At 54.0% G+C, this 143,261-nt stretch overlaps 1 protein-coding gene across 1 annotated transcript; it reads right to left on the reverse strand.

Annotated features, from left to right (window-relative positions):
• Positions 1–9,808: 9,808 nt before the first annotated feature.
• AJAP1 (adherens junctions associated protein 1) lies at positions 9,809–116,233 on the reverse strand. The gene is made up of 6 exons (XM_081056011.1): positions 116,071–116,233; positions 59,721–60,529; positions 21,235–21,322; positions 18,845–19,087; positions 16,946–17,077; positions 9,809–10,309 (listed from the first exon to the last, which is right to left on the reverse strand). The coding sequence occupies exons 1-5, from the start codon at positions 116,097–116,099 to the stop codon at positions 17,005–17,007; spliced, it is 1,242 nt and encodes a 413-aa protein (XP_080912137.1). The 5' UTR covers positions 116,100–116,233; the 3' UTR covers positions 9,809–10,309; positions 16,946–17,004.
• Between the last annotated feature and the right edge of the window lie 27,028 nt (positions 116,234–143,261).

The following is a 143,261-nucleotide window of genomic DNA, read 5'->3' on the forward strand; positions in this document are numbered from 1 at the left end:
AAGGGCTTCACCTTTAAATCTACAGCGGGAGCAGCAAATCCCCGCCTCCCGCTGGAAACAGAATTCAGTCTGGCATCCCTGTGAAGGCAGAGAGCAGGCTTTCTCAGCCTCGGTGCTACTGACATTTGCAGCCCAGGTAATTCCTGTTTTCGGGTGGGGTCCTGTGAGTTATAAAATGTTTAGCAGCATTCTCCCTAAGAGACGCCTGTTGGGACAACCAAAAATGTCTCCAGACACTGCCAGGTGTTCCCTGAGGGGCAAAGCCTGGTTAAGCCTGCGGGGCTGGCTGCTGGCAGGGCCTTTGCCCACACATAGTTCACCTGACCTGAGCCTGTCTTTACCCTCCGTAAGCTCTGTACCCTCCACCTGTCCCCTGGCTCCGGTGTGGGGGCCCTGTGGAACCTCTTCCTTGGCTTAGGCACACACTTATAAGCTTTGGGTGTATCTTCTCCTCTGGGGGTTAGTTTTCTCAGCAGGAATCTCTGCAGACCTGAGCTGGAATCAGGCAGCCCATCAAGTGCCTCCACAGCTCCCCAAGCCTGCTGTTGTGGGGCTCGTGGTCTCAAGTTCAACACTATGGGACCATCCCGGCTAACCGGGCGCCCACACAGGGAGACCCAGGAATGCTTTCTTAGTTGTTCAAACGGGGAGGCGTGGCTGGGAGAGAGTGAAGACCCCGGGGAGACATCTGAGACTCTAAGCACAGCATGGACACGCGAGCCCCCGTTTTCTTAGAGGACGTCTCGGAGACCATCGCTGAGAAAACGAGTTAGCAAAGAACATCCAAAAGAAAGTGCTTTTGAGGTCATGGCCTGAACTCATGGTGATTCTTTTCTCCTTGTTTTCATGGTATGTTTTTTTTAATAGCAACATCAGAGTACTAAATATACACAGGAAAGTTGATATAGGTGTTGCATTTACAATGTTTTCCAAATACATAGCTTTAAAATACAGAAACAACTTAAAAAAAAATCTGGAATAAAAGTTCACCTGTATGGAAATCACACCCAGGCCCCCACCCCCCGCCCAAATATATTGTGTCATTTCTCTTTATTAACATGATTATGGTATGCATTTAAAGAAAAACACAAGAATAAACCACAATAGTTCACTCTTTCGGGGAGGTGATCTATAAATATATGTATAAGGACAGCTGTGGCATAGATATATGTATAACACAGAGGTTTGCATTCCTCTGTTGAAAAATAACAAGTGCTCCATGTGAAAGTATAAATAAACACTTAACAGTTTATTGTATCAGAAAATAATTTAGGAAAATCAAAATAAACCCGGGTTGACTATACATGACTAAGGGAGAAAAATAAAGTTCGAAAACATTCAACTTAAAACCTGTGAGAACAGGCCCCTGGGGCCCTCAGCGTTTGATTTCTTGTCCTATGGTTCAGGTTCACGGTGTGTACGTTTTCCAGTTCCACGGGTGAGCTGGGGAGGAGGGGGACCAATGGGCTCCATCTTTAAATTCACGTAATGGTACCTGGTGGATTCGGTGTTATTCTAATACACTAGGAGGATGGAAATGGAAATGAATCCTTCTGAAATCCTTGACTCCCCGATAAATGCCCCGTGTGAAAAATCCAGCCAATAATTTGGATGCTTCTCTGAGTGTTCTGCTTAGGCCACCCCCACCCCCAGACGTGCCCAGGGGCCCACGCTTGATGATGGGAAAGTAAAACATCCAAAAGGTAAGCTGCCTTTTCCACTTAATCCAAGAGACACTCTAATGATCAATGATGGATTCAGTCAATGAGAAGCGAATCCGGCAAAGACGCATTCAAAAGCCAGTTGGACTTCCTTCTTACGAAACATACGCTGGAGCCATTTCTGGCAACTGAGCTAACCGTGAGGCGGTCTCTGCAACTTGTCCTCACTAGTTCAGCACTTAATGACCAGTTTCCCCTGAATTAAACAATAGTTGGAGGGTTTCAGAGGCCTCCCTTCTGTTTGGTTATTGGTATTTTCTAAATATCGTGACTCAACATTTATACCTTTTGAAAAAATTCTAAGACTTTAAAAATGTAACCAACGCATTGCCTTACACGTCTCCAGTGTCCAGTTTAACATCTTCTGGGCCTAACTCACGTTCCAGGAGACTCCTTCTCCATGGAACATGTGGAGACTAGTGTTCAGTCCCATTAATCTCTGGTCCATCCATACATTAACCAGAAGTTAAGGAAACCTAATCAGCTGGGCCACTAAAGTTCACGTCAGGCTTTGTTGTGGTGGCTCTGCTTTCCATTGAAATAATTTTAACCGGAGGGTAACCGTGTTTTGTCTGGGCTCTGGCGCCTGCCATCGTGTTTCTCCAGGGAAGGTAAAAGGAAGAAATGATCCAAACGGAGTTGCCAGAAAAAGAAGTAACAAAACAAAACTCTCTAGTTTTTAACAAAACAATTAGCTGGAGCCCCAAACTGGTCACAAATTTCCCCAAAATGTCCGTGTTTTGTTCCAAAACTTCCCAGGTTCCCACATCGCCCTGTCACCACGACTGGTGAATGTTTCAGGGGTCAGAGAGTGCCGTGGATGTTGTTCTGTCTTCCCACTGAGCAGCACGACACGTGAAGCTCTCTGAAACGTTAGCTGAACCTCGGGACATTCCATGTTGTCTTAAGTGGGAATTCATCTTAAGGATGAAATTTATGGTCAGTTGATTGCTAAGGTCCTTTCACCTTTCTGGCTTCCGAGGAAACAATTCAAATACAAATGGAAAACAAACAAAAACATAAAAGGAAGTCTGTCTGTAGGCCACAGCAGTTCTGTGCAAGGAACGTATGGCCAAACGTGGGATCTGTTATGCCTCCTGACGTTTCAAAACCAGCTGCCCACCCCTGTCATGAAGGCCCTTTACTGGGAGAACAGTTGTGCTTATATGCGGCAGTGGCACAATACTTAAGAGCACCTTAGAGATCCCCCCGCTCTAGAATTTTCATGTGAGTTCCTGTTTACTTGTACAGTCATCGAGAAGAAACACTCCTGTCGCTTTCTTGCCCTTAAGTTGTCGGCAGTCACGTTACTTGGTATTAGAAATGCATACGCATCAGAAAGAGATAATCCAGAGTGCAGTCCCCAGAACAGGCAGCAAGGGAGGGTTCCTCCTGGTGGCAGAGGCTTTACACAAAACCCTGTCAGCAACAATGCTAGTAGTTTGCTGCTACCCCCACATGGATTCAGCAACCTCAGACTTCAGCAAAACCCCTCTTTCCTATTGAAGGTTGGAAATTAGGTTTGGAGTGTCACGTTGGCTTTGAAATCAATCGTCTCTTCTGGCTTGGGATGATTGAATAGGGGAAAAGGATGGGATGGTTCTCTCAGGAAATGGAACAGTGGCCCAGGAGGTGGGTACAATGGTATTTGCCCTCGCAGTTTTTTGGGTAATGACTTGAAACAATTACATTGGGGGTCCACAAAGGGTCCCCATCCTGGATTTTTAGTGGCGACACATCTTAATGGTACAAGATGGTGCCGATAAGTTGAACTTGGGACTGACTGCACAGCATTCTTGCTTGTCCCATGGGCAACATTCTCCTTGATTTCTGCCAGCAATCATTTGCCAAATTCACTAAGACCAGCATTAACTGACAGTCTCCCAAACCAAAAGCTGTAAACATCAACACTAAAGAATTTTGTTGCAGAATTTCAGAAATCCAACAAAAACTAACCAGTATGGTCAGCTGTTTGTGTCCACAGAAGAATGAAGCTCCTAGGGAGTTATTTGGTGTTGCGAATATTGAGGTGGGATTTATACATGAAAATCCAAGTCTCTGGAGGATTCTAGTTTAAGGGAGAGACCACCTGGGACAAAACGGATTAATTTTCAAAAAGGAGGATTTCCTATAATTGGATCCTCTCTGCATCCATTCCTGCCAAACACTACTCAGCAGAAGCTTTACTGGGAGAGTCAATGTATTGGCAAAAGTCAGCCCCCAGAGGTTGTCTTAGCAACACACTTGGCTTATTAACCCATTTAATTGATACTCTCCATGGTACATGTGTGTTTTGACTCCAACCCACAACCATTTGCACTTTCCCTGACCCTCCCTCCACTACTCACTGGCTGTTTAAACTACCCCCACCCTACGTGCTTATCAACCTGAGTCCTAGGTGGGCAAAGTTGGCACCGTTTATACCACACCTCTTAAGATGAGGCTCTTCCACATCTGACTGAGATTTACAGATTCATTCAAAGCTATTCTCTTTGATTCTAGGCACAGTCACTCTTGGAGCATTTAGCAGGGAACCCATCAAGTGGAAAATGCAATGGACCTACTGGAAGGATGTGTTTTAGTTTTTCAGCTACAACACTGACACGTTACAACCCAGCTGACCATTCTCTTCTCTTGCCTCTACAATTGGGTGTGGGCGGTGTATTTCCCAGTGTGGAGTGTGGCCCTATGGCTGGTGGTATCTGAGAATTCATGGAGAGAAGCCCCTCACCCCACCCCCTGCTATCCATGCACTGCCTTAAACAGCCTCCTGCTCTTGTGTCATTCTACGTTCTCGGTGCCAGCCACAGCCTATGTGTTTAACCTCCTTCAAACCAAAGTGAAGTAGAATGGAGGGGGTTCTGTGCAAGCAACTCACAGTGGCTGTCCCAGTTCTGGTGGCACTGCTCCCCTGCTAAGATACAAAGGCTACTACTGGCCCTTTGGCATAAAGGACAACTGTGCACATGGTCACATTCCCCACTTAGGGACTGTCTGCCTACATGGTGACCAATGTGAACTCTGGAGACTGGCGAGGGCCTGCTTGCTGGCTGATTCTTTCTAGAATCATTTGAGGTCAAAAGAAGCTCAATCTTTCTGTTTGACGCTTGGGGTGATTCTCTGCCTATATCTCTTTTTACCCAATCGTCACATTCAAATGCAAACTCTAAACCTGGAAATCCAAACGGCACAACTGTGCTCCACATGACATGGAAAGGCGGGCAGCAGAGCTCACACTGTCAATCACTAAGCCTTTGCTGGAAACGCCACACATAACCCTGAGTGTCACTCACACACACATCTTGCCTCAGAGTGAGGGAAGAACAAGCTTGCCTTCATAGCAGGAAGCACATACATGGAAAAATAAGCCAGGAAGAATAATCCAAAATTCTCAGATGGTGAGTTTGGCTCATTTATGTGGGCTGTGCTGTTTACATTGGAAAACAAACAAATGATCAAAAAACAATATGGCATAGCAAGTTGACAAACTGCACCAAAGTAACCACTCCAAAATTACATGAATCACACCATGTTTTGGAATCACTGCGTACTTAAAGGCAGATGTTGTTTAAGAAGTACGTCGCTAAGTGTGATCAGTGTTGGGAGTAACTTCTGAGAAGGCAGCTGCCTTTCTTACAGGGAAGGATGACTCTCCCTGTGGGCTGCATCTGTCCTTGAATTTCTTTGTCCTCGAGAACTGGTTGACCTAATGGCGACTTGACAACGTAGTTATGTGCGTGGGGAGGGGCCCAGGGGGAGAGAGAGTGCGCAAAGAAGAGGGCAAGTCCATTATCAGGATCCTGTCCCTCATCATGGTCCCACCTCTCCATGTCCCATGAAGTCCCATCCTTGCTAGTATGATTGATGGATCCTGGTGGAAAACCAGGTGGGACAGTTTGTCATGATTGGGACATCTTATCTTTGGCATTGCACTGCATTCTTTCCCAGGAGGTAGGAGTAAGGTTTTCTTGCTCCCTTCAACCCCAGACCAACCCTTGGTAAGCAAGTGATGATTTCCCACTAAGACATGATGGCAAGATGAAGAGACACAGACAACTGCCACGCCTCTCTCTCTTCTACCACCTTGTCTGTTGCTTTCTTATCACTTGTCCCTTCTTCTGGGAATTATTTTGTTTGCTTCTCTGTTAATCATCTGCCTCCTCCCAGAGTAGGAAGCAAAACTCAGAAGGGCTGTGCCTGTGTCTTGTCCCTCATTGTGTCACCAACATGGAGAGGTTCAGGTCTTTGTTGAATATGTGAATGGATCAATGACCAACTAACTGCATGTCTGAGTAGTGTCCTCTTAAAGAACTCACACGGTGAAACAAGATGGCCCCTGAACCTCCACAGAACTCAGGGGTCTCAGTATCTTCTCCCATCGTGACTTGTGGGATGAATGACTGTAGAAAGGAAAGATAGCCCAGGGGAGTGTCAGTATTCACTTACGCTGAGATCTCTCTGATGAAAGAGGGCAACGGTGTCAAAATATGGACAGAGAGAAGGTACGTACTGATGCCATTTTGGAATAAGAGCCATAAGAAGGTCCAGTCTGACCATGACAAAGCTGCGAGTCCCAGCCCTGAACCTTGGTCCTGGTTCCTTGTCTTATCTTCCGAGAAACTGGGGACAGCCCAGCCTCTTGCGCTATAGGTGATACTGGACAACATGGGAGAAGAAACAAAAGGGATGGAATATCTCTCTGGGCCATAGAATCTAATAGAGATGAACAAAGCAAGAAGGTCATCTTTGATGTGTTCCTTTCATAATACAACCAGAAGGGGGTGGACTTCCATGCACAAAATTCCTGAAGACCAAAGCATGAGGAAGGTTCTGCCCGAGGCTGAAATGCGGCCGAGAAAGGGCAATGTCCTTGTGAGAAGGAAGAGTGACCGATGACTGCAAGACCGCCGGAGCAATTACTGAATTCCTTGGGGTCAAATTTGGAGAGTTGGTGGGGTTTGCTAACGAGTTCAGGTTTCTAAGTTGAAAATGCTCCGCGAAGGACTGAGATGAATATCTGGAAGTTGAATGCAACCTGAGAAGTCCACCCAAACTCAGGACTAGAAAGAACCAGAAACACTGGGGAGAAAATACGGCTTCCTAAGTGGCCTCTCCTTTCCTCTCAAGGACATTAATTCTGAACAGCAACAACCCACGATGGCTCCAGCGGTCCCTAAGCTTCCACACTGTGCATGAGCAGGCTAGAGCTGGAAGAGACTCAGTGGGCACACAGCCTGCTTTGTCTAGGACACTGCTGGACTCCGAGTCCAGTGGGAGATGGTCAGGAAGCTTTCCTGGCCATGTCTGAGGCATCTTCCCCTTGGCCCTCAGAATTTGTAAAGAAAAACCATCACACCCATTATTGCAAACAGATAAAAACGACACCCGGTGCATGAAGAAGTGATTCACCCTAGAAATACACTTGACCGTACAGGAGAGTTTCCAAAAGCCACGCTCAGTTGTTTTGAAAGCTTTAGGAGTCTGTGAGAAAGTCGGCAAAGGACAGTGGTCGGTATGCTGCCCAGGGGCCCGTGATTGTACGAGTCCAGAGGGTAACTGAACGGACGAGATGGAGTTGGACAGAAATTTGGGGACTTGACCAAACCATATCGCCCTTCATTACTTGACAGAAAATAAAAGCGAAAGCAAATGTAAGGACTGGGTCCTGGGGGCCGCGATATGACTCTGGGAGGGAACACTGGGGGATTTGCTAACGGACTCTCAAATCCAGAAGAGAGAGCACTGACCGACCCAGAATTAGCCCACAGCCCAGGAAGGCTGGCCTGGCCAAAGTCATCAGACACCAACAGCACGTTTGGGCCTGTGTCCATTGGGCTGATTCCAAAAAATGCTGCACCATCATTTTACAGACTTCACTGTGGTGGGGCTGCACTTTGGAAGCCTGCTTGTTTTCATTTATTCTCTCCTTGTACAGAGACGGTATTTCCAGACTTTCCCACATAACCATTTAAAAAATAAGATAAACCGTCTCTACACAGCCTCCCTCAGTCACCACCAAACTGTGTGTTCCCGTAAGTGGATTCGTTTGGACAGATGTGAGTGCAGAATGAGACTTCCTGGGCCATTTCCGGGCCCTGCCCTGAGCCTGAGGTGAAGGGGCTGGGTGGGGAGAGGTGTCATTCTAAGCTCCCTTTGAAGGCTCGGTGTCCTCTGCACCCCAGAAACAGTTCAGGCACCCAGAGAGCAGTCTGGGGAAGGGGCTGAACTGCAGTTGGAGGTAAACTGCAGTTCCTGGCCCCCCCAGGAATCCTGGGTTCCCGCTGTCAGTCAACAAATGGCCCCCTGCCACCACCTCCTTCCTGGTTGGGCTCAGTGTCACTCAGTGTCAAAGAGCAGAGTAAAAGCTTCCAGGGCCCTGAGGGATGCTGGCAGCCCTGGCCTTGCACTCACACCACACTGGGCTCACCTGAAACAGGAAGCCCAGTGCCAACATCCAGCAGGAGCGTGATTTCAGGACAATGAGGTGATGAGCTGGGTGACAGACAGACAGGTGCGTGATCGAGTGCCAGACAGGTGGGTCCCAGGAACCTGGAGACAATCACATGGCCGTAGGGGATGTTTGCGATGCCTTGTGTGTGCTGAAACTTTCGGGGGAAATGACAAAACCAAAACCAAAACCAAAACCATGGCTTTGCACATTCTGGAGCAATACCACCGACACAGAGCTTAACGCTATGGTGTTACAGAAACATTTTTTGCCCTCCACTGGCATCACTTTACTTTCCCATGTTTCCAGAGGTGCAAAAGCGAACTCGGCAAGCACATTTTAAGATGTTTCAGAGGGAGAGTGATCCCACTGGAAAAATCAGGTCAGCAGCCCAGCCAGAAAGTAGGCAAGAGGTTAGCTGCTGCCTGACCTTTAACTTTTTAAGCTGGTCTGGAGGCATTTCACTCAATTGGTTCCAGCGCCCTATTGGTAAAATCCAACTTCCATGTGGGCCATTTATAGGAGACAGGCCACGTGCACCAGATCTGGGGTCCCCTTAAGGAGGAAATGCTGTCTGATGGGGATGAGGGAGGCCCTCAGGTGGCCCCGCCCAACCCTTACCGCTGGCCCGACTGGCAGTAAGACGGGCGGGCACCTTTACAAGGTGGGGTTGTGAGGGAGTCGCCCCGCCTGGGACTCAGCAGTGCTTCGAATGGATTCTGTGCGGTTGGGGTTCTCTGCAACGAGGCTTCAGTGTGGGGTCCTATTTCCACTGGAAAGCTCCATAGGGAGTTGTTGATGGCAAAACACAAATGTTGGCCGACAGGAACCCACAAGAGACAGTTTCTTTGCTACAGTCTCCCCTAAGATTCTAAGTCACCCTTGGGCTCAAGAGCAGGCGACTTCCATCCATCAATAGGCGGGAAAGAAAAGCAGGGCGTGCTAGGGCGCAGCTCGCGTGGGAGCAGCCTTGCCTCACACACTGGGGCTCCCGTCCATTTCTGAGCTCTGCTCTGACATACGCACACACATTATAAGGATCGATTCCTTTAATTTCTGGAACTGGGAAATTTCTTTAATTCGGATTAGGCTCGAATAACAGCAAGATGGTCAAGAACCCACCCCCCGCCCTCAGTCAGGCCCATTTGTAGGCCGCCAGCTCCATAAATGTGCTCTCAGGTAGCGTCTTCAAACAATGACATCAAAAAGATAGTATTTACGTGTGTGTGCGCGCATGTACGTAAAACCATGGCATTCTGAATTACGGCCCAAGGTAAGAAATTGCACAGCTGGTGCCACTCACCAATAATCTAGCAAACGCAGGCCGTGTCATTTGAGGGTCTTTGGGCATGGGTCGGCGCTGTCCCCGGCACGGACGGCGTTGGAGTACCAGGTCACCAGAAAGAATCTACTCACTCGTGGAACTGCATTTCCATCATACGCATATACTGCGCGCATGTGTGTGTGGGTGCGTGTCTGAGCGTGTGTGTGGTGTGTGTGTGTCTGCAAAGTAGAAAACACTGGTTTGTTCTGCTCGTACTAAGCCTGTGAAATAAATCAGATTTTGTAACGGATAACACTTTTTTTTTAAAAAAAGGAACATCGAAGATCTTCAAAAATTGCTACAGTACAAAAAGGTGTGTGTGTGTCTGGGTGTATTTATATATTTATATATACATACATATTAACCAGAAATAGCGACTCTATCGGAAGAGGTCCCCACCCCTGTGTTCTGTGAGACTTCTACGCATGGCTCGCTTGGCTTTGGCTTTGTCACCAAGACTGTCGGGTCCGTACATGGCACATAATGGTATAATTGGCACAGGCTCAGAATCATGGGACAAATCCCAGGCTTCAGCTGCTTCCTGTCCTTCTCGCTTGGTGTCCTCTCCTCTCTGTGTCCAGTTCCTTCCTTGCATTTCTTCTTTCCGTTCTCCAAAGAAAACTGGGAGAAGGCAGTCCCCCATAGGCGTGAGCACTTTTATAAAAATATATTTGGCCTATAGTGTCCTGCTCTGAGATCCCCACCGGCAGACAGAAGTGGTAGGTGTGGGGACCCTCCCCCTTAGATAGTTTAGTTTTAGGTTTCGTGGGGTTTTTATTTTATTCTATTTTTTTTTACAGGTTCACCAACGGAATCCTGCGTGGAAAGAAAAGAAGAAGAGATTAAATGGCAGCAGGTCCTCGGTGGGGCAAGTCTATGCAGCCTGGGAGCTTCGGCAACCAAACCCCGACGGCCCTGCTCCCGGCTAACAGACACCAAATGTCCTCAGAACACGCCAGTGCTCTCACTGCGCTGCGCCTTGTAACCAGGAACTGGCACACAGCTGGCAATTCCAGGCACGCAGTGGGCCCGGGACTCGTGCTAATTAGAGTCGTCGACGGAGGAACAGTTTCTGCTTCCACAGCGGGAGTGGGTCTGGGCTCCCTAAGAGGGAGCATCGCACCCCAAGTCGGAAGGTGACTAAAGGCTGCTGCCCTTTTCCAGCTCCCACCCGCCAAGGGCCCAGCGGCTGTCTGCCCCAGTCCATGGCTACAGGAAGCAAAGGAGTCTGTTTCAATCCACTGGAGACTCCTGAGGCTGAGACACAGGGCGCATTAATGGACCACATCGGAAAATACACCTCCTGGGTCTTCCCAAGAGGTAATGTTGCTGAAGACAGCGTGTGACTCACGTGCAGGCCAGGTCAACGGGCTGCAGAGACACAGCAGCTCTGACAGCCAGCTGTGTGCCTCGGAAAACAGAAACCCCCACGTTTTCCTGCCTCATGACAAAACCCCCGAGGTTCACATCCCCCAGAGAGCCACAGAGCTACAGCTCTCCAAGGCTGTTTATGAGTTACAACCTTTCCTCGCTCAGCCTGGAGATGCTTCTGCTCAAAGCTGCAGCTCCCCTAAAGGATGGGGCACAGTTTCTCTCTACTGTCACTCAGAGCCCCCAGCAGCACCCCACAGCTACAGAAAACTACAATCTTCAAGTAGGATACAGGGGAATGACATTGAACCCTCGTCTCTGCTGGGGATACAAATTAGAAAGTGGGTGGGGGACCCGATGATTCCAGATGAAGTTGGGAAAAGCATTCAGCTGGAACTCGAGCATTTTCCTAGCGCTTCCCAGACAGCAGCCAGACTGGCCCTGTCCTAGTTGTTTATGGAGCAGTTCAGAAATACAAATTCCTGGACCCACCTCTGGAGACCCCAAATCAGGTCCCCCAGGCAGGGCCTGGGAATATGGGTTTCTAAGCTCAGGCCATTTCTCAACTCTTCTCAACAGACTGGGGTGTAGGGTTCTTTTTCTTGAATGGAATAAGCCTCCCAATGACCGTCGCCAGGACTGAGGGCTGGAAGGCACCTGGGGGGGTGGGGGGGACACATCTGCAGGCATAGGACAGCACCCTGCTCAGCCGTCTTCCTTAGCACCTCCAGGGCCCCCAGCATGTCAGTCTGTTCCGCCTGGGGTCGGGGTGAGGGAGCTCGTTCCCTCCCAGGACCCCTCCTGGTCTGGACCACAGAGGCAGGGCCCCTGGTCATCACCTCACCTGGCCTTCTACTTCAAACGTCACCTGTTCGGGCAATTCCAGGTCTAAATGGAGCAACCAATCACCTCCTGTGGTATCACCCACTCTGCTGTGACAGGGGTGTCACCTCATGTACAGAAACGGACATCCTATCGGATGGGTGCAGGGTCACCTTGGTACCTTTACTCCAACTCTGCCCCAGCCCCTGCCCACCTCCTCCGATTTCTAGGATTTGGGGGGAAGGGTGGTTTTAAAGGTGAAGTAATTAAAACAGAAAAATGTCCCTCTTGCAGGTTTATCTATCTTCTGCAAGTTTATCTAATTTTCTGCAAGTTAAAAAATGTGGAGACAAATACTGTATGAGCCACTTCCGTGAGGTCCCAAGAGGAGTCAAATTCAGAAAGACAGAATAGAATGGAGGGTACCAGGGATTGGGGGGTGGGAGGTGGAAATGGGGAGTTGTTGTTTAATGGGGACAGAGTTTCAGTTTGGGAAGATGGAAAGTTCTGGAGAAGATGGTGGTGACAGCTGCACAACAATGTGAATGTACCTAATACCACTGAACTGTGCGCTTAAAATGGTTAAGATGGCAAACTTTGTGTTACGAGTATTTCACCACCATTAAATTTTTTTTAATATATTTAAAAATATGGGGACACTAAAAGCTGGGCCTGGCGACCATCCACCCAGTTCTGGTGGCCTGTGACAGTCTCTGGGTTAAGCTGCTGTCCACTGCCCCAGCACGATGACCACCAGCGCCCCCTCCTCACTCTCAAACAGGTCCGGGTTGGACCAGGAGTCATGGCTGCCTGCCCTAAAAAGGAAGGTTTCCTGTGAGAACCACTGCCAGCTGCTTCTCCATCCTTTATTCTGACCTCTACCAGGTAGGTCAAGGTGAGAGGCACGGCTTCCACTCCTTCATCGGCCAGCCAGCTCGGGGTTTTCCATAGGCTGTCACTGTGCACTTTCCTGCTTAAAAATCTTCAATGCTTCAAGTGCCGATCCTGGGGTCCTTCCAGAGGCATCCCGCCTCCTCGCCCTCTCACCTCTCCCTCTTGTTCTCCGCATTCCAGGCAGCACCCAAATCTCACTGCAAATCCTTCAAGTGTTTGCTGACGGTCACCTCCCAGCGGAGGCCTTTTGTGGACATCCTCTCCTTTCCTAAACGTGTTCTCTATTTCATTTCTGTATATGAGGATCCGAGCGTGTGGTTCTACCACTTATCAGGCACAGGACAAGTTGCGCTGGGTTTTATTTTGTGTGTCACGGATCCTGCAGGCCCACCTTTGGTTCACTTGGTTCCAGCTCCGTGCCAGACCGGAGAGGGAAAGCAATACTGGATGAAGCTAAGAGAAGAGGCATCTGTGGGAAAGCAGCTTTGTTCTCAGCCTCTCACCTGAAACGACCAGCACGTGCTGCCTGCAGGTGGCTGCTGAAGGGGACAGCCAGCATCAGAGGACTGAGGGAAGGAAAGCCACTCAGAAGACTGACAGAGGGCCACTGGGGGACAGAAGCCTCTTCCCAACCCACAGACATCTGTCTACCCAGCCAGGGAGAGGGAGGGGACACAGCGGGAAGGAGAGAGGGCGAGAGAGGGAAGGAGAGAGAGAGTGTGTGCTCCAACCCCGAGCTTTGACTTGCCATTTTAAGAGCAGTGCTGCTTCCTGCACAGGTGGATGGGTTCCTGGCAAGGGGCTCCTGCAAGGGTGGCATCACCCCAGCAGGCCAAGAGGGGAGGTCAGGGGCTACCCCGGCCACCTTCTAGGCCTGCCGTACATTCTCGCCGAAAGCCTGCTGCGGGCACTCAGCTCAAAGAGAGGGCTCAGGTTTACCTGCTCTGAAGGCTCAGCTCATGAGCCTCGCAGCTGGGCACGAACCCTGAGAGGGGACAGAAAGGGAGGTTCAGTCCAGGCTCGTTGGAATGACAGAGGCGGTGAGCCCTGGACCACCTGGCTGAAGGAGGACACCTGCATGGGTGTCCACCCAACGTTTCCAGCCAGAAAGGGAAGCTGTATGATGCCAAGAGATCTGAGAGAGAGGGATCTGGGATAAATTCTGGCTTTGGAGGAACCAGTGCCCTCTGCTGCCTGGAAGGGGATTCTGGGCTCACCTGGCACGGCCAGCTACAAGCCACACGGTAGGGGAAGGGCTTAATGATCAGTGTCTGCTTTTGCCAAACCGAGGGAACGTTGTCCCCCTGGAGCGCCACAGCTGGGAGCTACTTTCTCCACACGGGGAAAGGGCTGCTTTCCCACAAAGTTTTCCTTGGTGCTGGTTAGTTTTCCTTGGTGCTCAGCTTGCAGGGGATGGTTTCCAGAAGGGCCTGGATGTTGCTTTAACAAAAGTGTTCCCTTTGAATGACAAAAGCTGGATATTCTGTTAATGGATTTCTTTTTTTTTTTTTAGTATAAAATGGTGAGGCTCAGGTGCTTTTCTTGTTTTTTATTAGTTATGTCTTCAGTGTGTTTTAGAAAATAATAATACCACATGATTTATTTCTCTCTTGCTTCGGATACAAGAGCCTTTATTACTTTGCAGGCTCTATTCGGGATGAAGTGGCCTCGGCAAGGCAAGCATCTGAGCACTAATGACGTTTTCTGAAGTTTGCTTGTTGTATGAAAAATGACAGGAAATTAGCCCAGAAACCAGTGGCAGATGGGTGTCTGAGGTCCCTTTCCTTGGAGTAGCAAAGGCTGGCTTCATTTTATCTTGTCCAGGGCATTCAATCAGGCTTCCCCGTGGAAGTGGTCTGAGGCTAGAACATTCTAGAATCTATCTTAGAGAATGAATCTAGGAAAACAGAGTGGACACCTGCCTGGGCTGGGGCATCTGTGTCCAGCAGCACGGGCACTGCCCACAACCTTCCTGCGGGGACCTGAACTTGGCCACGTCTGGGTCCCAAGTGTGCGTGTGGCTTAGCGTGAGCAGACGAGACGGTGTGGTAACACACGGCTACATCATCGTTAAATATGCATTTGGAGAGGTTTAACATCTATGCTCGAGACAAATATCTCCACTGGCTCTTAAACCTTAATTAAATGTTTTAGTATTAATTGCTATTTATTTAAGGGGCAATCAGTACCTTAGTAAATCTGAGAGGTCTTCCTGGTTATTGTCCACTCGATGGTCGTGTCCAGGCATTAATTGCGAGAACCAGGGACACTGAGACTCCGAATGTGTTCCTCCCAGCGAGTGACAAATGGGCCTTCCGACACATCACATCGGAATCTTCAAGCATTTATCAAGGACTAACAGGGCTGCTTGCCTGGTCCTCATCTGCGGGAATCGGAGATGCTGGAGCAAGCCAACGCTGTGTGTCCACAGCTGGGGGCGACCAAGACCTGCAAGCTCTCAGCTCCACACCACCCACACAAGGTCCACAGCGAGGGAGTCACACTCTTTGGACACTGAGGCGTTCTCTCCTGTACGCAGGGCGGTCCCGAAATCTTCTCAGACACAGCTGGAAAGTGCGGTCCAGACACTGCGATGTTTCGATGCCCCACCACTTACACCCTGAGCAACCGTGGGTAACTGACTTCACCTGTCCGTGCCTCACTTTCCCCATCTGTAAATGGGGCTGCTGGGAGGACTCCTCACTCTCAAACACCGAGTGAGTTCCCAGATGGCAAGAGTGCTCCGACGAGCTGCCGTTTGATCGTCTTCATTCGGGAACTGTCCCCATGGCCGAGGCTACCTGAAGCCAAAGAGGTGTCGGCATCCCGGCCTGTGGGCCTGCAGCTCTCGGGGGAAGGGAGCGGAGGTCTTGGAGGTACAGGGCTGGCATGCTTTTACACATTTTAAAATTCCTGACAGAGAGGCTGGCAACCACCAGGCATATTACATGGTGGAGACTTCACTGGGCAGGCAGGAACTCCGGTGTTAATGAGCAAGGTCCCAAGGGCTCATGTGGCCGGAACAAAGGGAGCTCCAAGGAGGTGAATCACCTTGAGGCGGGAAAGGTCCTGGCTTCTAAGGGCTTGGCTGTGCCCTCGAATGTGTGGACAGGCGGCATCTTACCTGCCTGGCACACAGTCTCAGCAAAGGCCGTTGGGGTAAGGGCTCGCTTTTCACTCTAATCTAATTAGATTTCTTTGCCCATTGGCAGAACATGGCACCAAGCAGGTCACTCTGGCTTTGGGACAGGAAGTGAGGTCTGGAGACTTGATTTGGAGTTAACACGCAATTTATTAGAAACTGACTGATCCATTCCAGCTTGGAAGCAACTGGCTCCTGCAGCCCAAGCTAAAGGCTGCGAGCTGAGCCCCTGGAGGGTCCCGTGTGTACCCCAAAAGCACCTACCTGCCTCGGGCCCTTCACCCCACTTAACAGTGGCATGGTCAATCATTCAGTCCCCACATCAGAAGGGGAGCAAAAGTAAGAGAAATTGTCTTCAAACATCGATAACCCCCCTAGTATTGGGTGCCCTACACATGGAAGGGACCTGATGTCACATTTAGAAGGGATATCTGGAGTGGGGGGAAACCCCAAAGGGGGATTCTTGGAAAACCTAGCACCCAAGAGAAAAACAAATTGAAAACACCCAAACCCTGGGTTGCATTGATGACTGTACATGAGGAATGCGCAGTCAGGGGGGCGAAACCCCCTCCCCCAGCAGCCCGAGTGTTCAGGAGATCAGCACAGAAGAAAGCAATTTAATGTTAGCATTAGAGTTAATATCATTGAAAGCAAACCAAATGTTCCCATCCAGCAGAGCGTGGAAAACGCGTCCTGCGTTGGAGCCAGTTCCTAGTTTCAAATTAGTGGATGTCGCCACTTTTCATTTTCTTTATCATTTTCTTTCTTATCCCTTATTTTTATATTTCAAATGTGTATTTTAATTCTGCTCTGCACTGCCCTCCCCACCCATGGAAAGACATGTGATGAAGGCGTGATGCCCGCCCCCTCAGCCGAGGCCCTGATCACTTCCTGTTGAGGGAAGTGGGAGCTGTAATTGTACCTAGTTTCCAGGACGAGTCTCCCTGCCCTACAGTGGCCTTCCTTGGGGATAGACAGCCGCTGAGTCGGGGTCCTTGAGTATCTGTTATGCCTCCCGCTGGGACATGGGGGCATTTCTAACAAGTGCGGCAGAGACCACAAGCCCAACTCTGGTTAGCTCAGAAAGCTGATGCCCTTGGAATCTCACCCACCATGTCGCCATGTGGGAAGGGCACCCAGTTACCCCAGAGTGAGGATGGGGGTGGGGTGGGAGGCGAGGCCAAAGCAAGAAGGAACCAATGTCCGAAACAAGAGGTACGTACCATGAAACAGACACATGGCATCTGTCCCGCCCCCAGGAGGTAAAAAAGACTTCGGCCAGTCAGCAGGAGATCTCAAACCATTTCTCAGACACAAAGGCCACAGGAATAAGATGCCGATCAGAAGACGAGGGTCTGCAGCAAACAGAAAAAACGGGCTTCTGGGTGCTGGTCCAGGCGGGGTGCCGGCAGGCAGAGGGGTCAGGCGGGTCAGGTGGGGTAGGCCTGCCACAGGAACCCGGCTTCTCGAGTGGAAACGAGTCCCCGGGACAGTGATGCTCAGCTTCACCCACCGGCCTTCATGGGAAGGGACCCGCCCCCTCCCTGTGACCAGCTAAGGCCCCGCCCCTTCCACCCTGCCTGCCTGGAAAGACACAGAGCCAGAGGGAGGGATGGGTGCATAGGGGGCTCTGGTGTGGGAGCCTGAAGCCTGGTGACCTAGCATGGTTGTGCCTTCTCCAGATTGTAGTATTTCAGCTGTGGGACCGCACAAAGCCTGGGGACTTCACATATGTTATCACACACCATGGAGACGGCAGGGCCAGGCTCCTAATGTGGCTTTCCGGTATTCTGCTGCCTTTGAGTCTAAGCTCCCACTTCCCAAGGCCAGTGAGCGCCAACAGAGCATTCCTTGAAGGCAAAAAGCAAGAACCTTTTCTACCCCACGCTTCCTCACCAGGGCGTAAGGGTGCCAGCTGTGCCCTCCCTGCCCACAGACGGGGCTCTCACATGACACAGGGGCAGAGAGTGGGACAAAGGGAAACAACAATGACATGTCCACAACCCGCCCCCTCCCTTCCCCCACAGGCTGAAGCACTGACCGGTGCTTCAGGTTGGCCTGGATTCACATCCAAACCAAAGCCCACACCCAGCAAAATGGTCCTTACAGCCTCCTGTCAATTCTTTGTGAACTCAGCCCTCTGCAAGGCTGGGGTGTGAAAAACGAGCCCCGCAGTGTTGTTCAGTGAGAGCAAAGTCGTGTTGAGAAGGACGGCTCTGAGGTTTCCTCTCTCCATTCTCTGCCTCTGGGAAAGGGGCATCCCGGACGGCACACGGCAGGTCAGAGGGGCGGCAAAATGGTGTTTAAGGAGCAGCCGCCATCTTCCGGGCAGGACAAGCTCCGTGAAGTACGGGCACTACAAATGTCCCCGGCTGGGTTCTGGGAGGAACCATCAGGGCACCTGGGGGCGTGTCCTCAGCTGCCAGTCCTGCTGCCAACAGTGGCCTGTTGAGTTGGCCCGATATCCTGCTCGTTTCCTCCTGAGATTAAGTCGTTGGGGAATTGTTTTTTTTTTTTTTTAATTTATAAAATGATGCATGAGTGTATGCTCACTTAAAAAAAAAAAAAACCACAAAAAGCTCATCGATGTTTTCATCTCATTCCGGATAAACCTTCCGATGCTGACTCAGGGTTTCTGAAGCACTCCCAGGCACGGTTTCAGGGGCATGTCTTGTTTGAAGGATTACACGTGATTAATAAAAAAGGGCATTGAATGACCAGCAGTCTGGCTGGTGTTGGCTAGTTTTTGCTAGATGACCTGCTGAAGTTTTATTGATGGGGTTTGGAAACACTGAGCAGGGAGGGGCCCATCAGGACTGGTTGGTATGTAAGAGGCCCGGGACTGCAAAGCTGCCTTTGGACTCTGGCAATGCTGCCGCTCAGCCGGCCCCATGCGGCATGGGGGGTGGGAAGGCATTCTGGCCACTACCCCAGGGTGCGGTCCCGGAGGACATTCTGGCTGCTGCGTCCTCTCTCTGGTGGTGAAACGCCAGTCTAGCCCATCCGTGCTGTTTTACCACATGAGCTGCCTGCATTCGACTGGACCCTGAGACATGTGACAGGTGCTCCCCCACCATCTGTCAACAGCCCTGTGACAATGCCGTGCCCAAGCCTGAGCTTACCGGTTCCCGTTAAACGTGGATTTGAACTCTCCCGTCGCGTGCAGCGTCTCTTCGGTGTACACGGGCACGGACGCCCGGACACACTCGTGCGAACACTGGAGGGTCTCGTTGTAAGCCGTGAAGATGTCCAGGCTGCTGGGCACCCGGCCGGGGGTGAAGTCCGTCAGGTTCTGACAGCTCTCTTCCTGCTGGGTGATCTTCCGTTGGTGGCTGTTCCTCCGAGTGTTCCCGCTTTGGGCACAGCTGGAAGAGAGAGAAGTTGGGGTACGCGTGGGGGAGCGGGCAGAGGTCGGAACCCGCAAACGCAACGCCGGCACGGAGCCCATACGACCTTCGTCTCTAGGTATTAATTACACACCATTAAATATTAAACGGTAATTCCCAGCCTCTCCAGAAAGATCAACCACAATCAAGCAATCAGCACTTTTTTATTTTAAACCTAGAATTTGAATTTTAAATGTGGCCGTTACTGCAGGGAGAGTTATGAAGTATGTGGCCGGGCTGTCTCATCTCAGAGCTGAGGCCTTGTTTGGCCAAAGAACGTCAGCTGAAGAGGGGTGCTGACTTGGTTTCCCCAGGAATGCCTCCACGGGATGAAAACTGATGGTACTTGTGGGGAAGCCGTTGGGCCCAGGTCAGGGTGGGCTGATCATTCATGTTGAATCGGACTACGCAATTATCTCTGGGGACAGTTGGGAAGTTTGGCGCCCCGCGTCCTTAGCCCCTCCCCTGCCAGGCCCACGAGGTGAACATGAGCCTGGACCGTCCTTCCTTCGTCCTCACTGGGTCTATTGAGAGAACTGTCCTGTATACCTGCAGGACACTGGCCCCATTCCTCTGGACCAAAGAGGCTTCCAGATGCCACCTAGGACAGACACGGGACTTTCCTCCTAGTCGCCCAAGCGATCTGAAGAGGCAACGATCAGTGACCCCCCTGTCCCCGACATCACTCTGGCAAGTTCACGAGCAGGATGGGTGGAAGTCTCATCCCCACGGAGGAGGACAGCTAGAACATTTGGGAAGCCCCCACTTTGGGGCTTCTCTTCTCCCTCCTCTCTATGTTCAGAGCTTATGCAGACAAGAGAATTGCAAGGTGGGGTTTGTGAGCCCCCCTCCCTGTAAGTCCCGGCCTTGGTATTTCCCGGCCTTGGTCTCCCAATAAGAGGAACCCCGATTGCTGGTGTGGAAACCTCAGCCCACAAATGAAGGTAAGAAGGTGACCGCAAAAGACAGGGGACTCCCAAGGTCGTGGAACCCACTCATCCCCTGCGCTGTCTTCTCCGAAGGGCATTTTGAGGGCTTGTTGCAAACCCAAATATGTGGGGAATCCAAAGGGAAGCTGGCCTGCCTGTCACACAGCAGGTCACAAGTCCGCTGTCTCCCTGGGGGAGGCGCTTTTCCTTTGAGATGACCAGTAAGATGTGCCTGCCATGAGTCCATGTGGTCCACTCTGCCCAGGAAACCCCATGGTGAGCCGCGTGCTGTCCTCATCTGTCCCAGGAAACGCCGAGTCCCGGGCTGGCCAGCCCTCCAGAGCCGGCTTCAAGGCCTCGCTGGGTCGGTGTGAGGTGTGCTGTGGCTCTGTGCCACTGCTCCGTAATCCCAGACACTGGCTGTCGATCGCCGCATCGCATTGTCTGGACGCTCAGGCAGCTCCCACCCGCCAGCCCCATCTGATTTTCTACCACTGTCTGTCAGCAGTGGGGAGTCACTTGGGCGTATTCCTCTGGGAGAAAGCCTAAGCTTTGATGCTAAAAGGAGCCACCTTTGCTGAAGGAGTGGCTGTAGGCAGACGGGGGTCACCCAGCAGTTCCCTGATTTTCCCAGGGGTGTAGTAGGTATGTATGAGCTTGGCCAACAAGGCCAAGCTCAAAATAGGCCAATTCCAAGGAAAATAGGCAAAGACGGGCTGCCTGGAGCAAAACGATAACCTAATTCAGCAGACACGGAGTGGCTGTTTGAGTAAAGAAGGCTGCGGAAGAGGCTGGCCCAGCATCAGTGCCCAGGACAGCGAGGGGCAGGCTCGGCCCTCACCCAAGCTGCTGGCAGCAAATACAGAAAAAGGGTTGTGCCCAGGTGGGCATCTGAGAGAAAGGATTCAGACACAGGGACACCTGCTGCCTAGCAGAGTGAGTCCTAAAAGCCGGCTCGCTTGCAGGCTTCAGAGCGCGCCTCAGTGAGGGGACAACCCCAAAGGGCAGTGTCAAAGAGGATGGCGCCCCTGGCCGGCCATGCTGCCCCAGGGCTGAAGGTGACCGGGTTGCTGGAGGGCAGGAAATCAATTCCCTGGGCTGGGGCCTGGGGCCAGGTTTGCAAAGTGGGATCTTTCGGTGCACGCCTCCCGGCGACTGCTGCAGCCCCCGTTTCCCATAAGGGCTGAGGATCCTTACCAGTTTTTTAAGACAAGAGTTGTAATCAGAGCAGCTATGACCATGATGAGGGAGACGGTGATGGTGATAATCTGATGGACAGCCAAACCTGGAAACAGAGAATGGGAGAGAGGGGAGATGTAAAACCAGGGTTATGAGGTGAAGGGGTCCAGGAAAAGGGACATTGACCATCCTGTTAACCTGGCTACGAATGCCAGGTCCCATATGTCTGTATAACCTGCGCGTGCCTGGCAAGGGGCCACAGTGGGTGGCTGCGTGGGAACAAGACAGGCACTGAGCCCACTCCTTACCCACCAGGAGCTGGCAGGTGCTTGTGGGCACCAGGGCTACTCTCACCTAGAGCCCAGGAATAAGGCCCCAGCCCCAGCTCTCTCCTTCCAATGGCTCTTCTCCCTGAGCCGTGACCCGGCCTATGGGCAGGTGCAGAGCACCTCACCTGGGGCACGTAAGCTCCAGCTGGGGTGTCCCCCAGGACCTGTCACCCCTCCTTGCTCTTCCCACCTCAGGAAAGTTCTGCTGCTCGATTCAGAGCACTGGGGCAGCTGGCCTGCTAGTGGGGTCAGGGTTTGGCCTGGGCCAGGAGGAGTGGGGACGGCCCAGGATTACAGGAAGGTGGGAAAGACAGCTTGCAGACTGTGGGGCACTTGGACTTTGGAAATGTCATCCTCTTCCCACAGATCTCTCCAGAAGCTCACTGCCTGATGAGGTTTCAGGTAATAAAGGATCCAGGCCCAGAAAGGGTGTGTGGTCTGGCCCTGCTGTGTGTGTGTGGACAGAAGGACGGGCCACTCCAGAAAGAAGGCAGCCAGAGCCCCGACCAAGAGCTGCCTGCTAAGCCCACATGCAGACGGCCCAGGATGGACATTCTCATCCATACTCTCCCTCTGTCCCCGATCCCTGCGCCATGTCGCACTAACCAGACGCAGGGGGAGGGGAGGAAAGGCAGGCTGGTGACAGCTCCCACCTCAGCCCCCCACCCCAGCTTTGCTCCTGCTGACAACACCTTCTGGAACATCCTTCCTGGGACGTGGACACAAGGGACACACCCTGTCTGACTCCACTGGTCAGTTAGGAACACCTGGAGGGTCCAGGGCTCTGGCCACATCCTCCTGCTACAGCACGAACCTTACCTGAGGGGCCAGGTGCTAAAGGTCACAAGACGCTCTGCAGAGACCCTGCAGGTGGCAGCACTTCCGGTGCTGTGCTGACTTACGGTGTTCTGAGACATTTCAGCATCTGTCTCTCTCCATTCGTGGAGCTCCATCCTGACGTCCATTTGCAGAGTCCCACCCATCACACCCGAGGACCCTGGCACGTCCTGGGGTGAGCATGACGCGTGCATGCGTTCCTGTGTGCAGGGTTTCTGAGAGTAAGATTTTTCTGGCAGCGTCCTATATCCCAGTGCCCAATTCGTGGTACCTGCAGCAAACCTCTAGGACAGCTTTTCTTCTCCTCTAGGATTTGCCAGTGGGGCTAAGCTAATTATGTCACATGGACCACTCACCACCCTCAGTAATCCTGATCTATTCACCAGCTTCATTGAGACTCAACTCAGACAATGTTGGCAGAGGGGGTTCAAAAGGATGCCCCGTTTAAGAGACAACAAGGGAGGCTGGATGCTTAGTGTCCCTTCACCCTCCATCCACACACTCCCTCTGGCCCAGTCAAGAGACCGCTATAATGTTTTAAAGACTAGGTGCTCATCCTGTGTCTGTGCTTCCTGTGATCAGAAGGAAGCTGGTGATGAGGATGATGCTGGTGATGGTGGTAGTGGTGATGGTGGTGATTATGATGGTGGTGATGGTGGTGATGGTGGTGGTGGTGATGGTTGTGGTGATGGTGATGGTGGTGGTGATGGTGGTGGTGATGGTGGTGGTGGTGGTGGTGGTGATGGTGGTGGTGGTGGTGGTGATGGTGATGGTGATGGTGGTGGTGGTGGTGATGGTGGTGATGGTGGTGGTGATGGTGGTGGTGGTGGTGGTGGTGATGGTGGTGGTGGTGGTGATGGTGGTGATGGTGATGGTGGTGATGGTGGTGGTGGTGGTGATGGTGGTGGTGGTGGTGATGGTGGTGGTGGTGGTGGTGGTGGTGATGGTTGTGATGGTGATGGTGGTGGTGGTGATGGTGGTGGTGGTGGTGATGGTTGTGGTGATGGTGATGGTGGTAGTGGTGGTGGTGTGGTGATGCTGCTGATGATGGTGATGGTGGTGATGACCCCTGGCATGTTCACCAAGCAATTGTTAGGTGTGTATTACCTTGTTAATCCTGGTGATAGCTCTCAAAGGTAGATACTCTCATCATAAATTATGGAAATGAAAACTACCTGGGCAAGTTTGTGTAAATTCTTTGGATCACAGAAGATCCACTGGCTCCAAAGTCTATACTAAGAGCAGCATATTATACGATTCTGAACTCAGACTTTGTTAATCTCAGTTTTGGCTTTGACCTGGCAGCCTCACTTATTCCCATGGAGAGACTGGCACCTCTATCCTCTACATTCCTGGGGAAGAACAAGCTTCTAAATCATAAAGACAGGTGCTTCAGCCTCACCACCTCCTCCGTTGGTAGACTCCTTGGGAGTGCTCCAGGCCCAGGCCAAATGCCTCTCAGCCATTTCTTGGCAGGTCACACCCCAATCCCCACATCAGGAAATGAGTCTTTGTTCCTTGGGCGAAACCTGCCATCTCTGCGTCAGCAGAAGTCAGTGCCAATGGAGGTGGGTGATGTTAAAGCACACCAAGTGGGAGTGAGTCTACAGGAGCAGTGGGGACTGGTTTAACTGAGAGGCCAGGCCCAGCTAGGGGCACTGAGAGTCCCTTTACTACAGCAGGACACTGTTGTCCATTCCCCAAAGTCTGCAGGGCCAGAGGAGGCCCTGTCACTGCCAGATTTTGACCCCTCATCTTGTTACCATGGAAATTCTTCTGCTACATTGAATATCTGCAGTGGCCAAAGGCTTTAGAGGGGAAGAGTTCCATGATCAGCTGTGTCTTAGATGTTTAATGCCCTCCCATTCCCTCTGTGGGTGAGGACGGGAAAGTATTGATTCTTCGCTTCCGGTGGATGGGAGAAGCTGAGGTCCAGAGGGAAATATGGTTGGCTCAAGAGACCCTCCTGACTTATGGCTCTAAGAACAAAGTTCGGCCCACTGTCTGAGGTCTTCACAAGTCTCTGAGCCCCTTAAGAAAGGGACCAAATCTTCATCACTGTTATACCATCCTCCCCCACCCAGCACTGCCTGACACAATAGCTGTGGGACATATTGTTGAATCCCTAACTGAAAAGTAGAAAATAAAACACCAGGGAACAGGAAGAAAGGTAATGCCATCGTTGCAATGTTTGCCTTGCTCTGGAGGCCTTCCTCCTGCCTTCAGTGCGAAATAGGACACGCCAAATTAAAATCTGGAGGAAATGTTATGTGAGTTAATAACCAGCTAAGATCATCTGGGTGGAAACACAACAATAATATAATGGCTCTGCTTTCTGGAAAGACTGTTCTACACCAGTCTTCACACATGTGACCAACGTACTCCATCGCCCATCCTGCATTTTTGCACCCCACCTGACTGATGAGGAGCCTGACGAGCAAAGAAGTACAATGTCCTTCAGCAGAGCCAGCATGGAAGGCATTCTGTGCTGTGGAGTCCCAGTGAAAATCCAACATCTAACTCCAAATCTAACACGTGCATGTGCAACCACATTCCGGTAATAGCATTGGTTTGGGACAAACTTCTCTCTACTCCTCACATACTTTACAGTGGTCCCCCCTTCTCTGATGGGGACACGTTCCAAGACCCCCAGTGGATGCCGGAAGCCACGGAAAGTAGGAACTCTAAAGACACTATGTTTTCTCCTGTACATATATACCTAGGATAAAGTTTAATTAGGCACGGTAAGAGATTAATGACAGTAACTAATAATAAAACAGAACAATTATAACAATATACTGTAATAAAAGTTATGTGAATGGCTTTGGGACCATTATTATTAAGTAAAATAAGAGTTATATGAACACAAGCAATGGGATAGCATGACTTTCGATCTGATCACCGAGATGGCTACTAAGTGACTGACGGGCAGGGAGTGTGTACAGTGGAGATGCTGGACGAAGGGACGATTCACGTCCCGGGTGGGGCGGAGCGGGAGGACAAGAGATGTCATCACGATACTCAGAACAGCACACAATTTAAAACATATGGATTGTTTAGTTCTGACATTTTCCAGTTAATATTCTTGGACCACAGTTGACCATGGGTAACTGCAACCTCAGAAAGCGAAACCACAGATAAAGGGGGACTACTGTACTGGCAAAGCAAATAGCTTTGTGCTTCAATGCCTGGAACTTGGGTCCTGATGGGCCACTGGGCTCGTGCATAAGAAATAAAAGGCCACAAGACCCCATGGTCATGATGGTTGAACAGGACGAGCCTTTGGACATGTGCTAAATGTAGGAAGCAGGTTGGAAGACAGAAAATCCGTAAGGATGCCTCACCATTTCCTGTCTTTGCGAGGTCGGCTGCTAAGAAGAGAACAATATGTGAGGACTTAGTAGTGTTGAATGACACGGAAACATCTGTCCCATCAGTAGGCTTCCCCAAATACCAGGAGTCGTGTCCTCCTCTATGGATGCCCTATAAGTCTCTGCGTGGATCCTGGGTAGGCAGACCTTGCCGAAAAGAGGCAGGTAGTAAATATTGGCAGGCTTAGGGGGCAGTCTGGTCTCTGTCGCAACTTGGCAGCCCCGTCATTACAGGGTAAAGCAGCCATGGGCACTGTTCACACAAAGGGGTGTGACTGTGACCCAGTGAACCTTATTTGCAAAAACAGCAGCTGGATTTGGCTCGTGGGCTATACATCTGCTGACCCTCAATTTAGGGAAAGGTGGCATGGCTTCCAAATTAAGGGGAAGGATATATCTCTTTTGAATGATTGGTTAAAAGTGGGACTTAAAGTACAGTCCTTTGATTCTAAAGACTAGAACCTTCACTCTCCGTTATCAAAGGTTCACTGTCTTCTGAGGTTTCCACGGGCCACTGTCAAGGGGATTTCAAAGACAGACACAGCCTCTATCTCATCAAGCTGGGCCATAACAACTAGCAGTGGGCAGCTAAGTCCCCTGCGCTTGTCCACGTGAAGCCAGCCTAAGGTTAGGTCATTTTGTGTGCCAGTCCCCCGTGAGAACTCAATTAGACAGAATGTTCGATTTTTGGAGACCGACACGCAAGGGAATTTTGCCAATCCAGTCCCTCCAATCGCTTCAGAAGTATTCCTGTCACAGGCCTCTCACTTTTCTCCATTAAGGTTGAAAAAAAAGCTGCATCTTGGGAGGGGCAAGGTTCAGATCAGGGAGTCAGTGTGTCCAGAGGGACCCGGCACCACCGGTCTGTAGACAGAGCTTTCCCGCTCCCAACACACAGCAGTGTTCTCAGGAGGACATCTTCTCTCTTTCCTCTCCCCCAACTGCTCTCCTTCCTCACTAATTTCTCTCAACACACACACCTTGAATAATGTTCCCTCAGGTCAGGTCTCCAGTGGTCATTAAATAATTCAAGCAGGGACATGTGTCCCCAAGCCCTACTGACCCCAGGCAGGGCAATCCTTGTACAGTGGCTATGCCAGCTGCCCGAGGGCTGTCATTGGGGTGACAATGATGGCACCTTAAGGGAATGTGTACTCTATACCCCCAAGGAAGGAAAAGCAACACACAGCAATTTTGTCCTCTCCAATCCCAAGGTCAATATTGAATCCATCCTCAAACTCTTTGCAATGCAGACCTGGGCCCTGAGCTGTGTGGGGCTCCTTGCTTCCCTCTCCTGACAGGTGTTATTGTTCCTGCTAATTTAGGGGCTCTTTCGGCTCCTGGTAATTGCCACTGTATACTAATGTGCTAGGAATCAGCTGCCATCCAGATAATGAAAAATTATACCCGGAATAATGGATGGGGACAGATGGATTACCCAGCTCGCATCAATCAGTGAGCCTTCATGGTTACATCTGTGTAATAAGAGCAGGCCCTAGAGATCGGTGGGGAAGTTGGCAATCCATTTCTGAGTCTGGAAGAGCGTCTTATTAAACGAAGCGAAATCAAACAGGGGCCACTGGCCACTGCAGAACCAACCCAGTGAGAGCCTTCCTTTCTAGCCTGTGGCTGGTGGGTGGCACACATGGCCGGTGCACTTAGCAAAGGCAGGGACGATGGCCTTGGAGTTGGCCCAGGCAACGGGGTGCCATTTCTGCATCTCTGTAGCTCATGCTGCAACGTGGGGACCCCTTGCACCAGCATTATGGGAGCAAAAGCTCAGTGACCAATGGGTCAAGGGGATCATCATGGATTTTATAGTTGAGAGGTGACAAGAGGCGCCCACTGCAAAACCATTCCTTTTCCACAAAAACTGAGAAATGTCAACTCCACACTATGTCCTTGCAGAACAGTCTCTGGGGACACGGGGACACTTATAGCATTCACTGTGGAACAGGTAAGAGGCCAGCTGGGCTTCCTGGAGGAGGAGGCGTCCAAGGTCGGGGCTCATTATGGGGCAGTTGGCCACCTCCCAGGGTGCGGGATGCACTTTGTAAAACCGGGGTGTGCACAGAAAAAAAAGGCTGCCAGCTTTTGTGGTGGGGACATAAAGGAGCGTGCCATTTTCTGGGTGACCCCGCACAGCTGTCTGGGGGTGAATGATGGAAGAGCTTCAAGCCGAGACTCCATGGTGATGAAGTCTCGGCTCATCAGAGGTCCGTCCACCTCAGGGTGGGGTCATCAATAGAGATGACAGAGCCTCACGAGGGAGAGGACCACGCTGGCGTGGCCAGCCCCGGCCTCATCCTGACAACACGGTAAAAGCGAGTCCTCAAGGAATCTCCCCAAAGGAACCTCAGAGTCATGGTGCAGCAGTGGTCCCCAGTGGGGAGATCTGGCCACATCTGGAGACATATTTGGTTGTCACACGGGGGGTGGGGGTGCTTTCACTGGCATCTGGTGGGCAGAGGGCAATGGCACTGGCAGACGTCCTACAGCGCACAGGACAGCCACATAAGAAAGACAGCTCGGGCCCCAGACATCAGTGCTGCTAAGGCTGTTTACTAACAGAATCCATGAATGAAGGACGTGTACATTTCAAAGCCACGTCACACCACGGAGATTCATCACTGGGCTGCCACCAGTGGGCAGCGTATGGATAGCAGGCCCTGGCCACACCCCGCGTAGCTGCAAAGGATGAAACGTGGCCCTTTCCTCATCACGTCCCCTCTTCTCCTTCCAGCCCCTTCTGATGAACAGCAAAGGCAGGACGGGGGACAGGTGCGGGCTGAGTCCTGAAAGCTGCTGTAGAGACGCCACGTTGTGAAGCCACGCTCGTTTCATGGGCAGTGGGTGCCGTGCACTGTTCCACATGCATTAATTCGTGCCCAGCTCACTGCAACCCCATAAGGTGGCACAGAGACGTTCCCCATTTCCTCAGGGAGCTTCAGGGGTTTTCTCAAGGTTCACGGTGCAATTGCGACACCCCCCAGACCACCCTCAGGGTCACTAACTCACCTCAAGGACCCAGAGAATTGAACAAAGCTGTTATACTCGTTATGGTTCCTCACCACGACAGGGCACGGGTTAAAATCAGCAACGGGAGGAGGCACATAGGCCAGACAAAGTCCAGGAGAGACCAGCCACAGGGTCGCAGCCACAGGGTCGCAGCCACCCTCTCCAGGGCCAGCGGGGCTGTCCTGTCACAGCACTAACTTCTCCCCCACGCACAGGGCACCGCCCCCCAGCCTGGTGTCCAGTCTAGTGGCTCCGGTCACGTAGGCACGACTGACCTCCACGTGGCGGGTCTGAGTCTCCTGTCCAACTAGCAGGCAGGCTGACACCGTGTGGCCCAGGGCGCCAGCCTAACAAAGCCGCTCTCATTGGGCAGGGCCACCCAGGACGTTGAGAGACCTCCCAGGAGCTGGGGTCAAGGACATTTCTCTGAGCAAGGTTTCCCCTTTACTGCACACACAGCTGACACCCAGCACACACGGGACCCAAAGCCAGGCAGGTGTGCTCTGGGGCCCCGCCGTTAGCTGCTCTTCTGTCCAGCCCACTGGAGAGCATTCTCCACGGCTGGTGGCCAGTGGCCGTGGTCCCAGTCCAGAGAGCACCTGGGGTCCCCATACGTACTCTGCTGGCTGGGGGTCCAAAAGGGACTTAAAGTTGGACTTATGCTCCCTGACATTAGGCTCAGCTGAAGCTGTCCCATCCCTGGATTAGCCACACTGAGGAGCAAGTTCCATGGACGAGGGGAACTTTTCCAGATTCCTCTGAGCGTGAGAGCAGGGTACCACGGGCTGGGGACAGAGGGAGCCTGGGCCGAAGGATCACGCAGCAGTCAGACCCAGACCCAACCACAGGCACCGATCTATCACCAACACCCCTGAGCGCCATCTTCTCTGCCAAATCTCAGCTTGTCCCACTGCTCAGCCCCAGGGCAAGCTCTGCCCTCTCAGGCCAGGGGTCCGCGGGGAGGGTGGGATGCCATGGGTGGAGTTTGGAGAACCCCGCTCACAGGCAGCATCTTTTTTGCAGCAGAAAGGCCAGGCCTGAGGGAAACGCAAAACTCCTCAGAGAGGAGATGAAATTCCAAACTTTCGGGGCAGCTCTCAAAGCATGACCATCAGGGCTTCTTAGGCGTGTCACTGTGCCCACCTGTCCCCATGTTATTTGCCGAGTCCTCCCAGGACTCTTGGGCACACGCATGCAAGCATGCACACCGACATGTGTGTACACACACAGCGCGTGAGCGTGCGGACAGGCACACACACGCACACACACACAAGCTGGATGTATTGCTCATCTAAGAGCAGAAGCAGCTCACATCAAGCTTTGAGCTCAGTAACCAATATGGAAATGACCCATTTCTTTCATTTAACTCCCAATAGCATCTAAATATTTCAACAAAGGATGGCGGGCTGGGAACCAGTGTGCTCGGTGCTGACAAGAGGTCAGGGGCCCCAAGGAGGAAGTCCACATGGCGTCCACCAGCCGGCACTTCCGGGAGCAGAGGGGCTTCTGCTGTGAAAGCAGCGCAGGCCGGGGCCCCAGCCCTGGTCCCACGTGTCAGCTGCGGAGTCTGACTGGATTAGTCACCAGCAGCGCCAGCTCCCACCATCAGGATGGAGTCTCTATTTAGCCCAGAAAACGGTGAATGGATCAAACCTCTAAGCAAACGCGGCTCTCCCCGACCAGGCCTGGCTGCCCTCCCTCGTGGAGCCACCCTACTGTGTGGCCCGAATACTCCAGTTCTGCAGACCATGCGCTGGCACTGCCGAGGTGCCCCGATGGAGCAGGAGCTGGCACACAGGTGTTCAGAGGGAAACGGTTCTGACGCTGGGGATCTTCACGGGGCCTGCGCACAGGCTCAGGCCCCTTCCTGGGACAGGGTGGCCGGGGCTGGCCGTCACAGCAGACTCTGTAAACGTGCTCTAAATAGACAGAGGGACCAGCCACGTCCCTCCTAGGAAGTCACAGCATGCTCAGAGCACACCACGGCCCCATTCACGCCCTGTCTGGTCCCAGGGGCCTAATTACCACTAATTTTTTAATTTGGGGCTCTCTAATACCATACCTGTGGCCCAGGCACCTGTCCAAATTAGGCAGGAGCCCAGACCCCGAGGTATTTACCGCCCGGTAGCCTGCGCCCTGGTCCCCTGCTTGTTTCCAGTGACGTGTCAGTGTGTTGGCCATGGGCCAGGGCAGATACGCCGCTCTGGACGTCCATCTGGGGAACACGATCTGCCGTCAGCAGAGACGCTGGCCAAGTCCCACAGGGGGGCTGGACGCAACAGCTCCCGGGAGCAGACAGAATGGACACACTGTAAGTGTGCCACAGACCGAGACAGAATCCGGGGCAGACAACTAAACAGCACAATAATCATGAGCACGTGTGAGGCGGCACCAATGTGCCTCTGGCCTCTGTCCGGTCGCTTCGAGCCACCAGCCTACGGAATTGCTCTGGAGGGTGACCATCCAGCCCCACGCCCAGAGCAGAGCGGGCAGCTGCCATCCTGTCCTGGGGTCTGGGCTCCCGGAGGGAGCAGCACATGGGACTCGGCCCCCAGAACCTGGATTCAGATGGGAGCTGCCCCGACCCCATACCCACAGGGTCACTCCTGAGGACGCCTCTGCATGCAGGCCATCCTGCAGGGCCTGTCATCCAGCAGTGACACGTGCCATGTGCCCTTTGCTGAGTGAAGTGGGATGGGGGCTTGTCTGTGTGCCGTGCGTGCAGGACCTCCAACGGCCACCTCATCGTTTCTCTCCCGCATCCCTCTGACAGTCCCCCAGGAGTGACACACCTCATCTACAGAAGGTCCCGTTACACAGAAAAGCGCTGTGTCCACATGTGGCACTCCAGGTAGGCTATGTCACCATGGTGGCCCCAAGTCTTCACCCTTCCTTCCAGCTGTGCTCTTTGCTGTGTCACACTGCAGTGCCCTCCTGCCGATCCTGCCACCACCAGCCTGGATGAGGTGACCCCCCCAGCTCTCACTTCTGGGCTGGGGCAGTGACGGGAGCCGAGGCTGGACACCGGAGTGTGCATGGGGCTGGCTCTGGTGCACTCTGCTATCCCCACTAGGCCAGCCGCTTGGGGAGGAGGGACACATGGGGTAAAGCTGACCGCCTCAGTCACCAGAACTGAAGCCCGCATGTCAGCCGATGGACACCCACCCCGGCCATGTGAGTGACCCCGAGGAGTCGGCCATTATGGTTGTATGCCTCGAGATTTGGTGCTGTTTGTTACGTGGCATTTCCAGGGCCACAGCTAACTGATACACTAGGTGAAGAGGGGAGGGGTCTTCCAGGCAAAGAGGCGGAAGCACATAGGGGAAAGTCGGAGTGGGACTGCGTGGGAGGCCCCACGGCAGGAAGGGCCCGTGGACACAACAATACAGGGGGGTTACTGCTCCCTAAGGGGCGTTGTCGTGTCCAGTCCAGAGCTCTGTGGTCCTGGAGGGACGCTCCTTTTGGCTCATCACAGCTGGGACGAGCACCTGCTCTGTAGGGTGATGGATCCTTGATACACGTCCATCACAAACGTCACCCAGCGTATTCTGGGGCGCTGGTCTGGGGCTAAGAGCCAAGTGACCCGTCTGCAAACAGACAATCATTCCTCAGCCATCACAGGGCTTCTTTCTGCAGCTCTGTGTCCCTCACCTCAGCTGGCTTCTGGTCGGGGACCCCACGGAGGCAAACACTCTACTGCCACATTGAGAGACGCTTCCTCATTGAACTCCAACATACCTTCCAGCATGTTCTGAGTCAAACCCTTAGGGTTAAACTGAGCCCGGGAGTCAGGGTGGGAGGGTCCGGCTTAGCCTCTTGGGAGCATCGCACAAAGTTTGCAAACAGAGCCCTTGAGGACCAGCTGGCTGCCAGTTCTGCCTTCAGAACCCACTGGCAGTGTCAACGGAGCCAGCAGGAGGGAGATGGCTATCCCTGAGATCCATTACAATCTCTAGACAGAAAGCTGGAGGAAATTGCAATGCGATGACGACCGCAGGTGAGGGATGTAGAGAGAAGGGGAGGGCAAGAGCTCTTAGCACCAGCTTCCCAGAGGGGCTCTCTGAGCACTTTTTAAGGCTTTCTGGTGGAGAGCAGCATTAAGACTAGTAGCAGTCTGCCTCTGTGTTGCAAACTACCATTTTATTAAAAACAACAAACAACTAGATGCATTTAAAAGGCCCCAGTGCCCGCCGCTCCCCTGGACCCCCAGCCAGCGGCTCTCCTGTTGCCCCCTTCTCCCACCAGGATGGGTGATGAGAAGCACTGCTGCCCCCACCCGCCCCAGCCCTGAAGCACAGCCACCTGTGGGGCCAGCTGCCCAGGTAGGACCTAGCCTGTGGGGACAGAGCCAGGAGTGCAGTTTCCAGGCTCTCGGCCTCACATGGAAAGGTGCTGGCTCAGGTAGTAAATGGCCATCAACTGTGACTGGATGGCCATCAGCTGTGGCTAGCTGGCCGTCAGCTGTAACCAGTGAGCCACTGGCCACTAATATAACTGCTGTGGCTACACTAGGAGAAAAGGGGGGGTTAGCAAGAAGACGGTGGCTGAGCTAGCAAGTGCGGATTGCGGTTAGCAAGTGAGGTTGGTTGGCAGAGAAGCGGACGGCAGTTTGCAGATAGTGTGGCTCCTGCTTCCTGTGTCTCCAACCCAGCCGCCAGCAAGAACATAGTGGTGTGACTCCCCTACCTATGGCTCCGTGGGTGTTCCTTTTTGGCCTCACCGTGTCCTGCATTCTTGTGTGGGGAGTGGAACTAGAGACCCTGCATGACAAATGGCACAGCGAGCGGGGTACGGCGCTGGCCAAAGCTCCCCAAAGGGCGGTGGAGCAGTTTGTGCGTATAAACACTCAGTCTCAGGAAGACCAGGAGGAGCAGCTGCCGGAGAGCAGGACCCGCGTGGAGGGGTGGGAAGAAGTGGACGGTTCTCCAACCAGCAGAGGCCGGAGAAAGCGAAGGTCGTTGCCGCCCTGTGGGCTGGGAAGTGCTTGCTGAGGCCCTCACCCCCAGGTTGGGGAGGACTTGGAGCCCTCGCCCTGCGGAGAGGTCAGACGTGGTGAGGCCAATGCACAGCCCTGGTAAATAACTGTGGACTATGGGGAATGGGCTCCATCCCTAATTTAATGGACCGCTTGACTGTTTGCTTGGGAACGTACCACCATGTAGTGGAACTGGGGGATGTTTGCTTTTGTGTCTTTACCGGCTGCCATCAAGAATATGTAAGCACCTTGAGCCGCTTACATATGTGAGCTGCTGTTGTTCCAGCACGGTACCCTGAGAGGCCCAGAGAGAGTGGCAGTGCCCTGAGAGCCCTGACTGAGTCCAGGAAGTCTGGCTGTGCCCATAGAGAGTGGTGGTGCCCTGAGAGCCCTGGCTGTGCCCGGGGAGACTGGTGGTACCCAGGAAGTCTGGCTGTGCCCAGAGGGCCTGGCTGTGTCCAGGATATTGCATTCACCTCCAGGTTCCTCGCACAGGGCACCTCGCGGAAGATACTTGTTGTGTAGATAGTGAGGCGAGACCCTGTAGGGGTGGAGTGTGGGGACAAAGCCAGGAGTGCAGTTTCCAGGCTCTCGGCCTCACATAGAAAGGTGCTGGCTCAGGTAGTAAATGGCCATCAACTGTGACTGGATGGCCATCAGCGGTGGCTAGTTGGCCGTCAGCTGTAACCAGTGAGCCATTGGCCACTAATATAACTGCCATGGCTACACTAGCAGCAAATGAGGGCCAGCAAGAAGATGGTGGCGGAGCTAGCAAGCGCGGATTGCAGGTAGCAAGTGGGGTTGGCTGAGTGGTTGGCAGAGAAGCAGGCGGTGGGTTGCGAATCGTGTGGCTCCTGCCTCCTGTGTCTCCAACCCAGCCGCCAGCAAGACTATAGTGATATGACTCCCCTGTCTATGGCTCCGTGGGTGTCCCTTTTTGGCCTCACCATGTCCTGCGTTCTTATGTGGGGAGTGGGAGCTGAGACCCCACGTGGTACCCTGCATGACATGGCCTCTCTGCATCGTGGCCCTGGGGTTGCTGCAAGGTCAGACACGAAAGGCTGGAGCAGTGGTGGCCTTGGGCACTGTCCCCTGACACCAGGAGAGCAGGAAGGTGGGGCTGAGGGCTGGGAGGCCCAGGGGAGGGTGTCTCTTGTGAGAGGAGGCTCTTGTGAGAGGAGGCAGGAAAACAGCTGTCCTTTGCTTTCATGGGGTCCCTGCAATGTTCAAACCCATGTTTGCAAGACGGCCTTTCATAGCACAAGACAGACTCCTTCAGAGACACAAGCAGAAACAAACAGAAAAATGTCCCGTTCCATCTGGGAAATGAGAAGCCGGGGATTCTCTGAGACTTTGGAGAACAGAAAAGGCGTTGTTCTCTCACCCCCAAAATGACAGCTCTTCGGAAGTGTCTGGGGGAGGGAGGCAGGGAGCAGAGAGAGAAAGGAAGGCTGACACCTTTGGAGGAGGATGGGCCTTCCAGATAAAAGGAAACCGAGCGTCCTGTCTGCAATATCCCAACCTGGCTGCCTGCAGAAGAGCCTCTGCAGTGGGAGTCCTCAGGGGTCCCCTGCAAAGGGCCAGGCAGTTAAAATTTAGGCTCTGTGGCCCACTCTCTCCATCCCAACCACCGGTATCTGCCGCTGCCATTCAGAGGCTCCCTGGACAGATGCCAACGGGTGGGTACGGCGGCGCTCCAGCAAGACTGCCTGTGGACACTGACTCCAAATAACGTTCAGCGTTAGGAAATGCTATCCTTTTGGTTTTTTCAAACATTTGAAAGTATGAAAAAAAAAACAAAAAACCCAAAACAGTTTTAGCTCCCAGAATGTACAAAAAGAAGAAACAGACAGGATTTGGCCCAGGGGCCATAGTTTGCCAAGCTCTGATCTAGTGCCTGAAATTATCCCTATAGCTTTTTGTACACAATGTCCAGCACGGAACACAAGATTACCAGATACACCAGGGGATAGGACCAAACGTACTGATACCGGGAGAAAAGAAAAGAAAAACAGACCAAAGAAATAGTCTTGCAGAATATCTAAGTAACGGAGTTGTCAGGCACCAACTTTAAAATAATGGTGCAAAGTGGTAAGGATCTCCATTATCCTGGGCTTACAGGTGGCCCTAGGTCTCATGACAGGTGTCCTTATAAAAGAGAGGGACACACAGTGACACAGGGCAGAAATCAATGTGACGATGGAGGCAGAGATGGGGTGATGTGGCCACAAGCCAAGACCAGCTGGAGGACCCAGAAACTGGAAGGGGCAAGAAGGAGTCTTCCCTGGAGATGACAGTGGGAGCACCGCCCTGCGACACCTGGATTTGGGACTTCTGGCCTCTGGAACATGAGACAACGACTTTCTGTTGGTTTGAGCCCCCTGGTGTGTGGTCACTTGTTCCTGAGGCCCCGGGAAACTCATACATTTGACTTTGCTGTCTCCACTTTACGAGGAGAAAAGGGAGCTTGTGCAGGTTCCCTGGACTCTGAGAAGTGGCAGAGCCCATGTCCCCACTCAGCTCAGCCTGACTTCCAAACCCATACTCTCTCCTTGTGTCCACAAGTCCCAACCAAATACCAAAGCAGCCCGCACACCCCAGCAACGGCGAGAACTGGGACAAAGACACTCTCCAAGGGAATGTCTCCCAGGACCCACCACCTCCGCTGGCCAGACACCACCTCACATCCCCAAATGACCCACCTTCTCTGGACTCAAAGCCAAATGAGAACGAATGCCTCACACCTTTAAAGGTGCTTTCCACCAACACCCTCTGCGCTCCACCCAGCCATGCAGAATTCATCCCTGGGCAGAACTTCATCAGAGAAGAGCAAGCGGGCAGGAGGGTGGGGCCGGCGGCAGAAGGGGGCGGGGAACCCCAGGAGCACGCCCCCGCCCTTTCTCAAGGCTGTGCTGAGCGTTCCTGTTTTCCATTGAAGCATCCAGAGCTGTCGCTGCTGTCACGGTGGGAAGGTGGAGGCGGCGTGACTCCCAGAGGCCTGGAGAGAAGCCAAAGGCTCCTGATGGGAAACGCAAACAGAGAAGCTGGAACACCTGTTCCCTTCTTGGAGCAGGGAGCCTGGACCGGCCGTGAGCCATCAGCCGTCAGCACACGTGGCTGCACCACGACTTCTCGCCAGGGCTGCGCGGGAGGCCCGAACAATTCATTGAGGGACCTGTCATCCCAGACTCTCCGACCAACCGCAGGCCTTCGAGGGGATCTCCGACGAGTGTTTGTCATCCTTACGCATTGTTATTTAGTGTGATGGCATATGATTATTTTGATTATTTCAACTTGAGCTCTGGAGGAGAAATGCAGCTGCCAGTTCCACTGGGCCTGCCCATCCTTCCCTTCCCAGGAAGCTTCACCTCTGCGGCTCTTTCCTTAGTGTGGTGACATTGGCCTGAGGAGAGGAAGGTGCAGGGAGGGGGATGGTCCCACAAGAGTGGCTGAGCCCAGCGTTCAGGGCCCACTCTCGGAGTCCCCGTAACCCATGTGGTTCTTCCTCTGCCCTCCCCTCATTCTTCAGGGTGGTGCCACTGCCCTTGGGCTGAAACTGTAATCTGTCTTTGTGTGAGCGTGGTGAGTGTGCCTGAGTATATGAGCCTGTGTGTGCGGCATGCACGTGGCTGGGCGTGCAGGCGTGCGTGCATGTGTGCACACACCTGCCCTCTCTGGCTGGCCCAGCTCTGCCAGGCCTTCTCTGCACGGGCTCCCCCCGGGGCACGGGCCACCATGCTCTCCGCGAGTTCACTAACTGCCGTTGATTGATTCATTGACCTTGGATAAATCACTGTAATTCTCTGCCTACTCATCTGCCAGAGGGAAAAACACATGAGAGTCCTTTAAAAATCACAGAGCTCTGTACAGTGTGAGGGTGATGTTTAAGGCTGCAGACGGGTGGGAGGCACACCGTGTCCGGCACTCGAGAGCCAAGTCTGCCTGGCTCTGAACCCACACGCAAGAGGCCGCCTGCTGGGAGGCTCTGGCCTCGCTCTGCTGCCCTTGATAAAATGACTCAGGTCCTCCAAGGCCCAATTTGGTCTCCACACTTAGATGTCCCCGGAGGTCACAGTGACATTGAGCAGAAACCCACGTGCCTCTGGGTGTCCTCTCTCTCACTGTCCTCCTATAAACCCCTTTAACTACTCCCCCACCCACCTCCGTCTGTCCACATGGATCCAAGTCGTCTCCCAAACTGAAATGCCCCCTCCCGAGCTGCCGTCCCTCCGGGTCTGGAGACCTGCCGCTGGGCTCCGTGCCGGGATGGCCCGCCGTGCCGGGAAGGCCCTCCGTGCCGGGATGGCCCTCCGTGCCGGGATGGCCCAGGGCACGCCTCCTCCCGCAGCTCTATCGCCAAGGCTGAATGGGCACGCGGCATTTCTGGAGTCAGAGGCCAATGACTCCCCAGCCAATTCTGAGTAGGTAAGTCAGGAATTGTTCTTGGCGAGACCTCCTACAGAGGGGATTGAGCAGAGCTGACCTTCACTTTGCACATCCACCCCAGTGGCACAGAGCTTTAAGGGTTCAGGTCAAAGTGTCAAAGACAGCAGGGAGGCGGGGGGGGGGGATTAGAAATCCACTCAGGCCCATCTGATTGTAAGCTCCTGCCTCAACCTCTGCCCGTATCTGATGGCCTACTGTTGAATGAATGAATGAATGAATGAATGAATGAATGAATGAATACACAGATAACTGGCTGAATGCACAGGGGGGAAGAGCAGGCATAGATAGTGCCTGCAGTTCCCATCAACTTTCTTCTCGGAGTCTCCTGCCCATGCTGAGCCCTGGCCCCTTTCCCTCCCTACAGCCTCATGCAGTCTCCTGGCCCCTTGTCACTCACCCTCCCCAGCCTTGCCTCTGCACACCCCCACCCCCACCACGCATCAGTTTCCATCTAAGCAGTGCCCAGTGCTCAGATCGTTGGTTGTACTGCCTCTGTTCTGTGTCTGGTTCCCCAGAGGCTCTCATGAAGTTCTGACAGCCTGACAATAAGGAGCCAAAAAGTGGGGTTCCTCACCCCCCTACAGAGAACACTTTTCCATTTCCACAAGAGCCTTTCACACCTCCCCCAAAGGTCTCCATCGGTGGGGACGGCACGGTCACCATCATGGAGCAATTGTGTGGACACAGGCCAAGCTTCACCACCCCACGTCACATTGTGGAGACCGCTATGGCACCAGCACAGGGTCTGCGGGCGCCGGGGACCGGAGGGCATCTCTCAAAGCAAGCTGGCACCTTGGGCTACCTTTTCAGGCAACTGGAAATCGGAATGTGGCATCAGTACCACATGTTTGTTTTCTCTACAAGGACCCAGTTGCCAAAATGAAGGACATAAAGCCCATTCATGGTGGCAATGACCTCTGAATACCAGCGGTTCTGGAACAATGAAAGTATTGTCCCTGAGCTACTGTCTCACTGGGAGCAGGGTAGTGAGTCCTGTGAGGACTTACGTCAATGATTCCCCAAGGCAGCAGCGCTCCTTCAGAGTGTGTGTGTGCGCGTGCGAGGGAGGGGCTGAGGGAGGAACCGAAAAAGGTGACAGGCTTTTAGATTTAGTTATTTATTTTACTTCGTGTTTTGAAACAACTCCAAACTTACAGCAAAGGGGCAAGGGCAGGATGTACACACCCAGGTACCTAGATGGGGCCCCGCCAGGTTTCACCTACGATCCCAGCACTGTCCGATTTCTGACCACATGTCCAGTGTAGCTTGGGCCTGTCACTCATCTCCTTGCATCTGGACCCACTTCCCAGTCTCTCCTAGGTTGGCATTTTTGAAGGCTACGGAACAACCAGTCACTTTGTAGGCTGACCCTCAGTTCTGACTGGTCCAATGTTTCCTCCTGGGTTAGACTTGGGAAGGACACTCGTGAGCCAGGGCTGTGTTCTCAGTGATTCCTATGGGCGGGGCAGCAGGTTGACTGTCCCCTCCCCGCTGGGGACAGCAGAGACCCTTGGGCCCAGACGGTGTCTGCCACGTGTCTTCCCTGCAAAGTTACTCCCCTGCCTTTGTGGTGATAAGTGTTTCCTGGGAGATCATTTGAGCTGTAAAGTCCTACTCCTCACCCAACTTTTACCCCCCTTTTTATTATCCATTGATGTCTCCTGCCTGAGTTATTACGATGATGGTGGGAACTGTGCTAATGTCATCATTCCTTCTGCATTTACCACCTGGCATCCTATTGTCACAAAGACCTTTCTCTTTTCGTTTCTTTATTCCCTCAGGGGCCCTACTTTATTATAGCATCGTTTCTTACTTCGTACCTGGAATTGTCTCTGGTTTGGCTGGAGGGAGCTGCCTTCTCAGGCTTTCTGACACGTCGCCAGAGTTCTCTGGGCACTTCCTTTCTTTCTGGTACTAAATGTTCCAGGACTAACTTGTTCTTTCCTTGGCCCAGCCCTGGAATCAGCCATTTCTTCAAGGAGCCCTGGGCCTTTCATGGAGAACGCTGGAAACTGAGGCCTGAGTGCCAGGAATGCTCACTGCTCCTGGGGACTCTTAGCTGGAGCCCCACGTAGTCAGGAAGTATCTGTGAACACTCGCCTGGGAAACCGTCCGTGTGCACCAATCCCTCTGTTGGATCATGTCTCCCCCCAAACTCACACCCACCTGACCCTCAGAATGTAACCTCATTTGGAAATAGGGTCATTGAAGATGTGATTAAGTTAAGATGAGACCATACTGGATTGGGGGGGCCCTACTCCAGTGACTGTTGTCCTCGTACGAAGAGGAAAGGACATACACACACCACACATGGGGAGAGGTGAAGACAGAGGCAGAGGCTGCAGGGATGTGGCCACAAGCCAAGGAGCGCCCGCAGCCCCCAGGAGCTGGAAAAGGCAAGAAGGAGCCTCCAGAGGGAGCCTGGTCCTGTGACACCATGATTTTGGACTTCTGGTCTCCGGAACTGGGAGAGACTACATTTCTGTGGTTTTAAGCCCCCCAGTTTACAAAGTTTTATTATAGAAGCCCCTCCCAGAAACCAATAAAACCTCCAAACCCAACCCAATGCGATGGGATTATTCTAGGTTCCCCTTTTCCATATCTGTGGCTCCACTCCTGGGAGAAACGCTGCTTTCGTGTGTGTTGGCTGATGTGCTCGGCTCAGTCCCCTGTGTGTGGCTGGTCTCAAGCCCCTCAGCTGCTGCCCTACTCAGTGTGCTCCCCGAACAGCCACAGGGCACCGGGCTTCCTGCCGAGAGACGAGAGACGACCCTTTGCAGCTGCAGGGGCTGCTGGTCTTCTGCTGTCAGACAGGCAGGAAGTGTCTGCCCCCAGTGCCCCGAGGGCGAAGGCCGGGGCCAGAAGCCAGACTCCATGGTCCTCACACCATGGAACTATCAGACCTTCTGTTTTCTAATTTAAAAAAATTACAATAAAAAGTACACATAACATAAAATGTAAGCATTTTAAGTGGGAGTTCAGTGACGTTAAGTACATTCACACTGTTCTGAAATCGTCTCCAGACCTCTTCATCACGCAAAACTGGAACTCTGTTCCCAATGACCCCTCCCTCAGCTCCTGACACCCACCACCCACTTTCTGTCTCTATGAGTTTAATAACTCTAGGAACCTCCTCTCCGTGGAATCAGACAGTGTTTGGCTTTTTGTGACCAGATGATTTCATTGAGCATAATGTCTTCAAGGTCTTTTGTGTTATAGTAGGTGTCTGAATTTCCTTCTTTTTCTTAAGGCCAACTAATATCCCACTGTGTCTATGGACCACATTTCATCCATCCATCATCATCCACCATCCATCATCCATCCATCATCCATCCATCCATCCATCCATCCATCCATCCATCCATTCATCCATTATCCATCCACCATCCTCCATCCCTCCATCCATTCATCCATCTTCCATCTATCCATCCATCCATCATCCATCCATCCTCCATCCCTCCATCCATCCATCATCCATCATCTATCCATCCATCCATCTATCATCCATCCATCCATCATCCATCCATCCATCCATTCATCCATCATCCATTCATCCATCCATACATCCATTCATCCATCATCCATCCACCCATCATCCATCCATCCATCCATCCATCATCCATCCATCCATCCATTATCCATCCATCATCCTCCATCCCTCCATCCATTCATCCATCTTCCATCCATCCATCCATCATCCATCCATCATTCATCCATCCTCCATCCTTCCATCCATCCATCCATCCATCCATCCATCCACGAACACCTGGGTCCCTTCCACCATTGGGCCACTGTGAACAGTGCTGCTGTGAACATATGTCTTTGAGACCCCTCTGCAATTCTTCCAGATGTACTCCTGTCAGACCCTCTCGTCTCCTGAGGCAAATGATCCTGAGCTACACGGGAACACCCAGTAAGGGACAGTGCTGTCCTGGACACCTTTTCAGACACAGTAGGAGCGGGCCTGGGGGACAGGTTAGTGGGGAGGTCCCTAACCCCCAGCAGACACTCAGATGGCAAGGACACAAGAAGAGATCCTAGACTCTGGTAGGAAGGCAGAAGGAAATGTGCACTTGACCTCACACTCCACGAATTCTAGGTCGGCGGTGAGGGCACCAAGGCCACACCGTGCCCCGAGGAACGGCAACCCAAGCAGAGAGGAAAATGGATAAAAAACAACCACCAACCCCAAACCTACTGCCTCCTCCTCTTCTTCAGATGGCTTTCTTTTTAAAAAAACTACGCTCTGAGGGTCATTTCTGTGCAGTGAGAGAACATGAAAAATACCAGCAACTCATGTGAAATACCAGCCAGGATGACTAAGTAAGGAAAGATGAGATGCAAATTGATCTCTGCCTCTTGGGAACTGATTTAAGAATCTGTTCAAAATCAAATTAACTTTTTGACTTATTTCCCCAGAAAGCTCGGAAGGCAGCCATGAGACCATGGGTTAACCCTGTCACCAGAGGAACACAGGAGTGCTGGGCGATCGTGTCACACGTGCGTGTCCAGCACGGCTTCCAGGGCCTGTCCCCCGGGTATCGCTGTTGACAAGAGGGGCTCTGTCTGTGCTGGGATGGGCCAGCTCTCCAAAGCCGGCAGACTCCAAGGCCCACGGTCAAGCCAGACGGCACCTGGGCTAGTTCCTCAGTCATTTAGCTCCCCGACGGTGCCGGGGATGGCGGTGGGGGTCTCGCACTGGAGATGATGAAAAATCCGGTCTCCTGGGAGAGGGGAAAAGACAGTTGTGCCCTCCCCATGTCCCACCTCTCCACCTGAATGTGCCCAAAGGCCAAGGCGCCCTCACCTGCTTCCACCCTGCCCTGTCTACCCCCTTCTCCTTGTCCCGTAAGAACAGGGCCCCGCTGTGTTCACAGCACTTGCAGGGCCTGTGGCTGCGGCTTACGCATAGTAGGTTAATGAAGATCTGAGACGTGAGTGAATGAAGTCCACGTTCTGCCGGCCTCCGCTTCCTCTGCTCTGTGGCAGGTCCACGCTGCAGCTCATCCTACTTACGCTGATGCATGTCACTCAAGGGCTGGGCTCTGGGGCTCACTGCTCTCCTGACAGAGCGCAGTATTTAAGTCGGGCGAGTCAAATGTGTCCTTAGTACCAGGTCCTCCCAAGGCTGGGAAGCCCTGTGTCCCCAGGCGGGCAGCTTGCACTTAGTAGGAGTCTAACCGGCCCCTGTGACACTGGCTTCTAGGTGACCTCCAAAACCCCTATGGCGCCCTCAGCCTTGAGTTCATTGCTCTGTCAGGGGCGTGACAGTGTGTGTGGCCTCTTTGGGCCTCTGGACGTAATCACACAGCTGCTATTTCTGTAGCTGTGCCCCTGCCGGGACCCCAGCACCCAGTCCTGACTGCACGTGGCCCCAAGGAAACGCTGACCCTCTGACTTCAGGGTCCTTCCAGCTGTTTGTGTGAACCTTGCGTCCTGTTGTTACAACACGGAATTACCCAGGCCAACAGCCGTCTTGCCGTCTCACGACAACCAGAATAAAGAGAAAACAACACATCCACACCCCACCCCCACCCCTGCCCAGTATCAAAACGTGTGATTTCCATGCAGACGTGAGGAGCTGGTGGGTGGGGCGAGGGCTTGGCCGGGGGCTGGGCGGAGGTGAGCACTGGGCAGAGCTCCCCCAGCCCACAGGTGCTCACCCACCGCCCCAGCAGTGACACAGGCAGGGAGGGGACACGCGCCTCTCAAGAAGCAGCTCAGATGCTGCCAGCACGGGTAATCACCCCGCTTTGCTGAAGGCACGCATGCCCACTGGGGCCAGCGCTCTGCCTCACTCTGTCCTTCCCAGACCTCGCTCCTCACCCAGGGGCTGGCCCTAGGGCACCTGCCCAGCTACAGACCCTGGCGGAGCCCACCTGAGCTGTGGACCCCGAGTATAGAGGGGCTCCCCCCCTGCTTCCCCAGTTCACAGGCCAGCTGGGGACCTGAGCTACAATGGTACCATCCTCTTCGTTTTAAAAGTTTTCTCTTCATTGACTTATTCACTAGTGACGTATTGAGCACCAGTGTGCACGTTACTCTCTAACATGCTGCCCAGCAGATCAGAATGCTCTGCCCCGGGAGCTGTGTGCTCATGGCAGGCGTGAGGGGGAGACGAGGGGAGATCGATCCCTTCTGGGCATGGGGATGAGATGGACTCGCGTGAGGGGCTAGAGCAGGGCAGCACCGCGGGCGGCAGCAAGGCCGTGGAGGGTGCGGGCTGACCACAGACCAGTGTGCGCCCTGGAGTCCAAGTGTGAAGGTTGTCACTGTCCTGACCCAGGGAGGGGCCTTGGGACCCAGGCCTGGGAAACTGCAGACAGAGGCGAGAAAGTTCTCTGCTCTGCACCACGGGCTCCCCCTCGGGGCTGCTTCTCCTTCTAAGAACACTCACAAGGCAGCTGGGGCACGGTGCCCGCCCCATGTGAATATGGTCTGAGATCACGGGGATGAGCCCATCATTCGCACCTTTGGTGACGACAGCTGGGTTTCCAGGTTGCTGGGGAAAGGGACGTGTTTCTGAAAGCTGATACTGGGCGCTATGATGCCGGGGTGTGGTTGGTTCACCTGCCTGCTTGTCTCAGATGCTCTGCGTCTTCACCGGGAGCCCTCAGGGCTGGCACCTCCTTGGGAAGTAGCAGAAGCTGTGGGCAGACGTCAGGCTGCAGTGTGAACGTGAGAACAGAGGTTCCCAAGAACAGTCTGCAGGGTAGTGGGCAGGCCGGGCAGCCACCTAGGTAGGGAGAGCAACGGGGCTGTCGCCCAGGGACGGCCAGCTGGACACACATGTCTGCTCAGGGGCCCAGGGTGCTGGGGACAGGCTTTTGGGGCCAGCAGCACTGGGGTCAACTTGTGGTGACAATAAGCTGTGCAGTCACACACCCTTTTAGTCTCCGTTTCCTAGTCTGCAAAGCCGTTTGTTTAAAACACCATAAACCCCAAAGAGTTGTTAGAAGGTAGAATGGGATGAGGCCCAGGGCAGTGCAGCACATAACATCCATAACCGGGTTAGAATCCCAGCTCTACCCCTACACGCTGTGTGGCCTGGGGCAAGTCCCTCAACCTCTCTGTGGCTCTGCTGAATAAGGCTCAGAAGAGTGCCCATCTCCCGGAACTGCTGAGCTCCTTATAAGATTCAGCTCCAGTTACACACTTACAGTCTGGCTCACGGTGAGTACAAAATACACTGAATTGTGGGCATTACGGGCAGGGCGTATGAATCAGACGGCCCTCCCACCTGCATTTTCTGGGGCTCAGCTCATGTTGCTTTCTTCTAAAACAGTGCAGCCTGGGTCCTGGAGCCTTTCTTCCTCCATCCTGAATGAGTGCTTGGGGTTCAGAAGATTTGCGGGTCTGTATTTGCATTTTAATTGTCACGATTGAAGGGGCCTTTTGCAAATCATTCCCATTGTTTTGTGTGGTTTTTTTTCCTGGGCTGAGCCCTGTCAATACAGGGGACTGATGGCTTATAAAGGCAGCTAATTGGAGCGTCACTGGCTGCGTGCAGCCCGCTCTCTCTCTCCCCTTGTCTCCTTTGATCCACATTCCATAAGGGCATCTTGCCCTAGAATCATGAGCACAGAAATCAGAGCAAGAATCTTCCGTGCTCTATTTCTGGCTCTGACACAGACGACGGTGTGTGGGCAGGTCCTAAGTCCAGAATTTTCTCTGGTCTCTCAGAGATAACACAAGTCCCGGTGCCCATCTCCTGCCCCTGCCCCCAGGGGGACGGGGGGCTCATCCTGGCCCACCACGGTGGGTCAGGACACAGAGGACCAAGTCACGTCCTCTGGGATTTCCTGTGATCGGGAGCAAGGTCCGTTCTCCGTGCCCTGTTTTCCAGAACGATAACAGAGGGCATCTCAGAACAGGGCATCTGGTTCCCAGTGAACTGCAGGCTTCGTGGGGACCGGGCCCAAGACTATTCTGCCGACTGCTAAGGCCCCAATTCCTGGCACAGAACCTGATCATTTGGTTTGGTTGGGTGAATGAATGAACGAGCAAATGGGCAGCTTCTCCCTACTGTGTAACCTGTCTCTAAACCCAGGATTTGGCAATGACGATCCTCAGGGCAGCTGGGGCCTTGGGCGAGCACCAACCCACATTTCCCTCGTGAGATGGGGGTTCCAGGATGGACAGGCAGTCTGAAAGGAGCATTACATTTCTATAAAAATAAATCCAGTGGCAACCCTGAGCCACGCCCCGTGGGGCCCTGCTGCCTTCCCCAACTCACCCCTGCAAGAGCAAAAAAGGAAAGGACTGGGGGCAGCCCACAGCCCAGGGGGGCAGGAAATCCCATGGAGGTTCTGAGGTGAAAATAAGTGTTTCAACAGCTTTTTAATTGTCCTCCATGCTAGCACGCTCCGAGAGACCCCGCTGGGCAGAGAAGCGTCCAGAACCTTATTTTAGCTCATCTGTGGGGAATCGGGGCCAGAAGAGGCCGCAGGTAGCCGTCCAGGCTGAGATGTCTATTTGGGGAAGCAAGTTCTCCGGGGATGGCCTGACAACAGCGGGAAAGAAGGGACAGCAGGCTGAAACCTGCTCCTGTGACCCATGTGCCACCGGAGGCTTGCACGGAGGGTCAGCCCACTCCACAGACCTGCACACTGAGGCCCAGGTGTGGCAGGCCGGGCTCACTGCCCCCCGCTGTGCTCCCACAGGCTGCTCCCTCCTCCCCCCCCAGGGCTCTTGTCAGCGGGTTAGTGGCCGACACCACGGATCTCCCGGGAATGGACCTGCACCAGCGACACATCCAGCAGGAGAAGCAGCGGTTGTGTTTTTGCCTTTCACGAACATTTGAGAGCGGGTTCCCCTCACCCAGGCGCCCTCAGGCCCGGCCCACGCGGGATGAGCTCCCTTCTGGCACCCAGCCTTGTCTGCCAGTGTCCTGTGAGCTATTCCCCCCAAAGCCGAAGCTAACGACAACTCTACAAGAATCCCCTTCCACAAATGCAGCAATGGGCTTGCTTCTCTTCTTCCCTGCCTCCTCCTCTAACGGGACAGGACGGTGGTCGAGGGAAACTTCCCTCCTCAGGAGTGAAGAGCCCTCCCTCCTCAAGGCTTTGCTCTTGTGGGGCCACACAGGCCATCTGTGACACCATTTCTTCACCCAGAGACCAGAGAGTCCAGCTACACTTGGTTGCTGATGGGGTGAAGGAGGAAGGGAGGGTGCTTTCATGGGGGAGGTCCCAGCCCCCCACATCTGTGAATGTCACCTTTTTAGAGATAGGGTCTTTACAGAGGTTATCAAGTGACAGCGAGTTCTTTCGGGTCGGCTGTAAGCCTCTATGACCAGGGTCCTTAGGAAAAGGGGAATGTTGCACCCAGCCACAGCCATGCACAGAGGGAAGGTGACGTGGGGCACAGGGAGAAAGAAGACAGTCACCCTGAAGCCAAGGACAGAGGCCTGGGACTGGTTCTCCCTTGCAGCCCTCAGAAGTACCCACCCTGCCCACACCTTGACCTTGGACCTTCAGGCTCCAGAACGGAGACAATAAATATCAGTTGTTTAAGCCGCCTGGTCTGCGGCGACGTGGGCAAACCAATGGAGGTACCCAGGCAAAAAGACCCCTCCACCCCCCTCTTGTGTGGAGCTTTTACTTGGCTGCAGCTGACCTGCTGTGGTGATTCCCGGGCGCCTGGACAAACAGGGCGTGTGGACAGGGCAAGAGGTCATCCTGACAGTGGACTCCGAGCCCAGGAGCCCAAACACGCAGCTCTCCAGGGGGCGCTGAGCATGGAGCGTGTGGCCAGCAGCTTTCCCGCCCGAGCGCCCAGCGCCCAGCCCCGCGCCCAGCAGCTGTGAGGCAGAGCCTGGGTTAGCGGATACCACCGGGGCGGGGGCGGGGCGGGGCCGTGCTGAGGGTGCTTCCCATGTGACCTGCTCCCCTGCCCCAGGTAAAGGGACAGCTTGGCCCATATCTTGGCCCCGGAAGCCGGCCGCTTATTCATTCACTGTGGGTGCCCTTTACCTGCGGGAAGTCGAGATGGCTGAGTTTATTAATTAATGATCCATCTCTTGGTGTTGATGTATAATTCATTGCAGTGATTTTTTCCCCGGGTCACAGGAGAACAATGAGCTTAATGCTAGCCAGGGCTGGAAGGAAAAGTGGGGGTAGCACCTCCGGGGTCCACAGGCTCCTTGAGCGACAAGAGCTAATGGGGAGACCCACGGGGGCCGGTCTGCAGCCAGGGCTGAGGACTAGAGGAGACCTCTGAGATCCCATGTGTCTTGGGCCCCAGTCCCGGTCCGGTGCACCTGGTTCTAAGGGGAGCTGTGACAGACTCTATGTGGAGGGTGGGCCAGAGGAAGGCTGGTCTCAGGCCCAAGGTGAAGAGGAAAACTCAACAGGAGATGAGGCCCAGCCATCTTCTGCCCAAAACGGAAGTTTCCAGGGGCTTGATGGTGCTTTCCAAACTGGCTGAGGCAGGGACCACACTGTGGCCAGTGAAGAACGGCCACAGGGCCTGACAGCCCACTGGACCCATCGGCTGTGACCTCCATTTAGTCACTTGTCTTGGTGAGTCCCCACCACTCCCCTCACTTCTTGTCATCCTGTTCTCCCTGCCAACTCCCGGACCCACGCAGCCCACGCCCACCCCATCGTGGGCTCCCAGAACCAGGTACATCTCCATCACGGACCCGTCAGGCCGGACGTGTGGTGGAGGTACCTGGGCTCTTCATTATGCTCCGGGCTATCCTCACGGCCACCTCCGGACAAGCTTTGGGGGACGAAGGGAGGGAGGGAGCAGGGAAGCCTCGCTGGGCTGGGTTAGTGACAGGCGACTGACAAGTTACAGCTCTGCTCGATGCCCACAACACTTCCCACTGTGGGGATAATCGTCCCCATCTCATGGACAAAGACCTCCTGGCTTCTTCCTCCTGTTGTTTCCGGACTCTCAGAGAGCCCGGTCAGCAGTACCTGCGTGATCAGCACATGTGACTATCCCTCTCTGCCCAACACGCCGCCCAGGTCCTTCGACCATTTTTCACTCCGTCTCTTCTTTTCCCTCCTGTCATTGCCTCCTTCTCATCATTTGAGTTTTAACTCAAATACCGTGATTCCCCCAAAATAAGGCCGGGTCTTATATTAATTTTTGCTCTAAAAGATGCATTAGGGCTTACGTTCAAGGGATGTCATCCTGAAAAATCATGCTAGGGCTTATTTTCTGGTTAGGTCTTAGTTTTGGGGAAACACGGCATCAGCCCCCTGGGTGAGGGCGTCTGGCCATCCCCCCGCCATATCCCACCCTGTGTGTGTGTCTGTACCTGTAGTTTCCTTTTTCTTTTTTTCTCCCCTTCCTCCATCCTTCTTTTCTTCCCTCCCTCTCTTTTTTTTAATGGACATATAATTGACGTAAAATATCCTATTAGTTTCAGATGTGTAGCATAGTAATTCAGTATTTTTGTACGTTACAAAGTGACCCTCTTGATAAGTCTAGTTACTACTGTCACCATAGAGTCTATGTTCCTATGCTACACATTATACACCCATGACTTACTTATCTTGTAACTGAAAGTTTGTACCTCTTAACCCCCTTCATCTATTTCACCCAGCCCCCCAACCCCCTCCCCCTGTAACCACCAGTTTGTTCTCTGTATCTATGACTCTGTTTCTGTTTGGTTTCTTCGTTTATTTATTTTGTTTTTTAGATTCCACATAAAAGTGAAATGATACAGTATTTGTCTCTCTCTGTCTGACTGATTTTGCGTAGCATTAACACCCTCTAGGTCTATCCCTGCTGTTGAAAATGGTAAGATTTCCTTCTTTTTTATGGCTAATATTCCTGTGTATGTATATACCCCGTCCTCTTTATCCATTCACCCTTCGATGGACATTTAGGTTGTTTCCATATCTTGGCTATTGTACATAATGCTGCAGTGAAGATGGGGCGGGGGCGTGTAGATATCTCTTCAAATTAGTATTTTTGTTTTCTTCGGGTAAATACCCAGAAGTGGAATTGCTGGGTCATAAGGTAGTTCTATTTTGAATTTTTTGAGGAACCTCCATACTGTTTTCCACAGTGGCTGCACCAATCTGCAATCCCACCAACAGTGTAGGAAGGTTCCCTTTTCTCCACATTCTCGCCAACACTTATTGTTTGTTTGTTGTATTGATGACGGCCATTCTGACAGGAGTGAGGTGATAGCTCATTGTGGTTTTCTTTTGCCTTTCTCTGATGATTAGTGACATTGAGCATCTTTTCTTATGTCTATTGGCCATCTGTATGTCCTCTTCGGAGAAATGTCTAGTCAGGTCCTCTGCCCATGTTTTCATCAGGCTGTTTATGTTTTTGGTATCAACTTGTGTAAGTTCTTTATATATTTCAGATATTAACCCCCTACTGGATGTATGATTTGCAAATATCTTCTCCCATTCAGTAGGTATCCTTTTCATCTTGTTGATGGAAAGCTTTCCTTCACTGTGCACAAGTATTTTACTTTGATGTGGCCCATTTATTTATTTATTTACTTACTTACTTCTTTACTTATTTATTGCTTTTGTTTCCCTTGCCTGAGGAGACTGGTCCAAAAAATATTGCTAAGACTGATGTCAAAGAGCTTTACTGCCTATGCTTTCTTGTGGAAGTTTTATGGTTTCAGGTCTTACCTCCAAGTCTTTAATCCATCTTGAATTTATTCTTGTATATGGCATAAGACAGGGGTCCAGTTTTACTCTTTTGCATGGGTCTGTCCAGTTTTCCCAACACCATTTATGGAAGGACAGGTCTTATCCCCATCATATATTCTTGCCTCTTCTGTCATAGAACCACGTCTACTAACCACGTAGGCGTGGGTTTATTTCTGAGTTCCCCATTCTGTTCCACTGTTTGGAGTTTCCTTGCTTATGTTTGTATGTCTGTCTGCTTGCTGTCCCTGGAGAGGCAGGTGCTTGGAACAAGGAAAAGAGGAAAGCTGGCACAGGGTGCAGGTGAGGGCGAGGAAGTCATTTATCCTGGCTGGAAGGCTGCCCCTGGAGAGTCTGGGCCTCGAGCAGGAGTTCTCGGGCACCCGAGGGGGACGCATTTGGTTGTCACGATGACTGACATCCACTGAGCGGGGCTGGAATGCCACCTGCCCTCAGCGCACAGGAGACGTGCTCACCACCGGCCCTCTGTCTGTGTGACTTCCGAACGTCCCACCGCACGTCGCGGCTTTAGGCGCTCTGAGCCCCTGGAGGCTCCTTCTGTCCACATACAGACCCAGAGTTGGTTTGGTGTTATTTCATTTTCTGCACGGTTTTCATGAGCACCAAAATCTCCAAGAACACAACCAACATGTACATCAAAAGAAGGCTGTACAGAAATTTGCACGGTCACAGACGACTACTAGACTTCGTGGGGTGATCCCACTGGAAGGTATGTAAATGTCGGATGTTAGATACCGGAAACTAATATAATGTTGTATACCGACTACACTCAAGTTAAAAAGAAAGCGTCTTATTTTTGTCCCAAACATCGCCGAGAGTTGCTCAGCATTTTGGAAAGTCACCTGCCCTCAAGGTCCACATGGCACACCTGCCTCAGCTTTGCTGTCACATTCCTGTGACACCACAAGGGGGGCGGGGAGGGGGACGGAAGGAGGGGGGAAGTGAACCCACAGCACCTTCTTACGCCTTCCAGTATAGATGCGCACAGATCAGCGTTTATCACAAACTACTTCCCTCGATATTTCCTCTTAGTTACAGTAGGGCATTAGGTGAGTTTGTTGAACCTTTGGTTGCGTTAGTTTCTATTTTCTACGAAAAGGTGCCCTGACCGTGAGCAGAGGGGGCATTACAAGTACATATTGTAAACTCAGGCCTGGGACTGGAGGGAGCAGGACACTGTTCTAGGCACCGACTTTTCCTCCTCCTGCCCCTGGCCTCTTCTCCCAGCCCAGCGTCTCCCCGGCCTGTGTGCTCCTGGGCTCTGTTCCTGTGCCCCTGTCCCCACCCCAGGGGTGAGCGCGGATTCTCTCCTCGCTGCTGCCCCTACTGGACAGCATGTGAAATCACATGGTGGCGGCAGGGACCCTTCCACCCACTGGCATGGGTTCTGTTGGTGGAGAGGCGGGCCCCCACAACGCTTCTAGAAGCCTCTTCTATCACTGGATCTCACATGGACCCGGGTCCTCCCAGTGAGTAAGGGGTCAGCTTCCTCTTGGATTGAGGCCGCCCACTCAGTGTGTCCTGAGGCTTCAGGCAGTGGGAGTGTGCGGTGGGGAGGGTCCCGCCAGAGTCACGGAAGGTGAGGACAGCTGGGTTCAGACACCCCTTCCCCCTCAGCGTCAGCACCTTTCCCCCAATTCCTAGGTTAGTTTTAAGAACATGAAGAGCAAGGCACGAGCTTGGCAACCTGGAAAGGCTGTTCGGGCTACTTAAAGGGAAGGGAGGGGGTGCAGAGAAGCCAGCTGTCCCGTTACAAAGGACACAGCGACTGGCCACTCCAGCACACATGCCTCCTCCCCCAGGTCTGGTTCCTCGAGACGGTGCTCCCACCAACCACACGTGGGGGGCTGCTGATCTGACACTGTAGGGGCTCCACGAGGTTTCCTGGGGTGGGTCTGACTGCCTGAAGCCTTCCAGCAGTGGAAGGTCACAGAGCAGCAGTGTCTGCATATCCCAGTCCCAGTACCTTCAAGGGAGGTGTTGCAGGAGAAGATACAGGAAGAGCGTCCCCTGCACTAATGCCGTCCCCTCCCCCCAGGGCTGCCACACGCGAGGCATGTTTCACCGGCCTCCTGACTCCATCAGCATGGCCCCAGCACAGAGCGAGCTTCGCTTTGCATCTGGGTTAACACAGTCCCGTCTCAGAACGACCTGACAAGATACAAGACATGACCCAGTTCTGCAGGCGGCACAGCCAGGATCCCCACCCCCACCCCAAGGTCACGTGACACCACTAAGGCCACACCGCCAGCCAGCGTGCTGGGCAGTCAGGGCCTGGGTCAAGGCAGCTGCTCTCTCGGTTGGCACCAGCTTCGTATCCCCGTGGCCCGTCCCTGGGTTATCTCAGTGGGGAGATTCTGAGCCCTGCTGCTGAAAGAAACTTCTGGAAAGAGAAACTTACTCCTCTGTTATTGCTGATCATTACCTCCTAGTAACAGACTTCAAGGCGGAGATTCACTGAAGCAAAGCCCCGAGGCTCATCTGACCATATGGCACACGCGTCACGTGTCTGCCGTGAGCTTGGCTGAGTCTCTGGAACTGGGTGGGGCCACAGGGGGGAACTGAAGCTTCACTCGGAACCCACCTGCTACCAAGGGGAGGCCAATGCTTCTTCTTCCAGACACATTCACCTGGGATCCTTTCAAGTTAGGTGCCTGGGCAGGTGTCCACCCAGCTCAGGGAAGGTCACTTTTCCCCGTCCCCCCCCCCCCGGGCAGTTCTGGGATCCAGTGCGGTGTCTGCCCTGCCGGCTCCAGGACAACAAACTGTTAACACTGAGAGGGAGGAAAGAAGGGACATCCGTCTCCAGCATTCATCGTTCACTGATGACAAAGTGGGGAGAAGTCGGACAAGGCCATTTTTCTAGCAGAAGGAACAAAGGGCCTCACAAGTTCTTAGGTCACATCATGCTGGAGGAGGGGCTTCGAGGGTTTTCTCACCCAGCATCTCTCTGTTCTAAAGGTGAGGCGCCTGAGTCCTGGGGGGGAATGGAGGGGGCGCCTGCCCAGCTCCCTCCACCCTCCAGGCCTCTGGGCTTACAGGAGCTCTGGCCTCCCCACCCACCCACGACCGCCCCCACCTCCCCTGCTTCCTGTCCTCTCTACCTGAGCACACCCTCCCCATCAGTCAGGACTTGGCCTCATTCATCCTCCAAGAAAGCTGGCCTGGCCCTTCCTGCCTGGAACGGCCCTTTCTCCTTGGGTCCATGTTTCCAGAAGAGCAATTACACAATTGCTGCGCTTTGGTTTGCTGACATTTCCTCTCCAGACCATAACTGTCATTTCTCTCTTGTCCGAGCTTGTGTCCTTACCTGTCTCACCTCCCCAAACAGGTTTTTAAATGCCTTGAGACGAGGGCAGGGGGCCAGGTTTTCCAGCCTTCCTCCCCACCCGAGGTGCAGCATGTTTTATCAACTAAGTACAGACTTGAGGGTTCACAGTACAATTGATAAAGGGGCCAGAAATTCTAAAACCGGTCTTCTAAACATACCCAAATACAAATTCTAAAAATGATGTTCTGTCTAATATTTAATCTCAACGCCTAGAATCATTCCCGTGAGTGAATGAAAACCATAAATTCAATCCACCATTCGTCAAACGAATCTGTTATCAATCCAGGATTTAGTGAAGGGCCAGATGTAAGGAAGACACACTCTGGGGAAGTGTGCCTTCTGTAAGTCCCAGATGCCTGAATAGCCGGTAACCCCCAGTCACCCTTAAAGGAAACTGAGTCTGGAGGGCCTGGCAGAGGAAAGGGGCCGGGAGAGGAGCCTGGCAGCTCCCAGGTACGAAGGGCCTTAGGATAGGCACTGCAGATCTGCAGAAATTAAAGGACCTTCGGCTCCCTAACTGCTCTCAGAAGGAGAATGAGACTCTGGGGGAAGCCAAGAAGCTTAAGGAGCGCTAAATGCAATAAGTTGGAGCAAGGAGCATGTGAAAGGGAAATAAAAGGAAGCAGTGATAGAGTCATCTGCACAAGAATTGCAGGCTGGCTTTAATGAGTCGGAGCTCATTTATCCATTTGGTGTGAACACAGCTTTGCTCAGCAAAAGCAGAGGCGCGCTCCGGGAGGCTGGACGGGATCAGAGACACGTGGGCAGACACGCGCCATCCCGCCCCTGACCACAACAGATCACCATCTGCAACCACGGCCGGCAGGACGCGCCACACGGCATCCATTCAGAAAGCCTGTTAAGACCCGAAGGACGAGCCCCGCCATTGACAGAGTTTACGATGTTCTGTAGAGTTCCGAACGCTCATTTGTTCATTGACGCTTTATCCCAATTAAGCCACTCCAAACTTTTCAAATTCATGAGTCAGATATCTTTAAATCAAGGACGGATTCACTTTGCTGGTAGCAAACACCCAGCAAGTTAATTGAAGAGGGCTCAGCATTCAAACCACCTTTGCAGCTTTAAACACGGGGGGAGGGGCACTGCTCTCCCTCCCAGTCCAATCCTGGTGCTTAAAAAATGTTTCGTCATCATGAGACCAGCTCCCAAGGTAGTTCTACTGTTTAGGTCAGGTGACCACTGGAGCGAAAGAAGGTGACACCAGCCTGTCCCTGATGTTTACAGAGGGAGGCGACTGAAGGACACCGAAAGCCCCCTAGTGACAAGGACAAAGCAACTTAGAAATCATCCTTGGACACGCATGAGTGAATTCCAATGTAAAAATTACCAGGCAGGACTGGGATGGCATCTGAGCCATCGTATCCTTGAGCTGTCGGGTATCACAAAGGCGTGATTGATCCAAATGGGAACAAAAGCTGAATGACAATGGAGACCTACCTACAGGGTTTCTTGGTCCCTCCTGGGTGGTGCACGTTCAGACAGTTACCATGGACATCTGAGAACACACCAGAGGTGTCTGAACAGGTAGGAGAGTGTCAGGGCGCAGGTGCCGGCAGGCAGGGTCTAAGCACGTCACGTGCAGGAAACTTTCAGAGAGCACTTGCTGTGTGCCATGTGCCTGTGGCCCAGGAACCCCACAGCAGGCAGAGGCAGCCATGGAAATCAGCGGGCTTCAATTCCCCACAACTCCCTTTACGAGTTTTAGATCAAAGCCCAGGAAGCGACTTTCTATTTTTCTCCCGAGAGACTCTGTGTTTCCAGATTCAGAACACGACCAGCAAGAGAACTGTCACAGGAGGATGGCGCTTCACTCTGGGGAACATTCTTCTCTTGACCTCCAGTGAACGTCTGACAAACCCTCTGACACACAGGTGAGGCTGGAGCTCAATGTCTTGGTGAGCCTGAGCCAGGTGATTTTTTCATCTCAAAAGGTTCCTGGTCAATGCCATGTATGCCTCTGCACGGAGCACTAACGTCAGGGATGAGGACATGGGACCTCATCAAATGACCTCATCAAATGACTTTACAATGGAGTGGCAAATGGAGCAGCAAGTTGGTGGCAGCAAATCATCTCAAGGATAACAATCATTGTTGTCATCGTTATCACCATCACCACCATCACCATCGTCACCACCATCACCACCATAACCACCATCATCACCAACACCACCATCACCATGACCATCACCACCATCACCATGACCATCACCACCACCATCACCAGGACCATCACTACCATCACCACAATCACCACCATCATCACCATCACCAGGACCATCACCACCATCACCATGACCATCACCACCACCATCACCAGGACCATCACCACCATCACCATGACCATCATCACCATCACCACCATCACCATGACCATCATCACCATCACCACCATCGCCATGACCATCACCACCACCGGCGCTACCGTCTCCATCATAATTAGCACCATCATCATCATGATCATCATTATCTTCATCATCATTGCCATCATCATTCTCGTGTTGACAGCAGCAAGCTTGTCAACAGCACTGAGTACCCAGCATGTACTATCTCGCTTAATCTTTACAACATTACAAGATGGTTAATTCTGCAATTCCCACTGAGTCACAGAGAGGACAAGCAAGTTGCTCAAGTTCACACAGCTAAGACAAGATGAAGCCAGATGTCTGAAGGCAGGCAGTGGCACTTTTAACCACTACACTTAAACTAGAAGAAATTTCCCAATCACTTCGCTTGCAGGGTGACTCTGCGAGAGGGGCCCTTTGACAATTCCAGTGGCTATTCCATGTAAGGTTAGCTCCTGAGGGATTTCAGAGTGCCCCAAATCTCCAGTCCCCTGCCCTTCCTATGCCCACCAATGCCTGTGCTATAGACACACAGGAAAATGTAATGTGCCCCTTGTAAACAATTCCCTACAGAAGCAAAAATAAAGTTCATAACTCCCCAGATTGGTTCCAAACATCCACTCTTGGACAGTGGGACTGACCATGAATTCTTCATATCACTTCCTAAAACCTGACCTCCAGACCCCGGGCAGCAAGTGAGCAAAGCTAGGTGTACTGGGATGACAGGACCCATGGCCCTGGCAGCCTGTTTGCCCTTAACACCTGCAACGTTCCTCTTGGAGTCACTCTCACTGGGTATAAAAATAACTAGCATGTATGGAGCTTCTGTGGCACCAGACACAATATTTTACATTTGATGTCGATTCACTGAGTCCTCACAGCAACCATTCGGGAGAGACATTAATTTTGTTGATGAAGAAAATGAAGCCACGGGAGACGAGAACCTTCCCAGGGTCACACGGCTCCACGTAGCAGAGCCCAGACCCACACATGAATGTGCAGTCTGAAAGCACGGGCTAACCAGGCACGCACAGCCCTGGGGTCCCCAAGCCCACCCTTGCTACCTTAAATTCTGCCTGAAAATTGTGTGTGGCAGTCCCACTCCACAGTCTACATCTGATGGCTGCCGAGGCCAAGGGGGCTTGCGGACGCCTTCTTGGGCTCTCAGTGTCACTTACGGAGGACAGCTGGGCTTTGACGAGCTCCCGTTGGAGGACACATCTCAGCATCCCCGTCTTTCCTCGCCTTGGTCGGGAATCTGAGGACCACCCGCTGCCTACCCACAACACCCCGCGTCACTTCCCAGAACTAACATTTGTCTGCATTAGAGCCACATATCCCCCCCCCCTTAAATCTGTTTTGCTAAACAAATTAACCTAGCACCAGATTATATTATGAAGAACCATAAATCTTTTCCAAGATAAGCATCTGTCGAGTTGGATTAGCAACATCCAACATCCTGTGAATTAATTTGCTAAGCCTTACAATGCCGTCCCAGCATTTAACTTTAGGAATAACAAATGTAATTTGGAATAAATGGGAACTGGTTTGCTCATCCATGTCTACATAGTAAGTGACGTATGCAGATGACAGTAAATGAATGTAGCACTAAATGCTGTAATGAGGATGACTGGTGAGTCTGAGGTCAAAACGAATGCTCTGTGAACTGCTCTCGGGCGCCTGGCCCAGAGATGCTGATTCACAGGCCCATGTGTCTGTAGATTCCAGAAGGAGGCTGCTACATGGGGCAAGGCCTCTGCACAGCCCTGCAGACCGGCTCCCGTGGCACTCCCAGGCTCCCGGCCCCCGCTCCGGGCACTGAGAGGGAGCTGGGTTTTGCTTTCACAGTTATGTTGCTCTCTAGGGAAGAGGAGCTCAGAATGAAAACCCCAGCTCTCTTGTCCTGGTGCAGGAAGAAAGTAGGCCAAGGAACAAAAGCCACCCACTCCACAAAAACCCATCCAACTACTGGCCACAGCCCGCCTGCCTGCCGCGATACGGTCAAGTGCAGAGGCCAAGTGCGAAGGAAACTGTGGCAAGTGTGCTGCCAACACACTCGGAGCCACAATTCTCTCCTTGCCCTGGGTTTGGAAGAGGACCTCCTGGGACCTGCGGAGCCCAGACTCAGGCCCAGACTTGCATCATTGCCTTTTACTACGTTAGCAAACACGGCTGCTTGTCTAGGACGTGCATGCAGAGGTCCGACCTGGGTGTGAACTTGGGCGTCACGGTGTGGCGTGGGCTGCCGCCTGTCCACAGAGACAAAAGGAGCTGGAGGTGGGTTGGGACACAGGGGTCCCTGACTCTGAGCTTTCCCTCAGCTGGTCACAAAGCCATGTTCATGCTGGTGGCTACCAGTGAAGGGACAAGCTTTGGCCTGGGAGATTTCCAAGGGCTACTCCTTTGGACACAATGGAAGGATGAAGTACAGGAGGAGAAAGAAAAACAAAACTACATCGCAGTAGATATTTCAAAGCCAAGAAACAGCAATGGTCCACACGTGCCTGGAGTAATGGAGGCAGAAGAACCAAAGACATTTGTTCCGATCGCCACCCTCCAAACACCTCCAAGGAAATGACATTCCCCAACAGGCGTCACTTGGGAAGTTCTTCCCTATATCTGACCTCGGTCTGTCCTACTGTCTAAAGTGATTCTTAATTCTGGGCCAATCTGGTAGTTGCTACTCCATAGAGCCACACCCTTGAAGGTTTGTGAAGACGCCACATGGCCCCCAGTTCCATTAGCTGTGCCACTTACTCCCGAGCTGGCCCCAGGGGACGAAGTTCTGCCATTCTGGAAGATGTGGCTCTGTGTCCGGCGGGGCTCGGCTGCCCCGACACGAGCACAGCAGGCACAGCACCACTCTTTGGTCACCACCAAGGATGGAAGCTCTCCCTTCACCTCCCACCAGCCACAGCGGTCCGGCTCCTCCCTCCAGACCACAAGCTGTATTAGCCAGTGTACATATGAACAAGTTCACGGAAATGCAGGATCCACCTCTCCTGAAGGCTCCACACCCAACTCTGGGCCCTTTGCCTTTTTTTCGGTTCTGCCGCTGGGAACCACAGAGTCCCAGGAAGAAGCATTCTCATCTGAGCACAGATCAGCGTCCCTCCCAAGCCACGTCCCCGGGTAGCCCTCCCCCACCCCATGAACCCCGACCGGAAAAGAGGGAGCGTACCTGAGGTCTCCCCCAGAATCCGCGGGGGCTTGGTGTCTTTGCCAGTGTCTTTGCTGGGACTGGTAGAAGGCTCCGTTGTGCTAACCCCAAACGGGATCCTATTCCTGGGGCCCAGGGGTGCGGTGACCCCCTTAGTCTGCAGCGTCATGGAGGTGGCCGTGGTAGCCGTGGCGGCCGTGGTGGCGGTGGCCACAGTTGTCTTCCGCGTTTGGAAGATGGAGACTGTGGTGGGACCGTAAATACTGGGAAATGTGTTGGACTCCGGGGCCTCCTCGTCTCCCGTGGGCCCCCACGCAATGAACTCCGTCTCTGTCGTGGACCTGCTGCCTCTGAAGTCAAAACTGTTGAAAGCAGCGGGCCGCAGGTGCCTCTTCCCTCTCCGCAGGAGGGCCTGCTGGTCCGAGATGGTCCCACCCACCACGGGCGAGGAGGAGGCGGGTGGAGCGCCCAGGGAAGGACTGGGTTTGGCAGCAGCGGGGGGCTTGGCGAGCTCCCCTTTGGGCACCAGGGCGGCCACCTGGTCCCTGGGTCTGTGCGCCCGTTTGGCACGGGAACTTTGCATCTGCCCGTGACTGCGCTCCATGCGGGCCGGGCGGGGACTCCACACGGCGGCCGGGATCCTGGCCGGCTGTCCACTCTTAAAACTCCACAAGCGCAGGGGCCGGTGCGGAGGCCGCAGCAGCAGCCGGAACTCAGGGCCCGGGCCCAGGGCCTCACACGTGGGCAGATCCATGGCGAGCTGAAACATGGCTATAAGTATCCAAGCATGGCTTCCTAGGGAGCAGCCCGGCCAGCGGATGGACATGGAACTGCGTGGAAAAGAGAGAGGAGCGTCAGTGAGGGGGCTCTGGGGTGGCTCTGCCGGGTGGCTCTCCACCCCCACTGCGACAAGGAACCGCTCTTCTTGGTAATGAGAGCTAATCTTAACTTCAAAAGGGAAACCGAAACCCTTCATTAGTTACTTCAAAGGCCTACTCAAGTGCGATCTAATAATCAGCATCAGAAAAGATAGTCCCAACCTCACATGTTCATAAGAGCTGGTTCCCACCTCCCCCTCCCCCCACACCCCTGCACATCACATGTCACAGCTCTCCAACAAGCCGGCAGCGCACAGGGCAGGTCCACAACCACTGCATGGGAGGAAACCAAGTGCCAAGCCCCCCAGCTGTCAGCTGACAAGAGGACCTGGAAGGCCCCGCTTTGCTTTCACCCAGAATAAAACAGAGGCACCCAGAGGACAGGAGGTGAGGGAGTGGCACAGTCGGGTCCAGAGCAAGCGCTTTCCTGGATGTCACAGAGGTTACCCGACCCAAGGTGGGCGACTAAGCATTGCAGCCGCCTGTGCTGAGGTCAAGAGAGACAGGCGTCCACTGTCAGTGAGGACCAACCTGTTGGACTTCACGGGCACGTCCCGAGCCCCTGCCACCACCCCGTGCTATGTGCTCTGCAAACCCCACCACTTCCCCTCCCCATCGTATCTCAGTCAAAAATGCGTATTTTAAAGCGGGCTTGTGGCCTCAAATGCCTTACTGAGGAAAGCTTCTTATGTTTGTCCTCCTCTGGATTTTGCTCAGGAAAGTATGACCTGCTGTGAATATGTGGAAAGTTTATGGAGGCGCCAGCTGTGCCCACGTGTGCCTTCTAGGCATTTCCTCTTCCCCTCTTTACCTTCAGTGCAGGTGCCCTCTTAACCACCTCAGGTCCAGGGAGGCTGGAGAAAGGGCCAAACCCTGGAGGGCCTGGTGGGTGGCAGGCCACTTCTCAGTGTGGCTAAGCTTCCGGGGGAGACGAGCCAGGTGGGCTCTGGGAGCGTCACGTTGAAAATGCAGGGCTCGGGGACAGCCACGTGGAAGGGCGTGGGAATCCAGCCCACACGCCCTCTCCCACCAGCTTAGATAACTGAGCACTGGTTACAGGCGCCATTCAAAGTCAGTGCTCGTCACCAACGTCATGTCTGCAAATTGACAGGAACCTAGAACTTCAGTGACTGTTGCAGGTGGGGTGGGCGGCGGTGTTCAGGGCGCCAGCCTGCAAAGCTGCTCAGAACCAGCCCCAGGGCAACAGTTCGGCAGCTTTTCTTTATAAGGTGTGGCACGACTTCGAAAAGGAATAAATCAGTGAGTGTGTGAGTGTGAGTCACTGCGTGCATGGGAATGTGTGTCAGGATTGCGTGTTGGTGAGTGTGTGTGACTGTGTGCATGTGTGCGTGTGTCCGTGTGAGTGTGTCAGCGTGTGAGACCGACTATAGAAGTCGGTATGAATTCACCCGTGTGTTACCACGTCAGTCAGTGGACAAGTGTGAGTGGGCGTGTGCTGGTGTGCTTCTTTGCGTGGACACGTGTGAGTGCTGGTGTGAGTTTGTATCTGTGTGTGAGGGTGGCTGTGTGTGCGTCGATATATGTGCGAGGGTGTCGGTGAGTGTGTGATGTGGCCGTGTGTCCCCCCTCCTCATCGAGCACGGAAGCCCCTGAGGCTGGCCCTTCTCTCAGCGACACTTAGCGAAGTGCTGACCTCCACAGGTCATCGGGGTGTTGAAAGGAAGAAGCTTGTACTAATGGGCACTAATTACCAAAAAGGACGAATCCCCGAATAATCAGGCCTGTTTTTCAATCAGAATGAAAGTGCTTTGCTGCAGAAATTAGGAATTGCTCATTATGCGAATGCTCCACACTGAATTTCTGCCCGTGTGCAATTTGTACAATTTCTCTGCACAGCCAGCCAAGCTCAGTGCGAGGACCAGAGCCCCCATCACTGCACGCAGAATGTAGGTCAGTGTGAAATCTCCCGTGCACGTGCTAAGGGCAGTTCCTTTGTGGCCACAGGTGACTCCGTGAAGATGAAGGGTTTAGAACCACCGGTTCTCCCACTACTCTGCACAGTTGGACGGGAGTCAGGCCCTCAGGGAAATGAGACACTGCTTCAGACAGGCGTAGTGCCTCAGCCCAGGTGGTACAACTGGCAACCATCAAGCACCACCAGGCCTCACCAGGCCCCACTAGGTACCGTCATGCTTCACCAGCCACCCCCAGGTCTCACCAGGTCTCACGAAATCTTACCAGGGCTCGCTAGATCCACCAGGCCTCACCAGACCCCACTAGACCACAACAGGCACTATCAGGCCCCACTAGGTACTACCAGGCCCCACCAGGTACTACCAGGCCCCACCAGGTACTATCGGGCCCCATCAGGTACTATCAGGCCCCACCAGGTACTATCGGGCCCTATCAGACCCCACCAGGTACTACCAGGCCCCACCAGGTACTACCAGGCCCCACCAGGTACTACCAGGCCCCACCAGGAACTACCAGGCCCCACCAGGTACTATCAGGCCCCACCAGGTACTATCGGGCCCTATCAGGCCCCACCAGGTACTATCAGGCCCCACCAGGTAATATCAGGCCCTATAAGACCCCACAAGGTACTATCGGGCCCCATCAGGTACTATCAGGCCCCACCAGGTACTATCAGACCCCATCAGGTACTATCAGACCCCATCAGGTACTATCAGGCCCCACCAGGTAATATCAGGCCCTATAAGACCCCACAAGGTACTATCAGGCCCCACCAGGTACTACCAGGCCCCACCAGGTACTATCAGGCCCCACCAGGTACTACCAGGCCCCACCAGGTACTATCAGGCCCTATCAGGTACTATCGGGCCGCATCAGGTACTATCAGGCCCCACCAGGTACTATCGGGCCCTATCAGGTACTATCGGGCCGCATCAGGTACTATCAGGCCCCACCAGGTACTATCGGGCCCTATCAGGCCCCACCAGGTACTATCAGGCCCCACCAGGTAATATCAGGCCCTATAAGACCCCACAAGGTACTATCGGGCCCCATCAGGTACTATCAGGCCCCACCAGGTACTATCAGGCCCCACCAGGTAATATCAGGCCCTATAAGACCCCACAAGGTACTATCAGGCCCCACCAGGTACTACCAGGCCCCACCAGGTACTATCAGGCCCCACCAGGTACTACCAGGCCCCACCAGGTACTATCAGGCCCTATCAGGTACTATCGGGCCGCATCAGGTACTATCAGGCCCCACCAGGTACTATCGGGCCCTATCAGGTACTATCGGGCCGCATCAGGTACTATCAGGCCCCACCAGGTACTATCGGGCCCTATCAGGCCCCACCAGGTACTATCAGGCCCCACCAGGTAATATCAGGCCCTATAAGACCCCACAAGGTACTATCAGGCCCCACCAGGTACTACCAGGCCCCACCAGGTACTATCAGGCCCCACCAGGTACTACCAGGCCCCACCAGGTACTATCAGGCCCTATCAGGTACTATCGGGCCGCATCAGGTACTATCAGGCCCCACCAGGTACTATCAGGCCCTATCAGGTACTATCGGGCCGCATCAGGTACTATCAGGCCCCACCAGGTACTATCGGGCCCTATCAGGCCCCACCAGGTACTATCAGGCCCCACCAGGTAATATCAGGCCCTATAAGACCCCACAAGGTACTATCGGGCCCCATCAGGTACTATCAGGCCCCACCAGGTAATATCAGGCCCTATAAGACCCCACAAGGTACTATCAGGCCCCACCAGGTACTACCAGGCCCCACCAGGTAATATCAGGCCCTATAAGACCCCACAAGGTACTATCAGGCCCCACCAGGTACTACCAGGCCCCACCAGGTACTATCAGGCCCCACCAGGTACTACCAGGCCCCACCAGGTACTATCAGGCCCTATCAGGTACTATCGGGCCGCATCAGGTACTATCAGGCCCCACCAGGTACTATCGGGCCCTACCAGGCCCCACCAGGTACTACCAGGCCCCACCAGGTACTACCAGGCCCCACCAGGAACTACCAGGCCCCACCAGGTACTATCAGGCCCCACCAGGTACTATCGGGCCCTATCAGGCCCCACCAGGTACTATCAGGCCCCACCAGGTAATATCAGGCCCTATAAGACCCCACAAGGTACTATCAGGCCCCACCAGGTACTACCAGGCCCCACCAGGTACTATCAGGCCCCACCAGGTACTACCAGGCCCCACCAGGTACTATCAGGCCCCACCAGGTACTACCAGGCCCCACCAGGTACTATCAGGCCCTATCAGGCCCCACCAAGCACTATCAGGCCCTATCAGGTACTATCGGGCCGCATCAGGTACTACCAGGCCCCACCAGGTACTACCAGGCCCCACCAGGTACTACCAGGCCCCACCAGGAACTACCAGGCCCCACCAGGAACTACCAGGCCCCACCAGGCACTACCAGGCCCCACCAGGTACTACCAGGCCCCACCAGGAACTACCAGGCCCCACCAGGTATTATCATGTCCCATCAGGCTGAATGAAGAGCAGCCCCATGCAAACTTGCCTGTCATCAGTACTTTGAGAAATATCGCCCCAGGAAATTAAAACAGCAGCACCTAAGCCTGTGCCTCCCTGCCTGCCCCTGGCATAACTTCACACACAGGATATTTCTGTCATTTTTCACCAATCATGACCTGTAATTGGTTACCATAGAAACCCCCTCATTTCCACTCCACCCAGCTGTTATGCAAAAAAAACCAACCAGTTGCAAAGGCTGGAGAGCTTGGTTTGTTTTCCTTCCTCAAGTCCAGTTTCTTCCTTTTTAAAGCGGTGAATTTGTTCAGACCGGGGACGTAAGGAGACAAGTCCAGACAGAGGCTGCAGCCCAGGCCCAGCAGCCAGGAAACACAGGGCCAGGCAAGGGCCAAGACAGTCCCTCCCACAGAGACGGTTTCTTTACAGAGGTCACAGGTCCCAAACCCGCTGCTCTGGGGCTAGTCCCTCGGCCTGGATGTGCAATCAGTACCTGCCTGTCCTGAGGCTCACGTGGGGGATTCCTGGGCGCGGCTGCATCGTGGTGTAAGGGGATTTGGCAACTCTGCCAGGACCATGTCTGACGTGACAAACGACCTCTGTCCTCCTCCCTCCAGCTGGCCCTGAAACCAGGCAGGATCCCAGGAATGCTCTCCCACCAGACCCCACTCGGCACAGGACTGGGAGGCCCCAACTCCACACTCACTTCATGATTAAGATCCTTGGACCACTCACAGCCCTCGCAACCGGGAAGGCACCCCTGGTACTGTCAGCCATTTCTCAGGATGGCAGGGGCCTCACACATCCTCAGGAGGGGGCCTCCCATCTGCTGATGACACCACTAACTGTCAGAGCTGGTGTGTGGCACACCACGGAGGCCAGGTACGCCACAGCGCAGGCAGACGGTGCCAGCTCCCCCAAACCCTGGGGCATCCACACACCCCCTTTGGAACATGCCCCCCAACCCATAAGGGTGGCTACAAGTAGAAAGATGGGTAATTCCAAGTACTGGGGGAGATGTGGGGAGACAGGAACCCTTAACGTGTTCTTGGTGAAACAGAAAATGGTCCAGCTACTACGGAAACCGGTTTGGGGGTTCCTCAAAGCCAGCTGACCCAGCAATTCCACTCTTGGCTATAAGCATATGTCCATGTCCACACAAAAAGCGTGTGCACGGGAGCTCACAGCAGCACCACTTCGTAACACTGGGAAGTAGAAACCACCCCAGGGCCCATCCACAGATGAATGGAAAGACAGTGGGGTCCATCCCTACCATGGAATGTTACTTGGCCATAAAAGCAAGTCCTCATAATTTCTCCAACATGGATGAAAACAGTATGTGAAATAAAAGAGGCCACTCACAGAAGGCGACATGTCCTGTGACTCCATGTACATGACATGCCCAGAATCGATCAATCCAGAGAGATAGAAAGTAGATAAGTGGCAGGGGGCTATCAGGAGTGACAGAAAGGTATTCGGGTTTCTTTTAGGGGTGACAAAAATGTTCTGGAATTAATAGTGGGGATGGCCGCACAACCTTGTGAATATACTAAAACCACTGAATAGTACACTTTGAAAAGGTGAAGCTTAGGATACGATAAGCAGTATCTCAAGAAGTGGACACGTGCAAGGGTGGTGGAGAGACCTACTTGGGGTGCATTGCATTGTGTCATCCTGGGCCCGAGCCCCGGGCAGGTGGGAGGAAGGACAGGCCGCTGAGGCCAGAGCCGGGCTCTCTGAGCTGTAGGCGAGACTTTTCAGATCCATCCACACGATCCTCGCTGGGACTCGCTGCTTCCTTGGGGGCCAGGCTGCCCGTATCCACCTTCTGTGAAGGACAGGCCTGGATGGCTCCTGTTCAGGGTCCTGGGCAGGGTCCAAGCCCAGACTTTCAGATGAAGACCAAACTCCCCCAGCCGCCACCTCATCACCTGATGGCTTCCAAATGGGGAACTATTGCTCCATCTCATCTTACTTTCTAGTTTGCAGCTTTCTTGCTTCTCCCTTTTTACATTTTTATTGAAATCTTTTTTTCTCCAAGAACAGTTTAATACGATTCAGCTAACTGAGATTCAACTCGATGTCTTCTGTGTATTTTCTCCACAAAATATACAGGGGACACAAAGCCACCTCTTCCACGTAAGGTGACACTTTTACCCCCGGGGACAGCTGCACCCTTTGCTGGAGAACCGGGCAGTGAAAACCTGAGCTGGGAGCTCACGCAGGAGCCCTGGGGCCACATGGCCCAGAGGCCGCCCCAGAATCTCCAAGATGGGAAGGGACTCAAGAGTGTCCGGCAGGTGGCCAGCCTGTCCCCACGCTGCCACGCACAACTCAGCACCTGTGCTGACCACATCTGTCCCCAGAGCCTCTGCTCTTGGGTTCATCATCAGCTGGCTTGGAGGAGAATCCACAGTGGGAACAACTGCCTAATGGAGAAATGGGCCTGGGAGTGGACTGTCGCTCCCGCCTGCAAGCCCCCATTTTCTGTCTTTCACACGAGACGGTAGGAGCCGGTAGGTCCCAAGGTCATCTCACCTGCTGAGGAGACGCATGCGTCTGTGATCAATGACTGACACGCACAGCTAGACACAATTCCAGGGGCGCAGAGGGCGTAGACACAGAAATGCTTCTTCCAGCACACGGCTACCCTCCGCCCTACAGACATGGGGCCCTTTACGTGGGGCCCATGAGTCTCCCTGCGCCCCTCAGCGTGACCCGAGTACGGATGCTTCCTGCCTTGCCCCCCTTCTGTTGATTTGTTTGCTCAAATGGATTTGCCATTTTAGGATAGCTGTAGATTTATGGAAGTGAAAAAGGAGAGTTCCTGCGTACTGTTCTCCCAGGGGCCCCAACGGTAAGATCCCACGTCACCGTGATGTCCCTGTCTAACCAGGAGAAACACTGGGACGCTGACATGAGTGAAATGCCACCCTTCACGTGGATGTCACTGGGTCTTCCCTAACACCCTTCTTTTGTCCCGGGACCCCACCCGGGACCCCACCCAGGACACCATGTGACATTAGTTGTCACTCTCCTCAGGCTCGTCTTGGTCACAGTGGCTCAGACTGCCCTTGTTGTTGATAAACTGACAGTTTTGGGGAGAGCTGGTCAGGTAGTTTGTAGAATGTCCCTCCACTGGGGTTGTCGGATGTTTTCTCATGGTGAGACTGGGGTGAGGGGTCCTTGGGAGGAACCAGGGGTGCAGTGCCCTTCTCCTCACATCGTGTCAGGGGCGCCTGCTGTCAACGCGCCTTATCGCTGTGCTGTGACCTTGGTCACCCGGTTGAGGTCCTATCTGCCAGGTGTCTGCACTGAACGACTTCCTTCCCCTTTCCACACGCTGATCTTTGGAAGCAGGCCACTAAGCACGTGCACTCTTGGGGGGCACGCACGTGGTTTTTTTTTTAACTCTGCAAAGCTCACCTGTTTGACGGGCAGAACAGGCCAGAGGAAACGGAATGGGACATATATCTAAGGGAGCAGCCATCCCAGAGTGGATGGTGGATGATGGGCATTGTTTCCCTTTTAAAAAAAAACCTATGTGCCAGTGCTTCCCGAGTACTGGCTGGCAGTGGGGAGCCTGAGTGTTCCAGCCCCCAGGGACCTGGGGGGAGGCAGGATGCCATGGAGTGCACTGGGAGCTAAGTTCTAGAACACAATGGCCCTGTTCTGCTCTTTCAGGAGACAGGAGACCAAAGGGCAGGGTCCTAGAAGGACGGAGCCAGCGGCAGGCCTTCCGAGGACACACCTCAGACCCTAAGGCTGAGGGGACAGCAACGGCCATGCTCAACCTCAGAGTAAAACTCCAGCTGGGCCGGCCTTTCTCTCGTTACCCTGTCCTGCTCCTGATGAAACATGCATTCCATCAGGAGGACACGTTTGCTCTCAGGTGGGAAGGGGGACGCTGGTGCCTGGTGCACAAAGGGCCCCAACACCTCTAGATTCTTCCAGATTCCATGCTGCTCCAAGTTCTCTGGCACTGCTGCCCCAGAGAGAGAGGTGTGGGGCCCCCGAGGCCACCAGACTTCTTCACAGGAGAACCTCTGGCTCCAGGCACACTCAAGGCCCTCTTTCATCCCATGTCCCCGGGTTAACAGGCAGCCTCGCACTGGATTTCAGGAGCAGAGACCTAGCCTCCCTGACGCAGACACACGTGGTCTGTCAGGCTCCATCCGCCAGCATCGGCTCAGAAAGGGAACACACCTTCTTTTGGATAGCAGTCACTGGCCCAGTTCTCCTAATGAAGAGAAGGGAGCGGTGAGTCACTTGCACGGCATTCCCAGCCTGATGTCACTGTGGTGTCCTGTCAGAGCCACCTTGCTCCACCTGGCGAGTGACGACAGTTCTCAGCCCTTTCAGGAAAGGTGCTCGGGCTGCCTAGGTTTTCTTCCTCAGCGGAGTGGATGAATGCCAGGCACACACGTCGTATTTGACTCACAGAGAAGGAGTGGCGTAAGAATGATTCATTTGTGTTGGATAGAAACCTCCAGAATGACAAGAAGTCTCTGGCTACTGTCCTTCCCCAGAGCACGGGGGTCCTCTTAGCACCCACGAGAGCAGGTCTCACTCCTGGGTCAAGGGTCCCGCGTCTGAGCCTGGGAGTCAAGCCTGAGTGGACCAAGGAGTCGCTCCTGCCCACTCAGGGGCAGCCCTGCCGGCACCTGCAGAGAAGGTGTGCTCGCTGTCACGCCGCTTCCTCCCAAGGCCACGGTCCTCACAGGGGCTGTGTGAGAAGAACCTGAGCACACCCCAAATGTGTGGCCACCTAACCGCCCCACCGGGTTCACCGGCACCACCGGGAATCACAGGGTTTCCTGGCTGGAAGGAACAGTTGACAGTCATCTGGTCCTACCCACCCCAAAGTGGGCTCCTCAGCCAAAGAGCTTGGGCCCGAGTCGGGCTACCCGCCTGAGCCTGACGGGAGCTGTGGTCAAGCCCGGGTGAGATGCAGTGGGTGAAGCAAAGTGAAAACGGTCTCTTGCTGAGTCTTTCTCCTGGAGCATCTGTGGATAAATGGTCTCAGCCCAAACCTTCATTACTCGGATGATGCCAACGTGAGACCCACAGATGAGGGGGCCTGGCTGGGGGCACAGCAAGCTGGCATCAGACCTGGCCTGAGTTCAGGACTCAGGCACTTAAGCTCTCTGTGCTCAGTAACGGGGCCCCACAATCGTAAACCCAAGGGACCAGGGACGTACTAGAAGCAGCAGAGCAAACAGACAACCTGCCTAACCCATAACAGTGGTGACTCCACTCCCCGGACTGTCCGTGGAGTGACTCTGCCCCGGGGGAGGGTGCAGGAGTGGGCACTGGGCCTTGGCAGGTGACCCTCCATGCCTTTCTCCTTATACAGCGGCCAGAGCTTCACGCTCTTGCAGAGGACACCGTCCCGGGCATGTCCGTGATGCCGGAGTGTCCACAGTGCCTTTACGTATCAGTACTTCTCACCTGGGGTGATTATTCCCCCGGGGACGTGCAGCAATGTCTAGACACATTTTTGGTTATGGGGAGCTGGGGGCGAGGGCGTTGCCGCTGACATCCAGTGGGCGGAGGCCAGAGACGCGGCTGAACACCCTTCCGTGCACAGGACGGCCCCCACCATGACTTCCCCGGAACGTCCACAGGGCTGAGGCTGAGAAACCCTCTCACACATGCACGGTCTACTCTTCCCGGGTCCTGGTGAGGTGGGAATGACCCTCTTTATCCCCAAGAGGGAAGAGACCAGTAGATGACTGACCGGCACACGCCCCAGAAACAGCACGATTTGGTGGTGACACCGGGGCGCAGGGCCAGCTGCCTGACTTCCAGTCCTGGTGCTGCGTGAGCTCGGGCAAGCCGTGTAACCGCTCTGTGCCTCAGTCTCCCCACTGGTAAAATGGGGTGAACACGGGTACCCACACCAGGGGTGTCACGGGGACTCCACGGTGCACACGTCAGGTGTGGCTCCTCGTAAGCACTCGCAAGCATCCCCCATGATCTCTCCATGCCCCTCATGGCCCTGGATGGCTCTGAGGAGCCCATCTCCTCTCCCAGGAGCTGGGAGCAGGGCGTCTGCAGAACAGGGAGGCAGAGGCTGCGCAGGTGCTGCTGGAAGGAGGCTGAAGGATAGCAACACGCTGGCATCTGGTTGCCGGGCAACGTGCCTGTGAGCATTCCGGAGGAGTGAGGTGGTGACAGGCAGTGGGCGGGTAGCCCTGGGGGCGGGAACATTCTGTCCCTGGGATGGAGAGTCAGGCTTCTGTGAGTCTGACGTTGGAGTGCCTAATGCCAGACGGGTCCCCGGCGCCTTCCTGCAGCCACAGCGGGCAGGCCACCCAGGACCATCAGCCCCATGAAGCAAGCCCTGGCCTAGCCGGTCCCCTCGGTTCAGCTCCTGTCCCTTTTATTGCATCTGTGCCCTCTCCAGGCAGTGCCCAGGACGTGACCAGCAGCTGCCCCAGGGCCGGGCACCTTCCTAGGTCAGCCAGCTGCCTTGCCAGGTGCCCTAGGCCATATGCCACCCATGCTTCTTCTGAGGTGGGAAGAAAAGTGTGAGATGGGCCCCCGGCACAAGCTAGCCCATACCAGGACCAAGCACTGTCTCTTCTCCACACCCCTCTGCACAAAACGGCAGAGCTGGCAAAGCCTGGCATTAATAGAGCTGGACTAGAATCCTGCCATCGGGCAACCTCCCTCGACCAAAGTCGGCTCAGAGCAAGGACGCTGAGAACGGCCTGGGAAGGCGACATTGACTCTACAAAGCCCAGCAGAGGTGCTCAGGCCCGGCCTCATGTGACAACCACGTGACTCCCCTGGGCAGGGGAGAGGGCAGTTACAAAGGCCGAGGGCCAGGCCTCACCACAGACCCGCTAGCCAGCATCTTTGGGGACCAGGCCCAGCACCAGTAAAGCTGTCGGAAGCTCTGCCGGGTCACCCAGGGTTGCGAGCCAAGAAACATCGTCCGTTTCTCACTCAGACCTGGGTTAATCCTACTTCATGTCCATCTGCAACAAGAGGTATAGGATGGGCGCAGGTGGGGAGAGAAGGCATGCTGGGGCAGGCCGCTGCCAGGTGACCCTTCAGGACAGGGGTCCGAGGCAGAGAAGCAGCACACAGCGGCCGGCAGCAGGTGTGACAGCTCCTCCCGGAGCTCACTGCCCTCCACCAGGCGTGTCAGGCCAGGGAGATGCTCCTGGGAAACTTCTTATGCAATCGTGTGAAAAGACAAGAGCCACGCTGCAGAAATGCATATTTGTGGAAAATAAGGCCAAAGAGAAGCAAGCGTGGAGACAAAGCTTGGAGTGGGCGCTGACAGAGAAAGGCACACGGATGGAGCAGTAGCTCCCGCCAGGCACGCGGCTAAGCATTTCACACGCGCTGTCTCCCGCCGTTCACACAGTAACCCTCCAAGAAAAACTGCTGTTACTCTCATCTTACAGAAGAAAGAAAAGCACCAAAATAGTAGCCGTGTTTTCCTCTGGAAAGAAATCTCTGAACAATACAGCTGGAAGCAGGTGATGCTGACAGAGGTAAATATTCAGCCGCAGGGAGAAGCGGGTTCCAGAAAGGACACGTCCCTCCAAGGTTTCGGGATGTGAAAACTGTCCCGTCACCTACCTCACGTTGGGAAGTACTCACTTCTCCTAGAGAATGTTCTGAGCCCTCAGATGCTGCCCCTGGTGAATATAGCTCATTATGGAGTCTCGTCCCTGAAAAGTGGACTCAGAAGAATAGATGTTGCCAGCTTCCAAAACACCCATTGAAGTCCCTCTATCTTCACGGGAAACATCTATTTTGGTTTTGCTGCTATTGTCGTGTTGGTATTTACGAAACTCAGTACGTGAGCCAGGCCCTTTTTGAAGCCAACCAAGAAGGATGGAGGAAAATTACTGAAGGAGTCGCTGCCTCTTGGGTTCACAAGCAGGGCGGTCGTGGGCCCCGTGGGTTTCCAGGATTGGCACTGACAGGGAGGGAGTGAGGTGGGTGTAGGTGGGGGGCTGAGGCACAGGGAAGGGACAGCAACATGGCCAAGGGGAAGTTTTGGGGTCAGCTCAGCAACACGATGGCTCGGGCAGGTCCCTTCACCTCCCTGGGCACCGTCTCCTGCGGTGGTCATGTGCCCACCTTGTGCAAGGGGGTGTGACAATGACAAGATGCTGGCAGAGCTCTTAGCAAAGGGCCCAACTTCATTTGTTAGGCATGAAAAGGAGGTCAGGACACCAGCCATGGGAGCTGAAGGCAGAGCGCCTACGTGTCCAGCGACGGAGAGGGGTAGTTCGCCAGAGGAGCGCTGGGGGACCCGCTGAGGCTGGGACCCTTGTTCTCTCCACTGGGCTCCAGCCGAGCCTGCCCGAGCGGCTTGTCCCTGACCTCCAGGGCCCCCAGGACCAGCCACAGGAAAAGCTGAGGTGAGGCGCTTCCTTCCCGGGGATGCCTGCTCTGAGGGACCCAGTGTGTCTGAAGCACCATGCCTTCATCAGAGGGTAAACTGAGGAAGAGGAAATCAGTAGTTTCAGAGCTCAGAGCAGGCGTCATGAAGGAGAGGAAATGACAGAACGACCGGCAGGAGGTACCCATGCTGCACCAGGAGCTTCACACAAAGGCAGCTGGGGAGGGGTCCCCGCACACGACTGGGCACGGGGACAGGGCAGGTGACCTTGAAACTCCTTCTGAAGGGCAGATTTCGGGTAGCAAGAGGAGGGAGGAGGAGGGCTCGGCCTTACACGGTCAGAAGCAGACCTGCCCACCTAAGGAGTCTCGGCGCGCCCACCGGTCCTCAGCCTGTCCACCCCCCGCCACACACAGGTCACCACCCTCAGTCCCTTACACCTGAGTGTAAATGGGGCTCAGATCGAATGGGGCCTTCACAGGGGTCCTGAGAATAAGCACGGGGAGGTGGGTAGGGGACTCGCGGGGGCTCCTCCGTGGCCCATCCACCACCCCCACGCCCACGAGTGGGGAAACAGGAAACAGTAAGCTGGAGACAAGCTGGAATTGCCCGAGTATATGAAGTCATCCAAGCAAATCCAAAATGTAGGTCAAGTTCAGTCTCATCTGCAGCTACAGAAAGTTCCTCTGTTCCCAACAGGAGAGGAGTGGCAAGGAGAGGCCCTGCAGCCCCCCACACCTCACAGTCCCCTGCGCCCTACCCCGTCCGGCAGGGAAAGAGCACCAGACACACGTCCCAACGGGAGATGCTGCCCTGGGCAGCGGCCCAGGCAGTGACGGGCTCCCGAGTGAGCGTCTCAGTGACCCCTGGGACAGTCACGCTCCCTTCTAGGTCCTCGTTTGGCCGGCCCATTCACCCCGTCCATGCCTCTAACAGAGGTGACCCACCCCCCATATTACTAACGAGGGCATGGACGTTCCAGAGGTGTTGGCACGCTCGCCCGAGGTCACCAGCCGGTGGGCAGTGCAACAAGGACCTGGCACCGGCCTGTGGGACTTGGGGCCCACCTTGTGGCTGCCCACCCTACTCCCCAGGGCCGCTGGGCGCAGAGTGAGGTGAGGGCCAGCTGCCAGCCAGCTCTACAGAGTCAGAGGGAGCCGGGGGACGTTCTGCCTGATGCGCACGTCTCCGCTCTAACCACGACCCATGATTTCCCAGCCTCTGTTTGGACACACACGACGGGGAACTCACTACCTCAAAAGAACAGAGAGAATGTGGGGCAGTGGCTCATTAGAAAAGCCTCCTGGTGTGAACCATACACAGCTTCCGGTGGTTTCTCCCTCCCGCTCCCAGCTCCATCCTGTGGGGGACTCAGGACTAATCAACCCGAGTGGCACTGTCCCATTCAGGTGGCAAGTGCTCACACACACACACACACACACACACACACACACACGGCCATAGACAGACACACGGGCACACACAGGCACACATACACTGACACACGTATGCATACACACAACACATACAGACACATGTACATATTTACACACATGCTTCCACACAGGCACACATATTATGCATGCACACACAGGAACAGTCATACCTGCACAGAGGCATGCACAGACACTCGCACACACAAATTCCTAGCTGCCCTTTTTCCGGTTCTCCCAGCGTCCCTTCTGTTGGCACAGCTGTGAAACCCCACCATCCTGGCCACCTCCATCAGGCACATACCCTCTCTCTTGAGTCTCCAAGTGGAGTGTCCAGAGCGGGGCCGCAAACGCAGCTTGGCATAAGGCCAACGTGACCGCCACCACTAGCATGGGGACCAGACATTGTCAGTTGGGGAAATTCTTCCCCAAAGAACCCATGGAGCCAAGCCAGCCAGGCAGCCCAGACACGGGGCTTCCCAGGAGCCAGAACATGGCGCTCTTCCTAGCGAGGTCATGGTGTCCTGATGACATCCGGAGAAGCAGGTGTCACAAGGGCCCCTGCCAGGATGTCTGCGGCATGGAACAGCACTTCCAGGAAGTCCCAGAGCTGCTGGGCAGTGGCTGTGCCTTGAGAGGGAAGAAGTCCCCAAACCCTGCACTCTGCTGGACCAGGAGTCAGGAGGCCCCTACCCCCCGACCCCACAAAGCCTGGCTGCAAGCTCGGGTCGGTTCTGTGCAGGGGTCCCTGACCAGCTGCTGCTCCTTTCGAGCTGAGCTGGGCTTGGTTGCAGATCCACTGCCTTCACCTCTCGAGAGATGGTCCATGTGATTCTCCGGGCTACAGACAAGCTCCCTGGCGTTAGCAGCTCTGTCTGGCAGCGTCTGTGACATGCGGACATGCAGCTCTGACTTACACTCATCTCCATCTTATCCGAGCTCCAAGCTCCAGAGCGAATGCACAACACGGGCAGGGCAGGAACGGTGGGTCCCGCTGTCCAGATGGGGACACTGAGACCCAAAGGGGCCAGGGCTCACCAAGGGGAGGGGTGTTTGGGGCAGAGCCAGGCCTAGGTCTGGGCCACCTCCACGTGTCCCCCACACCACCATCTACCATGGCAGGCAGTGACCTCACCGAGGGGGCTGAGCCAGCTCCTCTGAGCAGAAAACGACCTTTGCTGTATCATTCAACACTGTAACCAAGAATCGTGAGACAGTGTCACACAGCAAAGGTCCTCAGCTCCAAAGCTGGCCCTTAGGTGGAGAGGGGACAGAGGTCGGTGGTCCCAGGAGCACAGGGCTGATTTCCATGGGAGGAAGAGGAAGGAGAGAAGCGGCCGTCCACAGATACCATGTACCCCCTGGGCATGAGGCTGACGCTGAGCCAGCCCTCAGGGGACAGCTTCCTGGTATGAGGACAACAGCCAACACCCGAGCCCAGAGACGCCACGTCATGTGCTGTGTGGGACATGGGACAAGTTCTTCCACGAAGGGGGCTTTTCCACACCTGCCAGCCCTTGGTACCCTCTCATCACCACTGCCGCCCGATCAGACCTGGCTGCACCCTCTCTGTCAGGACCACCTGCCCCATGTCAGACCCGGCCCACAGGCCTCTGCTGTCACCAGGTGTGACCTCCCGGCAGGATCAAGACAGCTGCCCACTCACTGCCTCTCACCAGTGAATCTTCTCTGAGGACCGCTCTCACCTCTCTGAGGTCCTGTCATGGGCTGAGTTGTGCCCCTAAAATTCCCTGGGTGAAGCGCTGACCCCCAGTCCCTCAAAGTATGACTGTTTTTGGAGGTGGGGTCTTTAAAAATGTGATTAAGTAAAATGAAGTCATGTGAGTGGCCCTACTTCCTTATGAAAAACAGATCAGGACACAGACACACACTCAGGGACGACCACGTGAGGACACAGGGAGAAGACAGCCGTCTGCTCGCCGAGGACAAGCCCCAGAAAAAAACCAGCCTGCCGACACCTGGGCCTCGGCCTTCCAGCCTCCAGGACGCGAGAGCCGTTCTGTAGTTAAGGCCCAGGGTCTGTGGGCTGTCGTGCGGCAGGCTGACTGACACAGGCTCCTTCTCATCCCAGCTCCCAGCTGGAGGCGTTCGGGGCTCAGTGCCTTCGCTCGTCCCCATCTTTACTCTCTCCCTAGGGCACCCAGTCTGGTGGCTCTGACCACTGTACACGCAGGGCTCGCTCACAGACATGGCCCCACCTCACAGGTCTGGACGGGGCTGGCCGGCCTGGGCCTCACCACCCTCGTGGCCAGCTCACAGAACGCACCGCGGCCCCTGAACGCCCCGGCCCACTTCATACTTGTCCACCCATCAGGGTGCCCGGACGGCACCACCATTTACCAGGCAGTGCAGCCAGAAATAAAGGCCACCTGATCCCAGCCTTTCCTCCTGCTCCCCAAAACACGCTCCGTGGCTCCTGTCCATGCCTCCCTCCTACACAGGGTTTCTCGGCAACACACGTGGACATTTGGGCCGGATCACTCTTTGTTGGGGGCCGTCCTGCGCACTGCAGGGTGTTTACGGCATCTCTGGCCGCCACCCACTGGATGCTAACAGCAACGCCCTCCCACGCTGGGGCAACCAAATGGCCTCCTGACATTGCCACACGAACCCTGTGGTGCCACGGCTGAGACCCACTGCGCTGACCTGCACCCACTGTCTCCACCTCCACCTCTCCCGGCCGCCATCTTGCCTGGTCCACGCCCGTCACCCACTTCACTGCTCCCACCATCCGTCCTCCACCCACAGTGACGTTACGACTGTATGCTCCTTCCCTCTCAGCGTCCCTCCCCGGACATGTCCCCAGGTTTCACCTTGTGAGACTCACGAGTCATCTCCTCCTTAGTTTGATTCTTTGTGTCTCTCTGGAGTTGACATGAGAATAGGAACTGTGTCCATCTTCTTCACCAGGGTCTCCCCAGTGATCAGAACAGCTCCCGGGGCGGAGCAGGCACCCCATAAATATTTGTGGAGGGAATGAATGAATGGGAAGGAGAGAGTGAATGAGGGCTTCAGTCACTTGACCTCTGGAAGCCTGATCCCTTCGTCTGTCAGAGACGAGACGGCACCTGCTGTGCGGGTTTCTGGGAGGCAATAGCTCTGGGACGGTCACGCTGGAGGGGGCCTGGCCATCCTGGTCTGTGAGGGGTTAGGCTCACCCCCACCACCGCCAACGGAGGACATGGCAGCCCCGCGGTGCTAGAGCCCATGCCGCCCAGGCTGGGAGGACGTAAGGGGTGGGGGTGCCAGCACAGGAAACACACCTGGTGGTCCAGCTCTAGGGGCCAGAGGTCCACCTGGAGACAGAGAAGCAGCTCCATGGAGAAGAACCCTGCAACCTGAATGGTGGACCGCCTCCCCACGATTGCCGCACGCTTTTCTCCTCTGGCGATGCTCATTCCTGACACGATTTGGCAACTGTCTCTCCTTTTCTCTGAGTCCCTGGGCACACAAACCACGTGTGGGAGGCCTCACTCGGGGGAGGAGGGGCCACTGCAGTTAGCAGTTGGGACTCCGGTCCTTCCTTCACCACCTCCAGGAAGCCCCTTGGCCCCTCCGTGGGTGTCCTCCAGCCCCCATCCCCGACCACACCACCTCCCAGACGCCCTCCATGACTGCCCCCCTGCCTTCCTCTCTTACGAGCCCCATGGGGTTTCCTCTGAAGCTCAGAGTCTGCCTCCACCAGTGCCCACCTGTGACGTCCTGTGACCCCTGGCAGGCACTCCCCACGCCCCCACCATTAGGCGGGTCTTTACATCCTGGCAGCATCTCAGGGGGTTCTCAGGTTCATGCAGAAGCTTTCTCCCCGCAAAATGGGACAGCAACACCCAGCCCACCAACCTCCAGGGCTGTGGTGGGGGAAGGACAGCGCAGACAAAACTAAATGACAGCCTGATGTGGGCACTGATTAAGCTTGGTCGTTATTTAACATTAATTACACTTTCGTACTAATGTTAACTGTGCTCCTTAATTTTTATTTTTTTTCCAATTATTCAACAACCATTAACAACTACAGTGATGGGCGCTGGGAATCTAGGAATGGGGAGACAATGTCCCCACCTTCCCCAATCCAGCACACAGCTCCAGACTCGGCTCAAACATGCGCTCAAGCGTCATTTATGGAATGCGTGAATGAGCCAGGAGCTCGCAGTCCACTTGGGGAAACAAGCCATTTCAGCTCACAAACGGCCCAGAGGCAGGTCAGTCAACGTGCTGGGAAGGATTCACTCTGCCTGGCTGAGCCTGGAGGGCTGCTTGGAGGAAGTGATGGGTGTCGAATGGCCAGAAGTTTATTGGGGGCAGCAGAAGGAATGCCATGGCTTGATCTGTGGGGTCCCTTTGGGAAGACCCGCCTGCACTCAGGAGGGCTGCCAAGGAAGGCGGGCAGTGGGGAACTCCCAGAACCCGGGTCCTCTGGGGCCGTTAGAAAACCCCCTTAACAGTCAATGAACAATTTGTCTGGGGCCACAGGGCTGGGTCCTGACATTCAGGAGCACAGTCAGTCCCCACAGTGGCCTGATGATAGAGGGGCACCCCGACTCCCCGTGCCTTAGTTTCCTCATCTGTAAATCGGGGTGAGGTGATTCAGCACATGCAGTAAGAAGTGAGCCGGGGATCAGGCCCAGGCTTCCGGTCCCCAAAGCCCCGGTACACACCACAACACCGTCTTGCCTTACTGGTGTGCAGGGTGAAGAGATGCACCTGGCAGGGGACCCCTGGAGGGAGGTTTGGGGGAGCGACGTGGACGCCGTGCACACCTGGGGCCCACACGCAGTGGGAATCTGTAGGAGGGCGTGCTGGGCGCTGTCCCTGAGCCACCCCCAGGGTCATGGGCGCTGGAGGGTCTGGTGTCCACCCTGCTCTGGGCAAAATCCCACCAAAGGCGCCTCCAACCTTGCGCGCCTGGGCCTCAGCGGTCTGTCCTTCGCCCACTCCTGGGTGGGCTCTGCCGACCGCACTCTCCATGCCACGAGCTTATAAAACAGGTATTGGAGGTGTAACAAACTGCTTGTGCAGCTGTTAATCGGGCAACCCTTTGGCAAAGGAAAACAATTTAATCGTCCTAATCAGGTGAATTCACGCCGGGCACACTGTTCTGATTTATTGGTAATTGTCTCCAAAACCTCTTTTGGGCAGAAGGGTGTCGTGTGTTTTTCTTTTCTCTGCCGATCACCCTTCCCTCCTGCTGGCTTGCTCCATGAGGGACCCTTCCAGGCCCTGGGATGAGAACACCTCCCTGGCCTCCAGGTAGGGAGGCAAGGAAGTCGATGACAGAAGTGCCAGGAACATGCCACTGAGACCCTGGGCATGCTGAGATGTCCCCGAGGCCTCACCAGAGTGCAGGACCAGTGCCTACTGTGAGACTGGCAGTGAGCAGGGAAGTGGGAGAGCCACACCGCAGCCAGGCGGGCTCTCAGACCACACACTCGTGGTCATTTTGAGTACCGCCCACGCTCACCAGGGATCAGCCAGGACCCCACACCATGCCCTCCCCAGTCTCCCCACACCTGACCGTGTGGGGCTTGCCAGGCCCGGCTCTGGCCACCTCTCCTGCCCCGTCCAGCACTTCCCAGCTCCACCCGCCCACTTTCCAACCTCGACGCCCATTCCTGTATCCTCTGGCCTCAGCGTAAACGGCTGTCCCTCTGAACACGCTCCTGCCACCCTGGAAAGGCCACGTCCCAGAGAAATACTCCCACAGGCACAGCCCCTTATCCACAGCCACTTAAAGCTGTAACCTCTTCCTCAGCTGGGCAGCCCCCATGGCTCTGGTGTCTGTGCTGGTCAGTGTCCCCAGCATACATCGGTGGATGGACGGAAGGACGGACGGACAAACGGATGGACGGACGATGGCAGGCCCCCGTGTTCTGCCCTCTGCTGGGACTCCCCCCACACTGACTGCCCTGGTCCTGGGGGGTCCCCTTCTCTGAACAGTGGTGATCTTCACCACATAATTCAGTTCAGCACGGACCCGTGGCCGGACTGGGCACATCCCACCCGTGAATGTTCTCTTCTCTTAAAGAAGCCACGGCCATCGGAGGCAGAAGCTCCCCCTACCCCCCCACCAACCGCTTTGTCCATTCTCTGCCTCACTTGGTACCATCTACCCTTTGTCCCCACCGTGATGAATGCAGAAAAGATAAGGCAATGCAGACCCACAAGGAAACTGTGACCTGGGGAAGGTGGTCCAGCCTGGGAGCCCCAGGGGCTCGGGCCTCGCCAGAGGCTCCCCAGCAGGCTGCCCTCTCCCTGGGCACACTGGACGGCGTCCTGCAGCTGGTTCAACTCGCTGATACCGACGGAAAGTGTGCTGGCGTTTCCATACTTTTCCGAGCTGGGCTTAAGGGAACCTACCTCTGAACGTGAGCTGAGATAATTATGGGAGATTGCAAAAACGACCCACGGCTCCCCTAAAAAATCCCCCAGGGTCCCACTATACGGTGAGTGCCCAACAGTGGATTTCATGAGGTTTTTAAGTTCTCAATCCCACATTCACACTCTGGTCATGGTTTTAAAATTAAATACCTTTCTATGTTTGGTGAATGGGTTCTGTAAAGACAGAGACAGACAGACAGACACTCAGCAGTCTTTCAGGAGGAAGACGCCACGCGGAGGGGCCTGGAGGGGGAGCCAAGACTCCTGGCCCCTGTCACGGCCCATTGCTCTGTGGGGGTTTGGCTCACAGCAGCCAGGCAGCTGCCCTGGTCAGCTCCGGGGTGGGGGGCGGGCAGGAAGGGAGCTGCTGAGTCTGTCCGTCCTGACCCCTCTGCAGTACCAGACACTACCCTTTGCGTGGAGGCTGGTGCTGAAAGGGCTGCTCGGAGTCAGCAGGTCACGCTGAGGGACCAGCGGGACTGGTGGCTTCTGGAAGGCCAAGGGGACAAACAGGCCAAGGGGTTCCTCATGCCCCAGAGCCAAAGTCTGGGGCCAGGCTGGCGTCCTGACCACAGCCAAGAGAAGCAGGGCAGGGAAAACATTCTGGAATGCCGGTCCGTCCACAGGAGCGTCTAAAGGCAGTGAGACAACCAATTCCTACTGGTGCCACGTGACACAAAGACTCGGTGGGGCCTGGCACTGGCTCACCTGCTCCCTTGAAGGCAGGGAGGGGCCCCGGGGACTGGTGTCATCATTTCATTTACTGACTGAAGCCAAATAACTGTGTGGGGTACTCTTTTGGAAGCGGAGGTTTCTGGGGGCCCAGAATAATGAAGGGACTTATCCAGACTCTCAGGGGAGAAAGAAAACGTGAACCCAGCCCCCGGAGGTCCACTTGGGGGAAGGTGACGGGGTGTCAAGGTGGGGAGTCTGGACCCTGAAGCCCAACAGTCCTGGGGCGAGGTCCTGCTCGACCACTCGCTCCCAGGCCGTCCCTGCGTCTGCACCTGTGAGCCTCGGTTTCTCCATCTGGAGAGTGTGAATGACCAAAGCTGCCTGGGGGGGTTTTCAGAAAGAGGAGGAATGGTGGACACAAACTCCTGGCACATAGTAGGCACTCAACATGGCAGAGTTGTGGTGAGTTGAATGGCAGCCCCAGAGATATGTCCATGTCCCAACCCCACGAACGCAAGAATGTGGCCTTATTTGGAAAAAGGGTCTTTGCACATGTTAAGTTAAAGGTCTCTATATGAGATCACCCTGGATTACCTGGGTGGGTCCTAAATACAATCAGTGTCCCTATAAGAGAAAGGAGAAGAGAGGTTTGGGACAGACAGAACAAGGCCCATGACGCCAGAGGCTGGAGCGACGCAGCCACAGCCCAGGGACGCTGAGAGCCCCGAGGAGCTGGAGGCGGCACGAAGGGTCCGCCCCTAGAGCCCCCGGAGGGAGCGCGGCCCTGCCCACACCTGGATTTCAGGCTTACGGGCTCCAGAACTGGGAATAGAGTCCTGCTGTTCCAGGCACCCACCTCCAACCCGGGTCTGTGGCCCTGTGTTCTGGCCACTCCAGGCACCTACCAACTGTGACTGGGGGATAAGGGTCGCTGAGTGGAGGAGACCCCACTGGCTTTAAGGAAGGAGTACAGATGAAGCTCAGGCATTTCTTCAGTTCCGCAGTTATTGCCCCCAGCGACTCGTGCCTGGCTCGTGCTTTTGGGGGAAGCCCGGAGAGAAAGGCTCTGCCATCCAGTTTCAGTTTGGGAGCAGTCCCTACCGGAAGGGGTCCTGCACATCCGGTGTGTCCAGGGTCGCCTGGCTGCGTCACCGGACATTTCCTGCCACCCCCAACCTGCAGAGGCTGTGATTACCAAGCAAACAGACCTTCCGCCCTGTGGCCTCAGGCTGATCACAGGCCTCCAACAGCACCTGCCACCACAGGTAGTGTGCACCTGGGGACAGAAGCGAGGTCCCAGAGCACCCGGAGATGGCACCCACGAGTGGTCTCCATCCAGCCTGCCTGACCTGCCGGGGGAGGGGGCCACCGCCCAAAGTGGGGTCTTATTCCTGGTGCCGGCAAGGGGCCCCTGCCAGCAGCCACTTGAAGACAGAGATTCTGCGGTTGGTGACCTGTCAGTGTTATTAGTTAGGGCTGTGGCTGCCACCAGGCTGCCACAAATGGGGAAAAACACATTGTTCGCAGCTTGCAGACCATCTGCAAATAGAGCGTCACAGCCCGGCATTCAAACACCCCCTAAGTGAGTGTCCTCGTGCAAGGTAGGGACCCGGGAGCTTGGTTCTCTCCTTTCTGCTTGAACACGTGTTCCATCCAGGGAGGCCTCGCCCATCTGTGGAGACGCCACACGGGCAGCATTTGACATGCAAAGTCCGCTGACTTTTCACACGGAATCGCACAAACGAAGCCGCTCTACCCATTTTATGAGTGACCGAAGTAATGTATTGATGGTGCAGAAAGAAGCCAGGTCATGTCCTTGTTTGCGTGACTGTGGGCCGCACGCACGTCACAGCTCCTGGTTCTGGACACACTGACGCTAACATGCGCGGTCGGTGCCCAGGCAGGCTGGCTGTCACACACACACACACACACACGGCTCCCGGACGGTTTGGCTTCCATGAGGGGAAACTCTGACAGCAAGGGCTTGGCTTTGCCATGGGTCTTTTTTCCTCCTGCCATAATGACTTACGATGACAAAAGGCACATGACAATCACTTGGGACCTGACTCCAGCCCCTGAGGCTGCCAGAGGGCCCTGCAGTCCAGAGGAAGAACTTGGCTGGCTCTCCGGGGAGCCGGAGCTGGAGGCGAGGGAAGGGGAGCCCAGCACATCGGCTGGTCCTGTCTCTTCTTCCATCACTGCACCTGCTGGGCTTTTACTAGCGGCCCTTGGACAAGGCGACGTCCCCACACATTCCCATCTGTAAAATGGAGAGAGGCCCACTGTCTCTGATGGTTAACACACAGCTCTGTTCGGCGAAAGCAGGTGGTGAGCCGAAGGGGCTTCCAAAAATCTTCTCATCCTAGGGTGCTACCCAGGAAAGGCAATGGACTTGGAATGTCTCACAAGCAAGAGTGAAAGGGCTCCTTGGGGGTCCAGAACAGCTGAGAAGTTGCTGATGGTTCTCCCCTCCCCTCCCCTCCACTCCCCTCCCCAGCTGCTCACCACCTCCGTCCCCACCACACAGCCAGGCAGGCCCCTCAGCCCCCCTGGTCTTGCTCCCTGAACCCTGCCTCCTAAAGCTCATTAAGTGGATGGCTGAGAAAGCAGGCTCCCGTAAGGGTGGCTGCTTGCTTCTCGCCCCAGGCATCTCAGGCTACTCCTCTGACCTCTTAAACCTGCAAGATGTGCTGAGCCCAGAGCAAGTGGAAAGGAGAACGGTTTCCAGAGGAAAATTATCCGCTCATTAACAGCTGCCCCCACACAGCTGGGGACACATTTAGGCCCCACACACGCAGAAAGCAGCGACATTTTCTGAACCTTGGAGCTTACAGAACAACAGGAAACAAAATCCACTGGGGTGAACCTGGCCACACCCAGCCCTCGCACACCCCAGGGTTCTCCCGGGACCTTCCACCCTGCCCCCTCCCTCCAGCTCCTTCCTCTTGCCCCTGAACCCTGCCCCATACCCCAGCCCCATTGCATCCAGCTGTCCTGACCCTTCTCACACTGCCTCCCGGGCCCCTTTCCCACTCCGGAGCTGGCAGCGACGTCGAATGGCTGCAGAATGAATGAGAGAAAGGGCCAGGTGAATCTCAGGGAGATTCCCCACGCTCTGAGGACAGAATCTGTGCGAGCGTCCCCAGGAGGACCCAAGGTGCCCAGCAGAGAAAGCAACATGCCCTACAAGGCACTGAAAGGGCACATTCTACATCTCTTCACTCTCCGAAGTCTGTGAAGTGACATTTACCTTTGCACACATCTAGGTCACAGAGATCCATTTGAAACAACGCACTGCCTCAGAGCTTCTGGGGGGTGGGCCAGAGGCACCAGCATCACCTGGGAACTGGCGACAAACGCAAGTTCTCAGGCCCCACCCCAGAGGCACTGACTCAAAGACGCCTGTGCACCTCCATTTTCACCAGCCCTCCAAAGGCAGTGATGCTGAGCTCTGCGGCCGAGTGGGAATGTCGGCTGACCTTCCCCGAGCTCTGGGCAGGCAGTGTGCAAGGTGCTTTACTGCATTAATCAGTTTAATCCTCCTGCAGCCACCCAGATGCTGTTATTAGCCCTATTCTTTAGATAATGAGAATGAGGCACAGAGAGGGTGAATAATGTACCCAAGGTCACACAGCAGATAAGAGTCTAGATTTGAATCCTCGCTATCTGACCCTTACCATGAATTCAGAGCTGGGACTGGCAGTTGGTGCAGTCAGAGGCTGCACACCGCCCGCTGGGCTCTGAAGTGCAGACTGCATGCTGGGGGGGGGGGCGGGGGGGGCTACGCTGACATGGGGGGATGGCGCTCAGGAAGATACAGCCTTACTCCTTATGAAAAATTGTCATCGTCACCATCATCAGCAGCACACCCATGCCCGGAACCCCATGCGGCTCAGCTCGGTTCTAAGTGCCGTGGTGGTGGGAGTATAGGAAACACACACAACAGTCCTGGGTTTGAGATCACAGAAGCAGGCAGACTCCATGCTGGTGCCATGGAACCACCCGGGAGAGAGAGCTCGGAGGGTCCCGGGGAAACCCTGGGTTGGTGGAGAGGTGAGCTGGCCACGAAGGGCTGATAGGCTGTGTAGGGTGGAGAGTGGAGAAAAGGCGGTCCGGGTGGAGGGGGCCCCGCTTGGGTTGGAGGGAGGGAACCATGGGGAGGAAGGTGGAAGCTAGACAGGAGGTCAGATGGGACTGGGGGTGGATGGGCCAACCCTGAACAGGGAGTTGCTCCCCCAGTACCAATCGTGGGCCACCACCTGTGGAGGAAAGCTGCCCTGGGACCCCGGCCCTGCACCCTGCATGGAATCTAGGCCGCTCACTGCTTGCACATTTAGTGTCTCCTAAGTCGAGAGAGCGGAAGGTGTCACCAAGCCTCGGAATCTCAGCGCCCATGGATGACACGCGGTGTCCTCAGCGGCTCTCAGTCATCCTTGACTGATCCCAGACCTGGCACCTCCTGGCTGTGTGGCCCTGTGAACCTACCGTCTCTGCGCCTCAGTTTTCTCATCTGTAAAATGGGAGCCGTGTCCAACACTCCAAGCCGTGTCCAACACTCGAAGGCCGAGGGGAGCTATCACCCACCTGCTGTCAACCTCTTTATTTTACAGCTGGGGGGGCCGAGGCAGAGAACCTGACTCACCTGCCAAGGTCACAGAGCTGACCGACGGTCACTACTAGGGGCTGCCAGAGCCCAAGCACACAGCCTGCCTGCACACGGCCTGCCTCTTCTCTGTGGGCGTCAGAGCCGGAGGTGCAAATTCAGGACCCACTGGCTTCCTCTGGGGCCACGATGGGGGCAGGGCTGTGTGGGAATAAGAGGAAGAACTCTTCTGTCCCAGGAGCGGCCTCTGTCTAAGCATGTCCCCTGTGCCCCAGCTGGGCACGTCTGGTGAGGGGGGCAGACATGACCAGAACGCAGCCCCACATCCACCGGAATAGGCCAGACTCCCAGACCCGGGACAGAGGCACAGCCCTGAGCCCTGGCCCCTCGTGCGTCTTCTGGAGGCCTGTCCTCGGGCAGGGTGTGGCGGGCACTGGGCCTCCATTCCTTGCCCTGTGGCTGGCAGACGGGGACTCTGACAGTGTGGCCCAGTTGACACCCCTCTCCACTGCAGTCTGTGGCAATTTTGCACACTGTCCGTGCTGCTGAAAACATGGGCTTCCAAAGGGCTTTACCAAACAGTGCGGGCATTTAGCGAGCTGTGGGTTAACAGTGGGGCATTTCATCAAACTGTCTGAAATAACACTTGATGTTTGTCCAGTCTAGACAAAGGGATTTTGTATGAGTTTGGCTGTTTAATCTAAAAACTGCACCTGTCTCTTTGATTTATTTAACTCTTCCCCTCAGGACTTAAGCCAATAACGGGTACGAGAAAACACACCATTTCAAACAACTTGCTCAGAAACTTTATCTTTGCAATATTTCCAAATCCACCCAAATTCTAACGTCAAAGACCCATTACTGAGCTCATATATCGCATAGGTTATAAGACACTAAACTATAATCCTGCAGGGAAATGGCCCATTTCTCCTCCCCTTCAGCCCGAAGCCCATATAAAAACACCTCTGGAAGGGCGTGCTGGAAGCCAAACCCCTACGTAGCAATACCACAATGAGCTTCACATCACTACTGTGACGGAAATCACTTTTACATGTCTATATATACAAACGCCAGTGCCCCTGCAAATACAACTCGCCATTCTCTTTCCGCAGCAGCTGTCTCTGCCCGGCATTTGTACGAGGCTCGAGGGTGGCTTTGCAAGGGAGAGAGACAGACAGCAGTGGCCTGGATGGTGGCCAGCGATGGGACCAGCAGGACGGTGTGCTGTGCAGTCCTGTGATGGTCATTTATTCCCAAGCATCCACGGAAACGAGCTGCCATGGGACGGAGAAAGGCAAAGCCCGCTACCCCTGACCCAGCTCCTTCCCAGACTCTGACTCCCACAGGAGGGTGTAGTGAGGTGACGAATGTCCCCCCAAATTCATGTCCACCAGGACCTCAGAATGTGACTTTATTTGGAAATAGGGTATTTGAAGATATAAGTAAGATGAGGTCATTACTGGATTATGATGGACCCTGAATCTAATGACTGGTGTGATGTGTAATTTTATGTATCGACATGACTGGGCCACGGGGCATCCAGACATCTGGTGAAACGTGACCCTGGCGTGTCCGTGAGCATGTTTCTGCATAAGATTAATGTGTCAATGGCTACAGCAGATTGCCCTCCCCACAGTGGGTGGGTCTCGTCCAATCAGTTGGCGATCTGAACAGAACAGAAAGGCTGTAAGAGGGACGTGTGCCTGCCTGGCTGCGTTGAGCCGGGACACGGGAATTTTCTGGTCTTTGGAACCGAACGGACCTGATACATCAGCTCTTCTTTGGGGCTCAAACCTGCTGGCTTTTGAACCGGACGGAACATACACCGCGTGCTGCCTTCAGACGCGGGCTTGCGGCCTCCATACTCACGTGACCCCACGCCTTCTACTACATCTCCTTTTACTTATGTGCTCATATGTGCACATAACTGCCCCACAGACGCCTACGAGGGCTGACAAGTAAGTTCAAGAACTTGTTGCAATGATGTTGCTAACTTTTTTTGATATCAGAGGGATTATTCATTATGAGTTTGTACCAACTGGACAAACAGTTAACCAAGTTTACTATTTGGAAGTGCTGAAAAGGCTGCGTGAAAAAGTTAGACGACCTGAGCTTTTCACCAACAATTCATGGCTCTTGCATCACGACAATGCACCAGCTCACACGGCACTGTCTGTGAGGGAGTTTTTAGCCAGTAAACAAATAACTGTATTGGAACACCCTCCCTCCTCACCTGATCTGGCCCCCAATGACTTCTTTCTTTACCCAAAGATAAAAGAAATATTGAAAGGAAGACATTTTGATGACATTCAGGACATCAAGGGTAATACAATGACAGCTCTGCTGGCCATTCCAGAAAAAGAGTTCCACAATTGCTCTGAAGGGTGGACTAGGGGCTGGAGTTGGTGCAGTTTCCCACGGGGAGGACTTCAAAGGTGACCACAGTGAAATTCAGCAGTGAGGTGTGTGGCACTTTTTCTAGGATGAGTTCGTGAACTTAACTGTCCGACCGTGTGTGTGTGTGCATGTGTGTGTGCGTGTGTGTGTGTGTGTCTGTGTGTGTTAGTGTAAGCCACTCACTGCCTGCACATTTAACGTCTCCAAAGTTGGGAAAGTAGGATGTGTCGCCAAGTCATGGCGTCTCAGGGCTGACAAATATGGTGTCACCAGTGGTTCTCAGCCAGATTCCCTAGACTGATCCCAGCCCTGGCGCCTCCTGACTGTGTGTGCACACACACACACACACACACACACTCTGTCTCTTTATATACATATATATTGGTTCTGCTTCTCTGGAGAACCCTGACTAATAAACTGGTGTCTTCACAGGAAGAGGAGAGGGCACGCAGACACACACAGACAGAAAGTGGCCACGCTAAGACAGAAGCCAAGATTGAAGTGACACCGCCCCAAGCCAAGGAACGCCGAGGATTGCCAACAGCAACCAGAAGCTGGCGAAGCCAAGGAAGGTCTCCTCCCTAGAGCCTTCAGAGTGAGCGCGCCCCACCGGCCCAGGAGCCGACAGCCAGCAGGAACCGAGCCCTCGCTCAGGCAGCCTCCAAAGAACCGTGTGCTGTTACAACCGCGAGCTTGGCGTGGATCCTTCCCGAGTCCAGCCTCAGATGAGACCGCAGCCTGCTGCCATCCTGACTGCAGCCATCACCATACCCAGCTGAGCCAGGCCTGGGCTCCTGACCCATAACGAACGGGTGTTGTTTTAAGCCACTGAGTGTGTGGTAATTTGTCACACAGCAACAGCTAACTAATACAAACACTGCTCATGTTTCAAAACAGGCCGGCAGCCACTTCAGTGTGCCGTCCTGGGCCAGAATCACTGACGTTCTAAGTGGCATAAATACATGTTGGCCCTCAACTGGACCCATGAGAATCCTACAGGTATCGGGCCCCTGGCACTGGAGAGAGGGACATCTTGTTGCACTTGCGGGCAGGGCTACCCCTACTGTGAGCCAGATGTGTCTCAACCTGCCCCACTGGGGGCTGCTGAACGCCCACCCACAGCGCCCCAGGCTGCGCCAGGCTCACCGCGCCACCTACAGGGAGAATCACTACTCATGTAAATAACAAATTCTGCACTCCACGGACATTTATTTAAATCAGCTTCTACGCTGAACCAACAGTTAGCTCCCGGACCACTAGAGGAGAGCAAGGAAGTATTCCACTTTCATCATTTATGGGGTATATTTAGCTCCTGGCCCATAATGGCCTGAACACACGCGCACAAAAATGCATGTTTATTTTCTGGAATTTCAAGTTATTTTTATTCAGAGCATTCGCTGGTTCCTCCTTTGGAGGCAAGTCTCCCCCACCCTTGTGACTGTCCCCTGACCGATGGTAAGAGTTTCTCTTGAAAACCGTGGCTTCACACCCATTGCAATCAAGCTCTGGTCTCAGATGTTAGTTGGTTTTTTTGTTTTCTTGTTTTTGATTTTAATCCTTCCCTTCCTTCCTTAATTCCCTCTCTGTCCTCTGCTTCGCAGAGAGGGTGGGACCCCCCTGGGAAGAGGTGAGAAAAGCCTCTGGCCAGTCCCCACGGAGCCCCCCCTCTATGTGAGCAGTTCATTTACCACAAATCAAAGCAATTAATCTCAGCAGCGTGCTCGGCGGGCAGCCTCTCTATTAGTGGAAGCAGGGTGATGGGAGTCAGAATCCTCAACCTCCAGGAGCCCCACAAGCCAGAACGTGCACGAGGTCACAGCCTACCCTGTCTGCTATGGTGTCACCTCTGCAACATTCCTGCCACCTGTCACTCAACTCGGGCTTACACGCCTCTTCTGGCAGGGAGCTCGCTCTCACCACGGGTGGCTCTTTTCATACCTGGACACCTCCTACAACGACAATGTCACTGTTGACCTTGAACTAATCCCAGCCACCCTGTGACGCCTGCCCACAGCTTCCAATTCTGTCATGGGATCCACACACACCCCTGTGAGCTCAGCTCCCATGGCTTTGGTCTCCTCCTGACTTTCCCAAGGCATTTCCCCTCCTGGATGGACAAAGAGCTCCTACGTGTCTGCACGGTCAATCCATCCGTCACCCACACATTTATCTATGGGGTCAACACACACTGTCTACACACCAGCAGGGGAAGTGTCAGGCCTGTGCTGGGCTCTGGGACCCCAGGGGAGCCCTGTTCTCCTGGAACCCCTGTCCTAGCAGCAGCAACCAGAAGGTCAACAAGACCGTGTGAGACGGTCCCAAAGGCCTTACAAGCAAAGAGCGGTGTGGCGGAGTCTTGGGGAGGCCCTCTGAAATAGGATGGCCAGGGACGTCCATTGGAACAGAGGCTGTGGGGCTGAAAACCAACGAGCCACGGAAAACGCTAGACACTGGGGCACTCCAGGCAGTTGTTCCTGCTGCTGGAATGTTCTCTCCAGAGCTCCTGGAGAAACTGGCGTGGCCTCGTCATCTCTGCGAGGGAACAGGAAGGGATGTCATGGGTGTTTGTCCGGGTCTCTGCAGCCACCTTTGACCTGCCTCTGGGGTCTTTCCCAAGCTCTCAGCACTTCCTGGCTGTGGGCAAGCCACCCAACATGCTGCATCCACCCCATGAGGAAGCAGGGGCAGGGTTGGGGGCGGAGGGGTTAAGGGAGCGTCAGGCGCAGTCAAGGAAGCCAGGGCGACTTAAGAATACAAATGGTGCGAGCCTGGCCTTCTGCGAGTGGAGAGCACTTGGTCGCCTCACTGCCTTCCACCGAGGGCTCTGGGAGACCCAACCTTCCACCCCTTTCCAGGTGACGACAGCACAGCAGTGATATTTGTGTTATTTTTGTTTAACTCCTGGAGCCAGCACCATTGCATTTATTTTTCTCTCTCTTAGCAAATTCAGTTATACAACACCTCTTCTGGCATCTAGAGGCTAAAATCCTCGTTACCATCATTTTTGCCTGCCGCCCTTGGTGCATTCACCGGTAGAGAAGACCAGCACGAGGGCCATGTCACCCCAAAGCCTGGATGATAGATGAGCAGGGGGACCCAATGACCCTCGGTCTCTATCACTCAGCCCCACCTGCTCCCACCCCCCAATCAAAATCCAAGTGCTTTGGGGGCTGGAGTTCCCAAGGAACCGCCTTTCTCATCTCTTATGTGTACAGTGTTTGAGACCTGGCTTTCCTGTCCCTCACACAGCGTTGGTTTCCTGTCTCTGAGAAGGGGTGGTGTAGAAGTAGACATCGGGGGCTCGTGGGGGCAGGAGCGGAGGTCAGACTCTAATCCGGCCAGCTGGACTGGAACGTCACGGATGATAACACAACCAGACACCTTTCAGAAGCCAGCGGCCTCTTCTGGAGTGCTTTGCCAAAGTTTGGATTTGTCGTAAATAAACTCAATTTTCACTCCCTTCGCACAAATCATCTTTTTTTGGAACTGGTGGAAAAAAAAAAAAAGAAAGAAAGAAAACGAGCAAGAGCCTCGGGATGAGGAAATCGGAGGAGCGTGACTAATACATAGGCTCCAAAAATGAAATGAGGAGGCAAGCACATCGGTGCCCACTGATCTCAGCAGCAATGAGCATGAACTAGAAAAGGATCCTCTCCTGAAATGTGCCGAGTGTCCGAAGGCCACCGAGCAGCAGGAGCAGTGAGTGACCGATGGACCTGGCTGTCCCTGAGCAAGGACGTGCACGGAGCCGGAGCCCACGGGATGGGTTCCTCTCCAGCACACGTGTCTGAGTCCCTGCTGCTTGCAGCAACTTTCCCCGTATGCCCCAGGCTGTCTTGCTGATTAATGGAGAAGCCACTCTCCATCTTCCCCTGCTCCAATGCCCAGAACATCTTTGGGCCACATGAAATGGCTTTGGTTACCCCATTACCAACCGTGGGGTTATACCAGAGCCCCCGGCCCTGGTGTAAGGCACGTTCTGTACTAAAAGATTTTACCTTTTGCCTTTGCCCTCGGCTACTGGGAGTTGTCTCCAGGACCTGGGAATGTCCTGCCTGACAAGAGTGTCTGTTTTCCTGGGGATCTTGGCCACCAAATAGTCTAACAGCATGATGTAGGGCGGGGGGCTCGGGTCATGTGGTATCTGCCTAACTTCACAAGAGGTCAGCCATGAGGGCAGCCAACCAGGTCTGCGTGACTGAGCACCAGTAAAGACTTCGGACACCGCGACTCAGGTGAGCAGCCCTGGTGGGTACCACTCCATATGCACTGTCACCAAGAAAGCAAGGTGTCCTGATTTCAAGGGGAGAGGACAGCTGGAAGACTGTGTTTGGTTCCTTCCTGCACTCTGCCCCCTGCATCTCTTCCCTGGCCAGTTTTAATCTGTATTCTTCCCATGTAATAAACGGTAACCGTGAGTGTAAGGGCTTTTCCGAGTCCTGTGAGTCCTTCTAGCGAATTACTGAACCTGAGAGAGGTCCTGGGACCTCCAAACGCTGCAGCTGGTGTCAGAAGTGGGCGTGGCCCCCGGGACATCTCCCTCCAGCTCCACATAAGCCTGCCCTTGTCACAGGCCCTTTAGGCAGCTCAAGAGGGCTACGTGGCCCGGAGAGGAGGGGACAGGCTGTGATCTGGGTCCTGCCGCTCCCTCCAGTCCTGATTCTCTGACATCTGGGCCTCATGGTGAAGGGGCAGCCTTCTCCTGCCCGCCGGAAGATGCTGGCACCAGCACCCAAGACGTCTCCATAACCACATGAAAACATGATTCACGCCCTGAGCAGAATCTATGTTTGAAAACGCTGAGGAGAAAGCAGAAGTAGGCAACGAGACAGAAATAGGCACATGCAGATGAAACAAGCCCTTTGTCTGCACAGAACTTTCTGCCAGAGACCCCAAAATGTGGAGACGAGGAGGCATAGAAGGGTGTGTCCTGTTTACTGCTCCCTCTTCCCAGTGTGACCAAAGCTGGAGCTCTGAAAGCTTCTCGGGGAACCGGAGCCCTGGGCGGGAGGGCCCTGAGCCCGGCAGCTGACAGCCTCTGCCCACTGCTCCCGGGGGCCTGGCCAGCTGCTCCCCTCCCACTCAGGAAGTCCCACACGTGTCTGAATTCGGACCTTCCTGCCACTCCCATGCTCTGCCTCTGACCTTTGAACTTACAGTAGGGGTGGTAAACTGTTTCTGGAAAGGCCCAGAGAGTAAGTTTTACGTTTTTTGGGGCTGGAGGGGAATCTTTGTCACAACCATTCAACACTGTCCTTGCAGCCACAGACAATTTGCAAATAAGTGGGCGTGACCATTGCCAATAAAACTTTATTTACAAAATAAGGCAGCTGATGGGTTTGGCCCTCAAAGTATAGTTTGCTGACTTTTACCTAGAAAATAGCTCCTGCGGCCTAAGGTTTCACGGAACGCCCCCTGCAGTGTCCTATCCCCGCCCATCACGCTGTGCTGTCACCCGGCCCCTGGGCCATTTGCAATCTCTGGGACCAGTACAGCCAGATTTAGCAATTAAAATGCAGGATACCTGGTTACATGACCATTTCAGAGAAACATGGATTTTTCTTTCTTCTTTTTTTTTTAAGTATAAGTATACCCCCATGCAAAATTTGGACATACTTATACCTAAAAGTATTTGTTGTTTACCAGAAATTAAAACACAGCTGAGCACCCTGTATTTTACCAGGCAGCCCTATCTGGGGGTAATAAGGTCCAACGCATTCCATGGAGAGCCGAGCTCTCTGCTCCTGCCTCAGGGGTCGGAGCCTCTCCTGAATCAGTAATTCTGATAAAGCCTTTGAGAGAGGGGAGGAGAGAGAGAGGAAGGAAGAGAGAGCGAAAAAAAATTGGACCATCAAGGGCATCTTGTTGCCCAATTCATTCGTATCAGATAGTCACAAATGACCACAAACAGCAGTTTGAAATCGCACCCACTTATCAGCCCCACAGATCTGTGGGTCAGAGTGCAGGGTGGCATGGCCTGTCCCCTGCTCAGGGTCACACAAGCTCACATCAAGGTACCACTGGGCTATGTGCCCCTCTGGAGACATGAGCTCACTCAGGTGGCTGGCAGAATCCAGTCCCTCATGGTTGCAGGACCGAGGTCCCCACTTCCTTGACATGCGGCCACCTCCCTCTTCAAGCCCTGCTGCAACCTTCCTGTTTCAGGACTCCCTGGCTCACGGCTGCCTCTCTCCATCTTTCCGTCTCTGTGTTCAAGGGCACCTGTGGTTACACTGGGTAATCTCCCTATTCTAGTGACCTTAATTACCTCTGCAGAGTGTTCCTTGTGTCAGCTGATGAATTCAGGGCGTCGTATCACTAGGGGTACTAGGGGTACCCCTAGGGGAACTAGGGGTAGTACCTGCTTGGGGGCCATGATTCTCCCCCCACATCACCCACAAGGTAGGGACACACACCGCTGGGGACGCAGGAATGCACTGGACAGGCATGGTCCCATCCCTGGAAATGACTTGGGAGAGATATTTGCAATGTAAACGCCTCTACTGTGGCTTCTGGTCCCCGATAAATGCTGTTTTGGGGCCCATTGAGGAGTTTACGGCAGACATTCTGCTCCCAAGACCCTAGGGTTAGCGGGTCATCATAATCTGAAAGCAAAATATAGCAGTAATGAGATCCCAACACCACGTGGGCAAAGCCCAGGCAAAAATACGTCTTCCACTGCTGCAATGCACCCAAGACCAAAACATCCAAATTCGTGTGGCCCTTCGGGACTCCTAGTAGCTTAGCTGGTTCGTTTTCATTTGATGTGCCTGGAGCTCCTGTATGTCACAGTGACTTGGGGGCCAGCAACCCCAGTGACATTGGGCAGCCATAAGGTCCAGCCGTGGAAGGCCCGTGTGACCCCGACCGCTCCTTCCATCCAGCGTGGCCATCATGTGCTCCACGACAACCCCCCTTAATAATGTGCACCCACAAGATGTCCAGCTCCTTAGCCTATATGCACACGCTGTAGCCTAATTCACAAGCAGCTCCATGGGTCTCAAACTAGCTGTGCCCGGACCCAGAGAAGGGGGGCGAGGGGTTCCACAAAAGGACTCCACCACGTGGGGAAGAACTCAGGAAAGCACTCTGAGAACTGAGTCTCTGCTCTTCCCACGACACCTGAGTGGAGGTGGGAGGACTGCCCGTGGGTCCCTGGTTAGACCATCCCCACAAAAGCCGGCTCTAACAGCTTCCTGTGAAACTCCCTGCTCCCATTAATTACATTTTCTGGTTACCCAGGGATTCAATTTTGTTCAGTCTCCAGATTTACAAAAGCAGGAAAAATAATGGGCCAATATCTTTTAGATTAGAAGCTCGGCTAATGAGGTTTCCATGTCATCGTGCCAATGTCGCTTGATGAATGGGGATGTGATAGGAACACAGGTTGGGAGGGGTGTTTGGAAAAAGATGGCAGGACTGGAAGCGGCCCACCTCCCCCACCTCCTGGGGTGTGATCAGAGAAAGTCGGAGCCGTCCTGAGCCCATGACCCACACCTGCTGGATGGGAAGACCCAGGGTCCAATGCTTCAGGTGGGCACAAAGGTGAAGGAAGATGATGGCTGCATGCCACGTGGCACTTCGTAAGTTCCTCATACTAGTTAGCTGCCGTTGTCACTTTATGAAGATTGTCATCATGTTGATAGTATTGTTATTATACGTTGGACCTCAGTTCGTTCTACTACCAAATAAGCAGAATCACCCAAGTCTACTCATTCTTGTGAGAGCAGTGGAAGGAAGGCATGGGATGGAGTGGGAAGCAAACTCTAAGACACCAGCAAGTGTCACTATTCCCATCATCTCTCAGAGAAGCGACGATGGAGAAGGTCCAGGATATTTTCTCAAACATCCGCATCCCAGGACATCCCTTTAAAGATGTTTTCAAAAAACTTAAATCCCCATTATTGACTTAGTTTGTCATTTGTTTTGACCCTGTCTCCTAAAGGGAGAGGGAAAAGGAACATTCTGGAAAACTGTTCCAGCTAATACAGGTTTGCCGCTGCTTTCACACGTTTTCCTGACTATGTTGTCTAGTGAGTTCTTGGGACAGGAAACCACAGGCGGATGAGGCTGGGGGGAGACCTCTGCCTTGTCTGTCACTGGACAGCGACCCACAGGGGATGGCAGTTTCCAGGAGCCAGAAGCCGAGCAGGCATCCTACTTATGTGCCAGCGAGACTCTGCTCTCACTGGAAAAGCGACGGGCTCAGCAAATGAGGCCACAGCTGGGGAGCTCCGAGTTCACGGCATGTGGCTGGGTCAGAGAGGCCCCATGTTACCATGGGGTCCAGTCTGGCATCTTCCTGAGAGGAGAAACGTCAGCTGAGGTGTTTTTCAATAGACCACACAGCGCAGCTCTGAGGTCCAGGAAGAGGGGCAGCAGAAGTCACTGAGAATAAGATTCATCCCAGGGGCAATGGCTTTAATTCACTCCCCAAATGGCTCATAATCCCTCTTTAGTGTGGAGCTTACAAAAAGCGCTGCTTCTCGCCCGAGCCTCCTCCCTGGGGATGTGTTAGGAGTGAAGCCGGAACAGCTGCTCAGCGCCCAGCGCCCAGCCCACAGGCAGTGGGGGCCTGTCTGCTCTGTGACGGGCTGGGGGGCTGGGCTGGCGCTGTCACTAAAGCCTGGTGCCCGGCGGTGCTGGACTGTGCTTTTCATGCAGCTACCCTCCAGCCAGCCTATGGGGGGGGGTGACATCCCATCCTTCAGATGAGGAAACCGAGCTCTGAGGGACCATGGGAACTGCCCAAGGCCACACAGGACGTGCAGCTGTGTCCGAGCCAGGTAGCTGCAGATAAAAGCCATGTCCAGGAAGCATTGGCACCTAGGCACGCACCCAAAGAATTGAATACAGTGAGAGAGACACCCGGGGACCCACATTCACAGCAAGGCTACTCACAACAGCCAAAAGGTAAAACCACTAAATCTGCCCATCAACGGATGGATGGATAAACAAGAGTGTCCCATCCATACACTGGAATAGTATTCGGCCACGAAAGGGAACGGAGCACTGATTCACACAACGTGGATCAACGTCGAAAACACTGTGCTGAGTGAAAGAACCAGACACAAGAGGTCACAAAGTGTAGCATTTCATTTATACCAACTATCTAGAACAGGCAAATCCATAGACAGAAAGCAGACTGGTGGTTGCCAAAAGACGGGGAAAAGAGAGAATGGGGAGTGATAGCTAATGGGTATCAGGTTTCCTTTAGGAAGATGAAAATATTTTGGAAGTAGCTAGTGGTGACAGTGGCACAATATGACGTGTGTACTAAATGCAGCCAAAATGTGCACTTTAAAAGGCTTAATTTTATGTTGCACAAATTTTACCTCAATAAAAAAAATTAAAAAGTGTTGGCTGAGTCTTTGTCCCTCCTATTTTCTGAGGCTGGGTCCTTCCTATTGGCTGAGCCTGAATCCCTACTATTGGCTGAGTCTAAGTCCCTCCTGTGAAATTCAAATACACCCTGTGGCAACCGGCATAAATTGCACCTGCTTGTGACTCAGTAGGATTCTGGAATTCCTACACAAGAGGGAGTCTTAGAATAGTAAGAGGGGCTGAGGGAGATTATGGTGAGGGTCGGTGTGGAGCCCACCCTGCCCATCATTTCCCAGAGCTGCAATGGACTTCAGTCTCTCACTGAAAGTAAATGAAGGATAAGGAAAGGAAAGCAGGGCCCCACAAAGCCTGGCCACTGCAGGCTCTGCCCATAGACATCAGCCCTGGATACGTCTCCCGGGCGAGGGCTCCTGGCTCCAGGACTGGCACACAACATGCAGAACAAGAAAAAGACGTGCCCGCACTCTCCCTGGGCGTCCCCCTCCCAGAACTGGGACTGGACAGCAGCGCTGCCCGTGAGTCTGGTCAAGCTCCTCTTGGAGTCTGTGGGCACCACTCTGCTGGGTTTGCATGACCATAGACCAATTGCTTAACCCTTCTGCCTCAGTTTGCCCATTTGTGAAATAAGACTAATGACATTTCCTGACCTTGAAGGGCTGTTGAGAAATTTTATTAGTTTCTGAACTGCTTGACACCTGATGGATGAAAAGGGCAAAGATTTATTAATCGGTGATTTTCAAGTCCACTGGTGCCTTCCACCCACTTCCCCCATTGCACACACTCCACACACACACCTACATGTACACACATATACACACACAGCTACACAAACCCCCCCAGAGACACACACACACACACCCTACAGCGACATAAACACCCACACAAGTACACACACACACATGCCCACACACACACACACAGACACACACAGACACACACACACACTCCCCATGTGTGCACGCATGCACACACACGTAACAGTTCTCTTCCTAACCTACTTTAAGGAAGGGGCTTGTAGCTGCGTTACCACACAGGTTTGGAGCCACACGAGGAGGACAAAGGAAGCCACCCCCTGATGACATTACTGGGGAAGAAAACAAATTCCCCCGAGTCTTCCCTTTCCTATTTGCATTCTCCACGTTGACCCGGTGCTGTTGATTCACCACCCTGCACCTCAGGCTCTTCCCAAAATGCAAAGTGCAGCGTGGGCAGGCTGACGAGTGCCACCTGAGGGGTCCTCTGAGGGGGAGAGGATGCAGAAAGGGGGGTGGAAAGCAACGTGGGGTGCTTAGAGCAGGCTGGGCGCTGGCCCCACGTGGTCCTGCTATAGTGTTTTCCCGAGAGTACCTGGGTGAAAACAGACCAGTGGCAGGGCAGCTGACCGCAGCCCTGATCCCGGGCGCCTCCTCAGCCGGTGTTTCCTCGGGCCTCCACCCAGAGCTCCTGGCCTCCGGGTTTCTGATCGTCCTCCAGGGGCCCCCAGCACATGACCGCCGGGCCAGCCAGGACACGAGGCTCTGCCCGCGGTGACACCCCAGGTCTTCTCACGCCCCCCACTCCCAGCAGTCCGTCTCCTCCCATGTCACTCCCCAGGGTTGCCTCCCCCTTTCCAGCTGAACACCCACAGGAGGAGCGGGCAGGGCTTCCCTGGGACCTTCGCTGATGGCCCAGCCTGAGGACGGAGCTGGAGTCCTGGCTTGGCATCTGAGGCCCCCACTCTGGCCCTGGTGACCCTCTCAGGCTCCTTCCTGCCACGGCCCCCCACATACCTTCCTCCCCAGCTACACAGAAGACTGATCCAAATGTACCTGATCTGCCCATTCCTGACTCCTCCTGGGGCAGGGGCCTGGGGGTGAGTCTGCAGCAAGTTGTTTAACTGCCAGGGGCCTCCGTGTGTCCGTCTGTAAAGCACGCACACCTGAAGTGCCCGAGAGACAGCAGCCACCCTGCTCCCTCTGCCTGGATGCCCCTTCCTCTTGGGCACACCTGCCTGCCTTCTACTGGTCCTCCCAGGTGAGGGTCAAGTGTCACTTCCTCCAGGAAGCCTTCCCAACTGCTCCAGTAGAGCCACATGCTTCTTTCCCCGTGGCTCCTGCGGGCCCGGGAGGGTTCTCCTGTCTCCGTGCCCAGCACAGCACTCAGGAGACACTCCATCAGCTCCTGCTGAATGAAGCCATCAGCAGGGACTCTTCCGTGGCCTGCAGGCCCGGAGCCCGCCTGGGCTGCAGTCCTGAGCCAGCTGACCTTTGGGAGATCACCCGGCTAGCTGGTACTATGAAACCACAGCCCTGGCTTCGCCCAGGACCCTGGGTGCCACAACCTGAACAAGAGATGCCAGCGGAGTGAACGTGGGGCTCAGGTTTTCTGGAGCATCGGCCTCTGAAGAAAATCAAATTAGCCTGAAAATGCTGAGGGAAGGAGGAACCTGGAGCGTGAGAGCAAAGAGACTTCAGGTAGTGACGAGCAGTAAATTAGCCGAGCGAGGGCCCTAATCGAGAGGCTGCAGTGCCCCTGCCAGCCTGCGAGGTGTGAAGCCACAGCGACTGGACCCAGAGCCTAATGGGGCTACTCCATCAACATTTTCTGGGACTGTGAAAGGCGGTGTCACAAAAATAAACATGCTTACGCTTGTCTTGCATAATTGGCTCCCTAAAGAATCTGTGCCTTCTGAAAGCCACCAAGTGCCTCGGCGGGAAGCACAGCATTTCCCAGCATCGGGCACTGTCCTGAACGTTCCCTCTACAAAAAGAAGGGGTGGGCACAGCGAGGCACGTGGGTGGGCGCCTAGTGGGTCCTTTCCTCCTCATTGTAACGGACTTCTTCCCAAGTGCCAGAGCGTGGCCTGAATTCAGCTGGGCCGGAGGCCAGGCCTTTGTCACAGGCTGGCCTGGTGGTTCCGGGAGGGTCATTACAATACATAAAACATAGTGCCCGGCCTGGTAACAGATTCCTTTATAGAAAATCACTTTGAACAAATGGTGGTTCCATGCCGAAGAAGACCATGGAGCGTGCCCAGGGAATCTCTTCACCCTTGCGCAAGACAACTTTTGGCAACAATTAGGGAGATGGACTCCCCAGTGGAACGTTTACTTTAGTCCGTGGTGGCAATGGGTCCAGGAAGGCGCTCGTGGGACTCTCGTCAAAGGTGCACTACATTATTTAGAGCTCCAATGGAAGCACAGTAGAGCCAAGTGGGTGTCACCCAAAAGATCGTCTGAGGAAACAGAAGCAGGCATGGACTTGACCTGCCCCGTCTCCAAACTTGCCACCTACCTCCCAGGGCCACCCTCGACTGTCGGAGGACAACTCTCCTGACCCACCCCAGCAGGAGGGTGTTGTCCCGAGGGTCTGCAGCCCGGGGTGGGTGCATTTGTTCCTCTGTGGCTGCCCAGTTGGGCCCCAGGCAAACCCCCAACCACATGGATAGGCTTCTGTTATCACGTGGGCACTCCACGCCCGACATCCTTACTACCAGTCTCAGGACACCCGACGGTCAGGAAGTGTCCTTCCCAATCTCTGAATCCCGGTGTCCCTGTGTGTCCCCCACCAAGCCAGGCAGAAAGGAAGTTGATCCCTGGATGCTGGGCTCCCATTCCACGCTTTGCTGCCTGCTTGGGCCTGGCAGGTGTGGAATTCCTTAAACACATCCAATGCCCATGTGTTGTCTTCCAGATGTAATGTTTCGGAGGACAGACGCTGGAGCTGGACTGCCTGGGTTGGAGTCCCAGCTCTGCCATTTACTTGCTGTGTGACCTTGGGCAAGTCACTCAACTTCTCTGTGCCTCCTCTAGAAAAAGGAGATAATGAAATGCCTACATCGTAGCAATGCTGTAAGGATGAGTTAAGATGTGTCAAGTGCTTCGGACAGTGTCTGGTACATAGTAACCACCAGGCAAGTGCCCACTAATGTTATAGCTATATGCCTCCATGAGGGCGTTCTACCCGCGGCTACCGACAAGCATGTCTTCCACCCTCCCAGGGAGGAAGGGACACTCTGTGACACTCGGGCTACCATTTTCCCATCCCACGCCCAGAGCAGATATGATGAGTGGTCTATGGGCACTTTTCCCTCTCAAGCCTCAAGGAGAACTCAAAAATCCTTCTTAACACAGCTCGAGGAAGGAATTACCAAACAATCGACACTGGTCCCCAGAGCTGAGATCTCTTCACCACCCCTACGTCTGGGGAGCCCCTGCTGAGAAGCTGGCATCTGAGAGCAAGGACTCTGGAGGGCCAGTTGGGCCGTGACTCTTGTGCACACGCCTGGGACCAGCTCAGGAAGGACGAATCACGTTCCTCCAAGTTCCCGCTCCGTTTGGAACAGTCCCCACCCTGGTCGCGCGTGGTGTGGCTGGGGAACGGATGTCCCGTGGGCTGCGGCATCTTGAACACAGTGCAACCTCATTTCCGGTGAGCTCTGGCCTGTGCTCACTGACCCAGCACCGTTCCTCTCATCTAAAAGGGTCCCCCCAAGCCCTTTGCTATCATCTGCCGCAGGAAGGTGGGCTTCCTGAGCTGCCACCACTGCCCCACTGGAAGGAAACGTGACCAGAATACACACAGCTGCCACCTAGCAGAGGGGGGCTCTTTGCAGGGCCACCCACCAACCCCCTCTTCTCCACTCCCAGGCCGCACGCTCCTTCCTCCAGGCATGGGGACCACACCCAGGCCAGCTGGCAGCCCTTCTTCCTCTAATGAGTCCAGGTGTCCCCTCCAGTATCTTTGCACCAAGACACAGCGGAAACCACTGTACTCGGATTTATCGCGTAAGATGCAGGGCTGTGGCGAGACTCAGTTGTCACTCAATAAATGTTTATCACATGAAAAATGAACAAACAAACAAGGGCTTATGTGTAGTCAGCTCTTCCCTGTAGCGCCAAGGGAAGGAGCACATGGAAAACCAGAGGTGGAATCCCGCGTACCTGGCCCGGTACATTTCCACCAACCTAATTCCATCTACAGGGTTTGTTGTGATCCCCGCAGCATTTCTATCTGTGGTTATCAGGTACCCGGGATGACGAGAAACACAAAAACCCTGTGCCCACCAAGTGCTGCACACAAATGTTCACAGCACTAACTGCAAAGCAGGAACGGCGACAGGCCCCTCAACAGGGGAACCGCTAAACCAGGTGTGGTGTGCCCAGAAAAGGGATGCAGCTCGGGAGTACCGAGGAAGGAAGAGCCAGCCTGCTGGAACAAGGCTCAGTGAAGCAAACCAGACAAGAGCTGGCCGCGTGCGTGAGAACAGGAAATGCCCAGGAGAGGCAAGTCTACAGAGACAAAAGCCACGTTAGTGGTTGCTGGAGGCTTCGGGGGCAGAAATGGGGACTAACTGTTAGTAGCACAAGGGGTCTTACTCGGGGTGATGGAAATGGTCCAACCTGAACTACGGTCATGGTTACACACACGGTAAATTTACTAGAAATCACTGACTTGTACACTTAAAATGTGATGGTAGATAAAGCAGACCTCAACAAACACACACACACACACACACACACGCAGTCGGCAATCCTTTCTACCCAGTTATGCTAAACCCAAGTTTCTCAATGTAACCATTCATTCACTTCCGCAGTTTAATTTCGAGACAACTCTCAAGAGGGCCTCCCTGGAATTGGTGACATATTTATTTTTAATTATTAAATAGACTGAATAACAGTATCTGTGTCACAGAGATGTTTTCCTCCCTTGGTGACATTTCATGAATCCTTTGCTGCAAAACAATCTCTGATTTAGACTACCAGCGTTTTACTTCAAACAGCAGGTGCCCGAAGGAACTGTGGTTTTAGAGACAGCTGGACACAGGGCTGGATCCTAAGTGTTGACCTGATGTCACAGCAGCTGGGTTCTTCAAGTTTCATTTTATTTCATTTCATTTTTGTTTTGTTTTTCCCAAAAGGGCAACGTGTAACTTATAGGAGTGAAAAGCAAATTTCACATACAAACCGGGAGCCATAAGGGACAGTGGAATAAACATGAATGGACCTTGGAGTCCATGACCCCAGGTTCAAATCCCAGCTCTCCCAGTAACTTGCTGTGTGACCTTGCACAAATGACTTAACCTCTCTGTGTTTTCCTCTGTAAAATGAGAGCGACAAGACCTGCCTTGCAGTGCTGCCATGAGGATCCTGAGGACTCAGATGACATGGATTGATTGGGTCACTTAGCACAAAGCCTGAGTGACGGAAAGTTCTGGAACTGGGATTCTCTAGGGCCTCCTCACAGGACGTCAAGGACAGAGTAAGACAAGTCATGAGTCTAGTTCAGGGGGTCTCAGAAGCACACAGTGGAATCTAACACAGCTTCCCAGTGCATCCCCCAATTTCACTCAACAGCATTTATAGAGCGTGTGGGCACGTGGGCGCACACACACACTCACACACACTCCAGTTCTTTCATCATAAAGACCAAAGTGAGGCGAAAACAGCAAAGCCACCAACTACCATTCTGTTTCACAACCTTGAGTCTCAGGTGTTACTGATGTAGAAAGAAACCAGCTGTTTTTGATTTAAAACCCTCTGAGCGTGGTCCTGAAGCCACCCTACGTGCCAGGGTAGGAAAGTGGGGCTGGCCCCAAAAAGGCTGCTCTATTTTCGGAGCTGACCTAATTGATGTGTGGATCTGGACAGCTCTTCTTATCCAATAATTATGCACCCGGTCATTTATCACTGTCACTGATGATGGATCTCATAACGTTAGCAACACCACACGTTCAGATGTCGCTGTATTTGCATTCTCCAAAACGTGGCAGAATCACAGCTTGGCAAATTTTGTAAAGTAATTGTTTCCCCCTTTTGCCCCTTTCCACATCACCAAATCCAAGTGCATGTTCCTAAAAAGGGTGTATACACTCACACACACACACACACACACACCCCGAGAATACAATCAGGTGCTAATCTTTGACAGAGAAGTAGAGAGTATTTGTATTTTTTCATTGAACCATTTATTTTAACTGCAGACGCACACATGCTGTAAGACTAACAGGTCCTGTGCCCGGTACCCATTCCTCCCAGTGGTAACATCTTACAAAACCTCAGTAGTGCTATACGCAGAGGGGTCCTCACACCATCGCGATAGAAACCATTCTGTCCCAAGAAGCCCTCAGGGGGCCCTGTCACAACCGCAGCCTATCCCCTTCGAATCCCCACCTCATTTTAACCCCTGGCAATTACTACTCCCTTCTCCACTTCTATAATTTGGTCACTTCACGTTGCTGTGGGATCATCACAGGGTATGTGACCTTCTGAGAGTGGCTTTTTTCACTCACATAATTCTCCAGTCACACAGGTTGCTTCCATTCTCATTGCTGGGTGCTATTTCATGGTGTGACGGTGCCACCATGTTTCACATTCATCATGAAAGGGCATCTGGCTTGGTTCCAATTCGTGACCAGCACAAATAAAGCTGCTACAAACGTTTGTGTGTGAGGATCCATTTCATTTCTCTGGCACAAATGTCCAAGAGTGAAACGCTCAATCATATGGCAGGGGCACGTGTCCTAAGAAACGCCCAAACTGCTTTCCAGAGCGGCAGTGACATTTTACCTCCCACCAGCAGTGTGAGTGGGGCAGTTTCTCCTCATCCTCACCAGCACTGGTTGTCGTCAATATTTTTTATTTCAACCATTCTGATAGGTGGATAGTGGTGTCTCATTGTGGTTTTAATTTGTACTTCTCTAATACATGATGATATTGAACACCTTTCCACATGCTTTTTTTACTATCCAAATAAAGATCCTCTTTGGTGAAATGTTCCTTCAAAGCTCTTATGTGTTTCTAAGTGGACTGTTCAATTTTTTCTTGAGTTTGGAAAGGTGTTTATGTCGTTTAGATACTAGTCCTTTGTCAGGTATGTGTTGTGCAAGCATTCTCTTTCACTCTGCAGTTTGTCTTTTCATCCTCTTAAAAGAATCTCTCACAGAGTAAATTTTAAAATTTTGATTAAAATCCAGCATATCAGTTCTTCCTTTTATGGACTGGGCTGCTGATGTCAAGTTGAAGAACTCTTTGCTTAGCTAAGAAAATCTTCAATCTTGAAGATTTTATCCTTACTTTTTTCTAAAAGTTTTAGAGTTTTACATGTAATTCTATGGTGTGTTTTGAGTTCTTTTGTATAAAGTATGAGACTTAGGTTGAGGGGTTTTTTGTGTTGTTGTTTTTTTTTTGGGGGGGTGGCTATGAATGTCTGGTTGTTCCAGTACCATTTGTCAAAGAAGGTATCCTCCACTGAATTTGCACTTCTGCCAAAAATCAGTTCAGATATTTGTGGGGGTCTATTTCTGGATCCTCTGTTCTGCTTCATTGATCTATGTATCTATCCCTAAATTGATACTACACAGTGTTCATTATTGTGGCTATATAATAAGTCCTGTATCCAGAGAGACCGAGTCCTCCCATTTTATTATTCTTGTCCACAACTGTTCTAGCCATCCTAGTTCCTTTTCACGAGTTTCAGAATCATCTTATCTATATGTACAAACATTTTGTTGAGAATTGTGTTCAACCTCCACACCAGTTTGAGAATTCACATCCTTACTTATGTCTACCTTTCCAATCCATGAACATGGTATGTCCATCCATTTATTTATACCTTCTCTGATTTTTTTTCTTCTGCCTGTGAATCCTCAGAATTGTCAGCATAACATGTTTTGTTACATTTACACCAAAACACTTCATGTTTGAGTGATTGTAAATGGTATGGAATTTTTCTTTTCAGTGTCTGTGGGATCACTGCTAGTAGATAGAAATGCAGTTCATTTTTGTACATTTATCTTGTATCCTGCAACATCCTTGCTGAACTCACTTAATAGTCCTAGGAGATTTTATAGATTATGTGAGATTTTTTCCTATGTAGACAATCATGTCATCTGCAAATATAGATAGTTTTATGTCTTCCTTTCTGTATGTCTTTTATTTCCTTTTCTTCCTGTATCACACTAGAGTTTGCAGTATTCTGTTGAATTAAGAGTGGTGACAGGGACATCCTTGATTTGGTCCTGATCTCAGGGGAAAGCTTCTGGTTTCTCAACATTAAGTATGAAGTTAGTTGTAGCCTTTTGGAGATGTCCTTTATCAACTTGGGGAAGTGCCCCTCTATTCCTATTTGTCTGAGAGTTCTTCTTATAGATAAGTATTGAATTTATCAAATGCAGTTTTTCTTCTTTAGCCTTTTCATATGATAGGTTGTATTTACTGATTTTCAAATATCGAACCATCCTTGCATCCATGGAATAAACCTACTTGGCCATAGTATATAGGTCTTTTTACATATTGCTGAATCGTATCTGCTTAAGAGTTTTGTTATTGTATTATTACGCTAAGGATTTTGGGGGGAGGGGCTATTTGCACAAGCAATATTGTTCCATAGTTTTCTGTCTTTGTTTGACTTTGATATCAGAGTAATCTCAGCTTCATAAAATGAATTGAGAATGTTAGTTTTTTAACAGCACTTTTCTGATGCCAGACCTTCTTCCCTGAAATCTTCCCTCCCTCCAACCTAAACATTCTTTTTTTCAGAACAAAGGAATAGCATGAAAATGCCCAAAGGGCCCTGGCACGCTATGACCCATGAATAGTGAATTCCTGAGAACCCACTCCTGGAGCCATGGTGTGTAGCTGCCCTCCTCATCTTTCTTTTGCTAGAATCTTCACAACAGCTAACAGAACCCATATGTCAATTTGAAGAAGTTGCACCATTGGATTTGGCCAAAGGAAGGCACCTGATTTGCTCTTCAGTTGCCACAAAGTTCCATAAGTTTGAATACAGGGATCTAGTAAGAATGAATCTGTGCCCTACTTTAAGTCAGTACCTTCAAAATGATTTCAATGGCATCAAAATGGGTGTTCCCGGAGCTCAGGGAGCTTACCATTTAATTTAGGGCTCCCAAATTGTGGAATTATCCCACAATGCAAATTCTGTACTTTAAGCCTCAAGAAAGGGTGGCCACAAATGATCGCCCAGGGGGCCTCAGCAGACCACACTCCCTGCCTGGAAGCCCTGCCTGGTGAGGGACCTTGCACTTAGAAGGGGCACCAGCATTGTTTCATGAAGACACAGGGTGGGCTTCTGGTGGCAAGGGCGACCCCGCCAGTCCCCCCAGAGCCCCACTCATGCCTGTGCAGCACTGAAACACAGCCCATCCGCCCACTCAGAACCAGGTGTCTCTGAGCAGCTGCCAGCAGCCAGGCTCTGATGTGGCACGTGCCACGCTTACTCTCAATCCTGTGAATACGGCCAATTTCCTCTGCAGGAGGTTTTGTCCTAAAAACTGGTCTCTTCACCTGGCATTGGAGCTCTTGAGAACACGTGCTCTGATACCCACTGGCCCCCAAATGCCACAACACATACTCACATGCACGCCCACCACACATGCACACATTCACTCATACACACAAACACACACTCCCCCACACACCTCCAACTGCATATACAGCCAACTGCACACACACACACACACATTTCTGGAACAATGTTCCGACAGGTTTTCATTCAAACAAGGCCTTGGTGAGTCACTGTCTCTCGTGCTCCCATGGGCCCTGAGACAGCTGGACTGTCATCATCGGTGACAGGTGCCAGGGTGCAGGGAACAGGAGCAAGGCCCCGCGCTCAATGACCCGTCGGGCCGTTGAATGTGCCTCAGGAGGGAGCGCTGGCTGTCTGCCACCCACGTGTGTTCATTCAGGAGTTCAAGAGGACGCTGGAAACATTTCTCCCAAGAGGCCAGCTCTCCCTGCCGGCAGGTCACCTGGCCTGTTTGCTCTTGCACTTGCTGGTCTTACCTCGTCACCAACTGACCCCAGGCTCTGACGCCTGTTACAAGTGCTGAGGCTTTGTCACTGCCTCCTTGGCACCCCAAGAGTGCTTTGTCACCATCCGGTGCAGGAAGTGCCCCAGCAGGTCTCAATGACCTGCCTGCACAGCCTGCCATCTCCCTCTGCAGGCTGCGGGCCCCCTGAAAAGGCAGTGGCTGCTCCCCACCCAGCTCATTGTTCTACCTCTGCCTCTGGCGTGACCTGGCACAGAGCTGGCACTGGGCGAACATCCACTGTTGAATTAGAAGGAATGCCAGCCAGGCTGGCCCTCTGCGGAGCTCGTGCTAATGGAGCAACAGTGCCAGAATCAGACACTGGCTGGGGGGTGGCAGGCTCCTCAACACTGCCTTTGCTCACCTCCGAGTTTCCCCAGGAAAGAGTCCAATACAGCAGCCTCGAGCTCCACATGGCTCCTGAGCACCCCAAATGCAGCTAGCCCAAAGGGAGATGTGTTGTGGAAATAAATGATACCCCTGATTTCAAAGACCACACGCACAGAATAAGAAGGTAACATTGATACCCATCAGTACTATTTTATATTGCGTACACAGTGAAATGATAGTATTGTGTGTACATTGGGTTAAACTAAAAGTATCATTCAAGTTGAGTTCCCTTTTTTGTTTTGTTTCACTGTGGCTACTGGAAATGTTCAAAGTACAAATGTGACCCATATTATATTTCTATCGGATTGTGCTGGTCTCTACCCTGATCATAGTATTTGGACCCCCCCACCAACTGTCCCTCACACTGCACAGAAACCCACTCAGTTCTGGGTCCGTGGGATATCTACTCATGGTCCAGCATCCCCCAGGCGCTCAAGAACTAAGGAAGGAATTAAAGGTGGGAATGAAATGAATGAAAGCAGAGATCAGGGCATTTTCTGTTATGTGGACATTTAAAGCAGACATGTTTTATTAATTAGAGTCGCCATGCTGTCCATGACATCCCCAGGACTTATTTTATAACTGGGAATCGGGACCCTTTGAGTCCCTTCACCTGAGTCAGCCAGCCCCCTCCCCCGCCTCCGGCAACCACCAGTCTGTTCTCTGAACTGCAGGTTTGAAAGTTGCTAAGAGACTAGATCTTACACGTTCTTATCACAATCACAAGAAAACAAAATTCTGTAACTGTGTGTGGTGACGGATGTTAACTAGAATTATTATGGCGATCATTTCCTGATATTTACAAATATTGAATCATTATATTGTACACCTGACACCCTTATGTCAATTATACCTCAATTGAAAAACAAACAAAAAAAAAAAGCAGGCGTGTCTTATCCATGTGCTGAGCAACTTCTGCGGCTCACATGTGGGACAGAGCAGAGGTGTCCCATGGTGTGTGCGGGTCACTAACTTCCCTCAACATTCTCCTACCTGCACATCCATGGATTCATATGCCAACCAGAACCTTCTCTTTCAAATGAACTGGCTCTATCTCTACTTAACCATTTCCTGGTCCCTGGTAGGTGTATAAACTGTCCCCATCCCCAAGAAAGCCAAGAGGAAGGGGAGATTTCAGCCCAAGAAGTTTGCCTTTCTGCCCAAAGCTCCGCCAAGTCTCCCTGTCCTGCTTTGGTGGCTCGTCAGCACCCCCCCATCCCACTGCCAAACCTGTGCCACCTGCCTTCATGTTCTCTTCCCAGACACTTAAAAACTGGATGCTCTCATTCCTACAGAACTGATAATGACTGAAAGAATTTGCTGAGGTAGTTTTTCCTGAAAATGTCTGCATCCCAATTATAACTCAATCCTCAAGCCAAAGGAATGAATCTCTAATGGTGGAATTATGAACACCAGTAAGCCAGGGTGAAGAAGTGATATATCTATTTGAGTCAGGACAAGCCCTAAACTTAAGACTGGCCTTGGCTGGGCATTCCTTTCCTAGGTCTCAGTGTGAAGTTAGGGACGATGCAAGACCAGGGCAAGACTTGGTAAAGTAAGGGCACTATGCCATGTGGACACAAGTACTTATCTGAAGACATCTCCTGAATGTTTACCGTGCACCAGGCACTCTTCACAGGAGGTGAAGAATGAGACGCAGTCCGTACCCAGGGAGCAGGGCTCCTCTCCAGTGCAAAACAGAAGCCCATGTGCAGGTTCCCAAGTTTCCCCAGTGGACACACCCCCTTCATCACTGGCCAGCTATGAGGCCCGGGCATGCTTCTGATGCTGCCCCTTCCGGAAGCCCCTGAGGTCACACACAGCCAAGCAGGATTCTTTCAGCAGCCACACTGCCCAGGCAACTGCCGACATGAGGCTGGAAACAGTAGAAGGGCAGAAAGGCAGCGGCCCTGCCAGGCCAGCCCTCCTTGGCCGGCCACCGAGAGAAAGTACAACAACTGGCAGAAGTCCCAGTGAGTGGGCAGAATAAGCACAGTGCATGGCGGGCTGGGGAGGTTGCAGCACAGATGGACCCAGCATGGCTGTGGGTCCTGGGTGGAAAGGAATAAAGGGACACCCTTTTGCAGAGTGCACCCATTGGACAGAGATGCAAACACAAACCCGAGCCCTCGCCCCGGCCACCCCGTGGGTCCAATGGCAGACCCCTGTCTTTTGCCAACATATGAGCCCTCCACTCCAGGCTTTCTTTGGGTCACATTGGAGATGTTTGTCATCTATGAAGACCCCCAAAAGATGATTGGTGGTTTGTGGCTTCTCACTGTCCCCAGGGTCCTTTCCAAAGAAAGACGCTGGAGCCCAACATAGCTCCCAGAGCCACGTCCCAATTAACTCGGCCAGCCCAGAGGCTGCTGGGAGCAATTCTACAGCTGCTCCACCCCACCCCCCGGCAGAAGTCTGAGTCCTTATCACACTTCAGGAAGGGCCTTCGGGGGCTGGTGTTGAAGAAACACCCTGCTGTTCCTGGTCGATTGCTGGGGTACAGAGTGCTGCCCTGACGAGGGCGCTAGAGCAGCCAGGCCTCTGCCAGGTGGCCAAATCTGATCCAGTCCAGAGATGGAGGGACACCCAGGGCGCAGGGCCTCCCACCCGAGGTCCCCTGGAGCTCTGATGGGCTCGCTGCAGCCTCTGACTTTCTATTAACGGAGAGTTAATCCGAGTTACGTAACTGCCACTCCCCGCTCCCAGCCTCATGACTCACGGAGTCTAGAATTCCTGGAAGGGGGTCTTAGACAAAGAGAGTCGAGTTGGCCACATGGTCTGTGGGCTCCAGCTGCACAGAGCCCTGCTCCTACCTCCCCCTCATGTCTGACTGGCATCGGGCAGGAGAAACCCTCTCGAGCCAGACTTCAAACATAGAAATCTAGATCAAGGATATATTTGGCTTTCCAAGCTAATCTTTACATCAGTTTGGTCTCTATTGACTTGTAACCCTTTGAAGATTTGGCAACTACGCATGGAAGGCAGATGACTCTTACGTAACCCCAGACAGGACCCGTGGGCTCTGGAAGGCTGCGCCGTGCTGGTCGGGCTGGGGGTTTGGTGTTTGCCCACTTCATCGTGACCCGGGGTGCGGCTCTACCCACATGCTGTGGGTGCCCTGTGGGTTTCCCGCAAAGAACCCAGGAGATGAAGGACTCAGGACACACACCAAGCCCACCTCTGCCAAACACCTGGATGGTGTCCAGGTCAGTAGGTGGGGACAACGAGGCCGAGATGGGGTGTGCTGTTCCCACCACCATCTGAGTGACACAGGCCAAGAGGCTGCAGGAAGCAGGGGGGAAAGCAAGCCGTTCCCTCCCCAGGGACCAGGAGACAGCCGTCTCTGAAAGGCGTGGAGCTGTCTCTGCTTCTCAGCTGCCTGCCCTGCTCCCTACTTATCGCCTCCTTCCATGCACAGAAGAAAAGGAAGCAGGTAATTGATTACACTGAAATCAACAGAAGGGGCCGACCAGGGAGAGCCTGCCAGCCCCTCCTCTGCTTGGACAGCGGATCCCGGAGGTGGGCGTGAGGGGTGGGGGTGCGCCCATGTGGTAGGAGATTTGAGCTGCCTCCTAAAATGGCCATTCATTCCAGCATTATTGTCCCTGACGAGCCTCACAGCCACTGGCGCTCTATGGGTTCCAGAGACAATCAATTCGGTGGCAGCAGCTAGAAACGGGCACGAGCCAGGATTCACCAGGAAGGCCATGTCTGTGGACAGAGCGTCTGACTTGGTCCTCTAAAGCCATTGCACAGCCCCAGCTGCTGGAGGGCTTTTCAGGTGGGGCTGGTGACAGCCAACCCACGGGGTCCCTGCGGTGAGGCCCAACTGTGGCACAGTGTGGACAGCACTGTGGGGAGAGCTGTGAAGCGCCCCATGAAAAAAGAGAGTCGTATGATGTTGTCACACACCCTATCCCCACCGCATATGCTCCCCACGGCCATCCAGACAGAAGGTGCCACCGAACCTTAGGGTGGGAGAACCCTAAGGGACACAGAACCATAGGGACACAGCCTGCCATTGGCAAACCATCCCACACTCTCCTAAGGACACCTTGCAAATGCCTGGCGGGCTCCAAGCCTGACAGCAGCCACCTGGAGAGCTGCAGGCTCAGAGGCCACTCACCACCAGGCCGCCACCCTCGGAACCGCTGCTTGCTGAGTAAGCGCCCCCCCTTCCCCCACCCCCCACACACAGCTGTCCCTGGTGCTCATTTATGTCAGGCTCCAGGGCGGCTGGCCGCCTCAGGAGACCCCCTGCATCCGTGCTGAAGGAAGGTATCTTCAGAGCTTTGTCATGGCCCCCACCAAAAAGGCATAGAAACAGCTCAGTAAGACAGTCTGCTTCCCCTCCTAGGAGGAGAAGGCTCCAGGCACAGCTCCGCTCAAAGGCAGAAGCAAAACGCTGAGCCCAGCCTCCGTCTCGAAGCCAGAGCTCACAGCCCCTCACTCAGGCAATGCCCAGAGCTGGCTTCTGTCACCTGGGCTCCAGGTACAGTGCTTGCCTGACATCCTCAGGCTCCAAGCCCAGCAGCAGGACGCCCTGTGCTCACCCGGGAGCCATGGAGTAAGCGAAGGTGACAGCCTGACTTCAGGAAAAAAAGCGCATCCCACTTCTCCAGCAAGCAATCTCGGCTCTCGGGTAGCGTTACCGGGTGCCTGTCGTGACGCAGAGGCACAGGGACCCTCCATCCAACCCTCCTTCTGGCCAGGGTATGGCTCCACCATATGACAGAGCTCTCTCCTGTCAGCCTCCCAAAAAGGTGACAGCTCATCCTTGGAGACCCACTTAGAGAAAAATCTCTTGTGCTAACACCAAAAGGAAAAAACAAAAGGTCAAACTTCAAAATCACCAACAGAACTATTTCCTAAAGCAAAACCCCAAGCAGATCTCACTTGGCGATGTTTTAGAACGCTGTGTCGGTGAATTCTGGGCCAACAGAGCGCTCACCGTCTGTGCTATTTACTCTCCTCGCCCCTTATCAAAATGTACTAATCTTTCTATCTAGCAACTTACTAATAAAAAAAAAAAGATGTCGGTTCAAATAACTTGCCGGCAGTCAGCCAGTAACCAAGTGGCAGACAGCGGTTCAGGAGGCAGCTGGGAGCTGAAGGTGCGCGCGGGTCGGGTGGGGACCACCTGATGTTTCCCACGGCCTGGGGGCGGGGGCCTGGGGTCTGGCTGAGACCCCGAGGCAGAGGGCAGGGCGCCGGGATGGGTCACCGGCCAAGCTGCCCGCTCCATTTTGTCTGTTTCCAGAACCTTATCTGGCCCAAGCACACGACATGGACTCAGGCCGAGCCGATACCCAACACCGCCGGTCTCACCATTAACCTTTTAGAGCCCACGCCCGCAAAGAGACCCGGCAAGGAACGCCGCTTCCAGCAAAGGGCCAATAATAACATTTAACCGTTTTCACTAGATGTTGTGAATAGTCTACCCCTGGAGTGGGGAATCGGCTCATAAAGCAAGGCTGGCTACAAAACGCCTGGCGAGCTCAGTCCCCTTCTGATTTCTCAAAATCAGGACGCGCAGTTGATCCTCCCCGGGGCTCACTCCCCCGGCGCCTGCCCGCGTCGCGGTGGGGGCGGCTCCAGCAGCCGGCTCGGCACCAGCGGCCCCTTGGTCCCCAACGCGAGAGCGCAGTGCAACCCAGTGGCCGAACTCGGGAACCGCACGCCGGCTGCCTCCGCCTCTGCCTACGTCCTCCGCGCTCTCGGTAGCAACCTGGGACCCAAACGCACGAGCCCCGCTCCACGGCGCCCCCGGGCAGGAGGGGACGGCTCGGAGGCAGCCTGCCCTGCAAGTGGACAGCTGTGCCCTGCCGGGTCCTAGGCCGCCCGTGGCAGGGGTTTAAGCCCGAGCGCCACCGCAGGCGAGCAAAGTTTGGCGAAAAGGGTCTTCCTGGGTACCCCCGCCGCGGGCTCCAGCCTCCAAGCCCCTTTCCAGCTGGACCTGAAGCCCGGGACACAGACAAGCCCCGGGATGCTCCCACGGGTGTTTCTGTTTGGATGGGGGGGTGCCCGTTCGCGTTCCCCCAAAATCCCACGGTCTCCCGCCCCAGCTGCCCGCCAGCTGTGCGCGCCCGTCGGGCCCGGAGGTCACCGGCTGACAGCTGGATGGGCAGCTGGAAGCCCGGAGGCCCCTGCTCAGGCCCGGGGCCCCGAGGCAGAGGAAGGGCGGGCGGAGTCGCTGTTTGGTTTTGTTTTCCTTCAACTCCGCTTGCCAAGCTCTCGCCCGGAGCCGGGAGCCCTGGCTTTCCCCGGCAACGCCGGCCCCCGCCCTGGGTCCACGGCCCGCCGCGCCCAGCCGCCCGGGCTCCTCGCTGCGAGCCCCGGGGCGGCCGGCCAGGACACTGCGCTGCTGGCGCCGCGAGCTGCGGGCATCCTTGCCCGGACCCCGGACGCGCGGAGCCCAGGAGAGTGGGCCGCTCCCTGCGGGGCCGCGGAGCTCCGAGCTCCGGACTGGAGCCCCGGTCCGGCTCTCTGTGCACCCCGGGGGGCGCTCGCAGGGGTCCCTTTATTTGCAACACGGAGGAAGGCGCCTTTCAGCCCAGCCCAGCACCCACGCACTCGCCACCCACACGCACCCGGGCGCCGGTCGGGTCGCTCACCTGAGTCCTAAAAGCTGTTGAATCCACATGGTCACGTTTCGGGGAGCGGAGCCTCAGACCTTGCTTGCCCCGGCCATCTGCGCGGCGCCGTAGCCCGCTCGCTTCCGTCCCGCGGCGCCGGTCCCTGGCTCTCGGTCCGCCGCCGCCCGCCGCCCGCCGGCCGCGGGGCGCACAGCGAGTCAGAGCGCGGCCGCGCGGGGCTCCATGCCGGCCGGCGCGCCGCCGCCGTTGGGGCGCATGGCTCAGGCGGGGCGGCCCGCGGGGGCGCTCATCCTCCGGCCGGGGTTCGGGGCTCGCGTGCCCGCTCCGGGAGGCGACCCAGCGAAGGCGGCAGCGAGCGCGGCCGGCCCGGAAGGGGCGCACTCCTGCGCTGCGGCCGCGCGGCGCGGGTCGGCACAGGGGCTGCTTCGCCCTCCGGGCAGCGAGGAGGGAGGCCCGGCGGGGGGCGCCGCCGCGCACGGCGCGTGTCTCCTGCCTCCGGTCGGAGCCTCGCGCCGAGAGGGCGACGTGGTCCGGGGTGGGGGGTGGGGGGGCGGCGAGGCGGGAGAACACCGGTCGCTTCCGCACGCCGCCGGGTCACGGGGCTCCAGCCGGCCCGCGCCGCTCAAGTTGGCCGGGGGCTCCGTCTGAGCGCTCGCTCCGCACACGGCCGCGGCGCGGGAGGCGGGCAGGGGGCGGGCGCGGGAGGCGCGCCGGGCGAGGGCGCCGTGGAGCGCAGGGCGTGGGGACGCGCGGCGGCGGCGCGGCGCCGAGGAGGCGCGCGGGGATCCCGGGGCCCCGCCGCCCGCGCCCACCGCGCCCGCCGCAGAGCCGCCCGCGCCGCTCGGCCGCCTCCCTCCGCGCGTCTGCCTCTCCGCGCGCTCGCCCCCGCCTCCCCGAGCGGGTCCCAACTCCGCCCGCCCGGCCCGGCTCACGTCACCCGCTTCCCCGCCCCTCGAACTGGAGCCTGAGCCCCTAGCCCGGCCCCGGCTGCCGTTCGCCGCCCCGCCTCGCGGGGGCCCGACTGGCCGGGCGGGGCAGTGCCTGGAGCGAGCGACTCCGCAGGCGGGGCCGCTTCCCCATCCCCGCCTGGTCCTGGTACCCGCCTTGGGAAAGGCTCAAGAGAGGCCTCGGGCTCCGATTGGACCGCCGGGCGCCGCCGGATGGTGTTGCCACGGTAACCAGATGGCATGCGAAGCAGTTCGAGGTTCCGACCCGGTTACGGGTGAGCCCAACGGACCCGGAGAGCTGATTTGGGGAGGGGGCGTTCCCGAGAGAGCGGTCCGGGGGCGCCTGGATCCCGGCTGCGCGAAAAGTTTCCTCCAGATGGAGCTGCACCAAGGGGCCGCACAGGAGTTTGTGTTAGGCCGGGAGAGTCCGCTACTGGAATCCCTTCTCTTTCCGCTGCCTGGGCCCCACCTCGCGCCCTGGCGGAAGAAGTCATTGCGTTCCTGGTGGAAACCCAGCACCTTCTGCCCGAACCCAGCCCGGTCCTGAAGGCCGAAGTTCCAACAGCCCCCACCCCGACTGAGCGTCTCACAGCCCCTGCTCTGGCGACCGTAGCTGCTGCCGGACCAAGCGCTGGCTCCGGAGGAGTCTCTGGAGATTTCCAGAATTGGGCCTCCCAGACTGCGCGCCACCCACCGCGTGCCAGCCCCCTTCCCATCCTTAGACTTCCCAGGCCCTACCTGGTTAGGCTGTATTTGCAAGACAGTGACTAGAGAAGAAAAGACACCTGCTGGGGGACCCCCTTCACTGAGAGGAGTGACCGACAGGAAAACTCACCACGGCAGGCCAGACCTGCTGACTCCTGGAGAAGCCTCAGACACAGCCCTGCTTTCTGCTCTCAGTGCCCTGGAGGGCGCTGCCCAGTTAGGAGCCTTAGAATTCTTGCCAGTGCAGTTCCTCGGGGCCAAATGTGAAAGTGGGGCCCGGGAGGGGAAGAGAGGTTAGCTGGCAGGTGCCACCCGCGCTGGGCTGTGGAATCACCTCCACCCCTGTGTTAGCAGCACCCAGGCCCCATCACTGGGAGGGGTTAGCTGGCGCCTGAGGGGACCCAGCCCAGCATGGCCCGGACTGTGGACTCCCAGGTGCCCCTTCATCGCCCAGGAAGGAGGATGGGGTGACTGGCCTCCAGACGAAGACCCCAGAGGAAGGGGACAGGAGGCAGGGAAGTGTGGTGGCAAGAACACAGCTCGAGACAAGGACAGACCAAGCACCTCTGTTTGCTATCTGGGGTCCTGGGTGCTTTACCTAACCTCTCTGACCCTCAGTTTCCCAGTCTATAAAATGCCCTTCATACTCCCTTCCACAGAGATTCTTGTGGGGATTCGATGAGATGGCCTAGTACTTAGTGTCACTGTTATGGTCCAAAGACGCACCAGGCTGACTTAGCACTTTGCCTGCCTGGCCACTCCTGGGTGACCTTCCCCTAGAGCCCTCTGCCCAAAGGCTGTGGGGACAGGTCTCACTACAAAACGGGGAGGTCCTGGAACACGTTGGGCCCAGGATAGCCAGCCAGGAGAGTGGCCGGCCCGGCCGGCACTGCTGCCACCTAGCGGGACCAAGTGGGAGTCCTGCACCAGGGAGGCCCTTCCCAGCCCGGTAACCCTGCAGGAGGCCGCAGGGCCAGGTGGGCTGGAGAAAGGGTGGGGCTCCGGGCCGCTCTGCCCCATGATCCCTTGGGCAGCCTAGCACACACCTGCGGACCTCGTCTCAGAACGTTTTTTAGTGCACACGCAAAAATGCACAGCGTTATTAGGAAGCCAATATATTGAAATGCATTATTAGCATTTTAATAAAACAAATTTTGGATAGAGCGATGTATGCTCTTTTTATTACTGCGTTAATTCCTTGGCCAAACAACAAAATAGCACCATTTGGGTGCTGACACATGCAGCAATAATATTTTAAGATATCCGCAATCACGGTGACGTGATAGGAAGACGTCTGCAGTGTGTACATCTGATAGTCACAGGTACAGTCACACGCTGTGGTGTGTTGCCTACATTGGTAATGGAAGGAAATGCCAGATTTCAGTTAGAGTTCTCGAAAATAGAGGTGTAACTTCCCCCCGTGCAGGTGTAAAGACCCCTTGAATTCTATGTGTGTACCCTGGGCGGCCCCAGACCCCAGATATGAACCCTGGGGGCCTAAGCAGATAGTTAAGAGGACAAACCTGGGAGTAAGCTGTGAGAGTCAGGAGGCGGTGTCAGAAAGGAAGAATACAGCACAGGCTCAGCTGTGTGCAGGCCTCTTAAATCTTTGGTGGGGGAGGGTGCTCCTGACCCCGCCCAGGCTGGAAAGTATAATTTGAGACCAGCCCCACCTCCTCTCGTTTTCCCTCGGGCACTGATACCTCCAGTCCCATTCCCTCCACAGAGAACACCCACCTATTATTCGGTTTTTATTTTTTTGTCTTGATGAAAACATTGTCATTTGTTTTACATGCTGAAAAACAATGAAACCACGACTTATATTTCACTGTTAGTGTAACTGGTTTCCTGTACTTTGACAGCGTCTCATATTGGGGACCGTTTCATTTTTCTCCCCCTTGAGAATTGGGTGGGTGAGCATGTCATCCTGCACAAAACAGTGTCTCTCTCTCTCTCTCTCTCTCTCTCTCTCTCTCTCTCTCTCTCTCTCTCTCCACACACACACACACACACACACACACACACACACACACACACGTGTGCTGACCTGCCTAACAGCTACAGCAAGGGCAAAAGGGAAGTTCTCAGATGTACCTGCTATGGAAAGATCTCAGGGTCCCCTGCCACTTCCCGCCGAGCACCTTACCCCCGAAGAGCAGCTATCCGCACCTGAACCTGGAATTCCAGAGGTCTCTCTGAGCCCCTCACCTCTGCCCTATTTTCCCCCACAAAGCAGTCGTCTGCCCCCTGCAGGAGGTCCTCTCGGAAGCTCTCTTAAGCCATTTACCTAAAGGCCTTCACAGACCGGACTCTTCTTAAAACCATCCAAAGCCAAATTGAGCTGCCACTGTTCATTTTTCTCCCAAGGAGGTAAATGTGTCTTAAGCATGACATTTGATTAAGTTGCTAAGTTTGTGGTTTTAAATGAAAGGGGAAATGCTGATTAAAATTATATACATGTCCTTAAATCATTCACACTACTATCTTCTCTGCTCCCTGTCTTAGTAGAACACCCCCCCAATAAAAGTTGCATGTGGTGATGGGGGGAGGGGTGGGGAAGGAACTCCAAGTCACTTTCCTTCTACTAGAAGGTTAAACCCAGACTTTGGAGGTCCTCCCAGGCATCTAGGCTGCTCCCCAGGTGAGTATGCTCCTGGCTGCCATCCCCAGCTGACAGCAAGAGCCAGGCTGCTGAGTCAGAGGCAGGAGAGAGAGGCTGACCCCCTCCCCCATGACTCACACAGGACAGTCACCGCAGTCTGGGGCTGACAGGAAAAAATGCCAGGTCACTACTGCCCAGTCAAACACTGGAGCTTATCAGATGAGGGAAAGATGTCCCGGGCTTGCTCTGAGCAAGCGAAGGACTCTTGCGGCAGGTAGAAGGAGGGCTTCCCAAGAACCTGACCTGGACCGGGAATGAGAAAAACCCTCATTTCAAGGCTCTTAAGGATTCTCTGTGTTGATAGGTTGTCCTCTTCTACTTAGATGGGGAAAAAAGGATTAATTTGCATTGCAAGATAAAGTGACACCATTTGAACTCAGTCCCTGGGCATTGTGGGGTCAGGAGGTCTTGGTGTGAAACCTGATCAGGGAAGCTGGTCAGGGGCTGGGGTGCCCCAGAGGGAGGGGTTGCCATGCCCGGTGGAGGCCTTACATTTTCTCATAACTGTGGCTGAGACTAAAGTCTGAGGTTTTGTCCTGTGTTGTGGTTTTGCTCCAGGGCAGTCGTGCTTGTGTTAAAGGTGTGTTGGAGAGAGCTGGAAAGGTTGTTCTCTGCTGTGGGGCAGGTAGGGGTGAGGAGAGACCACAGTGGTGTGGGGGGAGCCATGAGGAAGGACTGGGACTGACTCCAGAAAAGATGTGAGGAGAATTCCTTGCATCCCTCAGATTCCAGAAGACTTGGGGAGGTGATGGTGGCAGGAACAGCACAGAGTTTTCAGGATGGGGCTCTAGGTGGATGGTTTGGGTATTAAGGAAAAGGAGGGGAGATCAGGGACATGCAGGAGTGGGACGCTTTGTGACACTTCCAAATAACGTAAAGGGGCTGGGGGATGAGTGTCGCTGCACCTGCTTGCTAGTGGGAGAGCTGAAAAGGAGTGTGCTCATCTTGTTGACTGAGCCCTGAGGGTGTGCAGAAAGTATTAGTGAAGGAGGGCCCCTGGGAACAAGTATGCCCCCCAGGAGAAGATCCCCAGATGGGGGCAATGCACAGGAAAGAAGTGGTCGCTGCCACTGGCTGTTTGGGAGAGCCTTGGCTCCAGGCAGGAAAAGCAAAGCTGGGCAGCACTCAGTTTAGACTATTGATGTCTCTTCCAAATCAGGTCATAAACCACATTGGTCAGCAAAGACTGGATTATGTTTTACCAACAGACGACCCCCAGAGCTTGATGGCTGAACTCCACAAAGGTTGATTGCTCGCTTGTGCTCATAACCACCCATAGCTGCCATTAGCCCTGCTGCATGTTGTCTTCATTCTGGGACCCAACCCAAAGGCGCTGGTCTTACCGGACCTCCCCATCACATAACACAGGGCCAGAAGTCCTGGCAGAACCTCGCCATGGCCCTTTGGCTCCAGTGGGGAAGGGCACAGGTCACTTCCATGCACCTTTCACTGGCCAAAGCAAGTGACATGACCAGGCTACCAGGCTCACGCAGGGAGGGGCAAGTGACACTGTGGACCCTCATAATCTCCTACACTTTCAGTAGCTACCAACAATTCAAGAAGATAATTTGCATCTTGTTTTCAGTGAGCCCCTAACCTTGACGATGCCAGAATTTTTTCCTAGGAAGGAAGCATGTTTTCTGCCACGCATGCTGAGTTTGCTTACATATTTCTACCTCTGAACTCTAGATAGAGCCTTGAATCTCAGGGCTGGGAGTATTCTGGACCAGCCTTCATCACCGTCTGATTCCAAGAGTCAGTCACCTGACTAATGCTGGAAACTTAGAGGCCACCATGATCAGGTTGTGGGGATAATTGGCTCTACCCTAACTGAAAAGATGGTCAGATAATGTCTCTTTGGGGACTGGGCTTCTATCTAGAGGGTAGACCTGTGATTAGTCAAGAAACATTATCACCACCACCACCACCACCATCACCATCACCATCATTTTTAAGGGTTTTGTTGGAACTCAGGATCTACTGAGAAACTCATTCTTAACACACCAAAAAGCAGCTCATCCTTCTCTGGGCTCCTTTTTCAGCCAGGGATTATCAGACCCCATCTTCCCCAAGCAGCAGTGTAGATGTTATCTTGACTGCTCACAGCCTGTCTAAAGAGCAGTTGGGCAGAAAGGCACTTCCTTTAACAATGCCTTTTCTGAGCTGTTATCCTTGGGCTTGAGATGCTTCCGGAACCGTCCAAGGAGAGGGGAAGACATGTCACTTACTGAGTGGCCTGATGCAGGGTAAATACCCAGCTGGTTTGTGCCTAAATCTCTCCCCAGTCTGTACCCATCAGCCCGTGATGTTTCCATTTGTGATCTCAGTTAACCTCTGCAACAACCTAGAGAGGCTGGTTGTATTATCCTACCCAGGCCTCATGCTTAAAATATTTAACACTGTAGCTTGGGCACTGGGATGGAGGCTGGCCCCAGCGCCAGGCGGGGGCTCTGGGTGAGGACCCAAAGAAAGCTGGGATGGTGCTGGGGAAGTCCTGGGGCAGTTTCCACCTTGGGTGAAGGTATCTGAGTACATGATTCCCAGCGTGGCTGCCTCAGGGCAGGCTGGCTGAGTATCAGGCCTCTCACATGCATGTGAATGCAGAGCTCAAGGCGTTGTCCAGAGATCACCCAGCAGGGAAGGGACAATGAGGTAATCCAGCCCAGGCCTGTCCAGCACCACCGCTTTCTCTAGTGTGACACGTGGAGGATGCTTCCGAGAAAGCCACTCCCCACCCGTTTCCCTCCCCACCTTCTGAGTCTATTAGAAAGCAGAACCCCTGGGAGGCGGCACGTGCCCAAGGTAGTGCTGTCCAGATGGCCGGTTGCTGCTCCTGGCCCTGCATCATTGTCTTACGTACAGAAGAGCTGGCCCCTGCGTAACCAATGCTGGCCCTAAATTTAGCCTTTGAAATTGTGCTTTTATGAAATGTTCACTTTTGTTTAGTGCTCTAGGGAACGTGGCTGCAGTTACACACTGCCAGCTGATCACCTACTGTCCATTCTCTTTTTTCTCCTTACTCACAGAACTTCGGTGGTGCTGGCGGTGCTGCTGGTGGAAAAATTGAAGCTGGAAAAATTGTGCTCCAGACAGGAAAGGGAAGCTGATGGCCACCTCATACCGTGTTACAGCTTGTCCCCAGCTGGCTGAAGACCAAAAACCCAAAAGCAAACTTGGTATCGTTTAAAAGAAATGTAATCCTATCATGGGGTAGGGCAAGTTTTCTTGAACGGGACACAAGACGCTCTTAAGGAAAAGAGAAGATTGAAACGTGTGCTTTTACTAAAATTAAGAACTTGTGTGTATCAAAAGTACCTTACAGGAAGTGAAGTCAAACTACAAACTGGGAGAAGATACTTCCAACATATATAACTGAAAAAAAATAGTATCAGCAATATACATATATACGGACGGTGCCAAAAAATGTATACACATTTTAAGCAAAAAAAAATGTATTAAAATTGTACTACTCAATATATACCGATAACAAACGATGAATACAAGTCACGTGTGACTTCTGCAATGACAAGAGGTGCTCAAAGCGGTTCCCATCAGCGTCCAGACACTTCTGATGACGGTGAACTACTGCCTGAGCAACGGTGACCAAAGGGTCCACTTGTATGTGTTTTATTAACTCCCCCGGTATTTGTAAAACTACTCACTAATAATGCAAGGGTAAACAATGCATGAGAAAATGAACAAAACACAAGAAAAGGCATTTTACAGAAGAGGAAATACACGTGGCCAATAAATATTTGAAGAAATTCTCAACTTCAGTAGAAATTAGGTTGAGTGAAGAAGAGCAGACACCAGGAGCCGACACACAGCGTGATATTCCATAGAAAATAGCAAAATCAAATAGTAGACACACGATCTTCTTAGGCACGAACCTACATATGGAACCACTCTTTTAAAATGAGGAATAGTAACCAAAATCCTGGAGAACTGGATTGAGTAGCTGTCCTCGTCCTCGTTCTGAGTTTGGGAGTTCCTTATATTAAGATCAAAGAACAAGACAAACAAGTGAGAAACAAAAACTCATAGACACAGACAATAATTTAGTGGTTACCAGAGGGTAAGGGCAGTGGGGGGAGGGAGATGAGGGTAAAGGGGATCAAATATATGGTGATGGAAGGAGAACTGACTCTGGGTGGTGAACACACAATGGGATTTATAGATGATGTAATACAGAATTGTACACCTGAAATTATGTAATTTTACTAACGATTATCACCCCAATAAATTTTAAAAAAAGAACAAAGAAATATTTTAGAATAGCCAAAAACAACAACTACTCATAACAGAAGGCCACACGTGGGGGGCGGGTCACGTGTCACATTCTGGGCTGTAGCAGTGCCGACTGCAGGGGCCTTGCCTGCGGGTACGGGTCCTGCCCCTGGTCCACTCTCAGGTTTGCAATGGAGCCCAGTGGGCGTCTCAGACAGGTGTTCTGCCAGGTCAGGAATCCAGTGGGGTCTTTGCCTCATCCCCTGTAACCCAGAAGACTCCTCAAGCCAAGCCCTCCGGCAGCCTCTGCTTAGCCAGAGTGACCACGGACCACTGGGTGCTCGCGTGAGTGCGTACACGACAAGCACATCTGCCACTGCTGCTCCCTCCGGGGTGAATGCACCGCCTCACGCCAGTTTGGCCCCAGCCACACCCCACTGCAGGACCAGCCCAGTTGTCTGGAAGAACCCTGTCTTTCTTGCCTCATTTTAGCACCTCTGACTGTGAGCATGGGGCATTCCCTGGGGTCATTTGCTGTGGCGCCCTCGGGACACTCCCGGCCTCACCAGCGTGGGACCTCAGAGGGACGGCCATCGGGGGACTTTATGTGGCCAGTCCTGCTCTGTTCAGGTCTTTGCCCCTGGTGAGCATGCCGACATGAGTCTCCTGCTGGAGACCCCCTCCCAGCTCCAAAAGCTTCATGACTGCTCTTTTCGCCAAGATGACTTGTTTTCCTGCAGTCACCGAGGACAGTCCGCTGATGTGAGCATCTTGTGACTTGTCTCCCTGGCACTTGCCTGCCCAGCAGCTTCCACTGCTCCCAGCAGTAGTGAGGAAGAATTAGCGAGAGGAGGAGGACGAGGACAGCTGAGAAGGACATTGCATGTGCTTGGCCTGACGGTCCCACTGGGGGTCCCACGGGGACAGTAATGCACTTCCTCTTTCCTCCCACGGGGTCTTGGTGACACGGCTGTCTGAGGCTCTTACTGCCCTGGTTGAAGGTGAGGGACTTCCCTGAATTGGGGGCAGAACAGCCATTACTGTCTCCTGAGCCCACAGGGCAGGGTGGACATGTGGAATTTGTCCTGGACACCAGCATGCTGAAGACCCTGGTGGTCTCAGGGCTCCTGCCATGTTGGCGCTAAAGCATTTTTCCTGGACCTTCGAAAGGCCCAGGGCAGGAGGAGAAAGCCGGAGGTGAGAGCCTAGCCTCGTGACCTCACCAGAGCTCGGATTCTGCGTGAGGCGCTTTCTTCTGCCTGACGCTATTCCTGCTTTCAGGAAGGGCATGGCTGGGAGTCCGAGCATAAAGTCGGAGAGAACTAATTAGCCATGTCCTTCCTTCAAAACCCAAATCACGGCCCAGAATGAGGATCGCGGTATTGTCGCCATCATTACCATCCTGCACTCATTGATGCTCCAGCCCTTTCATCCCGGAATTTCAAAGCAGAACGCTCTGTAAGGAGATGGCTATCATGTGCATAATGAGAAACATCCTCTGAAAACAGAGCTTTCAGCCTCTTGACGGGAAAACCTCTGATTTCTACCATGTTCATCGCACAAGGAAGTCCCTGAGGATGGATGCTTGTTAACTGGGGTCCAGACACTAATCTCAGAGGCAAGAGGTCCCCACACACTGCAGACGCGGGGCTGTGGGTGTCTAAGCTTCTGAAATTCATTGCATCCGACTCTATCCCCCTCATGCCCACCCTCTTTCCAGAAGCCGTGGCATCAATAGAAAGACAAGGGCAGCCGGATCGGTGTGCACCAGAGAAGCACAGCTCTGGCCAGACTGCCTGGGCTCAGACCCTGGCTTTGCCCTGGAAATTTCAGCTGTGTGTCCTTGGGCAAGTTACTTACCCTTTCCGTGCTTCCATAAAATGAGGGTAATAGGTTCTACCTCTTGGGGATTCTAAGTAGTATATGAGTCATCGTACATCCAGCAAAGCTTGGAAGAACGTTTGGCTCATAGTAAGTACTCAGTAAATTTACAGTGAGGTGAATCATGGCCCTGGTGATGTCACCTCCTGGCTCAGAATTCAACTAGGGCTCCCCCTGCTCTGCTAGGATGCAGACCCTTGGCACAGCTCATGAGGTTCTCCAGGGCCTGGGCCTTCTCTGCCCTCTAGGAACGCTCCTGGGCATGTGCCACTCACCAGCCACCCTGCCCCAGCACCGCCCTCGCCCTCGGTGTTCTGAAGCTCTCTGCAGGTCTCACTCACCCTCCGGCCTCTGCATTGGCCCATGGCCCGTCTTGGAAAGTTTCTCCTCCTGGCTCTCCTTCCTGTTCCTTGCCAGCTTGCCCTGGTCCTTTAGGACGCAGTTCAGTGTCACTTCATCGGGGAAGTTTTCCCCAACTTCCCCGTCGGATTAGATGCCCCGCCTGTGAGTGCCACGTGTGTCCTCTTCCTGGCGATGGTCCACGGCTCAGGCACACCCTCCCCATCCTCATGTTCTCTCTTCTCCTTCCTCCATCCTCATCCTCATCTCCATCACCATCTTCTGCTCCTCCCACTAGCTCATCCCTTCCTTCCAGGCAGAACTTGAACTGGCCACCTTAGTGACTGGTCCTTGCACATGCCCAAACACCAGCTCAGGAAGCCCTTCCTGTCTCCTCCAGGCGCGCACAAGCCTTTGAACAAAGGTGATGCCCACACTTCTTGGGGGCAGCTCTTCCCTTTTCATCGGGCATTTCAGGGGTCACAGAGAGACTGCACAGAGCACCCATCCCTGCCTGGCTCGTCGAGGATGTGGAGTAGGTGTGTACTGCGTGGATGGACCCCCGGGGAGGTGAACAGGTGGGTAAGTGGGCAGGTGGGCAGCGAGGTTATTCCAGCAAAGGCGGGAGCAGGCTACTTATACCCTCTGTCCTGCAGGAAACGCCCCTTGGGTCCCCTGGCAGACTTCCTCTGTGTCACCATAAAACCCTTTGACAAATTAAAGGACATCATTTCTAGGGACGCCCCGATCAGCAGACAGGTCCTCTTATTGGTGTTAAATATCGTAAGTGACAAATTCATTCTGGAAGCATGCTGCGCACAAGAGTTTTGCTAAATGCCAAGCTCTTGACTGTGCTTTGGGACTAGCTGTCTGGGAATAAGGAGCTGGTTTAACCCGGAGGAGACGATGGACAAGGGCTGCTTGTGGGTAAGACCTCCGCTCGGTCCTGCTTTTCTGACACTCATACTGCAGAGACGGGCAAATTCTCATAAATCGCTCTTACGTGCCCAAGGAAGAGTATGCTATTTGGGGCTCTGGAGACTGAAAAACAAGTGAAAATCAAAGCACGGGAGCTCGGGATGTCTGATGAGAAGCAAAGCAAGGCCACCTTCTAGGAGAGGGGAGACCAAGGATGCAGAGAGATGGGGATCCTGGTGGAGGGCTGTTCCCGGGGGCGCAGCCACAGAGCAGCAGGTGGAGACAGTTGTCTCTCCTGAACCAACACCTGTCCTCCTGTCCACACCTGCCCGCTGCTATCCACGCCTGCCTCCAGGCTCAGGGCCACACGGTGACCAATGAGCAAGGAGGCAGTACTTTCTGGATCCTGAGAGGAGGCTGCTGGGATGGGAAGGGATGGCAGCCCCAAACCCTCTGACCCTGACTGAATGCTGGAGAGCATATTCCCGCTTTGCTCCCTTCCTGCTGGGAGCATAAGAAGGGGCAGGCACCCCCAAAGCCTGAGCCCCCTGGGGTTCCTCATCTTTGTTGTTATGTGTGGCTTATGGACTCCTGGCTAGGATAGCATCCCAGGGCTGTAGGAGGCCGGCTGGAGGGAGGGCATGGCTCTGAGCTCCATGTCGTGTGGACAACGGAGGGAGAACCAGCCTCCAGGGTGGATTGGTGACCTGCAGTGCCCCGCGGCCCGGAGCAGTCACCCACATTTCTCAGAAGCAGCCTCCAGGGTGTGACTGGCCAGCCCCTATGCTGTGCGTCCCAGCGGACTCGAGCTCTGATGGCACCTCCCAGCAAGCTCTCGGCCTTCCCCTGCGTGCAATCCCACCTTCTCTCTGAACTTCGTCAAGCAGCTCAGTGTCAGGCACACACAAGCGCCGCGCCCACTCTCACCACTGGATTTCCTGGTTCCTTCCCTTTTTGCATCTGGACGGACCCCCGACTATGTGCCGGGCACTTAGGAGGAACCGGGGGTGCAGTGATGAACAAGTTCCTGCCCTCCGGAGACTTCTAGTCTGGAGGGGGGGCAGACAATCAGGGAGGGAGCATGACGGGTAGATAATATGCAGATAATCTCCCCCCATGCTAGGCTGAATAATGGCCCCCAAAGATGCCCCCGTCCGAATACCCAGAACCTGCAAATACGTGACCTTACATGACAAAGGGACTTCACAGATGGTATTAAATTAAGGCTCCTGAGATGGGAGATGATGGTGGATTATCTGGGAGGACCCAACGCCATCACAAGGGTCCTCGTAACAGGGGCCGGGTAGCCACAGCCACAGATTGGAAGATGCTGGTTGAGGATGGAGGATGGGCCACAGCCGAGGAATGCCTCTAGGTGCCCGTAGGGGCTGGAAAGGCGAGAAAGCATTCTGTCCTAACGCCTCCAGAAGGAACACAGTCCTGCCCATGCCTCAGTTTCAGGACTTCTGGCCTGTAGAGCAGTAAGATAATAGATTTGTGTTGTTTTAAGTCGTCTCCAAGTTTACAGAATTTTGCTAGAGCAGCAATAGAAGACCAATCTCTTCCCCTCCCCCCAAAACTCTGTGACTAAACGAGAGTAATGGCTCGAGAGTGGCTGAAGGAGGAGAGAGCGATGGCTGCTGTGACAGGTGGCCTAGCGAGGCCTCACTGAGCAGGTGACAGGTGACCAAAACCAGGGTGGCGGGTCAGTTGGCAGGTCAGCTGCGTGCTGGTGAGGTCTGAGGGCTCGGCTCTCCTGCCAGTGGAGCTGGGCTGGGCAGGCAGATGGTGGCCCAACCAGAGGCCATGGCTTGGGTGCCAGTGTCCACCCCACCGCGCTGCTTCAGGTGCTTTCATCCTTCACATCCAGAACCAGACCGTCCCATGAGCCCTGCCCACCAGGCCACCGGAGTGCACAGGCTTCTCTCGGACTGTCCGGAAGCCCTCCTAGCCTTCAGGTCCTTTAGAGAGAGCTGTAGGGGTGTGGTATGGCCTTGGGGAATCCAGTAGAGTCCCCTGTGTAATAAAGAACTTGGTCTGGCCCAAAGAGCAGTCTGGCCTTTGCCCTCAGCTTCTGGGAGGTGACCTATGTCATCTGGATTAGAGGGCTTTTGTTTAGGGTGGGGCTCGCCAAGCCAGGAGGACTGAACACGTGACTTAGGGTGAAGGCTTTGGGTCATGCAGTCTCAAGCACCTGGTGACTGAGATCAACCTCATGGCCAATCAATCAATCAATCAATCATCAATAATCAATCCACATTGCCCACCTAGTGGAGCCCTGACAATGCTCTGGACTGCAGGTTCAGCTGAGCTTGCCTGGTTGATAATATGCAGCAAGTGTTGTCACAGCTGGATGCTGGAGGGGGCGCGTCCTGACCCCCTGGGGAGAGGGCCCTCTGGAACCCACCCAGACTACGGCCCAACACCCCCGCCCTTGGCTGGTCCGCCCTTGGCTGGTTCTGACCCATATGCCTGCCTGTTGTAAATCGCAACTGTGGGGGAGCTGTTTTGTCGGGTTCTGCAGGGCTTTCTAGCCAATGTCAAGCCGGCGCGTGGTGTGGGGACCCCCCTCCCCACGATGTCCACGTCAGAGTGAGAGTGGGCCTGCGTGGAGACTGGTCCCGAACCTGGGCAGTCCGTACCCCTCCAACATGTAGAAAGCCACGTCCCTCGCAGAGGGATGTCCAGCACCGACCCAGCCCTGAGCCCTGGCCTGCTCGCCCAGCGCCGACTGTCCCAGGAGCCCCAGCGTCCCCATGCCAAGGAGGCCTCCACCGGCTGCTTCCACATCTCAGGCCTCTGCTGTCCTTATTAGGGCTTAAGGCTCTAAGACATGTGACTTAGAAACAGCTCCTGAGGTGGTTGACCACCTCAGAAATGCAAATCAGTATAATTTCCCTCAATACAGGCAGCATTGAGCATTAAAAATGCATATTCCCTGCTGTGCAGAGAATAAGAAAAAGCAGTGCCTTTTAGAAGGAAAACGCGATGACAGAAGGACCTTTCTGGAGCCCCAACTGTAAACTAGGTTCTCGACTGGGACAGAGGAAGAAGCGGTGGCCACAGCTAAGTGACGTTGGTGTTACCTCACGGTACCAGCGCAGTCTGGGAGGTTAGGAAAACGGGCGGACCTGCCAAGTGGCCAAAGCGTGCCCGCAGTCCATGTAAATTAGAGGGGGAGGTGTTCCCACACCCTTATCTGCCTTCTTCACTTCTTTTCCTTCTTCCCAATTCCCCTCTGAGCCTGAAGGGAGAAGTTGGTGCTTGGAAGGTGTCCAACTCTCAAGCAGAAGCAGAGGTGAGAGAGGAGACCTGAGTGAAAGCCGGGGAAAGCCACACCCCTAGGAGCACCTGGCCCAGGGGAGGGGCCACCCGGGGCCCCTGATTCCAACCCGGCTGCACCCTCGGTCCCTCTGAGGGAGGATGAACCTCCACCCTGCCTGTGTCAATACGCCAGCCAGTGACACTGATTCTGCCCAGCCGTCCCTTCCTCCGGCACCGCCCCCCCCCCGCCCGTGCCCAGGGTCACCCCCTTCCAAGTGCCCTCCCTCCACCCCGGGCCTTGTTTTGCAGCCTGGCCCAGGTGCCATGTGTCAGCATGCTGACATCTGTCCTTCACCTGAGGCTGAGCTCCTTGAGGCCAGGGACCCCGGGTTTGGCTCTAACGTGTGCTTTGCACAACCTGTGTTGAAAGGAATGAAGGAATGATGCCCAACGTCTAGTTTGTCCAGAGACTCACAATAACAGATTCTGGGCTTTAAGGGCCAGAGGTCGGATGCATCTTTTCGCCCAGACAGGAAGTCCCTACACAGCACACCTGTTGGGGGGCCGCCAGCCCCTCCTTCTTTTAGGGACAGCAAACAGCGACTGCACTGGGTGTCTGTGTGGCGTAACAGGTCACCACAGACCCAGCGGCTCACACAACGCCCACTCGTGCCCTCACAGATTCATGGGCCAGGAGTCCAGGCCAGGGTCTCACCAGCTACTGGGGGAGGCTGGGTTCTCACGTGATCTTGGGGTTTTCTTCTGAGTTCCCAGGGTTGTTGGCAGAATTTGGTGCCTTGCAGCTGTAGAATGCATGGTGGCCTCCTTCCTCAAAGCCAGCAGGAGACAGAGCGAGTCCCTAACTCAGGCAGGGCCCCAGTCCCACCTGGAAGGACCTTCACCTGATTAGATCAGACCCACCCAGGATAACCTCCCTTTTGACGAGCTCAAAATTAACCGTTTCGGGACCCCAGTGACATGTGGTCTATGGGCTAGAAGCAAGTCACAGCTCTGACTGTCCTCAAGGGTGAGCCTTGATCGTGAGGCCATCTTGGAGCTCTGCAGTGGTAGCTAGTGGACACTGACCACCATGCTGCACCTGTCCCTGCGTGGTCACCTTGTGCGGCTACCTCGTCGTTACTTGTGCTTCTGGGGCACTGGGATGACAACCGAGGCTGACTCCACATCACACCGACCGGCTGCACTGGGCTCCACCCCCGTGCTATCTGGAACTGTCCTCTCGTCCAGCAGATGTTGTTTTGGGATAAGGGCACTGGGGCCTGCCCAGGCTTAGGGTTGTAGGATAAAACACCGGAGAGCTAGTGACATTTAAATTTCAGATAAACAACAACTGATTAGAAATAAATAAATCCCAAGAACTGCATGGAGGACCCCAGAATGTATCTGCGGTTTCTCTGTAATTTGGTGTAACACGGCTGGGAACAAACAGGGAGTCGCCACTGCAGGCTGGACCTGGCTCCAGAGCCAGGCCGTGCCCCTCGGCCTTGCAATCTGCTTAAAGACACAGACATGTGGGAATCTGTTACCTGCTTCCTCGATCTGCAAATGGGGCCGCAGGAGGGCAGCCTGGAGGCACAGGCCAAAGGTTTGCATGTGAGCCGGACCAGACAGCAGATTCTTGCTGTTGGGGTTCATAGGATGGCATTCGACCACTGTCCTGGTGACCACCTCTTTGTGTGCCCGCCAAATTCCTATGTTAAAGCCTTCACCCCCAAGGTGATGGCATTGAAGGTGGGGCCCTCATGATGGGATCAGTGGCCTGGCAAGAAGAGAAAGGAGAGATGTCCCTCTGTACCCTGCGTGAGGACAGTCAGAGACAGCCATCGGGGGGCCTCCCCAGACCCAAATCTGCAAGCCATCTTGATCGTGACCGTCTGGTCCCCAGGAGTCAGGGAGCCGTAAATGTCTGCTGCTATAGCCCCCAGTTGGCAGGAGCTGTTCTGGTGCCTGAGCTGACTGACACCCCCCTCAACCCCTGCCTGGCTCCTGCAGAGGCCGCCCCTCTCCCCTCCCACAGCCTCGCCTCCGAGCCTGAGGCCTGTCTCTGCCCGAGCTATTTATCAATGCCGGCAGGCCTGTTACATTAAACTGGGAGACAGAAAGTTATGGGGAGTAGTCGTGCCAGTGATCTGTCTCTGCTGAAAGTGGGCCACCTTTTGCTCTTCTGCATGTCACCGCCCATTTTGAAATGTCGTATTTAAATGATTAAGCGACGGACCATTTTATTTCCTCCAGCAGCTGACAATGCCACAAAATGAAGAGGTTTTAATTTAAAGCGGCACAATAAAAAGCCCTTCCCCTTTGCTTCGAAACTCAGCCAGGTGGCTCTGAAGGAGCCCTGGAAGTTGATTACAGCCTAGACAGGGGGGCTCCGCCCTCAATGTGGGGCTGCCCGGCCGTTCCAGCCTCCAGACCATTTCTGCAGAGCGTGTGACAGGCCCTGAGGTGGGGCCCTTGGCCAGTCTCCCCGTATCTCACGACTTTTCCCACTGAAATGTCTCAACCCCACACTCACTGTTTGGAGATGCAGGGCTGCTTTTTTTGGAGTACTTTTGATGTCCACTCGGGTGGGGGGAAGGTCCGGCCTTTCCGTGTGCAGCCCACCCAGCCTTCCACGCTGGCCTGGCACAGCGGTCAGGACCCTGACCCCTGTATGGGGTCGCCCATCTCCTGTCCCCAGGAAGCCCCAGGTGGAGCCGCTTCCAGGGGCATCCTGCACACCTGTAGGACACCGCAGCAGGGGCTGTCCCCCTCCCTGCTGCCCCTCCTTGCCGGCCCGGCATCTGGGGCTGCCGGACAGGTGCGCTGGGAGCTGCTGCTCCTCCACCACCTGGCCAGGCTGGCCTCCCCTTGCCATCCACGCCCCCGAGACTCGGAGTGAGCTGGCTCGGGCCGCCGTCCTCACCCATCCTGCTTGCCCTGCTGCGCTGTCAGACGGGCTCGCCAGAAACAGAAAGAGAAAGAGAAGTCCTGCTTCATGGTCTTTGCCCGTTCCTGTGGTGTCAATACTCCCACAGGGGCCCATGCCAGGTACCCACCGTGGAACAACCTGTTCACAAAACTGAGTGTCTCGCTGTCAACTCTCGTGAGCCTGCAGAGTGGCTCCCAGCCACCCCTGCGGGGACAGCCAGGTGCCCTCATAGGAGCCGAGTTGCTGCTTGTGTTTGTTCTGTCTCTGCCTCCTGGGGGCCAGGGCCCAGTGTCCTCCAGCAAACACGGCTCCCCTTGGCAGCGCTGGGCCTCCTCACTTCCCATCTGGCTGTTCGTTTGTCACGTCTCCCTTCCCGCGTCGGTCCCTCCATGTGGCCCAGCTCCCATCCGCCCTGCTCCCAGCCACCTCAGGACAGGTGTGTCCTTTCTTCAGGAAGCCCACCCTGACCAGATTGGCCAAATTCAGGACCCCACCCCGAAACACACACCGAGTAGCACAGTGTCCAGAAACATGAGTGTGCAGTAAACCATTGTCAAATGAAAGGGTGGTGCCTGCCCCAGGTCACAGACCGTGACTTTCCGGTAGTGGGAACCCATTGGAAGAAAGCCCCACAGCCGCTGATCACCTCCCCCAAGGTCAGGTCCTGTCCTGTGGTCCCCTCCCAGACCCATGTGGGCAGGCCCAGGAAACACTGACTGTGTTTTGCTCTGTCTGGCGCATACGAGGTGCTCAATAAAAGCATAATCAGTAAATGAGTGAAAGGCAGGCTCCCACAAGACAGCCCAGCCTCTTGGCTCTCTTACAGACCCGAGGGCCGTGGACGGCAGGGAGCTGCAGGCTGACCTGAGCGTGCTGTTCTTCTGTCACAGAAGCATGTGGAATTCAAGCCTGGTCATTAATCGCAATGGATCCGTCTGGAAAGTCTTCCTGTTTATAATTTGGACAAATCGCCCGGAGACTTCTCAAAGCACGTCCCGGGCACTGCTCTGGGAAGTATTGATCCTGTTCTGCGTGAGTGAGGGTGACATCCCGTCGGCGGCGCTGGGTGCGGGATCTCGGCCTCCTGCCAGCACCGGAGGGACACCAAACACAGCCCATGTCCCGGCCACTCTGCGGCTGCCGCGCTCGTCTGCGCTCTCAGGGCGCCTGCAGGAGTGGGAGGAAATACCACGAGTGAACAGAGGCTGGTCCTGGGGGGGAACTGAGGCCCACCTGCAGAGGTCTGGGTAACCTCCCACTGGGCGAGTGAGGGAGAGCGGGTAGCGGTCCCAGATCAAGGCCCCTGGTGTCTGGTGAGGACCCGCTTCCTGGTCCTCAGATGGCGTCTTCTCGCTGTGTCCTCACAGGGCAGAACGGGGAGGGAGCTCCCTGGGGCCCCTCCTGTAAGGGCGCTGATCCCCTTCCTGAGGGCCCCACCCCCATGACCTCATCACCTCCCAGAGGCCCCACCTCCTACTACCATCACCTTGGGGGTCACAGCATTCGGCCTGTAACAGTGACCTTAGCCCCAGTCTACCCCTGTTGCCCCAGCACCTCGTCAGTTTGGCGTTTGTGCCAGATTTTTCCTTTTCAAGCCAAGCGTCATGGTGACGTTCATGTTAAGTTCAGCAGGTGTGGCTGGGCACAGGCCACCTTTTGGCCCCTGGTTTTGGCCCCTGGTTCAGAGCAAGTGTGCTGGTGCATGAGACTCATGTGCTGGGCGGTTTTAGCCAAACATGTGGCCTACCTGAAAGACCACCACTGACGACCAGGTAGCCTGGCTTTCAACCCTTTTCAGACCCAATATCCATCTCTTGCCTCCCAGGGAGGACGACACTCGGGCAACCCTGAGACATGAGTGACAGTGCGAGCTGACTCCTTCTGGCCGTAGGTGAGGAGAGAAGTGCCTACACGTTACTGCCCCACACTCGCCCCAGCCAACATCCGCGGAACAGCCAGCTGTGCTGTGGCCCTGCCACCACCTGAAAGGCCCAATAGCCACCAGACGGCAGTCAGTGGCACATTCTGAGACAAACCTGTGTGAAACCTGCTGAAGACACAGGCGAGCTGTCCCACCCCAGAACACACAGATGGGGGGCAGCCGACACACTTGTGCTAAGAAAGATCCTTTCTTTATTGCAGGGATAAGTGTACAGCCCAGTATTTATTTTATGCTTGCTAGTGCTTTTTTAAATTTTGTAATAAACGCTTCTGAAAGCAATGAGCTAAACTAATGAAAGTACACATTTAATGAAAAAGCCAGCACGGAACTTCCATTGGTCATTGAAATCATGCTGACGCTGTAGCTTACACAGGACGCTTATTCATGGTGTCCATCTGCCTCTGGGCCACCGCGAGGACCCCGACCAGGTACCTATGCCCAGCGCTGTTGGTCACTCAAAGGAGACTTTGCCAAAAGACAATGGTTTCCGACAAGTGGCTGCAGAAGCATTCCTGCACGGATGTCACCTCATAAGGCATGGTTGTCATGCAGCCCAAACCCTGCCCTTCCAAACTCAGTGTGCTCAACTCCGATCCCAAGTTTCCTGGTATTCCAACCAAAGCCGTGCGCCGTTAATATGGTGGTGACACACGCAGAAGGAGGACTTCACACGCTGCTGGAAGAAGCCAGTTTTACATGACATCGGATACTTCAGACAGGGAATGAATTTCAAGGATGATTGGATGTTTCTAATCCAATTTATGAACTAAAAATACAGCTTTAGCGTTTCATTCTGTCCGAGGCAAAACATCTGGGACTATTGCGAGCACTACTGCAAATTCCGTTTAAAAGTTCCACCTGGAGGATAAAGCTATGTTTCCTTGTGGCCATAATAGGCGGACATCTTTGAGACAAGTGTCAGGTTAAAAGCCAAGTTATCGTAGTAAAAACTGTATGGAGCAGACATGAACTAGGAATGGATTATGGGGAAGCACAAATCAAAATTGTGTCCAACAGCTGAGACAAAGCACAGTCATACTGTAAGTGTGCTTGTCCAAATTTACACATACTTGTGTGTAAACAATTAGAGTAGCTGAATTGCACCATTTTGTGACGAGTGGATATTGAATAAGAAAACCCTTCACTGTGGAGATACGTGTTTTCTCTTTGCTTCTCACCATGAATAAGATTCTAGAAATGTTTGAGCCTTTGAAAAGCTTCTTTGTAATCAGCCTGAGTGCCCTACAATGGCCTTGAATGCTTTTGTAAACAAATCCTCTGAATTTTGGTTGCATCAAATAATTCAATGACTAGAGCGACAATAGCAAAAAACTTCAGCTTTGGGGGCTTTTAGAAAATGACAATTATTGGAAACAAAGCTTGCGAACAAGAAGACATTAAATTTGTCCCTAGACAAACAAGGAAGGAACGGAACAAATGAAACAATGTGAGTCCCGACAGCATAGAAGATTTAATTTGGAAATTATATGATTGTGCTCTGGAATATCTCAACTCAGAGAAAGCATCTTTTAATGAAGCCCTATTTTTAATTAAACAAATTTATATCCTGTACCAGAATGGAACAACATTAAGAGATTTACGAGTTTGTTACATCTAAATTTGGAGAAACATTCAAGAAAATTATATATGGAAATGACTTCAAAATAGACAACTTAGTTGATGAGCTTTTTCTTGGAAGAGTATTTGTCAAAGAAAGTTTCTCAGAATGAAGGCAAGAAGTCAACCTCTGTAAACACGCCTGGTGAAATATTTACACATTTCAGTGTGGGGAAAAAAAATAAACGTGAGTGTATCCTCTGCAGGCAGAATTTGCTCTGAGCTTGCCAGGTACCCCTGCACCTGCAGAGAGGAAATTGGCTCAATTAAAACTGTTATAGTCTAACAGAGACGAGTCAGTTTAAGGTGTCAACAATTTCAAATGTATGAACCAAATATGCAACTTTGAGGAAGGGCAGAAGCAACATTAGGGAACAAGACATCAGTGTTAAGATTCTAGTGAAAAATATTTATTCTTCAGAAAAACTCTAAGGGGTCTACCAATATATTAAAACCCACTTATCACTCAAAACAAAAACTGCTTGGAGGAAACATAACTTTATTTTTAGTGCCCCCACTTCACCCTGAAATGTGTCCCAGTTTGGGCGACAGATTGAATGACCAGCCTGCACACCATCCAAGCTTGTCTAGCACAGAGGTTTTCAAAACCTAGACTCTCCTGGCAGCTTATTTCCTTCTGACTCAGGCAATCTGAGACTTATGCTGTAGTTGATTTTTAATCAAGGTATAATTTGAAATACAGCGAAATGCAAAGGTCTTAGGTGTGCAATTCAGTAAGCTTCAACATATGTGTACTCCTACGTGACCAATACCCAACCAAGATCTGGAATGTTTCCCTCACTCTAGAAAGTTCTTTTGTGCCCTTTGCAGTTAATTCCCTCTCTCCATAGGTAACCGCTCTTCTTGATGTCAGAACTCAGAAGGATCTGGGTCCAGGCCCTGGCTCAGTTATGGACCAGCTGTGCACGCTAACTAGGGAAGTCAACATTCAAACTTCCCAAATGTCAGCCATCCATCCATGGAACAGAGCCCCAGTGTTGTTGAGAGATGCCATGAGTTGGCCAGGTAATGGCACAGTGCTGGGCGTACAGTTGGTACTCAGTAAACTAGAGTACAGACGGGGGTGATCGAGGGTCAGGGAGGACTGGCTCCCACCAGGGTAGGATTCCACCCTGCTCTGCCCTACCTCTCTGCCAGGCATCCTACCTGTCTTTCCTGGTCTGTCCAAACTCCCTTTAGTCTTCCTTCTGCAGACAAAACCTTGTGACCATCTCAATGTCTGGAGTCATCTTCTCCCGTGACACTCCAAGGGGGATACATGTCCCCATCCCCACTCACGTGTTCCTCTCCCTCAGCCACTTCCCGTGGTCCTTAGCACATGTGGCACCAGTTATCCTGTAAAGATAAGCCCCATGTTTCTATTGTCTGCTGCTCTCGGTGTCCCAGACTCTCGGCTCAGCACTTGGCATGAGCCACAACATGTGGCAGAAGTGGGCCTTAGCGAGGTGACCTAATCCACTCTGGGTCAGACAGCTGGAAGTGATGTAAGTGGGCGTGCTCTGTCCCCCTGGAATCAGCTAATAATACTCGGTGATGACGGACGCCTGTGAAGGGCTGTCAATCATCCCTACGTGGTAAGCCTTATTGTACCCATTTTATAAATGATAAAACTGAGGCTCAGAAAAGTGAACCCCCCACAGCAGCCAGCTACAAGGTGCTGGAGGTCCATTGAGTCTGGCTCTTTTGGCTCCGTCCTAGCCATTGGAGATGGGGGTGGGCTCAGCCTGCCTGGACCTCACCCATCTCTGGGCTTCAAAATCACCTGGGAGTAACCCCCCTGCCCCGGCCCGATTCTCAGAGGCCTAAATTCAGCAGGTTGGCCTGTGACGGTTTGCCTGTTGGGGAGTCCCCAGGAGAGTCTAATGTGGTGCCACCTGTCTGTGGTCCCATGTCCTTGATGGAGTCAGAGGCCCCCCATCTCAGTGGCTCGACATCACTAATTCCCGACTTCTGCATGGACCTCTGTGGCCATCAAAGGGACAGAGAATGGTGGCTCACACTTACTGGCTTCAGAGCCCCTGTCCCCTGACCCAGCCCCTCAGCTCCAGCCCCCACCCCAGATCCCCCAGGGAGAGATGACACGGAGCAGCCAACGTCTCCCCAAGTCGGTCTCATGTCTGTGCCCCACAATGCAAATGTGAGGGATTATTTTTACCTGCAAGTGCGGTTGAATGTGTCTGATACGTATTTATAACGGCCCGAGAACCTGAGCTAGTAGCAGCCGTTCTGAGTGACAAGGAAAATCGTTAGAAATTGTTCCCTGTAGAAGTAATGAGCCCATCAAAGCATCTCCTGGTGGCTTCCCACACAGCCAGGTGTGGCAAGGTGGAGGATGTGGGCCCTGCCTGGCCCGCTCTTGCCACCCCCCACCCCATTCCTGAACAGGACCTAGGTGGGCAGGGGCTGGGGGTGCTGTTTCTTGATGCAGAAGATAACTTGGCCAGCAGCCCTGTCCCATGGGCATGGCCCTGGGAGAGCCAGGCGGGCAGAGTGGCCAGAGGGGCGCCCAGGAAGCTTGTACCAACACCTGGGGGAAGACGCAAGTCCAAGTGTACACCTGAGGCCACCTCCCTGGGAGGGTCCCCCCACCCGCAGGGCGTTCAGATCCCACCTCATGTTGCAGCCTCACCCATGCCCTGCTGCCCAGATAACCTGGTGGGTCCCTCACAGTCCAGTCGAGAATCCCTGTGGCAGGTGAGCAGGGAGAGTCCAGTACCAAGGATGACTAATTTGGGGGCACAAGCACGCAACCTCAGGGTATAGACTCAGCAGCAGAGGAAGGGGGATGTCAGTCAATGTCAAGGTGACGGACAGGTCGCAGCACTGAGCCTCGGCTGAGCTTGTCTCTAACTCCCCTTCCTTGACCTGGATCCCAAACCTAGTGAAATAGAAGCCTTTTCTTGGCTGCTGCCAAATGCTGAGGGTGAAAGGGACAGTGTCTGTGTCAGCTCTTGGTTTAAACCAAGTCAGGGACAAGGCAAATTGGTTCATTATTCATTTTATCGATTCCTTATTTTCAGAACAATCTAACAATTACACGTAAAGCGCAATGCATGAGCTTGATTTACAGCAAAGCTGTTAGTTTACTGCCCCCAGTTGGGCACCCGACACTGTGTGCCTCCTTGTAGCATGTCAACCCCCCCAACGCCCCCTTTCCCCCCGCCTGGGAGCAGCACTCCCTCCCTGTTACTTATAGGAGAGACCTTCCAGAGAATGGAGCCCTCACGGAGCAGGAATGAAAGCCACGCCACACAGCTCACGTTCTGTCATTCTGTGGCTCAGTCTGGGGCTCACACTGGGGCCCTGTGGGCACTTTAGAGCATCCGCAGGGCTGGCTGAGGCCCTGGGGTGGGGACAGGGCCGGAAGCATCAGGAGGCCAGTGGGACAGACCCTTCTGGGGGTGGCCCCAGCATCAGCGCCTGCTGAGGCCCCAGCACCTAGACCCTGCAGGACCCCGGACGGTGATGTTGCACCTGGGTGACAGGCTCCCCTGCAGAAATGGGAGAGGCCTCCGTACAGCCTTCTTCTGGGCTCTGCTCAGGGGCTCCCCCAACACTGTTAGGACGGAGTCTGATCCCATCCCCCAGGCAGGTCCTCGGCCCGTGACCGGAGGGCCCAGGGACCCTGCTGCTGCAGCCCTGAGAAGACTTTGACTTTGGTTGTCAAAGCGGCTGTCACTGTATGCTGATCCCACAGACTGATTAACACCAGTGGGCAGGGAAACAAGGGCAGGGCACTGAGATGGGAGGGCAGGGCTGCCGTCGGGGAGGTAAGGGAGAGGGCGAGGCAGGGGTTGGGGCCATGAGAACTTCAATCCAGGGCCTCAGACCACCTGGCCACTGGGTCTCACTGTGCCTGGTCTGTCTCTGGTTCTCTACTCACCTGTCCTGGGCACAGGGACCCCCCACAATGAACAGTGAAGGGAGGCTGCCCTCCCCCAGCTCTGTGCTGGCAATCGTCCACCATCAGGGTTCTCTCTTCTAATTGAATGCTGGTGAAATGACAGCTCCTCGCCTTGTGTTTTATCTATTGGAAAAGGAAGGAAAACACTTCAGATTGTGAGGGGAACAAAGGAGAGTTAATAATCAGAGAGCTGCCTGGAGGCCCATTGAAAGACAAAGCTGGTCCCTGATTAGCCCCTGGAGTTGAGGGGAGAGAGGCCCATGGGATCTGGAGTGTCATTTTGTTGTCTCTGCTGGCAGGGCTCCTCCGAATTGCTATTTAAATTATTCAGCATGCTTAAGCACAATTTGACTCGGGTATTGGGTATTGTCAGGCTGCGTGATTCAGCTGAGGGGCCGTCTGTGTGGCCCTGGAGCTGGACAGAGCTCACCCTGTTGTCCCTAAGGGGTGTCACTCTCCCTCTCTCCAGTAGTATCTGTATTTTGCTGCCCACCATTCTTTCTCCTCTTTTGGGAAGGCACACCCACACTTCTTTTCGGAATTCCCACCCCCTACTCTCCCAGGGGTCTCAGCCAATCAGCAATTCCCCTCTCCTTGGCCACAGGAAGTCTTCACAGGCTGTGCTAGACTGAAGCCAGACCGACCTGAGTGACCTTCTGGCCATCTTCTGGGTAGGATGGGAAGGAGACCAGACAAGTCTCCCTGGGGACAGGGCACAGGAAGGGCACAGGCCTGGAGACCAGTGGCTCAACAGTCACTTTGTAATTGCAAGAGGAAAATCAGCCTCAGAATGAACCCCCCTGAAAGCAGTGAGGAGAGACCAAGAGAAATCAGGCATAGGAGGGAGGGGGTTGTGGGCTGAATTGTGTCCCCCCAAATTCATGCCCACATGCATGCAGAATGCGAGGTCTTTGAAGACATAATTATTTAAGGGCGGTCACACTGGAGTGGAGTAACCCCTAAGCCCAATGTCACTGGTGTCCTTATAAGAAGAGAGAAGGACACACAGAGACACACAGAGGGAAGAAACACATGTGACGACAGAGCCAGAGATTGGAGTGATGTGTCTATAAGCCCAGCATTGCTGGGGCCACCAGAAGCCAGGAGAGCAGGAAGGACCCTCCCCTAGAGCCTCCAGAGGAAGCACGGCCCTGCTGATGCCTGGATTTCAGACACGTTCACGCATCTAGCTGCCAGGGCTATGAGACAATCAACACTTGTGACCTACAGTCAGCCCTTTGAGGCTCTTTGTTACCACAGCCGCGGGGAACTGGCTGGAGGGTCTCGATTGAGTGTTGGGGCTTTTCTCCCTGAGGACCGTGGGGGTCAGGACAGTTCATAAATGCTCTGCCAGGGTTTGGCCAACTTGAAGTGAGGTTTTGATGATCTGTGACCAAAGGATTCCTAGTTGACACACTCTCCAAAATAAGGCAAGGGGTATGTCTGGTTGGCCAGAAGCAGAGAGACACGTGCTCCAGCCACACAACAAGCACGCCCCAGGCATCCCTCCCCCGAGGTGCCTTCATGTCCCCAAATGATGACTAAAGAAGACCTTCCTTCAAGGAGTTCAGTGCTACAGGAGAAGGAGAAGGATGTAGTCACAGAACTAAAACACAAGCCACCACAGAAAAGCTGCTGCAGGAATTCACAGATGGTTCAACCCCTTCGGGCTGGTCTGATCATCGAAGCCTGTACTTAGCAGGTAATGTGTAAAATGAGACATTTCGATGCCTCATCCTAACTGATTGGGGAAAATATATTATTTCTGGGCAACATTTTAATGTCCTACACATTCCTTCAGCTTGCATTACTAAAGTTCGTAAAAATGGAGTTCCTCGTGATGGAGAAGA

The sequence above is a fragment of the Rhinolophus hipposideros genome, assembly GCF_964194185.1.
Source record: "Rhinolophus hipposideros genome assembly, chromosome: 8".
Taxonomy (NCBI): domain Eukaryota; kingdom Metazoa; phylum Chordata; class Mammalia; order Chiroptera; family Rhinolophidae; genus Rhinolophus; species Rhinolophus hipposideros.

Coding starts and splice junctions, on each gene's coding strand:
- AJAP1 (XM_081056011.1), bottom strand. CDS start 116,099: ATGTGGATTCAACAGCTTTTAGGACTCAG. Junction 60,530..116,070: donor CAACAGCTTTTAGGACTCAG/GTGAGCGACCCG, acceptor TTTTCCACGCAG/TTCCATGTCCATCCGCTGGC. Junction 19,088..21,234: donor ACTCTTGTCTTAAAAAACTG/GTAAGGATCCTC, acceptor TCTCTCTTCCAG/CTGTGCCCAAAGCGGGAACA.